Raw genomic sequence first — 144,179 nt, 5'->3', positions numbered from 1 at the left:
CAGAGAGTGAACAGTAGTTGAGAGAAATCTGTAACAGGGAGGGATCATTAACAGAGACAGATTTCCATCGTGTAGGGGGGCATATTTTAACTGATTTGAGGTAATTTCCCTGGTCTTGCAGCCTTTGCCTGCACTCTAACCAATTCCAATCTTTTACCTGGTTTATGGTAATTCACCTGGTCAGGGAGCCTGCTGCTACACTGTAAACCAAATTCCAATAAACCAATTTTCAAACAGCGGTTTCGAATCGCTACCCCACCTTCCAGTTCTGACTGAAGGGCTTATAAGTAATGATATTAAAACGGACAAATGGTCTGGATGAAAGGAAATCAAGCTTTATTAACTAAAAGAAACTATAATCAAATATAAAACTATACCACACGAACACAGTAAATGACAGTAAAATTGCTTAAATGGAGGAAGGCAGACGGCAAAAACTAGGGGTAAGTGGCTACAATGTTGATTAAACAATCTTAGCAATATCCCCTTAATTACCATCCCCCAACTCCTTACTAGGTTGCTTTGCTGATGAGTCAGAAACCCTGCTCACCTGTGGTCCAGCGAAGTAAGAGCTAAGAGAGCGATAGCTTCTCAGGAGCTATCTTTTATACCTGAAAAAGTCTGTCTGCAAAATTCACGCCCAAAGTTACAATACACTAGAGAAACGCTGATGATTGGTTGATTCAAAGTGGTTGGAATGGGTTAATGTGTCTGCGCCGTGGGGCCGAAATGTTCCCGCCCACATCCGGAGCTCACCTGGGCTAAAACAAAGGGAATGCAACTGCCCTATTGTCCAGAATGACGGGTGATTCAAACCCATTCAATGCTTAAACTGTTGCATATCAAAATCCATTCCATAGTTTCAATGTGCCTCATTGAATGTGAGTGCTTTGAATTGCTGTGTAAACAGAAGCAGTTTCAATCGATTGTCCTGCGGTTGGTCTCAAGTGGGCTGTAATCCCTTATGTCAATAAGCAACTTCAAGTGCTTCTGAAGGGAATGTCCCTTTGATTGGCAGGTCTTTGATTGCCACTGTATCCTCCCACTTTTTCACACAGACAACTCGAGCTGCTTCTTTGTCCTTTTGCCATGCTTTCTCTGCCATTTTGAAACCTTTTGTGATTGCCCAAACTCCAGGGAACAATCTTATTAATCAAAGTACTGTCCTAAGGTGTGTGAATATTTTCCACAGAGCTCCTCGACTCCCGTGTTGTCCATGTTCTTTCCATCTCAGAGCAGTCTTTTGCAGTTCTAGGCACATTTTAAAACATTGTAGACAAGTCACATCACCCAATTCTTCGTCCACGATGTGGACAAATATTTTCAATCTTCAGGGAAATAGGGGATTTTGCAAAACCCCTACATTCCCCCCTTTTGATACTCCCAACTTGCTTGTAGTATCAACTCGAAGGAGTGAGCAAAATTTTCAGACCCCCTCACAAACAACCATCCCCTGTATTTACCTAATAGCTATCTGCCACTGATCCCCTGACCCGTCTATTTCCCCTCAAATTCAAGAAAAACCGTGGTATGGTAGGCATCTTACAGATACATCAGTTTACAGTAAGGGTCGCATACCCCTGCATCACTTGGCACAATGTAATCAAAATTTATAAACACTTGTTACATTATAACTTATTACAAAAATGTTGCAATCTTAGTTACACAATGTAGTCAAAATGATCCCAAGCACGGAGAGGGTCCTACGCCTCTGCTCAACTTGGAGTTGTCACAAAATGATCCCAAGCACAGAGAGGATCCTACGCCTCTGCTCAACTTGGGGCTGTAACACAAACTACAAAAAAACTTGAACAACATGCTTAAACAAACCCCGACCATAATGTGCCAATGATGGGTCGCAAAATTCGAGTGGGTATTGCTCCTCCCACCCGGGCAGTAAATGTACCTTCCAACCCCTTTGATCGTCTTAAACTTTAAAACAGACGGAATGGATTTACAGGCCAGCCTGCTCTGCCAGCCCCGAACCTTTCCCTTGTCCCTTTGTGGAGGCGGGGTACCCCTCATGTTTAAAATTACCTTGGCACAGACCGAGACTGGGGAGTATGGGACCGTGACTCCCAGTCCCTCCCCCTCCCGTCTTCCCTCGACTGGCTGCAGAAAATGATGGGTGCCTGTGTGGCAGCTCTCCCTGGTCCCACACTGAAACTTGGATCCCAGATCTGGCCACCCACTCATCCTTCCCAGCCACACTTACCTTCTTTGCCCGCGGGCCCCCGGGTGAGTTCCTCCCTCCCTGGAATGCACACACGCAACTCTTGGGTCTCCCCCTCCTCTTTACAATCTTTCTTGGGCCATCACCACCCACTCCCGGGGAACGCGTCCCTTTGTGGCAAGGCACCCACACTTCCCCACCATGACTCCTCAACAGCGAGGTCTCCCGCAAGTGAACTTCGGTCAGGATAGTGCTGGGTTGTGTAAGATTTGCAAAATTAATATTGTCAGATAAGGGTCCTGTGGCAGAAGAGGCCTTTGCTTTTAAAAGACTGTTTTAAAAGAAGCCCAGAAAAGGGACACATAAAATGGCCGCCAGACCCCGTGACTAGCTTTCTGGACACTTTAAAATGGTTCCTGCAGTCCCCAGACAGCCTTTGTGGATTCAACCCACAGTAAGTTCTGGAAGCCGTTTCTGAGTAAACGAAACCAGACACGAACACATACATATGGATTGGATGCAGATCCAGTCAGATCAGCCTGTAGATAAAGGCCATCTAAATGTTTACCCAGACAAAGGGAAACAGTTTTATATTCATAAGGGGAGCATCAAAGGCCCATTAAAGACATCAAGAAGACATTCAAAACAATGCAGGGTCATTCCAGACCAGAGATGGCCATCACCGGCCATCCCGAAAGCAGTTTAAATATAATAACAACCCCGTTGTGATACAAGCTCGCCAAAAGTTAAACAAAGACTAACCTTGATTTGGCGGGGGATAAAGGTTTCTTTGAGAAGTATAACTGGAGTCCCAGGGTAGCCATCGGAAGCTATCAGGAAGCTATCAGGAGGCTCATCATCCTCCTTCACAGATCACCAGCTCGGAAGGATTGAAGAAGAAGAAGAACGAGGCAGCCATCAAGAAGGTGATTCAAGTCTGCGTCCCGCCCCGGGGTAACAATCGGGAGATCATCGACAAACCCCGGGCTGCTGACGAGACAAAAGGGCAACAGCCCTACAGAAGAAACCCATGTGAAAATTGTAACCAGCTAGAGACCTCTCCAACCGTGGTCAAACAGATGGTTTCCGTCCCCGCCGACGTCCAGGCCTGCCAGTGTCCAGCCTGCCCATGAACTTCACCTCGAGAGAGAGAGAGAGAGAGAAGTGTGGCGCAGCTCGCTGTGGCTCCACTGACCACGTGGAAACAGGACGCCTGAGGGGATCAAAACGCAGTCGTGTTTCAAAACTCTATAATTTTCCAACTGGATTGGTGAGCATGTTTCTGGCCCTTCATAATCAGATCTAGATAGGTTAAAGGGGGTGGGCATTTTGGGTATAATTAACATGAGTTGTTATCCCTCGATGTTCCGTGTGTTTCCCCATTTCATGATGACGTTTGTGAAGTATAATATGCCTGTATCTATTTTAGTTAGTACTGTATTTTGATTTGTTTTTCCCTCCCATGTACCCTCTTATTTGCTTGCATTTGATTTGTTTTTCCTTATGCAATAACATTTCATTTCATTTCATTAAACTTGGTCTATAAGAGTATTCTCTGCATTGTAGTTCCTGCATCTAAGTCCAGTGTCTAGAACCTAAGGGGTGAGTGGGTCGAACCACTCAAGATTTTACTGTGCAAGAGGGAGAGAGAGGCCTCTAGAGAGAGAAACCTCTGCGATCCAGAGAGGAGAAACCCCTTACAGAAAATGGCAACCACGGCAGGACACTGGCAGCAGGATTGCAATATATTAGACCCAGGTTTGAATGGTCAAAATGTTATGGATGAGAGGACAGCGGATTATGTCTTTGGCAAGGTAAATCTCACTAAGCAGTGGATTTCCGATCTCTTACTGGATGGGCGTCCGGTAGACGCAGCCATCAGGTGGACAGAGAGCAAAGAGCATAAGAAGTCAGTGGAAAAGGCAGTGTGGCTGATGTGTTACAAGAAACAAGTCCAGATTTTGGACAGAGTCGTTGCAGCACAGGCAGCCAAGATCACTGCCCAGGAAGCAGAAATAGAGGAAAAGGCCATGGGTGGGGTAAAACTCATCACAGCGCTTCACGCGCTGAATCAGGAACGCCAAGTTGTAGCCAGCCAACATCAGGCTAGAATAGAATACCTGGAGTGCTAGGTTACTGAGGCAAAGATCCATGAAGCGAGAATGCGGGAGAAAAACGCCCACCTCGCACAACAGCTAAAAGCACAGGAGGAGAGAGTAGTGGAAGTTAAAGCAGCTTACAAGCTGGCTCTCGAGCATGGGTTTGAGAGCACAGACCATGGCCCCTGCCAAAAGACCATAGAAGACCTGAGAACGGCTTTGGTTAAGGCAAAAGGCATGGTATGCCTCGTAAGCCCAAAAGCCTACTTGGCACCAGAGGTTCGGTCCCAACGCCGACGATGGCACGGACGGACCCCACCTGAACCAACTTGTGGTGCCCAACAACTACGATCCATGGTGAGCCACCTCCCAAGACTCACAGTAAAGGGAGGTCCCTCAGTTCATTTCAGGGAGATAGAGGAGACAGCCGCTGTCAATGATTGTGACGATCAAGAACGGGCGAAGATGCTGCTCTTCTCTCTGGATAGCACAATCCTTCAGTGCCTCTCAGATGAGAGTAAGAGGGGATGGAAAGGGTATGTGGATCTCAGGGATGAGGTCTTGGAAGTTATGGGAGTGGACGACGGTAATCCGTTCCAATGGGTGGAAGGGACTGTGCAGCTAACTGGAGAACCCCCACAGGTTTTCGCAGAGAGGCTGTGGCCAGTGCATTGGCGCAGTTGTCCGGGCATGCCTGAACGGGCTGCAATGAGCGCCAAACAGTGGATTCATTGGCTCCGTTGCTTGGTTGCTAACAGCTTGCCACAGATACAGGCCCAAGCCAAATCTTGGTTTGACCCCCAAGGTCCCGGTGTCACGGAGGAAACGGTGCTCCGCCAGCTCACCATTGCTTACAAGAATTGTAGGAGTCAGGAGACACCTCCCACTAAGGGAAAAGTGCATGAGGCAAGACCCGCAGCCGCAAGTAAAAAGGAGTGGCATCAGGAAGGGAATCGCCCTCCCCAGGCCAAGCTCAATTGCTACGGGTGTGGGAAGGATGGACATTGGCGCAGGGACTGTAAAAATCCATGGAAGGGTAATAAGGGAAGATCTCCCGCAGCCCAAGCCCAAGCCCAGGCCGCCGCCCCAGAAAAGGGAACCGGTGCAGCTATGGATCCCGCTGCAATAGAGCCAATTTTAGAGACAATGCGGTCTCTTATGATCTCGCAGGGGAGGGTAGCAGCCACCACCGGTCCTGTCATTCCCACAAATCCGATCGTTTCACCCAAATGACTAGAGCCAGCGCAGCCCGTAGACAAGGCCTGATGGGAACCGGTACAAGACCCACTGGTCCCCACCACTTGCGTAGTGGAGGTGCCCCAGTGCACTAAGTGGTTTCACGTAAATCAGTGCAAACTATTTAAGCCGGGTGCAAGAGAGACAACAACCGAAGCCAGGGCTGAGGGTAAAAATCCTCAGCCTGAGGCGTGCAAAGAGTCACAGACCACACAGGCTGGAACCGCAGCCTGCTTGAGGGGAGGAGCTATCCCGCCCACCTGGGAGGTTTACCCATTGGCCTGGGACTCGGACGGGGAAGAGCCCGAACAGCTAGGCCCTGCCCTTGACACGATTCTGGAGGAGGTGGAGTCGGAGGATGGAGGTCCCGCCCTCGACTCGCGCTTAGGGGAGGTAGAACTTGGAGGCGGAGATTCTCCACCTGTAGGGACAGGTAGGGAGGAGTCGTCTGCCACAGACCCAAATCCCGAAGGGGCGGAGCCTCAGGGAAGGGAGCCGAAGCCAACAGTCGTGGAGAAGCCACAGGCTGTGAGGGCTAAAGTCCCAACCAAAGGTCCACTCACAAAGGGAGCCTCACCCGAAGTACCCCCTCGCAGGTCGTCTGACCCGAGCACAGTTAGGGGGGAGCCCGAACAGCTAGGCCCCGCCCTTGACACGATTCTGGAGGAGGTGGAGTCGGAGGACGGAGATCCCAGCCTCGACTCAAGTTTGGGGAAGGTAGAATTTGGGGGCGGAGGTTCTCCACCTGTAGGGACAGGTAGGGAGAAGTCGTCTGCCACAGACCCAAATCCCAAAGGGGTGGAGGCTGAGGAAAGGGAGCCGAAGCCGACAGTCATGGAGGAGCCACGGGCTGTGAGAGCAAAAGTCCCAACCACAGGTCCATTCGCTAAGGGAGCCTCACCAAAGGTACCCCTTCGCAGGTCGTCTCGAATGCCTCAGCCGGTAAAACCTTGGCCCGATTCCCCCGATTTCAGTAAACGCCGACTTGGGAAATCCCTGGCAAAACGCAGTCCCCAATTGACAGCAAAAGGCTGCGGGGGACCCAAGCCACAGGTCAGTGCAGCCCCGCCACAAGGAGCGGCGAGCTGCAGTCCAAACAGGGATTAGGCAAGCCGCCCGGGGACGGGCGGCGCTGTACATAAGTTAAGTTTAAGTTTAATTAAGTTTAAGGTGTGTAAATATTAAAGTGATTAGTGTTATAAGTAGTTTTGGAATCTGCCCAGCGTGTGTGTTGTTTGGGATCGAGGTCGAAAGACCCGATCGTGCCTTCACCTAGGTCAGAATCTCTCGGGAGCCTGGCTGTATCGTTTAATTTGTTACAGGAACCAAAGAGATAATGAAAGGAATTCTCGTCGCGTTCACGGTGATCGGGTGTAGCGGGGCCTATCGGGGCCGCACCAAGGACTCCACGATTTACGGGTGCTCTGGAGACACAGCCCCCATCATGACCGATGGGTCGGGCGCGCGGGGCATTGAGGAGACAGCCACCTATTTCCACGAAGCGAGGTGGCCAGGATGGCTGGGGTCGAACTCTACGGAATACTCCAGTCAGTTCGGTTTTAAGTACAGAGAGACTTCGCTAATGTGTCCCCGAGTGAGGATCATCGCACCCAGAGTCAGCGTTACCGTCGGGAAAAGGATTTGTTTGCAATGGACGGGACATGTTCCTTTGAACCGATGGTGGTGGCTGCGCAAGTTGAGCAAAACCATGAAGAGCTCCACGGTCGAGTGGGAGAGACTGGGTAACAATACCCATCGGACTATTACGGGGACTCATGGGGGATTGAGTGTCTGTTGGGACAAATGGTGGGAACCAGATGAGGGGATTTACATCTGTATGTGGGGTTCAGAATGCGCCTGCCCCACAGGCGTCTCCATCTTTTTCCAAAGGCAGTGGCAGGATGCTGGGAAAGGAATGAGGTGGGACGTCAGCACATGGGTGTGTGGAGTCCCATACTCTCAGATCCCAGTAAATGCCACTGAGCTCATCACCCGCCCCCGCAAGCCCCTGCCCACGATTCCGGCAGCCAAAGCCCGCAAGGAAGGGTGCCCCACCACTACCAAAGGACCCGGGAACGGATTGGTATTATTACCCACAGGTCAGGTGCTGTACCAAGGGGTGCACTACGCGGTGGCTTCGGTGATTTTAAACCTCACCGAGGTACGATTGCCAGAGTGGTGTCCCAAGGAAACGGAGCAATTGTACCAGGTCCTGTTAACAAACATGTTCAGACAGTTTTATGAATTCGACTTTGCTGATGTAGACAGAGCCGGGTTGTACACCACACCACATGATGTTTTGGACAGGGTAGTGTAGGATTCGCAAAATTGTGCTTTATATTATAACGGGTCGAATGGCAGAAGAGGCCATGATTTTTAAAGACTATTTTAAAAGAAGCCCAGAAAAAGGGGCATACAAAATGGCTGCCAGACCCCGTGATCAACTTATTGGGACACTTTAAAATGGTTCCTGCAAATCCTCAGACAGCTTTGTGGATTCAGCCCAAAGTAAGTTCTGGAAGCCGTTTCTGAGAGAACGAAACCAGACACCCACATATACATATAGATTGGATGCAGATCCAGTTGAGATCGGCCTGTAGATAAAGACCATCTAAATGTTGACCCAGACAAAAGGGAACAGTTTCATATTCATGAGAAGAGCATCAAGGACCCGTTAAGGACATCACCAGGACATTAAAAACAATGAAGGTCATTCCAGACCAGAGATGGCCCGTTACCGGCCATCCAAGAACAGTTTTAAAATATAATAACTACCCCGTTGTGCAACAAGCCCGCCAAAAGTTAAACAAAGACTAACCTGATTTGGCGCGAGATAAGAGCTTCTGGAAAGAAGTATAATTGAGAGAACACACGGGTAGGAATTGGGTTATCTTCAGCTTTCCAGCTTGCAGGCCTGTCCAGCTTTTGAGCTGGGGAAAAGAGGAGCCGCTTCGGGAGAAGATCAGCGTGACTCCTCTCCATCGTTGGAGAGGAAGAAGAAGAAGAATAAGCCGCCATCAAGAAGGTCGTTCGAGCCGTCGTCCCGCCAAGGGGTAAAACATCGGGAGATCATCGACCAACCCCTGGCCGTTGACGAAACGAGAGGCCATCGACCCACAGCAAGGCCCAGGAGAAGAGACAAGAAAAAATGACAGAAGAAGCCGAGGTCGAGCAGCCGCCCCCGACCCCCACCTCAGGAGAGAGGTGAGGCGCAGCTCGCTGGGGCGCCACGATCCACGTGGAGACGGGACGCCTGAAAGGATCAAACGCAGACCTGGTTCAAAACCTTGCACTTCCTAGTTGGATTGGTGAGCATGTTTCTGGCCCTCCATAATCAGATCTAGATAGGTTTAAGGGGGTGGATATTTAAGGGTATAATTAACATGAGTTGTTATCCCTCGATGTTCCGTGTGTTTCCCTATTTCATGATGATTTTTGTAGAGTATAATATGCCTGTATTTGCCTTAGTTAGTATTGTGTCGTTATGATTTGTTTGTGTTTTTCCCTCCCATGTACTCTCTTATTTGCTTGCAACTGATTTGTGTTACCATTTGCAATAAAATTTCATTTCGTTTCATCAAACCTGGTCTATAAGAGTTTTCTCTACATTGTAGTTCCTGCCCCAAAGTCCAGAGTACAGAATCTAAGGGGCGAGTGGGTCGAACCACTCAAGGTTTTACTGTGCAAGAGAGAGAGGCCTCTAGAGAGAGAAACCTCTGTGATCTAAAACCCCTTACAGTAGGGAGACAAAGAAGGGGTACAGTAAATGATATTTTTACAGCTTTTAACACAGGGACTTCCGTCATCAACACTCTGGATGACGTGGAGCTGCAAACCCAGATCAATGGTTTGAAAACACATTTAAGAAAGATACTGACGGATGAGAATAAGGCAGTGGGTTCTGAGTTACATGAGGACCAGGCCATGACACTACACTTAAAAGAAATCATTGCTGAGCTGGAGAAACACGCTAAAACGGTAAATGCTCTCATCAGGGAGGATCGGAATATGTCAGATCAGGCTGCACAAAATGAGGCGTGCGTGCTGTATGGGGCGTGGTTACTGGGCGAGGGCCGCAGTAATCTGGAGGATTTAAAACAAGGTTTAGTCCCCTCCTGGATCAGCAACAAGCACCTCGTAGCCCTCCACCCTTTTGAGAATGCATTGAGTCCATGCCAGCTCAGACTAGCTTCAGAGGCCTACCCAGTCCCATTGGACTGTGGATGGTCTAATCACACCATTATGGGTATAGTGGTAAGAATGCCGGTGATGGGAAAGACAGCTAAATCCGCCCCGGTATACAGGGTGGAGAACATTGGAGTCATTCAAGGGGGTGCACACATTCGCTACACAGCGCTCCCACCGTACGTCATTCAATGGGAGCATGCAATGACGGGTACCGACCTCTCGGGGTGCCGGAGCCGGGGAGCACACATCATCCTGTGTCCCGAGCACTTGAATGCCTATTCGAAACCACAGTGCGGGTTCAGAACTGCTGGCGCAAAGCCTATAAATTGCACCATGGAGGCAATGGCACAAGGCCATGTGCCCCCGCAGGTGGCATATATAGGAGGTGGGACATACTGTGTCACCACTGCAGCACCCCACTACCAACATGGACAGCACGGCTGGTGTCCGGTCAGTGACAGCAGTTTCTGCTTCAAACCCAAGGCAGAAGCTCAAGTGGCCCAAGAGTGAATTGTCCCCATTCCTGAACCTTCCACTGCTCACCTCACTGTCAAAGAAAATTTCACCGATCTGCAACGATTCGTTGCACATTTTGCCTATATCATTCCCCCTCTCCCAGGACACCTCACCAAGATATTAAAAGCCGTTGTCGTTTCACAGAAACATTTTTTCACACTGGAGCAGAAGACTTTAGAAATAGGGGCAAACATATTAGATATAGTAACCCCACCGTGGTGGGATCTGTTCACTAATATAGAAGTCCCTTCTTGGATTAGGAAAACCTCTCACATCCTTGTAGTGTGTCTGGTTGTTATTGTGATTTATTTACTGTTTGTACACTGTAAAAAGGCCAGACATTCGCAGAAGTATGAGAACAGAGGAGAATGGAGAGAGCATTATGTGCGGGTAGAAGAAGAGATACCCGTTTAGATTTTTGCTGCTATGTATAAAGTTAGAGTTTCCCTCCCTCCTCTATGTTTGATGTTTATTCATGTGCAATTTTGTGTGTGTACTTTATTTTTATTATTGAAGTTTTATTAAGTGAGTTGTTGTTAATAAAAGATAATGTGTATGAACCAGGTGGTGTAGTGGTATTAGGCCCCCCTCCATGCCTGGAAGTGAGTGTGTCAAATTTTAAATCCAATGTATTGCCATCTATCGATGCTTAATGTACACTGTAGGTTTTCTGAAACGGGAAATGCATGTGTCGTGGGGTCATAGACAGGTAAATACAGGGGATGGTTTAATTATGAAGAGTCAGAAAATTTTGCTCACCCAGAATTATGATACTTCAAGCAAGTTATAGTATCATCAGGGGGGACTGTAAGATTCGCAAAATTAATATTGTCAGATAAGGGTCCTGTGGCAGAAGAGGCCTTTGCTTTTAAAAGACTGTTTTAAAAGAAGCCCAGAAAAGGGACACATAAAATGGCCGCCAGACCCCGTGACTAGCTTTCTGGACACTTTAAAATGGTTCCTGCTGTCCCCAGACAGCCTTTGTGGATTCAACCCACAGTAAGTTCTGGAAGCCGTTTCTGAATAAATGAAACCAGACACGAACACATACATATGGATTGGATGCAGATCCAGTCAGATCAGCCTGTAGATAAAGGCCATCTAAATGTTTACCCAGACAAAGAGAAACAGTTTTATTTTCATAAGGGGAGCATCAAAGACCCATTAAAGACATCAAGAAGACATTCAAGACAATGCAGGGTCATTCCAGACCAGAGATGGCCATCACTGGCCATCCCAAAAGCAGTTTAAATATAATAACTACCCCGTTGTGATACAAGCCCGCCAAAAGTTAAACAAAGACTAACCTTGATTTGGCGGGAGATAAAGTCTTCTTTGAGAAGTATAACTGGAGTCCCGGGGTAGCCATCAGAAGCTATCAGGAAGCTATCAGCAGGCTCATCATCCTCCTTCACAGATCACCAGCTCGGAAGGATTGAAGAAGAAGAAGAATGAGGCAGCCATCAGGAAGGTGATTCGAGTCTGCATCCCGCCCCGGGGTAACCATCGGGAGATCGTCGACAAACCCTGGGCCACTGACGAGACAAAAGGGCAACAGCCCTACAGAAGAAACCCATGTGAAAATGGTAACCAGCTAGAGACCTCTCCAACCGTGGTCAAACAGATGGTCTCCGTCCCCGCCGACGTCCAGGCCTGCCAGTGTCCAGCCTGCCCATTGACCTTCACCTCAAGAGAGAGAGAGAGAGAGAGAGAGAGAGAGAAGTGTGGCGCAGCTCGCTGTGGCTCCACTGACCACGCGGAAACAGGACACCTGAGGGGATCAATACGCAGACGTGTTTCAAAACTCTATAATTTTCCAACTGGATTGGTGAGCATGTTTCTGGCCCTTCATAATCGGATCTAGATAGGTTAAAGGGGGTGGGCATTTTGGGTATAATTAACATGAGTTGTTATCCCTCGATGTTCCGTGTGTTTCCCCATTTCATGATGACGTTTGTGAAGTATAATATGCCTGTATCTATTTTAGTTAGTAATGTATTTTGATTTGTTTTTCCCTCCCATGTACCCTCTTATTTGCTTGCATTTGATTTGTTTTTCCTTATGCAATAACATTTCATTTCGTTTCATTAAGCTTGGTCTATAAGAGTATTCTCTGCATTGTAGTTCCTGCATCTAAGTCCAGTATCTAGAACCTAAGGGGTGAGTGGGTTGAACCACTCAAGGTTTTACTGTGCAAGAGGGAGAGAGAGGCCACTAGAGAGAGAAACCTCTATGATGCAGAGAGGAGAAACCCCTTACAGTTGGTGGCCATGCCCCACCCAGCTGGGGCCATCTCTTCAACGTAGGAGGAGTAAGCAAGTTCCTCCGGACCCTGTGCGGTTTCTCCCGAAGGTCGCTGCGGGGTTTCCCTCTGGATTCGTCCAGTGGCGAGGTGATCCCGAACATTCTGTATCCATATCTTCATTCGATGCCCAGCTCGGGCTGGGCAAAGAGGGCTGCTTCATGGTCCAATCTCCTGCAAAACTTAAAAGGACATGCAGCCAGGTCTCACTGACCTGCTGCCTTAGGTGGAGACATGGTCGGGTCCCTCGACCTCGGACCAAAATACAAACATTTGGCACACTTATAAACTTAAACTTTATACTAACTTAAAATTACCAGTTAATTCTAAACTTACCAATTTACACCTTAAAAGCAAGCTATATCCACAGCTAGCTATAATACAAATGCCGCCCGTCTCCGGACAGCCAGACTAATCTCTGGCACTGTCGCAGATTGCTGCTGGCTGCAGCGAAGCTGGACTGCCTCCTGTCTCTGGTCCCCCGCAGCTTATGGCTGTTGAGTGGGGGACCCCTGCCCTTTGGCTTCTCCCCGGTTTGGGAGAATGCTCTTTGTGGCAGGTACCCTGGTGACCACCTTTTCTTGGGCTTGCGGGCCCGCTGAGACCTTCTGAGGGGCGTCTCTGTGGGGGAAACTTTGGCTGGCGGACCCTGAGCCAGGGTTGCAGCCCTAGCTGGCTGGGAACCTTCTCCCCCATGTCCAAAACCCGTTTCCAGCTCCCCTGCAAGGGGAATTGCTTTCCCTGCCTCCCTAGCGTCCCACATCAGGGAGGGAACCACTCTAGAAGTGGGCTGGGAAGCTGGTCCCCTTAAAAAGGCGACTGCGCCTGCGCGAATCTCCTCCCCCGAGCCCCTCGGCAGAGGCTGTGAAGCCTCTGTATTCAAGCAGGCGAATGCGCCTGTGCAAACCTCCTCCTGGGAATCCTGCGGCAGAGGCTGTGAAGCCTCTGGCTTCAAACAGGCAATTGCACCTGCGCGGGATAACTTAGAAAGAGCCGCTGGGGTACCGCAGGCAACTGCGCCTGCGTGTTCGGTTACTTTAAAAAGGGTTGGGTGAACCGCTGGGTCTTCCAAGCAGGCCTGTGTGCCTGTGCGTAAAAACTGAGCAGCAGGGATCTTTAAATGGCCGACTGCGCCTGCACGCTCGGCCTCACTCGGAGCAAGAGCCGCTGGGGGTTCCGGGTTCGTGACTGCGCCTGCGCGAACCCGGTGTTGAGAAACACTTTCCCTCAGCTGCGCGGCTGTACCTGCACGGCCCTCCTGTTGGCAAAACTCTCCCCTCAGGCGCGCGGCTGCGCCTGCACGGGAAAACTGAGAAAGAGCCACTTGGGGTACGGGCTGAGGAACTGCACTTGCACGAGCAGCTTCTGTGAATGGATGGGCAGCAGCCTGCTGATTTCTAATCCCAGGCTGCTGTTTCTCCATTTCTAAGCCACCTAGCTTATGCAAATTTAAACTTTGGGCAAAACTGGGGTCCCACTGGGGTAGGGAAGTGTCCCAATTTGTGGGCTGGACAACTTTTCCCTGGAAACAAGCCACAGTGCTTGTCTTTACAGGGTGTGAACTTGAACTTGTCTGGTGGGCAAACTCATGTACACTTACCTGGGTGGCTTTAAATGGGAAATTTTGGACTTGGACCTGCCTTTGGTCTGGGGCCAAAACTATCCCCTGTGTGCCTCCCTTGTCCCGGATTTCTGCTACTGGACCTGCTCTACAGGCGTCCCAGAACTCTCCTTCCCTGTTCCCTGGCTTAAACAGCTTACTCTGCCTAGGAATGGCTCTTCCCCCCACACAAGCCACCGCACTTGCCTGTGAACTTGTACCTACTGTGGGCTGAGGATTCCTATTCTCAGGCTCACTCCCAGCTGCCTGGTTGGGGTTGACTTTAAACCCCTTTCTTTCCAGTCATAGTGGGGAGGCAGAGGTGGGCGAGGGGGCAGCAGCACCACTGATGGCTGCTCCCTTTCCCTGATTGGCCCTCATGAGAGATTTTAATGTCTCCAGGCCAGACTCAATTGTATCTGTCTCTGCCTTCTGAGTAGGGGCTGCAGGGTTCCTGGCTGTATCATCTCTCCCAGGCCTTTTGCAATCCCTGCGCCAGTGGCCCTCCTCCCCGTACTTGTAACAAGTGACCTTGTTCTGGGAGGGATGGCTCCCCTCCTGGCGCCACTCTTTCTGATATGGAGCCCCAGGTTTATCTAATTCCCTATCCAGCACCATTCTGGGTGCTGCCTGTGGGATGGTTCTACTTGGGCTGCCAGTAAAATCCGGCTGACCTGCCTTCAGGCTGATCAGGCAAATCATTCCCCTTGCTACCTTTAAAGCCACGTTAAGGCTTTCTATCTCTGCCCTACAGGGGCCATGATCTGTTTCACTAAACCGGGCATTCTCTTCCCGCAGTCTCATCTCACTTTTCCTGGCCTCAGTGATTCCCTGCACAAGGCATTCTAGAAATGCCTGGCATTTCGTGACCTCTAGTGTGAGGTGTGCATTTTCTTCCCGCACCCTCATACCACTAGCTCTGGCCTCATTCACCTCTCTTATGAGGCGTTCTACCCCCGCCTGGCACTTCTCAAACTGGGACTCCTGATTCTTGGCCTCTTTAACCTGGCCACCTATACTATAATAGGTCAGCTTACACACTGCCACTACCTTCCGCAGGACTGCCCACAGGCTTAAAACAAGAAAAGCAATAACTGATGCTTTCTCCAGATCCAGACCACTTATCAAATCAAAAATGGCCTGCAGTCCTGCTGCGGTCGCCATTTTGTAGGGGGGCATCTTTTAACTGATTTAAGGTAATTTCCCTGGTCTTGCAGCCTTTGCCTGCACTCTGACCAATTCCAATCTTTTACCTGCTTTACGGTAATTCACCTGGTCAGGGAGCCTGCTGCTACACTGTAAACCAAATTCCAATAAACCAATTTTCAAACAGCAGTTTCGAATCACTACCCCACCTTCCAGTTCTGACTGAAGGGCTTATAATTAATGATATTAAAATGGACAAATGGTCTGGATGAAAGAAAATCAAGCTTTATTAACTAAAAGAAACTATAATCAAATATAAAACTATACCACACGAACACAGTAAATGACAGTAAAATTGCTTAAATGGAGGAAGGCAGACGGCAAAAATGAGGGGTAAGTGGCTACAATGTTGATTAAACAATCTTAGCAATATCCCCTTAATTACCATCCCCCAACTCCTTACTAGGTTGCTTTGCTGAAAGAGTCAAAAACCCTGCTCACCTGTGGTCCAGTGAAGTAAGAGCTAAGAGAGTGATAGCTTCTCAGGAGCTATCTTTTATACCTGAAAAAGTCTGTCTGCAAAATTCGTGCCCAAAGTTACAATACACTAGAGAAACGCTGATGATTTGTTGATTCAAAGTGGTTGGAATGGGTTAATGTGTCTGCACTGTGGGGCCGAAATGTTCCTGCCCACATCCGGAGCTCACCTGGGCTAAAACAAAAGGGAATGCAACTGCCCTATTGTCCAGAATGACGGGTGATTCAAACCCATTCAATGCTTAAACTGTTGCATTTCAAAATCCATTCCACAGTTTCAATGTGCCTCATTGAATGTGAGTGCTTTGAATTGCTGTGTAAACAGAAGCAGTTTCAATCGATTGTCCTGCGGTTGGTCTCAAGTGGGCTGTAATCCCTTATGTCAATAAGCAACTTCAAGTGCTTCTGAAGGGAACCTCCCTTTGATTGGCAGGTCTTTGACTTCCACTGTATCTACCCACTTTTTCACACAGACAACTCGAGCTGCTTCTTTGTCCTTTTGCCATGATTTCTCTGCCATTTTAAAAACTTTTGTGATTGCCCAAACTCCAGGGAACAATCGCATTATCAAAGTACTGTCTTAAGGTGTGTGAATATTTTCCACAGAGCTCCTTGACTCCCGTGTTGTCCACGTTCTTTCCATCTCAGAGCAGTCCTTTGCGGTTCAAGGCACATTTCAAAACATTGTAGACAAGAAACATCACCCAATTCTTCATCCACGATGTGGACCAATATTTTCAATCTTCAGGGAAATAGGGGATTTTGCGAAACCCCTACAGCAGCAGTGAGAGAGATCAGTAAGAGAGAGAGATCAGGAACAGGGAGAGATCACTAACAGGGAGAGATCATAATAGAGAGAGATCAGTTACAGAGAGAGATCAGTAACAAGGAGAGATCAGTAACAGAGTGAGAGAGAGAGAGAGATCAGTAACAGAGAAAGAGATCAGTAACAGGGAGAGATCAGAAACTGAGACAGAGATCCGTAGCAGGGAGAGAGACCAGTAACAGGGAGAGATCTCTAACAGGGAGAGATCATAACAGAGAGAGATCAGTAACAGAGAGAGATCAATAACAGGGAGAGATCAGTAACAGGGAGATATCAGTAACAGAGAGAGATCAGTAACAGGGAGAGATCAGTAACAGAGCGGGATCCGTAACAGAGAGAGATCAGTAACAGAGAGAGATCAGTGACAGGGAAATCAGTAACAGACAGAGATCAGTAATAGGGATAGATCACTAACAGGGAGAGATCTCTAATGGGGAGAGATAAGCAAAAGGGAGAGATCAGTAACAGGGAGAGATCAGTAATTGGGAGAAATCTGTAACAGAGAGGGATCAGTAACAGGGAGAGATCAGAAACAGAGACAGAGATCCGTAGCAGGGAGAGAGAGCAGTAACAGGGAGAGATCACTAACAGGGAGAGATCATAACAGAGAGAGAACAGTAACAGAGAGAGATCAGCAACAGAGAGAGAGAGATCAGTAAAAGAAAAAGAGATCAGTAACAGGGAGAGATCAGTAATAGGCAGAGATCATTAACAGAGAGAGACCACTAACCGAGAGCGAGCAGCAACTGGGAGAGAACAGTAACAGGGTAAGGTCCGTAAGAGAGAGAGATCAGTAACAGAGAGAGATCAATAACAAAGAGAGATCAGTAACCGAGAGAGATCAGTAATAGGGAGCGATCAGTAACAGAGAGAGATCAATAACAAACAGAGATCAGTAACAGAGAGAGATCAGTAATAGTGAGAGATTAGAAACTGAGAGAGATCAGTAACAGGGAGAGATCAGTAACAGAGAGAGATCAGTAACAGGGAGAGATCAGTAATAGGGAGACATCAGTAACAGGGGGAGATCAGTAACAGAGAGAGATCAGTAATAGTGAGTGATTAGAAACTGAGAGAGATCAGTAACAGGGAGAGATCAGTAACAGAGAGAGATCAGTAATAGGGAGACATCAGTAACAGGGGGAGATCAGTAACAGAGAGAGTTCAGGAACAGGGGGAGATCAGTAATGGAGAGAGATCAGTAACAGAGAGAGATCAGTAACAGGGAGAGATCAGTAACGGAGAGAGATCAGTAACAGGGAGGGATCAGTGACAGGGAGAGATCAGTAACAGGGAGAGATCAGTAACAGGGGGAGATCAGCAACAGAGTGAGATCAGTAACGGGGAGAGATCAGTAACAGGGAGAGATCAGTAATTGAAAGAGATCATCAAAAGAGAGAGATCGGTAACAGGGAGAGATCAGTAACAGAGCGAGATCAGTAATGGGGAGAGATCAGTAACAGGGCGAGGTCAGTAATGGAGAGAGATCATCAAAAGAGAGAGATCGGTAACAGGGAGAGATCAGTAACAGGGAGAGATCAGTAACAGAGAGAGATCAGTAACAGGGGGAGATCAGTAATGGGGAGAGATCAGTAACAGGGAGAGATCAGTAATGGAGAGAGTTCATCAAAAGAGAGAGATCGGTAACAGGGAGAGATCAGTAACAGGGAGAGCTCAATAACAGCGAGAGCTCAGAAACAGAGACAGAGATCAGTTAAAAGGGAGAGAGACCAGTAACAGGGAGAGATCACTAAAAGGGAGAGATCATAACACAGAGAGGTCAGTAACAGAGAGAGTTCAGGAACAGGGAGAGATCAGTTACAGGGAGAGATTAGTAACAGGGAGATCAGTAATAGAGATAGACCAGTAATAGGGAAAGATCAGTAACAGGGGGAGATCAGTAACAGGGAGAGTTCAGTAATTGGGAGAAATCAGTAACAGGGAGAGGTCAATAACAGCGAGAGCTCAGAAACAGAGACAGAGATCAGTTAAAAGGGAGAGAGACCAGTAACAGGGAAAGATCAGTAATAGGGAGACATCATTAACAGGAAGATATCAGTAACAGAGAGTGAACAGAAATTGGGAGAAATCAGTAACAGGGAGGGATCAGTAACAGAGAGAGATCAGTAACAGGAAGAGATTAGCAATCGAGACTGATCAGGAATGGAGAGAGATCAGTAACAGGGAGGGATCAGTCAAAGGGAGAGATCAGTAACAAGGAGAGATCAGTAACAGGGAGAGATCAGTAATAGAGAGAGATCAGTAACAGAGAGAGTTCAGGAACATGGAGAGATCAATAACAGGGAGAGATCAGAAACAGAGAAGGATCAGTAGCAGAGAGAGACCAGTAACAGGCAGAGATCAGTAACAGGAGAGATCAGTAACAGGGAGATACCAGTAACAGAGAGAGATCAGAAATAGGGAGAGATCACGAACAGGGAGAGATCAGTAACAGAGAGGGATCAATAGCAGTGAAAGATCAGCAAAAGGGAGAAATCAGCAACAGAGAGAGATCAGTAACAGAGAGAGTTCAGTAACAGCGAGAGATCAGTAACAGAGAGAGATCAGCAACAGAGAGAGATCAGCAACAGAGAGAGATCAGTAACAGAGGAAGATCAGTAATAGGGAGAGATCTCGAACACGGAGATATCAGTAACAGAGAGAGATCACGAACAGGGAGAGATCACTAACAGGGAGAGATCACTAACAGGGAGATATCAGTAACAGGGAGAGATCAGTAATTGGGAGAAATCATTAACAGGGAGATATCAGTAACAGAGAGAGATCAGCAACAGAGAGAGATCAGTAACAGGGAGAGATCAGTAACAGAGAGGGATCAGTTACTGTGAGAGATCAGTAACAGAGGGAGATCAGCAACAGAGAGAGATCAATAACAGGGAGAGATCACTAACAGGGAGAGATCAGTAACAGAGCGAGAGAGATCAGTAACAGAGAAAGAGATCAGTTACAGGGAGAGATCATAACAGTAAGAGATCAGCAACAGAGAGAGATCAGTGACAGGGAGAGATCAGTATCAGAGAGGGATCAGTTGCAGAGAGAGATCAGCAACAGAGAGAGATCAGCAACAGAGAGAGATCAGTAACAGGGAGAGATCAGTAACAGGGGAGACCAGTAACAGAGAGAGTTCAGTAATAGGGAGAGATCCCTAACAGGGAGGGATCAGTATCAGAGAGAAATCAGTAATAGAGAGAGATCACTAACACGGAGATATCAGTAACAGAGAGTGAAAAGTAATTGGGAGAAATCTGTAACAGGGAGGGATCAGTAACAGAGACAGATATCCGTAGCAGGAAGAGAGATCAGTAAGAGAGAGAGATCAGGAACAGGGAGAGATCACTAACAGGGAGAGATTATAACAGAGAGTGATCAGTTACAGAGAGAGATCAGTAACAGGGAGAGATCAGCAACAGAGAGAGAGAGAGGGAGAGATCAGTAACAGAGAAAGAGTTCAGTAACAGAGAGAGATCAGAAACTGAGACAGAGATCTGTAGCAGGGAGAGAGACCAGTAACAGGGAGAGATCTCTAACAGGGAGAGATCATAACAGAGAGAGATCAGTAACAGAGATAGATCAATAACAGGGAGAGATCAGTAACAGGGAGATATCAGCAAAAGGGAGAGTTCAGTAACAGGGAGAGATCAGTAATTGGGAGAGATCAGCAACAGAGAGCGATCAGTAACCGAGAGAGATCAGTAACAGGGAGAGTTCAGTAACAGGGAGTGATCCGTAACAGAGAGAGTTCAGTAACAGGGAGAGATCAGTAATAGGGAGACATCATTAACAGATAGATATCAGTAACAGAGAGAGATCAGCAAGAGAGAGAGATCAGTAACAGGGAGAGATCTCGAACAGGGAGATATTGTAACGTCCGTGTGTAATTGAGACACGGACTGCAGAAGTTGGTTATAACAGGTCTTTACTGAATGGAGACAAAACTGGAACTACTATACAAAGTTACTGCACAGGCTTATATACAGGGGTGGTCACTACTGGTACTGCAGTATACAGGGCTGCAGAATATAGTTCCTTCTTCAAGGTACATACACTACAATTCCTCCCCTTTTAGCTAAACAGTACATAACATTCGATTAATAATTAAATAACATATTTACAATTACAGTTGCTATATACATTAACTGATGTTAATCAATTGTAAATTCAGTCTTTGAGGAGGCTTCCTGATTCTGTCCGGATTCACTATCGCTCTTCTGGTCTTTGGAACTACTGTCCGTCATCTTTTGTACTTTCCTGTACTTTTCCTTAGTAGTCTTTTTGTTGTTGTTAGTCTTCTTCCCGGACCTGCAAACTCGTGCAATGTGTCCCATCTTTCCGCATTGCCTGCATATTTTGTCCTTGGACCAGCAGTCCTTCTGGTCATGGGTTGTTCTGCCGCAGCGATAACATTTTTCAAATCCCCCGTGTCATTTCATGGGTGCCGTATTCCTGTGGCTTGTGCTGTATTTCCGCAGCTCCCCTTGCTGCTGCTTCGTACGATACTGCCAGGCTGAAAGCCTTATCTAGCGTTAGCTCTTTCTTTGAGAGTAACCTCTTCTGGGTTCCTTCACTCAGGAGTCCACAGACAAATTTTTCCCGTAGGGTATCTGCCAGTCCTGCTCCGAACTGGCAGTGCTTTGATAGCTTGCGTAGTTCCGTAAGGTAATCAGCATTGCTCTCATCTTTATGCTGATTTCTCTTGTGGAATTTAAGTCTTTCTGCTATCAGCAGCGGTGTAGGATTTAGGTGCTCCTGTAGGATATCAACAATTTCATTAAAACTCTTCTCCATCGGTTTGACTGGAGTGGTCAGGTTCTGCAATAGGCCGTACGTTCTTGCGCCCATTAAGTTTAGTAGTACCGATGCCTTTTTCTCATCGGCTACTTCATTTGCCTTGCAATATACTTCGACTCTTTCCACATACGTGGTCCAGTCTTCTATTGCATTATTGAAGGCAGTGATATTGCCAGTCTTTGGCATCTTGGAGATCTAAGATGGTGCCCCCCACGCTTTGCCTTCTTCCCCGCTGGATTAAGATGGCGCCTCCCGCGCTTTCTGCCTTTTTCGCTGCTGCCAGCGCTGTTGCTGGCGTTTTTATGCCTTGATGGTGACGCCCTATGGTCTTCGCGCACCTCCCCCCGCGTTGCTGCCAACACCGTTCTCCGCAGTCCCTGTGGCAAACTGCAGCTCCTCGCGGCTTTCTGCGCTTCTAATTTCTTTTATTTTAATTACTGTTCCCGTCATCAGAGCAGACCCTATGGGACACATTCCTCCCTCTTCTCGGGTCTGTATGCTGCCTGGCTTCGTAGCACCTGTGTGCTCTACCCTCTCTCTCTCTCTCCTCTTCCCGACAATGCTGCTCGGCCCCGTTGAAAAGGCACCCGATCGAGCTCTAGCCCGCCGCAGCCCAGGAAGGATCAGCCCTGCCACCAGCCCGATTAGCTGGAACACCATAGACTGGATAACCAAGCCCCGCTCTCGACAGCCTCTCCTGCAAATCTTCGAATTCGATGAATCAGAGGGCGGTTGCCCACGGTCGACGCCCGTTTCTTCTGTTTGTTTGGTTTTTTTTCTTTTTGGATTTCTTCCTTCTGGCCTCGACCTCGAACAACTTCGCTTCAGGGATGGATCCCCGTGAGGTGGTGCAGAACTGTAGGCAAGTTCGGATCTGTTCGTCGCCAATGTAACGTCCGTGTGTAATTGAGACACGGACTGCAGAAGTTGGTTATAACAGGTGTTTACTGAATGGAGACAAAACTGGAACTACTATACAAAGTTACTACACAGGCTTATATACAGGGGTGGTCACTACTGGTACTGCAGTATACAGGGGCTGCAGAATATAGTTCCTTCTTCAAGGTACATACACTACAGATATCAGTAACGGAGAGAGTTCTGTAATAGGGAGATATCCCTAACAGGGAGGGATTAGTAACAGAAATAAATCAGTAATAGGGAGAGATCACTAACAGGGAGATATCAGTAACAGGGAGAGATCAGTAATAGGGAGAGATCAGTAAAAGGGAGAGATCAGTAATTGGGAGAAATCAGTAACAGGGAGAGATCAGTAGCAGGGAGGGATCAGAAACAGCGACAGAGATCAGTAACAGGGAGAGATCATTAACAGGGAGAGATCATAACGGTGAGAGATCAGCAACAGAGAGAGATCAGTAACAGAGAGAGATCAGTAACAGGGAGAGATCAGTAACAGAGCGGGATCCATAACAGAGAGAGATCAGTAACAAAGAGAGATCAGTGACAGGGAAATCAGTAACAGACAGAGATCAGTAATAGGGAGAGATCAGTAACAGGGAGAGAGCTGTAATAGGGAGAGATCAGTAATAGGGAGAGATCAGTAATAGGGAGAGATCAGTAATAGGGAGATCAGTAATAGGGAGGGATCACTAACAGGAATATAACAGTAACAGGTTGAGATCAGTAATTGGGAGAAATCAGTAACAGGGAGAGATCAGTAACAGGGAGAGATCAGCAACAGGGAGAGATCAGCAACAGGGAGAGATCAGTAACAGGGAGAGATCAGCAACAGAGAGAGATCAGTAAAAGGGAGAGATCAGTAACAGGGAGGGATCAGTAACAGAGAGGGATCAGTAGCAGAGAGAAATCAGCAAAAGAGAGAGATCAGTAACAGAGAGAGATAACTAACAGGGAGAGATCACTAACAGGGAGAGATTAGTAACAGAGAGAGTTCTGTAATACGGAGAGATCCCTAACAGGGAGGGATCAGTAACAGAGAGAAATCAGTAATAGGGAGAGATCACTAACAGGGAGAGATCAGTAACAGGGAGGGATCAGAAACAGCGACAGAGATCAGTAACAGGGAGAGATCATAACAGAGAGAGATCAGTAACAGAGAGAGCGAGATCAGTAACAGAGAAAGAGATCAGTAACAGGGAAAGATCAGTAATAGGGAGACATCATTAACAGGAAGATATCAGTAACAGGGAGAGATCACTAACAGAGAGAGATCAGTAACAGAGAACTTGCTCTTTGCTATTCGACTGCCGAATTCGCTAGCCCTGCATGGGAAAGGTCTACTCATGCCAAGAAGATGGATGCCATTCTGAATGCAAGCTGCCGATTTATCACAGGTTGCTTAAAACCAACAAACACCAACAGCCTATATATCCTGCCGGGTATCGCTCCCCCTGATATAAGAAGAATGGTAGCCAGCAAGAAAGAGCGACTCCGTCAAACATCAGATGAGAGTCACCCTCTGCAGTGTCATACACCTACACCCAGCCGCCTAAAGTCAAGGAAGAGCTTCATGAACAGTGTTGTTCCATTACAATCAACCTCATCTGAAGCCCGCATCGCCTTGTGGAAAGAGCGGCTCGCCAGTCTTGAACAACCACCAGCGATGGAAATTTTACCTGATGAAAGCCTTCCCCCAGGAGCTAATTGCAACTGGGCAATCTGGAAGTGCCTTAACAGATTAGGACCAGTGTAGGTTGCTCAAAGGTGTCACTAAGCAAATGGGGATATTGAACCAGCCCGACAACTTGTGAATGTGGAACTGAGGCACAGACTATGCAACATCTCCTGCAATGCCTATCGTTAGAGGGACCCTGCACTGTTGCAGATCTTGCCGAATCCAACAACAAGGCGCAAAAATGTGTCCAGTTCTGGCTGGCCTATGTATAGACTGTCCGTGGACACGATAAGAAGAAGAAGTAACAGGGAAAGAGATCAGTAACAGGGAGAGATCAGTAAAAGGGAGAGATCAGTAACAGAGAGAGATCAGCAACAGGGAGATCAGTAACAGAGAGAGATCAGTAACAGAGAGAGATCAGTAATAGTGAGAGATCATTAACAGGGAGATATCAGTAACAGGGAGAAATCAGTAATTGGGAGAAATCAGTAACAGGGAGAGATCAGTAACAGCGAGAGCTCAGAAACAGAGACAGACATCAGTTAAAAGGGAGAGAGACTACTAACAGGGAGAGATCACTAAAAGGGAGAGATCAAAACAGAGAGAGATCAGTCACAGGGAGAGATCAGTAACAGGGAGAGATCAGCAACAGAGAGAGATCAGTAACAGGGAGAGATCAGTAGCAGAGAGAGATCATCAAAAGAGAGAGATCATTAACAGGGAGAGATCAGTAACAGGGAGCAATCAGTAACAGGGAACTATCAGTAACAGAGAGAGATCAGTAATAGGGAGAGATCAGTAACAGAGAGAGATCATCAAAAGAGAGAGATCATTAACAGGGAGAGTTCAGTAACAGAGAGGGATCAGTAACAGGGAGAGATCAGCAACAGAGAGAGATCAGTAACAGGGAGAGATCAGTAACAGGGAGAGATCAGTAACAGAGAGAGATCAGTAACAGGGAGAGATCAGCAACAGGGAGAGATCAGTAACAGGGAGAGATCAGCAACAGACAGAGATCAGTGATAGGGAGAGATCACTAACAGGGAGAAATCAGCAACAGAGAGAGATCAGTAACAGAGAGAGATCAGCAACAGAGAGAGATCAGTAACAGGGAGAGATCAGTAACAGAGAGGGATCAGTAGCAGAGAGAGATCAGCAACAGGGAGAAATCAGCAACAGAGAGAGATCAGTAACAGGGAGAGATCAGTAACAGAGAGGGATCAGTAACAGAGAGAGATCAGTAATAGGGAGAGATCTCGAACAGGGAGATATCAGTAACAGAGAGAGATCATTAACAGGGAGAGATCACTAACAGGGAGAGATTAGTAACAGAGAGAGTTCTGTAATACGGAGAGATCCCTAACAGGGAGGGATCAGTAACAGAGAGAAATCAGTAATAGGGAGAGATCACTAACAGGGAGAGATCAGTAGCAGGGAGGGATCAGAAACAGCGACAGAGATCAGTAACAGGGAGAGATCATAACAGAGAGAGATCAGTAACAGAGAGAGCGAAATCTGTAACAGAGAATGAGATCAGTAACAGGGAAAGATCAGTAATAGGGAGACATCATTAACAGGAAGATATCAGTAACAGGGAGAGATCACTAACAGAGAGAGATCAGTAACAGAGCACTTGCTCTTTGCTATTCCACTGCCGAATTCGCCTGCCCTGCATGGGAAAGGTCTACTCATGCCAAGAAGATGGATGCCATTCTGAATGCAAGCTGCCGATTTATCACAGGTTGCTTAAAACCAACAAACACCAACAGCCTATATATCCTGGCGGGTATCGCTCCCCCTGATATAAGAAGAATGGTAGCCAGCAAGAAAGAGCGAGTCCGTCAAACATCAGATGAGAGTCACCCTCTGCAGTGTCATACACCTACACCCAGCCACCTAAAGTCAAGGAAGAGTTCATGAACAGTGTTGTTCCATTACAATCAACCTCATCTGAAGCCCGCATCGCCTTGTGGAAAGACCGGCTCGCCAGTCTTGAACAACCACCAGCGATGGAAATTTTACCTGATGAAAGCCTTCCCCCAGGAGCTAATTGCAACTGGGCAATCTGGAAGTGCCTTAACAGACTTAGGACCGGTGTAGGTTGCTCAAAGGTGTCACTAAGCAAATGGGGATATTCAACCAGCCCGACAACTTGTGAATGTGGAACTGAGGCACAGACTATGCAACATCTCCTGCAATGCCCATCGTTAGAGGAAACCTGCACTGTTGCATATCTTGCCAAATCCAACAACAAGGCGCAAAAATGTGTCCAGTTCTGGCTGGGCTATGTATAGACTGTCCGTGGACACGATAAGAAGAAGAAGTAACAGAGAAAGAGATCAGTAACAGGGAGAGATCTCTAACAGGGAGATATCAGTAACAGGGAGAGATCAGCAAAAGGGAGAGATCAGTAACAGAGAGAGACCAGCAACAGGGAGATCAGTAGCAGAGAGAGATCAGCAACAGAGAGAGATCAGTAATAGTGAGAGATCACTAACAGGGAGATATCAGTAACAGGGAGAGATCAGTAATTGGGAGAAATCAGTAACAGGGAGAGACCAGAACAGCGAGAGCTCAGAAACAGAGACAGAGATCAGTTAAAAGGGAGAGAGACTAGTAACAGGGAGAGATCACTAAAAGGGAGAGATTATAACAGAGAGAGATCAGCAACAGAGAGAGAAACAGTAACAGGGAGAGTTCAGTAACAGGGAGAGATCATCAAAAGAGAGAGATCATTAACAGGGAGAGATCAGTAACAGGGAGCGATCAGTAACAGGGAGCTATCAGTAACAGAGAGAGATCAGTAATAGGGAGAGATCTGTAACAGAGAGAGATCATCAAAAGACAGAGATCATTAACAGAGAGAGTTCAGTAACAGAGAGAGATCATCAAAAGAGAGAGATCATTAACAGGGAGAGATCAGTAACAGAGAGGGATCAGTAGCAGAGAGAGATCAGCAACAGGGAGGAATCAGCAACAGAGAGAGATCAGTAACAGAGAGAGTTCAGTAACAGAGAGAGATCAGTAACAGAGAGAGTTCAGTAATAGGGAGAGATCAGTAATAGGGAGGCATCATTAACAGATAGATATCAGCAACAGAGAGAGATCAGCAACAGAGAGAGATCAGTAACAGGGAGAGATCAGTAACAGAGAGAGTTCAGTAATAGGGAGATATCATTAACAGATAGATATCAGCAACAGAGAGAGATCAGTAACAGAGAGAGTTCAGTAACAGGGAGAGATCAGTAACAGAGAGAGTTCAGTAATAGGGAGATATCATTAACAGATAGATATCAGTAACAGAGAGAGATCAGCAACAGAGAGAGATCAGTAACAGGGAGAGATCAGTAACAGGGAGGGATCAGTAGCAGAGATAGATCAGCAACAGGGAGAAATCAGCAAAAGAGAGAGATCAGTAACAGAGAGAGATCAGTAAGAGGGAGAGAACTCGAACAGGGAGATATCAGTAACAGAGAGAGATCACTAACAGGGAGAGATCACTAACAGGGAGAGATTAGTAACAGAGAGAGTTCTGTAATACGGAGAGATCCCTAACAGGGAGGGATCAGTAACAGAGAGAAATCAGTAATAGGGAGAGATCACTAACAGGGAGAGATCAGTAGCAGGGAGGGATCAGAAACAGCGACAGAGATCAGTAACAGGGAGAGATCATAACAGAGAGAGATCAGTAACAGAGGGAGCGAGATCTGTAACAGAGAAAGAGATCAGTAACAGGGAAAGATCAGTAATAGGGAGACATCATTAACAGGAAGATATCAGTAACATGGAGAGATCACTAACAGGGAGAGATCAGTAACAGAGAACTTGCTCTTTGCTATTCCACTGCCGAATACGCCTGCCCTGCATGGGAAAGGTCTACTCATGCCAAGAAGATGGATGCCATTCTGAATGGAAGCTGCCGATTTATCACAGGTTGCTTAAAACCAACAAACACCAACAGCCTATATATCCTGGTGGGTATCACTCCCCCTGATATAAGAAGAACGGTAGCCAGCAAGAAAGAGCGACTCCGTCAAACATCAGATGAGAGTCACCCTCTGCATTGTCATACACCTACACCCAGCCGCCTAAAGTCAAGGAAGAGCTTCATGAACAGTGTTGTTCCATTACAATCAACCTCATCTGAAGCCCGCATCGCCTTGTGGAAAGACCGGCTCGCCAGTCTTGAACAACCACCAGCGATGGAAATTTTACCTGATGAAAGCCTTCCCCCAGGAGCTAATTGCAACTGGGCAATCTGGAAGTGCCTTAACAGATTAGGACCAGTGTAGGTTGCTCAAAGGTGTCACTAAGCAAATGGGGATATTGAACCAGCCCGACAACTTGTGAATGTGGAACTGAGGCACAGACTATGCAACATCTCCTGCAATGCCCATCGTTAGAGGAACCCTGCAATGTTGCAGATCTTGCCGAATCCAACAACAAGGCGCAAAAATGTGTCCAGTTCTGGCTGGGCTATGTATAGACTGTCCATGGACACGATAAGAAGAAGAAGTAACAGAGAAAGAGATCAGTAACAGGGAGTGATCTCTAACAGGGAGATATCAGTAACAGGGAGAGATCAGCAAAAGGGAGAGATCAGTAACAGAGAGAGATCAGCAACAGGGAGATCAGTAACAGAGAGAGATCAGCAACAGAGAGAGATCAGTAATAGTGAGAGATCACGAACAGGGAGATATCAGTAACAGTGAGAGATCAGTAACAGCGAGAGCTCAGAAACAGAGACAGAGATCAGTTAAAAGGGAGAGAGACTAGTAACAGGGAGAGATCACTAAAAGGGAGAGATCATAACAGAGAGAGATCAGTAACAGAGAGAAATCAGTAACAGGGAGAGATCAGTAACAGAGAGAGATCAGTAATAGGGAGAGATCTGTAACAGAGAGAGATCATCAAAAGAGAGAGATCATTAACAGAGAGAGTTCAGTAACAGAGAGAGATCAGTAACAGAGAGAGTTCAGTAACAGGGAAAGATCAGTAACAGAGAGAGTTCAGTAACAGGGAGAGATCAGTAATAGAGAGGGATCAGTAGCAGAGAGAGATCAGCAACAGGGAGAAATCAGCAACAGAGAGAGGGCAGTAACAGAGAGAGATCAGCAATAGGGAGAGATCTCGAACAGGCAGATATCAGTAACACAGAGAGATCACTAACACAGGGAGAGATCACTAACAGGGAGAGATCACTAACAGGGAGAGATCACTAACAGGGAGAGATCACTAACAGGGAGATATCAGTAACAGAGAGAGTTCTGTAATAGGGAGAGATCCCTAACAGGGAGATATCAGTAACAGGGAGAGATCATATCAGCGAGAGACCAGCAACAGAGAGAGGTCAGTAACAGAGAGATCAGTGTCAGAGAGGGATCAGTGGCAGAGAGAGATCAGCCACAGAGAGAGATCAGCAACAGAGAGAGATCAGTAACAGGGAGAGAGACCAGTAACAGGGAGAGATCAGTAACAGGGAGATCAGTAACAGGGAGATCAGTAACAGAGAGAGTTCAGTAATAGGGAGAGATCCCTGATAGGGAGGGATCAGTAATAGGGAGAGATCAGTAATTGGGAGAAATCAGTAACAGGGAGAGATCATAACAGAGGGAGATCAGCAACAGAGAGAGATCACTAACAGGGAGAGATCACTAACAGGGAGATATCAGTAACAGAGAGAGTTCTGTAATAGGGAGAGATCCCTAACAGGGAGGGATCAGTAACAGAGAGAAATCAGTAATAGGGAGAGATCACTAACAGGGAGAGATCACTAACAGGGAGATATCAGTAACAGGGAGAGATCAGTAAAAGGGAGAGATCAGTAACAGGGAGAGATCAGTAATTGGGAGAAATCAGTAACAGGGAGGGATCAGAAACAGCGACAGAGATCAGTAACAGGGAGAGATCATAACAGAGAGTGAACAGTTATTGGGAGAAATCTGTAACAGGGAGGGACCAGTAACAGAGACAGATATCCATAGCAGGGAGAGAGATCAGTAAGAGAGAGAGATCAGGAACAGGGAGAGATCAGTAACAGGGAGAGATCATATCAGCGAGAGACCAGCAACAGAGAGAGATCAGTAACGGAGAGATCAGTATCAGAGAGGGATCAGTGGCAGAGAGAGATCAGCCACAGAGAGAGATCATCAACAGAGAGAGATCAGTAACAGGGAGAGAGACCAGTAACAGGGAGAGATCAGTAACAGGGAGATCAGTAATAGAGAGAGTTCAGTAATAGGGAGAGATCCATAACAATGAGGGATCACTAACAGAGAGAAATCAGTAATAGAGAGATATCACTAACAGGGAGATATCAGTAACAGAGAGAGAGAGAGAGAGAGAGAGAGATCAGTAACAGAGAAAGAGATCAGTAACAGGGAGAGATCAGAAACTGAGACAGGGATCCGTAGCAGGGAGAGAGACCAGTAACAGGGAGAGATCACTAACAGGGAGATATCAGTAACAGAGAGAGATCAGTAATAGGGAGAGATCACTAACAGGGAGAGATCACTAACAGGGAGGTATCAGTAACAGAGAGAGTTCTGTAATAGGGAGAGATCCCTAATAGGGAGGGATCAGTAATAGGGAGAGGTCAGTAATAGGGAGAGATCAGTAACAGGGAGAGATCAGTAATTGGGAGAAATCAGTAACAGGGAGAGATCATAACAGAGGGAGATCAGCAACAGAGAGAGATCAATAACAGGGAGAGATCAGTATCAGAGAGGGATCAGTAGCAGAGAGAGATCAGCAACACAGAGAGATCAGCAACAGAGAGAGATCAGTAACAGAGCGAGATCAGTAATAGGGAGAGATCTCGAACAGGGAGATATCAGTAACAGTGAGAGTTCAGTAACAGGGGATGTATTGATTTCTTAGTGGGTTCAATGCCGAGACATTTATGAAAGAGAATGTCTTTTAATCTAAAGTTTGTTCAACTCTGGTTCACAGCATTTACAGGAGACATCATGCTAGAAATCCATCTAAAGCGAAACTAAAACTAAACTGCTTGTCTCTGTCACATGCCCTCTGCTGGTCAGGCATAAGTAATCAATACATGCAATTATGCTGGTAAGGCATGATAATCAAACAGGCAAATAACATCACTATTTGCTGATATCATTACATCTCCCTTTCTTAAAACACAAGTATTTTACTTTTAACTAACAACATGTTTTCTTTGTATTAATCTGCATTTTAACTGTAACACTTAATGAACTTACATTAACATTATCATTATCAAGGTTTTTTAACCTTGCTTTGTGTGTTCACATGAAATATGTAAATACACTAGAACTTGAAGAAAGAATAAGATAACATTACTCCCTTCTTTAACAATAGTCCTTAAATTTGCTCAATGAGTCTCTCAGGAGGCTTCACATGTCTTGAGGATTTTCTGATTGATTCTCCTTGAATCTGAGTTGTTGCCTCAGATGATGATTTCTCAGCTGTGTGATCAGGTTGTTCAACAGTATCAGTCTCTTGACCTCCTGTGTGATCAGGTTGTTCAACAGTATCAGTCTTTTGACTTGCTGTGGCTGGTCCCATGAGAAGATCTCGACGATTTCTTCTCAGAACAGCACCCTCATCTGTCTGAATGGTGTATGATCTTGGTTGTACTTCACTCAGGACAGTTCCCTTCTGAGTCCATATGTTTGTTTTGTCTTTGAACCTTACTTGGTCACCAGTGTGGAGTTCAGGTAGGTTTTGTGTTCCTCTGTCATAGTAGTACTTTTGCTTTTCTTTCTGTTGTTCTTTGAACTTCCTCACTTTCTCCCCCTCTTTTGTTTTCAGGAGGTTCTCCGGGATGGGTAGGTTTGACCTTAGCAGACGTCCCATCAGGAGTTGGGCTGGTGACATACCACACTCGAGCGGCGTTGTGCGGTATACAAGCATGCTCTGGTAGAAGTCAGTTCCATTGTCTTTTGCCTTGTACATCAGTCTTTTCACTGTCTGGACCGATTTTTCTACTAGTCCATTGGACTGTGGAAAGTGAGGACTTGACGTTGTGTGGACAAAGTCCCACTCTTTGGCAAAGTGTCGGAAACTTGCATTGTAAAACTGGGGTCCGTTGTCTGTGAAGACCTCGCTTGCCACGCCATGTCTGGAGAATATGGCTTTCATACATGTTATCACAGCATCTGCAGTGGTGGTGTACAGTCTACAAACCTCTGGATACAGTGAGTAATAGTCTGTGACTACAAGATAGTCCTTCCCTTGGCATACGAATAGGTCAGCGCCTACCTTCTGGTAAGGTCTGTCTGGCGCTGGGTGTGGCTTTAGTGGTTCTACCAGATTGCTTGCTCGATATTTCAGGCATATTGTGCAGTTTGACACCTCATTTGTCACATCTTGGTTGATTCGTGGCCAGTACATCACCTCTCGTGCTCTTTTCTTATACTTTTCGATTCCCAGATGTCCTCCATGGATCCTTTTTAGCATCTCTTTTCTCAGACTCTTTGGGATAACTATTTTACTTCCTTTGTAGATGATGTCTTCGACCAGTGATAGTTCCGCCCTGCAGTTCCAGTACTCTGCTATGTCAGGTGAGCAGTCTTGCTTCATGTTGGGCCATCCATCCAAGATGCTTTTTCTCAGTCGTCTCATTGTTTCATCTTTGTTTGTCTCAGTCTTTATGAGCTCCATTTTTGCATCTGCTATGGGCAGTGCACTTGTGATCATGTCCACATAGGCGTTCACTTTTTCATCCATTTTGGTGTTTGCGGGCTCACTTGGGTCAACAGCTCTGGACAAAGTGTCTGCTGTATACATCAGCTTACCCGGTGTGTACGCAACATTCAGTGTATAGCGTTGCAGCCTGATCATCATTCTTTGTATTCTAAGCGGACAGCTATTTAGTGGCTTTTGGAACAATGCAATCAAGGGCTTATGGTCAGTCTCTACACTGATTGCTTGTCCTGCCACAAACTGGTGAAATCTTTCACAGGCGTATGTGATGCTGAGCAGCTCCTTTTCTATTTGAGCATATTGCGTCTCCGCGTCTGTTATTGAGCGCGATGCATATGCAATAGATTGCCAGTAGTCATATTTTTGCAGAAGAACGGCACCGAGCCCACTCTGTGATGCATCTGATGATATCTTGATGGGTCTCGCTGGGTCATGAAACCTCAGAACTGGTTCCTCTGTGAGCAGTTTCTTTAGATCGCTCCCTGACTTCTCATGCTCATGATTCCATTCCCATTCTATGTTCTTTTCAGTTAGTCTTCTCAGTGGCGCCATCTTTTCTGAGAGGTTGGATATGAATTTACCCATGTAGTTGATCATTCCATTAAACCTCTGCACGTCCTTTTTGCATTGTGGCTTTGGCATATTCTCAATGGCGGACACCTTTCTGGGATCTGGTCTGATGCCCTCACTGCTAAGGATATCTCCCACGAATGTCAGTTCTGTCACCCCGAGCTGGCATTTCTCTCTATTCAGCTTCAGGTTTGTTTTCCTTGTTGCTTCCAGCACTTTTTTCAGTCTCTCGTCATGCTCAGTTCTCGTGGTTCCCCATACTATGATGTCATCCATTGATGTATCAACTCCCTCCAGGTGCTCATAGATCATATGGATAGTTTTGTGATACACTTCAGGAGCTGAGGCAATGCCAAATGGTAACCTTAGGAATCTGTATCTGCCAAATGGACTGTTGAACGTGCACAGTCTTGAACTTGCTTCGTCCAATTTCATCTGCCAAAATCCTGATGATGCATCTAATTTGCTGAAATACTTTGCATTTGCAAACTGTGCCATGATTTCCTCACGTGTAGGAAGCTTGAAGTGCTCTCTCTTTATTGCTTTGTTTAGATCTCTTGGATCCAGGCAAATTCTGAGCTTTCCATTCTTTTTGTCCACAACGACGAGGGAACTCACCCACTCAGTTGGCTCATCTATCTTCTGAATCACGTTCAGGCTTTCCATCCTGTCCAACTCTGCCTTCAGTTGCTTTTGAAGAGCAAATGGAACTTTTCTGCATGGATGTATAACCGTTGGCATACTTTTATCTACTCTGATCATGTGTTCTCCTGGCAGGCAGCCTAGACCCTTAAATAGGTCGTTGTACTCTTGCATGAGTTCATCATAGACTGTCTCTCCTTCGCTTTCCACAACGAGGACTCTCTTTACCAGGTTCAGTCTCTCACAGGCTTTTAAACTTAGTATGGCTTGCACATCCTTTGGCACTACGATTAATGCTAGCGTGTGCTCTCTGTCCTTGTGTGTTACTTTGACAATGCATCTTCCTTTCACTGGTATATCAGTACCTGAGTATCCTGTCACTTTCACTTTTATTCCATGTATCTTTGGTCTGGGTCTAATTTTCTTAAAATCAGCCTCTGATATCACATTAACTTGTGCTCCAGTATCCAATTTAAATGGAATGTGTATGTCATTCACTTTTAGTGTCAACATCCAGTCTCTTTTTTCTTTCTTGTTTTCAGACACAACATCTACATAGAACTCCTCTATCTCGCTTTCATCTACTGCATGGACCTTGCTTTGTTGCGCTTGGTTCTTGCAGCAACGGGCATAATGGTTGTTTTTGTTGCAACTATTGCATTTTTTACCATATGCTAGACACTTTCTTGGTGGATGCTGTGTACCGCATCGACTACATGACTTTCGATTGTCCCTTTCATTTTCGTTTGCTGGCCACGCCTCTTTTTTCACATTGGCGCTCTTTTTGTTAAACGGTTTGTATCCGTTCTTTCTCACTGCATCCACGTTGCAGCTTCTGTCACTGAACAGCTCCTTTGCCTGCAACTTCACAGTCTCTGTAGCCCTACACAGTGCTATGGCTTTTCCCAGGTCTAGATCTTGCTCTCTTAGCAGTCTTTCCCTTAGACCATTATCTGGAATACCACACACCAGTCTGTCTTTTATCAGCGAGTCTGTCAGTCCCCCAAATTCACATGTTTTGCTTCGGTTTCTCAGTTGAGTCACATACTGATCAATAGTCTCTCCCATTTTCTGTACACATGTGAAAAATCTGTGCCTCTCAAATGTCATGTTACATTTAGGTATGCAGTAGGCCTCAAACTGTTCCATTATTTTATCTAGCTTCATTTTGTCTCCATCAGCAGCGAATGTGAAGTTATTATACACCTCCAGCGCTTCATCACCCATGACATGTAAGAACACTGACGATTTCTTCTTATCAATTTTCTCGTCAGCTCCGATTGCCGCTAAATACAACCCCACGCGTTGTTTGAATCTCCTCCAATTTTCAGCCACATTACCTGTCAACTGAAGCTTCGCCGGTGGGTGTAATCCTTCCATTTTTTCACTTTGTTAGCTGTTCTCCAATGGTAAGCAACGATGTTCTCTTTTGGCTTGCTAATTTGTGGAGAGCTGATTTAACTTCAGATTTTTCCTCTTCATCTCTTTCAATCACTTCTGACACCATGTATTGATTTCTTTGTGGGTTCAATGACGAGACATTTATGAAAGAGAATGTCTTTTAATCTAAAGTTTGTTCAACTCTGGTTCACAGCATTTACAGGAGACATCATGCTAGAAATCCATCTAAAGCGAAACTAAAACTAAACTCTGTCACATGCCCTCTGCTGGTCAGGCATAAGTAATCAATACATGCCATTATGCTGGTAAGGCATGATAATCAAACAGGCAAATAACATCACTATTTGCTGATATCATTACAGGGGAGAGATCAGTAACAGTGGAGATCAGTAACAGGGAGAGATCAGTAACGGAGAGATCAGTAACAGGGGAGATCAGTAACAGAGAGAGTTCAGGAACGGGGGAGATCAGTAACAGAGAGAGATCAGCAACAGAGAGAGATCAGTTACAGAGAGACATCAGTAACAGGGGGAGATCAGCAACAGAGAGAGTTCAGGAACAGGGAGAGATCAGTAATAGAGATAGATCAGTAATAGGGAAAGATTAGTAACAGGGAGAGATCAGTAACAGAGAGAGATCAGTAATGGAGAGAGATCATCAAAAGAGAGAGATCAATAACAGGGAGAGATCAGTAACAGGGAGATATCAGTAACAGAGAGCGATCAGTAATAGAGAAAGATTACTAACAGGGAGAGATCAGTAACAGAGAGGGATCAGAATTTACGGGAGGGGGGAACTACTTTTTACAGCTCATGTATACTGTAGTACCGGCAGTGACCACACCTGTATATAGCACTGAGTAGTAATCTGTACTTTCAGTTCAACTGTGAGCCACGTTGAGTAAACACCTGTTGTACCGTTTCTGCTGCAGTCTGTATCTTATTACACCCGGACGTAACATTGGCGACGAGGATGGGATTCGAACCCACGCGTGCAAATGAAATGAAATGAAATGCCTAGCCAGGGCTTATGTGTGGTGGCCGGGAATCCATAAACAAATCGAGGACCTGACCAAGAGCTGCTCAGGAAGCCAGAATGTCCAAAATGCACCACCACAGGCCCCTCTACACCCATGGGAGTGGCCCTCATCTCCATGGCAACGGGTGCATATTGATTTTGCTGGACCATTAATGGACTCAATGTTTTTAATAGCCGTGGATGCGCACTCGAAATGGCCTGAGGTCATCAAAATGTCCTCCACCACCACGGAGAAAACTATTGCAGTCCTACGGACCATTTTTGCCAGGAATGGCTTGCCAGAACAGATTTGCTCCGACAACGGACCACAGTTTGTGTCCGAAGAGTTCCGGAGGTTCTTGAAAAAGAATGGGGTAAGGCATTACACATCCGCCCCGTATCGTCCAGCCACAAATGGATTGGCTGAGAGGTTCGTACAAACCTTTAAGAAGGCAATAAAGGCTATGTACAATGACAACATTCCGCTGCAGCACAAGGTGGACAATTTCCTGTTCACCTACTGGAATGCGACACATGCAGTCACCAGCCAGGCCCCAGCCATGATGTTCTTTAACCGAAGGTTAAGATCTCGCCTGGATTTGCTCAGACCAAACGTACGAAGAGATGTTGAGAGTAAGCAATTCCAGCACATCCATGAGAAGCCAACCAGGAGCTTCAATGTAGGGCAACCAGTCTTGGCCCGCGACTACCGAACAGAAAAATGGCAGCCAGGAACGACATGCACACGGCAGGGCCCACTAATGTACACAGTGGACGTTGGGGAGAGCATTGTGAGACGCCATGCTGACCAGATCCTAGAGTCACAGGAACAAGTCAACCCCATGCCTCGCCCATACGTACCTGGTGATGAACCCGACGTACAGGTCGCAATTGTAGTGTATGTACCTTTAAGAGGAACTATGTTTTTGAAGCCCCTGTATACTGTAGTACCAGTAGTGACCACTCGGGTATATAAGCCTGTGTAGCGTCTTGTGTAGTTAGTTCACCTCCAGACTTTGTTCAGTAAACACTTGTTAAATCAACTCCTGAATTCCGTGTCTTCATTAACACACGGGTCTAACAGTGGTGACGAGTTAGAAACGAACTTACCTGCAATTCGGCAGCACCTCAAGGGAATCGATTCCTCAGACGAAGGTCGAAGCCAGAAGCAAGAAAAAAAACAAAAAACTGTGGTTTCACCAGCTAAACGGGCTGGTGGCAGGTAGAGCACTGATCCTTCCTGGGCTGCGGCGGGCTAGAGCTCGATCGGGTGGCTCTGCAACGGGGCCGGACAGTGAGTCGGGAAGCAGAAGCAAAGAGAGAGAGTGGGTGGAGCACTCAGGGCGCGGCCGGTGCTGCAAAGCAGGTTGGCGTTTGGACCGAGCAGAGGGAGGGGAAAGTCCCAGAGGGTCCGCTCCACGACGGGAACGGTTCTCCAAGTAACGGAGAAACTATTGAAGAGATATATATAAAAAAAAAATTAAAAATAGAAATACTGCGAAAAGCTGCAGGTCGCAACGGGAACCGCGGAGAACAGCGTTGGCAGCAGCGGCAGCGGCGGGAAAGCACGGGAGGCGCCATCTTAACTCGGGGGAAGAAAGAAAAGCGCGGAAGCGCCATTTTGATCCATCGGGGATGGAGGAAAAGCGCGGGAAGCACCATTTTAGATTTTCAAGATGCCGAAGACTGGCAACATTACTGCTTTCGATAGTGATATAGAAGATTGGACCACATATGTGGAAAGAGTGGAGGTATATTGCAAGGCGAATGAAGTAGCGGATGATAAAAAGGCATCGGTACTTCTAAATCTGATGGGCGCAAGGACATACGGGCTGTTACGAAACTTGATCACTCCAGCCAAACCGATGGACAAGAATTTTAAGGAGATTGTTGATACCTTACAGGAGCACTTAAACCCAACACCGCTGCTGATAGCGGAATGATTCAAATTCTTCAGGAGGAATCAGCACAAGAATGAAAGTAATGCTGATTACCTCACTGAATTACAAAAGCTGTCAAAGCACTGCCAATTCGGGGCAGGACTGGCAGATTCTCTACGAGACAAATTCGTCTGCGGTCTCCTAAGCGAAGGAACACAGAAAAGACTACTTTCTGAGAAAGGTTTGACACTGGACAAGGCTTTCAGTGCGGTTGTATCATACGAAGCAGCAGCAAGAGGAGCTGCAGAGATACAGCAAAAGCCACAGGACTTCGGCACCCATGAAATGACACGGGGTTTCGAGAGATGTTATCGCTGCGGCAGATCCACCCATGACCAGAAGGACTACTGGTTCAAGGACAAAGCATGCAGGCAATGCGGAAAGATGGGACACATTGCACGTGTATGCAGATCTGGAAAACAATCCACTGACAGTAAAAAGGTCAATAAGGAAAAGTACAGAAAGGTACAAATGATGACGGACAGTAGCTCCGAAGACCAGAAGAGCGATAGCGACTCCGGAAACAAGAGACTAAGCTGTCTCAAATTACATAATGTAATTGCCAAAGAAGATTACCAGACCATTTGGGTTACCCTCACGATAGCGGGGTCCCCAGTCAAAATGGAGCTAGATACAGGATCAGCTCTGACCATCATGAGTCGACGGGATTACGAGCGGCTATTTCCGCATATACCTTTGAAAGACACATCCATTATCTTGAAGACATATACGGGGCAGAAAGTATACCCCAAAGGGAAAATAAGGGTGCCTGTTGTATACAACGGCAAGGAAATACAGAAGTTGTATTTATACGTTCTGCAAGATGGTGGTCCACCGTTGTTGGGACGTGAATGGATCAGAAAGATACGTTTAGACTGGCACTCCATTCAGGCACTGACGGTGACCAGTAAGAAAAAAAATGATGATGACGTCATACCTGGGCGATTAAAAGAAATCTTGGCTAACGCCAAAGAAGTGTTTCAACAGGAACTAGGAACCCTGAAAGGCGCCACCGCCTCAATAAAAGTGGAAGATGCGGCAATTCCCAAGTTTTTTAAGGCAAGGCCGGTGCCATACGCAATTCGTCCAGCCGTCGAGGCAGAGCTGGATAATTTGGAAAAAGCTGGCGTGTTATCCAAGGTAGATTGGAGCGAGTGGGCAACACCCATCGTCCCGGTCATGAAGAAAACGTTGAATAATGATAAATCTGAAGAACAGAGAAAAATTCGCATCTGTGGGGACTTCAAGGTGACTGTAAACCCGGTTCTTCACACGGTACAGTATCCTCTTCCGAGGATAGAAGATATTTTCGCCTCACTATCCGGAGGGAAACGTTTCACCAAAATTGACTTAGCACAGGCATATCTACAGATGGAGGTTGAGGAGGCCTCTAAAAACTATCTCACGATAAACACACACAAAGGCCTGTACCAGTACAATCGACTGGTTTTCGGAGTGGCATCAGCTCCGGCTATCTGGCAAAGAGCTATGGAGCAAGTCCTGCAAGGGATTCCGGGGACTCAATGCTACCTAGATGACATCCTTGTAACAGGAGAAAACGACAACGAGCACCTTGCCAACTTGGAGCAGGTGCTCACGAGGCTGAGAGAACGGGGCCTATGAGCAAATCGCCCCAAGTGCGAATTTTTCCAGAAACAAATATCATATTGTGGCCATGTCATTAACGAAGAAGGGTTGCATAAGTCACCTGAAAAAATTGAAGCGGTCGTAAAGGCCCCAGCTCCTGAAAATGTCTCACAATTAAGGTTGTTCCTGGGATTAATAAATTACTATCATAAATTTTTACCAAACTTGTCGACGGTTCTGCACCCTCTTAATGCACTGCCACAATCGGGAGTAGTTTGGAAATGGAGCGAAGACTGTAAACGTGCCTTCCATAAATGCAAAGGCTTGATCACGTCCAGGGAAGTGTTGGCTCATTACAACCCATCACTGCCAATCAGACTGGCGTGCGATGCATCCCCTTACGGCGTGGGAGCGGTATTATCGCATAGATTCCCTGATGGCTCGGAGTGGCCGATAGCCTTTGCGTCACGCTCATTGAACTCAGCTGAGCGTAACTATGCCCAGATCGACAGGGAGGCACTCAGCCTGGTGTGGGGGGTGAAGAAATTCAACCATTACCTACATGGACAAAAATTTACCTTGTTGACTGACCATCAACCCCTCGTCTCCATATTCAACCCTAAAAAGGGCGTTCCCATTATGACAGCGCAAAGGCTACAGAGGTGGTCCCTTTTCCTAGGGGCACACCAATATGACATAGAATACAAAGGCACAAAACAGCATGGGAATGCTGACGGGTTATCGTGCCTACTGTTGCCAATGGTAGAAGAGGCGCCTACAGTGGACCCAGTGGAGATGTTCCACTCGACCATAGTGGAATGTCTACCGGTGACAAATTCTACAATTGAAAAGGAAACGAGAAATGACCCGACTCTCTCACGAGTCTACGATTTAACGGTGAAGGGATGGCCAGCACATGGTGAACCACTGTTGCCAGCATTCTCGCAAAGAAGAGAACAGCTGTCAGTGTGCTGAGGAACCTTGATGTGTGGATCCAGAGTGGTGATTCCACCCAAACTCAAGGATAAAGTGCTAAAGTAGCTTCACGAGGGGCATCTGGGTGGAGTGAAAATTAAGAACTTAGCCAGAGCGTTTGTGTGGTGGCCAGGTATCGATGGAGACATCGAAGAAATGACCAAGAGCTGTCTAGGATGCCAGAAGGTCCAAAACGCCCCACCACAAGCCCCTCTACATCCATGGGAGTGGCCCTCATCTCCATGGCAAAGAGTACATATCGACTTTGCTGGTCCATTTATGGACTCAATGTTCTTAATCGCGGTTAATGCACACTCCAAGTGGCCGGAGGTAATAAAGATGTCCTCCACCACCACGGAAAAAACCATCACAGTGTTAAGGATCATATTCGGCAGGAATGGGCTGCCTGAACAGATCTGTTCTGATAATGGACCGCAATTTGTATCCGAAGAATTCAGGAAGTTCTTAAAAAACAATGGGGTTAAGCACTACACATCCGCCCCATACCATCCCGCCACCAATGGATTAGCTGAAAGGTTTGTCCAGACCTTCAAGAAGGCCATAAAGGCCATGGGTAATGAAGACATAAATCTACAACATAAGGTAGATAACTTCTTGTTTGCGTACAGGAATGCAACACATGTGGTTACAAACCAAACCCCCGCCATGATGTTTTTCAATAGAAGACTAAGATGCCGGCTGGATTTGATCAAGCCAAACGTCAGAAGGGATGTAGAGAACCGGCAATTTCAAAGCATGAATGAAAGGCCAACTAGAACCTTCCAGATAGGTCAACCAGTTTTGGCCCAGGACTACCGTACCGAGAAATGGCAGCCTGGAACTATTTGCACACGACTAGGACCGCTGATGTATACCGTGGACATTGGAGAAAGCAGAATAAGGCGCCATGCTGACCAGATCATAGAGTCATCCGAAAAAGGACAACCTGCACCACAACTTTATACGCCTAGTGATGAAGCAGAGATACCCATAGTATCTACCTCCGCTCCGGTGATACTGGAACCAGATGAACCTGACACTGGCATTGAAGCCGAATCGACCTTGCCAAAAGAGCCTACTACACCACCGAGGCGTTATCCAGACCGAGTCAGGAAGCCTCCAGAGAGACTGAATTTGTAATTGATTAACTTCAGCAAATGTGTAGATTATTGTTCTTGTAAAAATGTTATTTAATGATTACTTAAAATGTTATGTACTATTTATCTAAAAAGGGAGGAATTGTAGTGTATGTACCTTTAAGAGGAACTATGTTTTTGAAGCCCCTGTATATTGTAGTACCAGTAGTGACCACTCGGGTATATAAGCCTGTGTAGCATCCTGTGTAGTTAGTTCACCTCCAGACTTTGCTCAGTAAACACTTGTTAAATCAACTCCTGCATTCCGTGTCTTCATTAACACACGGATCTAACAGCATCTACCCCAGGAACAGTAGCATCGGAAGCTGATGAACCAACCAACGACAGGGGGCCAGAATCGTCTCTGCGCCAAGGGCAAGACACTCGGGAAAGGCGCTATCCAGAAAGGGTCAGGAGGCCTCCCCAAAGACTGCATATATAAATAACTATTTCCAGCTAATGTTCCATGTTAAAAGTGTTCATTGTAATTAGTTTGATATTTAATTGTTAAATGAGTGTTATGGTACTGTTAATCAAAAAGGGGAGGAATTGTAATGTATGTACCGTTAAGGGGGGGAACTACTTTTTACAGCTCATGTATACTGTAGTACCGGCAGTGACCACACCTGTATATAGCACTGAGTAGTAATGTGCACAGTCAGTTCAACTGTGAGCCACATTGAGTAAACACCTGTTGTACCGTTTCTGCTGCAGCCTGTATCTTATTATACCCGGACGTAACAAGAAACAGCGACAGAGATCAGTAACAGGGAGAGCTCATTAACAGGGAGAGATCAGTAACAGAGAGTGATCAGTCACAGAAAGAGAGATCAGTAACAGAGAGCGATCAGCAACAGAGAGAGATCAATAACAGGGAGAGATCACTAACAGGGAGAGATCAGTAACAGAGCGAGATTAGTAACAGAGAAAGAGATCAGTAACAGGGAGAGATCATAACGGCGAGAGATCAGCAAGAGAGAGAGATCAGCAAGAGAGAGAGATCAACAACAGGGAGATCAGTAACAGAGAGAGATCAGCAACAGAGAGAGATCAGTAACAGGAAGAGATTAGGAATAGAGACTGATCAGGAACGGAGAGAGATCAGTAACAGGGAGAGATCAGTAACAGAGATGGATCAGTAACAGACAGAGATCAGTAACAGAGAGTGTTCAGGAACAGGGTGAGTTCAGTAACAGAGAGGGATCATCAAAAGAGAGAGATCAGTAACAGGGAGAGATCAGTAGCAGAGAGACCATCAAAAGAGAGAGATCAGTAACAGGGAGAGATCAGTAACAAGGAGAGATCAGCAACAGAGATCAGTAACAGGGAGAGATCAGTAACAGGGAGATATCAGCAACAGAGAGAGATCAGCAACAGAGAGGGATCAGTAGCAGAGAAATCAGCAACAGGGAGAAATCAGCAACAGAGAGAGATCAGTAACAGAGAGAAATCAGTAATAGGGAGCGATCAGTAACAGGGAGAGATCAGTAATTGGGAGAAATCAGTAACAGAGAGATCGCTAACAGGGAGAGATCAGTAACAGGGAGAGATCAGTAAGTAACAGAGAGAGTTCAGTAACAGGGAGAGTTCAGTAGCAGGGAGAGATCAGTAGCAGGGAGAGATCAGTAACATAGAGAGTTCAGTAATAGGGGGAGATCAGTAATAGGGAGAGATCACTAACAGGGAGATATCAGTAACAGAGAGAGATTAGTTACAGGGAGAGATCAGTAACAGAGAGATCAGTAAGAGAGAGAGATCAGTAACAGGGAGAGATCAGTAATAGGGGGAGATATCAGTAACAGGGAGAGATCAGTAATAGGGGAAGATATCAGTAACAGAGAGAGAGAGATCAATCTGTGTTCCGGTGCCGGGCCGCGGTGTGGGGGCTTGGACTGTCGCGGGGTGCCGCGGCCCCCTCAGCCGGCGTGTGTTGGCCCTCCCCCCGCCCCGCTCCCCTCCCCTCCCCCCGTCTCTCCCTCCCGCCCTAGTCGGCGGCAGAGCCCGGGGCCTGAGCAGACGGGATGAAGGCCGCGGCGGACTCTCTGAGGTAAGGACAGGGCGGGAAACACGGCGGGCCATCACCGTTAGGTGGTTGAGAGGCCGAGGCCGAGGCTGGCGGCGGGGCGGCGGACAGTCAGAGACCGGGAGCAGGATCCGGAGCCGGGCCCCGGGTCAGGCCGCTTAGTTTCTGGGACGGTCGCGAGTTTCTCCGTGGCCCGGGGAGGTGGGTGGTTGATGTGCCGAGAGTAAGACTGCGGTTAGACTTTCTCCTGGACCCGTGGAGGAGAGGCGCCATGGCGGCCGGGCCCTTCCCGGCAAAGCCTCCGGAGCAAGTTGTGAGACTGGCCCGAACTTCCCCGCGGGCCCTATGTGTGTGTGTGATGGAGGCTTCCTGGCCCGGCCTGGCTGGCTCTTTCCTCCCCTCCAGCTCCTCTTTGTTTGAGGAGAAGTTGTGCAAACTCTCTCGCACCCCCCTCCCTGTGTAAGCGGGCTGCTGTCATCTCCTTATCCTTAGTATTTAGCCTTTAATATTGGGGTAAAGTGTAATGAGAAAACTCCCCCTTTCATAAATGTTTTTATGTTAGGTCAGTGGTGTGTGTTTCTCTCGCCCCCTCTCATTCTTTTGGTCAGTTCTTATCTTTATTGTTCATTTTCAGGGGTTTTGTTTCATTACTATTGTACTGGGGATTTGGGGTTTTTTTGGTCAGGGGATTTTGGGTGCTATAACCTTACTGCGATTAACTTTGTAGCAATGACAAGCTTATGGGCCCCTGAAGAAATGTTTGACACGAGAAAGCAAAATGCCTGTCTGTTTCGTACCTGCCTTATTTTTATTTGGAATCTTTGTTCAAAAAAAGAAGTAACTTTAACAGTCACAAGAAAAATCAACTTCGACCGCATGTTCTGTATTTTTGACAATCTCAACCTCAGTGTCTCTTTGTAGTTGCAAGTCTTTTCTTAAATTTAAGTTTTGAAGTACTTTCCAGAGTACTGTTTAAGAAAAAAATAAGTACTTTGGAAATTGATTCCATCACCCCCTTCCACCCTGTCTCCAGCCCAGGTAGAGTGACTCAGATCAATGTCTGTTGCAGTGTACCTGCCAAACTGAGTCAGACAAAGCTTTGCAGGAATACAGTCCGGGTGTTAGCTTGTTTCTGTTCTAACCAGTGACCCTCGTAAATAGTGAGAGCTTACTTGGTGGAGAAAGTTTTGGCGTATTTAATGTTCCTTCTGTGTGTTTCTTCTCATCTGTTTTTTAAGTGAGTTCAACTTTTATAACACTACACCAGTTTTGTTACAGTGATGGTTTTCTTTTAAAATTAGATGCAAGCGTTTTGGACCATTTCTGGTTCCATGTTGGTAGAATAATTGCTGGGTTAGGAATCGTTTAACAGTTGGTGGAGTCAAGGGAAATTGTTGAAATAGACAGGCATACACTTTACTGAGGTTGTTTGCACATAGCATTTTAAGGATTGGGTTTGAAAATTACAAGTTTGCTTGAGTACAATTCTGCATTCTATAACTTTTAAAACAATCATTTGCAGAATTAACAAAATAAAGATAGTATTCAGTGAAATTATAACAGTAACATGACAACAATAATAACATGTTCACTTAGCCCTCAGAATTTTATTTGTGATTCTGCAAATGATTGTTTTTAACCATGATCCAGTATCTGTTTGGATATCCAGTCCCTGCTACTATTTGCTCACCATGCAGCTCTGATGTTTAGTTCTTGGCCAAGAGACTAGCAAGGATCAGGGTATTGGGTCAAGATCATCAGCAGAAGTTAGTCTGTCAACATTTCTTTCAAGAGTATATCATTTTTTAAATGGATAAACGTGGGTCTTATTTAAACATGCTGGATACCTGATAATCAAAATAGACCAATCACAAGTTAAAAACGCATTATGTCAGACTAAGTATAAGAGGAATTCTGATCATTTCTCCCCAGGGAGCTCCCTCTCCTATTGGTGGACGATAATCGGAGACTCCACGTACCCTTAGTTTCAATGTAAAGAAATTGCACAGGTACTAAAAGGAAAATTCAAAAACAAACCTTTTTTCCTCAAACTAATTGGCCTTAAGTTTACAGATATGATGTGAATAGATAACTATGAGTCCTGTATCATAAAACATTTTGGCTGTTGCATGTGTTATCGGTGTTTTTTTAGCAAAGTTTTATTCGTGAAGCCGATCACCATCTATAATCAATTTTATATTGATGCTCTCTTAGTTTCTATTCCCTGGGCTGACTTTTGACATTTGACTACAGAATCCAGTTTCCTTATCCCAGCTGTGGAATCATAGACCCACTTTTTCATGGGCCTGTTGAATCTACTGCAAGGATAAGGGTGCCAGATTTCATGGTGTAAATGTCAGGAGCCAGCTAACAGATGCCAGTCTTCCAGATTCAGAAGTAAAACAGCACAATCCCACAAACAGTAAATTGAATGAATGTCCATGATCTGTATTTGATTGTGCTGGTTGAGTGAGGAATGTTGACCAGGACACTGGGAAAACTCCCTGCATTTCACATATAGGCATGCAATCTTTTTAGTTCACCTGAAACATCAGATGTGGCTTCAATTTAGTGTCTCATTTGAAAGCGGCATCTCCAACAATATGCTAATGTAGTGGTTAATGTACTGGGCTCAACAGAGGTCATGAGTTTATATCCTATCATTGGCAAGCTGTGAAATTGAATTCAAACCAACTTTATATTTATTCTAAAATACAACTGGTTTACTAATGCCCTTCAGGGAAGTGAAACTATCTGGTTTTGCTCACATGTAACTAGTCTAAGCTATGTGGTTCACTTTAAATGCCCTCTGACCTGTGAAACCATCTGGCTGTACAAAAGGCCGCCGCCACTGCCTCCTTAGGCAGTCCCTCGGAACCGAGGATGACTTGCTTCCACACTAAAAATTAGTTCTCAGGTGACTGATGAGTCCAATGCGGGACCTACAGTCTCTGTCACAAGTGGGGCAGATGGTGGTTAAAGGGGCGGGTGGGTGGGGTGCTTGGGTTGACGTGCGCTCCTTCCACTGTTTGCGCTTGGCTTCCGCTTGCTCCCGGTGAAGAGACTCGAGGTGTTCGGCGCCTTCCCGGATGCTTCTCCTCTACTTTGTTCGGTCTTGGGCCAGGGATTCCCAGGTGTCGGAGGGGATGTTGCACTTTTTCAAGGAGGCTTTGAGGGTGTCCTTGAAGCGTTTCCTCTGCCCACCTGGGGCTCTCTTGCCGTATTCTAAGGCAACTAGGGATGGACATTGAATGCAGCCTAGTCGCCCACATCCAAGAACAAATTTAAAAAAAAAATGCAGCACTACCGGAGTACTTGACTAAAGTATCATTGTGGATTATGTGCTTTTAGGAAGAAAGTGGGATACTGGGAGTCTGCTGTTCATTGAGCAGTCCCAGAATCCCTCATGCCGCAGAAGCTTGTGATGAGCAATGTTCCCTCTAATTTTTTTCTGTGCGCGGTCCCTCTTATCTGGCTGCGCAGCCCATTCAAATTTTCGAGCATGCGTGGTTTCATCCATGTAAAAGCTGGTGAGCTGCCTGCGCACGACCTCCAGACCGCGGCTGCACAGCTTAGTGGGAATGTTGGTGGGGATGGTTGTGGTGGGGTTGGGGAGGAGCATGTGCTTATAACAAGATTGTCCACATCTCTTGGTGCTTCGCGAGCTCCAACCATAGCTGTGCAGCACTCGTTTTGATTAGTCAGTGTCTCACGGGTGCCTTGCTTACATTTATTGAATGGGGTTTTGGCTTATGAACCCATTTGAGGGATGCATCTACTCATTGGTCAAAGTACGAGTGCTCCAGCCTGTGAGTGGCAGAAGTTTCTTGTCCTACTGATGATAGACCGAGTAGTATGGGGTTTGGTTTGGAGGATGGTGAAGCTGGTAATGGTTTTACCACTATCCAGGAACTCTGTCCAGAAGGCCTGGCAGTAGCGGTGTGCCAGATTGTGCATTAGTGTATGCCTTTTTTTCTTCAGTTTGTCCAGCACTCCTCTGAGTTGGGTAAAATGTTTGGAGTTTGTAAGGGAGTGAGATATGTATGATGCAAAATTGTGAGCTGGCTCTTTCTTATTCTGCTGTGAGTTTTTTTTTTTTTTTGATAACACTCCTGTGAAGCGCCTTGGGACGTTTTATTACATTAAAGGTGCTATACAAATACAAGTTGTTACTGAGTTGAGGTTGTACGAGTCAGCCTCTGTCCTCCATCGGTAGTGGGTTGTCCAGGTCGTACTTCCTTGTGCATTTCTGTTTTCTGGATGAACTGTTCTGATGGGGTCAGTTTGCATTGAATTTGGGGGGAAATGGCCAGTTTCTAGAGGGTAGTATTAGATCTAGAGATAATCCTGTTGTGCAGTGTGAAATTTGTCAATAAACTGCTGGAAGTACCTTTTGATGTCCTTCATGTTCTTTGTGCTGATGCTGCTTGCAATGAGGTCTCTGAGAAATTGCTGATATACCGTAGTTGGGTATATCAGGTATAACGGCATCTTTGATGCTGGGGAAACCTCTCCAGACTAAGATATTAATTGTTCCTGTGGGCTGGTAGAGTGCTGCTTGCCTCCATGCCAAGCAAGAAGTCTTGGGTGGGAGGCCTTTCCTCCAGGCAGTGATCCTGTGCAGCTGTCGGCTTCTTTGTAATGTCTGCAGTTTGGAAGACTCGTCAATTTCCCTTTTGGGGAAACTAAGGTTCTTTCTAGTTCTGCAGTATCTTGCTTGAAAAAGTTTTATAAATAGGGCGAGGTTAGTGAAAAGTCTAGAATGAACCTTGACCCGAGGGAAAGCAATTCCAAGTTGAGAAACTTGACTTGAAGAGGCTGCTATTGAAATAGATTGCAGGCAGCAATTGCATTGGCTACCATCACAGAATAAGAGCTATTGCTCAATGTAGTGTTGTGATTTTCCATTATATTGCATATCCACAGACTGACTTGTTATGAAATAATCCATATCAGTTAGTGCACCCAAAATGTCTATAATCGGTTTTGAGTGAATAGTAAGGCATTCACACACTTGGAGGATTTGGTGCCTTAAAGAGCATTGTTTTATACAATGGGTCAAATCTTGCTGAAGCGGGGCACCTCGCAGTATACGGCGTTCGTTAGATTTTTTTTCAAAATTATTTTGCGGCATAACTTTCTGGCAGTGCGAGTTGATAATGGTGTGGCAACAGGGCAGCTGGGACTTTACTGAACTCTGGGACCAACAGTCTATCTCCTTAACCAATGAGATTTAAGGATTAAGATGGAAACTGAGGAAAGACTGAGAAGCAGGGTGAATGAGGTGTCAAATTAGGTACAGAAAGAGAAATTCAGAGAGGGAAAGAAAGATTGGATAAAGAGACAGAAAGGAAAATATATATTTTAAAAAAAAGTTTACATCTCTAACAACAATTGAGTACATGCGGAAATGAGACTGAACAGTTTAAATTGTTCCCTTTCTTGGCCAGAGAGGTTGATTGGCATTGCATTAACAATTATCACCTCGTTAAAAGGGTACTTGCGCTCTTAATTACCAGCGCTAACTTTTTGTGGTGAGTTTAATGGGCAATTAATGTGCAAATCCAGCAAATTCTTAAGAATAATGGGGAGGCTAAGGGCGAGATGCTGTTTGTGCAAAGCAAATGGTGGAACGGCGTAAATCAGCCACCAGGTTCTGGAGATTCACAATTCACGGCGTATCTCTTAGTCACCTGAATTTGCTGGCTGATTTGCACATTAACATTGGCGTTACAATGAATTCAATTCTTCTCGTATTGTTTAGTCATCTTTTATAAGTGACCATGTGACAGATCAAGTGATGCGTCCTCTGGGGCCATAAATCTTGGCCGTGGCAAGCATTGGACCCTATTGCTGATTGTCAGGTGCAATTTCCTTTCCACGAAGTGAGCATTCATAGTAAAATTCACTTGCATATTAGGAGTGTTGCAGCTGTGGGCACACAGGTTAGATTTCCTCTGTGCCACTGAATTGCCAATCTCAGGCATGCTGCTGTGGGGAGGTAACAAATGAAGCAACAAGTACTTTCCTACTTTGGCAGAGGGATATCCGAGGAGACTTGGCTCAATTGTGCTAGTGCCCAACTAGCCGGCTCAGAGTGGCATTGATGAAGAACTCGGTGCAAGAGGTGTACAGCCTAGAGAGGCCAGTGAAAAATGGAGAGTTACATATCGAAAGGTATTTAAAAACGACGCTGGAGCAAGAGTTTGAATACATATAAATGCCTGCTTTGTTCAACAGTTCTCAGTGTATAAATAGCATGGTCCCTAGGTACGATATTTATACAACTCATGGGGCTACCATCCATTATAGTCATTGAATCCAAAGCTCAACTGCTTTGTGGCTGAATTTACTGATTATAGAAATGGCGTGTCACACTTAGTGCAAAAATAGCAATTCCTTCCTGACCAAGATAAGTTTTTTTCATGGAAAAGCAATTTTTTAGGTTGTCTATTTTTTTGATGTTGAATACACTTTTGTATTATAAGACTCTAAATTAATTAGGACTGGGAAGCAATTGTCCTTTAACCTCTGGGAGGTGGAATTGAATGCAGCCCAGACTGATGGAGTTAATTTCTTCTTCTTTTGGCCTTCGACTCTGAAGTGAAACAAGTTTGGGTAGTGTCAATTCAGTTCACAGCACAAAACTGACCGTAAATTGACAGTCTCACTTGGAGGGACTTGTAAGGATGACTTGCTCGATTATCAGTTACAAGATAATAGTGTTTTGGAGGAAGAATGGGTGAGGTGCAGTAGAAGGTTGTTCGGGTTCATCTATAACCCCATCGAATAAAACAATTGCTATGCATTAAGACTCCTTCATCAATAAAGACATTTAACAGTTTCTGCAACTATAAATTTGTCTTGGATTTTCAGTGACGGGGAAAATCAGATAATATCAGGGTCCTCACTAAGCCAAAAAACCATATTTTAAAACTTGCAATGATGATGAACATTTTGAAGGAGATGGGTCAGGTTTTACAGTGGCCTTATTAAGTAGATGTAGGGCACCTCCCACATTACAATCTTGGTCCAAGCATGGACACAAGACTTGAATTCCAGAGGTGACTCGAGTGTCACAGCCCTTGACACCAAGGCAGCATTCGACTGAGTTGGCACCACTAATAAAATTAAAGTCAGTGGGATTAGGAAAAAAACTCGCCCATGGCTTGAGTCATACCTAAAACAAAGGAAGATGATTGTAGCTGTAAAAGGGCAATTATCTCAGCCCCAGGACATCACTGCAGGACAGTATACTTGGCCGAACTACAACTGTTTCATCAATGACCTTCCCTCCTTCATAAGGTCAGAAGTGGGGTTGTTCGCTGATGAGTACATTGTTCAGCTCCATTTGCAATTCTTCACGTAATGAAGCAGTCCATGCTGGCGTGCAGCAAGACCTGGACAACATCCAGGTTTGGGCTGATAAATGGCAAGTAATAGTTGTGCCACACAAGTGCCAGGCAATGACTATCTCCAACAAGAAAGAGTCTAACCACTTTCCCTTGACATTCAATGGCATTACCATTGCAGAATCCCCCATCAACATCCTGAGGCCACCGTTGACCAGAAACTCAACTGGACTAGCCACATAAATGCTGTGGCCACTAGAGCAGGCCAGTGGCTCACCTCTTGACTCCCCAAAGCCTCTCCACCACCTACAAGGTACAAGTCTGACGTGTAATGGAATATTCTTCACTTGCCTGGATGGGTGCAGCTGCAACAACACTCAAGAAGCTCAATGCCATCCAGAACAAAGCATTCTGCTTGATTGGCACATGACTATCTCCAACAAGTGAGAATCTAACCACCGCCCCATGACATTCAATGGCATTACCATCGCTGAATCCCCCACCATCAACATCCTTGGGGTCACCATTGACCAGAAACTTAACTGGACCAGCACATAAATAATGTGGCAACAAGAGCAGGGCAGTGGCTAGGTATTCTGCGGCAAGTGAGTCACCTTCTGACTCCCCAAAGCCTTTCTACCATCTACAAGGCACAAGTCAGGAGTGTGATGGAATACTCTCCACTTGCCTGGATGAGTGCAACTCCAACAACACTCAAGAAGCTCGACACCATCCAGGACAAAGCAGCCTGCTTGATTGGCACCCCATCTACCACCTTAAACATTCACTCCTTCCACCATCCGGCGTACCGTGGCTGCAGTGTGTACCAGCTACAAGATGCACTGCAGCAACTCGCCAAGACTTCTTTGGCAGCTCCTCCCAAACGCGCGACCTCTTCCACCTAGAAGGACAAGGGCAGCAGGCGCATGGGAACACCACCACCTCCAAGTTCACCTCCAAGTCACACACCATCCTGACTTAGAAGTATATCGCTGATCCTTCATTGTCGCTGGGTCAAAATCCTGGAACTTCCTCCCTAACAGCACTGTGGGAGTACCTTCACCACACGGACTGCAGCAGTTCAAGAAGGCGACTCACCACCACCTTCTCGAGGGCAATTAGGGATGGGCAATAAATGCTGGCCTTGCCAGTGACACCCACATCCCATAAACGAATTTTTAAAAAATGCATCTGTTTTTGTCTCCCTTGCTGAACATGTGATTGCAGTATAATTGCAACTTCATTCTGGTTTATGTTTGCATGCTCCACAATTATTGTGCAGTGATTCACATCATTGTGTTGCACTATACATTTTGAGATGATCATTCCATGATTAGTAACTTTTGATGGAGCTATTATAATATGCCTGAACTAAAGAAGTTGGCTTCTGGTGTAATTGGGAACATCCTGGATTTTGGCACCAGAAGCCAGCAAGAGATGGGAGGCATCATTCACTCCTGTTCCTACCAGACTACCTTACTTTTCCTAGGGAGTACAAAGATATTCCGCTTGGATAGCTGTGCTGGAGCTTAGCCACTGATGAGTGCCTGCTGTTATAAATGACGATCAGTGGTTGCTTACTGTGAAAAATGTTACATTAGGTACAAAGTGAAGGAAATGCAGCAGCACTTCAGACTGTCAAAGGCCTGTACTGTGGAAGTCCAGATTTTGTGTGAGGATAACCTGCTTTACCTGGCACAGTATTTATGAGCTGATTGCTATATTTTTGGTTCCTTTTGCTAACGTTTATCACAATAGGAGTGAAATTCCAATATTGGTATTATTCCTATTGTTGAATAGTTATTCCGGGTCGCAGTAACTTAGGACTGGAAACCATGTTAATTTTTTTCCCCAAGTTACTTCTCCCTCTGCCATTTTACAAACAACTTTATATTTGTTTTGTATTTTTCCTTTCTCCTCTTTTTGCCCCCTTTACCATGTATGAGCCCTGGCTGTTAAGGCAAACAATGGATCCGATCTCCAGTCTAATGCTCGCCACAATCCATCCGAAGCTACACAATTGAACAATCCCAAGTAATTCTCTTCTCCCTCCCCCAGGTGGGTAAGTGCTTGGTCTGCACTCATGTCTCTTCACAATGGCATGCCTGAAATTGGGAACCTGATGCATGTGGAATCTTGGGTGCAGAGTCACATCCTGCGGTTTCAGTGTATTTTTCTGCACGGAGTGGTTCTTATTGTTGATTTTGTGATGTTTGCTAATCAGTAAATGTATTAATTCCCATTGAAGTCAGTGATGCCAGAGCCACAATTGCCAACACATCACTTTCACGTTTTATACTCGAAACCCCAGTTTTATGGTTCCCTATCCTATACTGCCATGCGTTAAGTTTGTTTTTTCCAGCCTTGATTTTATGCTTCCTCAAACGACGCTGTACTCTTTGATCATAAGGATTGGGAGGACACCTCCTGGACTTCTGTTAATGGGGTTCTTAGCTAGCCAACTGGATTTGTGCCAGAGAACTCGAGGTATCTTCCTACCTGATTTCTTTGGTCCTCTGAGGGGACGTCACTGCTCCCAGCTGAGATCAAGAAGTCGTTGCGTGGGCAATCATGGACAAAAAACCCCATTTCAAGCTTGCAGTGGCGTGGTGTGTTGGAGTTTCTGTGCACTTCACCTGCTTACTCAACTTTATCCCTCAACCAACATAACAAAAACAGATTATCTGGTCATTATCACATTGCTGTTTGTGAGACCTTGCTGTGTGCAAATTGGCTGCCACATTTCCCACATTACAACAGTGACTCCACTTCAAAAGTACTTAATTTACTGTAAAGCGCTTTGAGACGTCCGGTGGTCGTGAAAGGCGCTATATAAATGCAAGTCTTTCTTTGCTACTGCTTTTTTTCAGAAGTGGCATTAACTGGCGCCATGAGCTTCCAGGCAACCCAATTGCAAATCTTCATGTCTACTGACGTTTAAGTCACATCACTGGAGACTTTCAGTTGCCCCAGTATAATTTTTAAAAGTTAATGAAATGTCTTGTAAGATGAGTTATGTTGACAAGGCTGGTTAAAGGGAGGACTTATGAAGGACAAAAACTCCATTTGTCTCCCTAGCCCACTTTTTAAATACATGAGAAAGAGGAGGGGAGAATGGGGATATAGTTCTACAATTCTGATAGATATTTATATATGACGAAAGAATGACAACAACAACTTGCATTTATATCGCACCTTTAACATAGTTAAACACTCCAAGGTGCATCACAGGAGTGTTATCAGACACAACATTGGCACCAAGCCAACGAAGGAGACAGTAAGACAGCTGACCAAAAGTTTGGTCAAAGAGGTAGGTTTTAAGGAGTCTTGGAAAGGAGGAGAGAGCATCGGAGAGGTTTAGGGAGAGAATTCCAGAGCTTAGGGCCTAGACAGCTGAAGGCATGGCTGCCAGTGGTGGGGCGAAGGAAATCGGAGATGCTCAAGATGCCAGAATTGGAGGAAGGCAGAGTTCTCGGAGGGTTGTAGGGGATGAGAAGGCTTCAGAGATAGGCAGGGGTAAGGCCATGGAGGGATTTGAACACGAGGATGAGAATTTTTTAAATCGGAGCGTTCGGGGACCAGGAACCAATGTAGGTCAGCAAGCACAGAGCTGATGGGTGAACGGGACTTGGTCCATTTTAGGACATGGGCAGCAGAGTTTTGGATGAGCTCAAGTTTACGGAGGGTGGAAAGTGGGCGGCTGGCCAGGAGAGCATTGGAATAGTCGAGTCTAGAGGTAACAAAGGCATGGAGGAGGGTTTCAGCAGCAGATGAGTTGAGGCAGGAGTGGAGACTTGCTGATACAGAGGTGGAAGAAGGTGGTGTTAATGATAGAGAGGATATGGGATTGGAAGCTCAGTTCACGGTCAAATACGGTGCCGAGGTTGCGAACAGACTGGTTCAGCCTGAGACAGTGGCCAGGGAGTTGGTGGGGAGGCAACAGAGTTTGTGGCGGGGGTCAAAGACAATGGCTTTCGTCTTCCCAATATTTAATTGGAGGAAATTTCAGCCCATCCAGTACTGGATGTCGAACAAGCAGCCTGACAACACAGAGGTGGTGGTGAGGTAGAGCTGGATGTCGTCAGCGTACATGTATTTCCGGATGATGTCGCCGAGGTGCAGCATGTAGATGAGAAATAGGAGGGGGCCAAGGATCGATCCTTGGCGAGACTCCAGAGGTAACAGTGCAGGAGCAGGAAGAGATGCCATTGCAGGAGAACCTCTGGTTACAACTGGATCGATAAGAACGGAACCAGGCAAGGGCAGTCCCACTTAGCTGGTCAGTGGATGAGAATCGAGTACTCAACCGTCTCGAGGGCTGCAGACACGTCGAGAAGGATGGGGAGGGATAGTTCACCACCGTCACAGTCACATAGGATGTCATTTGTGACTTTGATAAGGGCCGTTTCAGTGCTGTGACGGACGGAAACCTGATTGGAGAGGTTCAGTCATGGAGCGGCGGGAAAGATAGGCAGAAATTTGGGATAACTTGTTGAAAATTTTTGGTAAGTAGTACTTTACAGCAACTGTTTACTGGTAATTAATGATTAAGTCACAATAATTAATCTTCATTGTGGAGGTCTTTGCACATCAATGACAGAATACACGGACAAAGAGTTAACGCTGTTTAAAAAATAAGAGAAATTAAGCAGCATTTTTTTTAGTAAGTGGGCGATACAATTGTGGAACAGATAGTCAACTGGAGTGGTGCAGCAGAAAGCCATAGCCAGTCTTAAAAAACAATTGGAATCCCTGTTAGTAAAAGGGATACATGGCGTTTAACTCCTGAATCACAGTAAGGAAACTGATGAGGTAGGCTTGGAAGGATAGGCTAAATGGATCAATGATATTCTCCTGCCCACAGGTACTATGTTACTACATGATTGCTGGCTTGAAACTAGTCTTGGGTATCACGTTCTTTTTTAAAATTTTTATTATAGATCTGAAAGTGAGTGAGTACTTCCAATATATATTGGTGCTTTGTTGGCATCTGTTGATATTGCCATATGTCAAAATTGACACACTTTGTCCCAGTTAGAAAGTGATTTGCAATTGCAGAAAACCATATTTGATTCTTCAGTAAGACCATTTCACAAAGTGTATTTGCCTAATTCAAATAGAGCACTTGCTCAGGACTGTGATACTGTTTTTTACAGCATTAGATTGACCATGCTGGACACAACGTGTCAGTTAACACCATCTGTCATCTCTGCTTTATCAAATTCGATTTAAACTGCAGCAATATAAGGCTTTTTGGACGTCATACTGTGGTAAATGCTGGATCCGTTAGACCTGTAATTCCCCACTATCCATTTGGCTTACAGTCCTTTTCAATGGTAGTCATTCACTTGCACGCTGGAGGTCTGGAATGACATGGAGCTGAACTTCGATCTTTTTTAAAGTGTGATATTTTATTTGGCTTGCTCATGTACAAAACATGAAAATGAAATGGAGGGAAATGATAAGATTACCCTGAAAATGCACTGAGTGGTCCTTATCACATTGCATTACCTAAATTTTGGATTTGCATTCATTTGATGGTTCTGTATGGAAATGGAGAGGGACAAAATTATGTCTTGCAAGTAGTTTAGAAGTTGAACTATTACAATTTTATTGACCTATTGTGATGAAGTTGATGTCAAAAGCTACATTGAGTCTTCAGCACAGAAACAGGCCATTCGGCCCAACTGGTTTATGCCGGTGTTTATGCTCCACATGAGCCTCCTCCCACCCCTCTTTATCTCACCCTATCAGTATACCTGCTATCTCTTTCTCCCTCATGTGCCTATCTAGCTTTCCCTTAAACGCATCTGTGCTATTTGCCTCAACTACTCTTTATGGTAGCACATTCCACATTCTTACCACTCTTTGAGTAAATAAATTTCTCCTGAATTCCCTGTTGGATTTATTACTGATATCTTATATTTATGGCCTGTAGTTTTGGTGTCTCCACATCTAACCTATCAAACCCTTTGACCTCTATCAGGTCACCCCTCAGTCTTCTCTTTTCTAGAGAAAAGAGCCCCAGCCTGTTCAATCTTGATAACTATAACTTTTCAGTTCTGGTATCATTCTAGTAAATCTTTTTTTGTACCTTCTCTATGTCCTTTTTATAATATGGAGACCAGAACTGTTCACGGTACTCCAAGTGTGGTCTAACCAAGGTTCTATTCAACTTCTCTGCTTTTCAATTCTATCGCTCTAGCAGTGAACTCCAGTACAGTACTTGGTTTGCTTTTTTATGGTCTTATTCACCTACTTTTAGTGATTTGTGTATCTGTACCCCAGATCCCTTTGCTCCTCTACCCCATTTAGACACTTACTATCCAAGCAACAAATGACCTTTTTCTTTCTAGCAAAATGCACTGCCTCACACTTAGCTATATTGAAATTCATTTGCCATTTCCACGCCCATTCTGCAAGTTTATTAATGTCTTCTTTGTATTTTTGTCACATTCTTCCTTTGTATTAACTACACCCCTCCCCCAAGTTGGTGTTGTCTGCAAATTTAGAAATATACTCTGATTCCCGAGTCCAAATCATTAATGTAAATTGTGAACAGTCCCAACAATGATCCCTGTGGAACACCACTTCTTGCCTTTTGCCAGTCTGAGTAGCTGCCCTTAACCACTACTCTTTCTGTTTTCTAGCCAGCTTGCTATCCATTTTGCTATCTGTCCTGTGACTCCACATTCTTTGAATTAGTCATGAATACCTAATCGAAGGCCTTTTATACCAGGAAATGGTGTTTCTTTAAAAAGGCAGACCAATCCTTCATTCTCCCATTTCAAATAACAGACGTACATAGGTCATAAGATGCTCGTGTTGTACCTTCTGCGGTTAATTAATTTCAGTTTGGGTGCTTTGTTGTTTTGACAAAGTTTAAAGTTCTGATTTTCCAGAAAGGTGTGCCTGTTTTCTCTCTCTTTTCCCTCTTCTCACTTTCTAAGGTTTATAGAATGTAAAACAAGGTCACATATTTTTGAAAAAGCACTCGTATGAATTTGACCTTAGTAAAGCTTTTCAAATTTGCCCTGTAGCTTTTCTCCTAATAATTTTGAAAAATATTTGACCAGAGACTGCTAGAAAGTAAAGCTAAAATATTCCTCGATATCACCGACTGAACAGCACTGATACAACCTGGGAAACTGCACAGTACAAATTCAGCCCAGAGTATCATAGTTTTGTGCAAAAATATCAACATCAAGCCCAGGCTGTTGGGAGCGGCTTGAAGTAAAAACTTTAATGACGGCAATAAAAGCCACACACGACAATTCGGTGAATAAATTTAATCATGTTATTTTAAAATATGCGAGTTTTGGAATTCTTTAATTTGGTTAAACACTTATTTTGGATCTGAGAATTTTCAGTTACCATGGGGAAAAATTGGTGGGCTTCAATAGAGTGTAAAGTCAGGTGGGATGTAAAACGGGCGTCCGTTCCCACTGGGTGGGTTAGATTAAGATTACCCCCAAAACGTGTGACCACGGGAAGTCAAGCCGCACAGATAGGAAGTGAGAGCAGATGTAAAATGTTCAATATATATATTTCAAAATTTGGATTGTGTTGGAGTACTGGGGGAATATATTTATGTTTGCCATTACTCGCACCAGTTCTGGATGTTGGTCAGACCTTTCTGAGGTGCTTAGCAGAGGTGAGGTACTTCTCCACAAAGAGAACATTGACCGAGTCTCTCTCAGCTGCTGTTGTGGACTTCCTACTGGCTTGTTTAAGAGCTGTCTTGGTGCAGGGCAGCTAATGGGGATTAAATTGGACCGCATAGACCCTGTTCTTCAGGGGCTATGCAACCCCCTGAGGCTCCAAAATGGCAGACATGAAGTCCGCCCACACTACCAACCGGAAGTGCTGCCTGCCATATTGGGTATGGGTAAGGACAAACAAGAGGTGTCCTTTACCCACCCTTGAAACAGGCGTTGGGCTAAGGGCCCCCCTGCATCACGTCCCCGCTCCAACATCTCCCTCCCCCTAGCCCTGATCTCCCTCCCCCGGGATCCCCTCCTGATCTTCCACCTCCCTCACCATCTGGTCCAGAGGCCTGAACTTGCAATATTTAATTGAATAGCTCTTTCAAAGAGCCAGCACAGGCACGATAGGCCGAATGGCCGCCTTCTGTGCTCTATGCCATTAAATAGCAGTGCACGGATTAATGCTCAGGACCCTCTAAGATGAATTGCCGTGTCAGTTGGGGTTGGTGTATGATGCAAGGGCTCATCATAAGGAGCGAAAGTACCTCAACGGGAGAGTTCTACTTTTAACCAAAAACGTTGCACTTATACAAAAATGTAAGAGCAAGTTGGAGGAATGGCTGTCCATAGTAAGACTTGTCTCTTTCTTTCACTCCTTCTTGTTCTTACTTTGTTTCCCTTATTCTTCTCTTCCATTTTGCTCTTTTTATGTTCATCTCATTAGTTTCTTGTTCGAGTTTTGCTCATCTTCTGACCCCGCCTGTCTTTGGACAACTCACCGCAGGGGGCAAGTTGCCACTGCTCTCTTCATTGCTGCAATATCTTTATTTTATTTTAGCTGTGGGAATGACGCAGAATCGTTTGTAAGAAGTTAGCAACTTAATTGTTTTTGCATTACATTGAGAGGCTTTCAAGCTAAGTTAGACTGTTGTTGATACATAATAGATCAGCTTAATAATGACCTCAGGCCTCATCAGATCATTAGAGGCCCAACCAATCCCCATCCACCACCGCCCTCCTCCGCCTGGCTGAACTTGTTCTCACATTGAACAACAACTCCTTTGACTCCACTCACTTCCTCCAAATCAACGGTGTTGCTACGGGAACCCACATGGGTCCTAGCTATGCCTGCCTTTTCGTGGGATATGTGGAACACTTTGTTCCAGTCCTACTCGGGTCCTCTCCCTCACCTCTTTTTCCGGTACATTGATGACTGTATCGGTGCCGTTTCCTGCTCTCGCCCTGAACTAGATCATTTCATTCACTTTGCTTCCAATTTCCACCCTTCCCTCACCTTCACATGGTCCATCTCCGACTCTTCCCTTCCCTTCCTCGACTTCTCCGCCTCCATCTCTGGGGATAAGTTATTGACAAACATTCACTACAAGCCCACTGACTCCCACAGCTACCTGGACTACACTTCCTCCCACCCCGCCTCCTGTAAGGACTCTCTTCCATTCTCCCAGTTTCTCTGTCTCCGCCGCATCTGCTCTGACAATGCCACCTTCCATACCAGTGCTTCCGACATGTCTTCCTTTTTCCTCAACCAAGGATTCCCCTCTACCGTGGTTGACACGGCCCTCGACCGTGTCCGTTCTATCTCCCGCACTTCTGCTCTCACCCCTGCCCCTCCCTCCCGTAACCATGATAGGGTTCCCCTTGTCCTCACCTTTCACTCCACCAGCCTCCACATTCAAAGGATCATCCTCCGCCATTTTCGCTACCTCCAAAGTGATCCCACCACCAAATGCATCTTCCCCTCCCCTCCCCTTTCAGCATTCCGTAGGGACCGCTCCCTCCGAGACACCCTAGTCCACTCCTCTATCACCCCCAGCACCCCTTCCCCTTCGCCTGGCACCTTCCTGTGCAAGTGCAGGAGATGTAACACCTGCCCCTATAACTCCCCCCTTCCCACTGTCCAGGGCCCCAAACACCCCTTCCAGGTAAAACAGCGATTTACTTGTTGTACTTGCAATCTAGTATACTGTATTCACTGCTCACGATGTGGTGGTCTCTACATTGGGGAGACCAATCACAGATTGGGTGACCGCTTTGCGGAACACCTCCGTTCAGTCCGTAAGGGTGACCCTGAGCTTCAGGTCGCCTGTCATTTTAATTCACCGCTCCATTCCCACTCGGACCTCACCATCCTTGGCCTCTTGCATTGTTCCACGGAAGCTCAGTGTAAACTCGAGGAACAGCACCTCATCTTCCGATTAGGCACTCTGCAGCCTTCCGGACTCAATATCGAGTTCAACAATTTCAGATCATAACCTCGGCCCCTATTACATTTTTACTTTTTTTTTCCCACCCCTTTGTTTTGGGTTTCCCCCCCGCCCTCTTTTTTTTACACATGGCAGCTGTCTCTCATTCTGCCAGTACATTTCACACCTAATCTGAGCCGTCTTTTGTCTCTTTACTAGTCCTATCACCATCTCGTCTCGTTTTGAATACCTCTTAATGTCTATTCACTTCTTTTGTTCTCTCCCAGCCCTCCTTTCAATCTATTTCATTTCCTTTCCAGTTTTGAAAAAGGGTTTCGACCCGAAACGTCGACTCTAATTTCTCTCCACGGATGTTGCCTGGCCTGCTGAGTTTTTCCAGCATTTTCTGTTGTTATTTCGGATTTCCAGCATCTGCAGTATTTTGCTATTGTAATATTGCCCTTATACCTCGCCCCTTCCCACTGTCCAGGGCCCCAAACACTCCTTCCAGGTGAAACAGCGATTTACTTGTACTTCCTGCAATTTAGTATACTGTATTCGCTGCTCACGATGTGGTCTCCTCTACACTGGGGAGACCAAACGCAGATTGGGTGACCTCTTTGCAGTACACCTCCGTTCAGTCCGTAAGGGGGACCCCAAGCTTCCGGTCGCCTGTCACTTTAACTCACCGCTCCACTCCCACTCAGACCTATATATATATTTTATCCACACTCTGTCTTTTTTTTCTTCTCTCCCACATGGCAGCTGTCTTTCATTCTGCACAATTTACACTTCATCCAGAGCCAGACTTTGTCTCTGAACCTGTCCCATTACCATCTCCTTTTGCCTTGAATACCTCTTAATGTCTCTTAACCTCTTCCACCTTCTATCCCATCACAGACCTTCCCTTTTGTTCTTTCACCCCCTCCCCCCATTCCCAGCCTCTACACTTGCTTAAAAATCTGTTCCATTTCCTGCTTTTTTCCAGTTCTGACAAAAGGTTATCGACCTGAAACGTTAACTGTTTCTCTCTTCACAGATGTTGCCTGGCCTGCTGAGTTTCTCTAGCTTTTTCTGTTTGTATTTCTCATCAGATCATTGTACTATATTTGGCAACCTTTTGACTATCCATTAGTTACATTACAATTGCTTGGACTGCAAACTGTAATCCTGTTCCTGCTAAAGGTGGCTGGCTGGAAAGAGTTTTTTACATGGTCTATAATTTAGGTGTTTTTCATTATCAAGTGTTTTGGGTTCAAGCACATATGCTTGATGCCTATGTTGTAATATAATACATGTTAGACAATTGTGTCTAAGTGGGACAGCCGTGGGCCTTGGGTTTGAACCACTTGTGGGTACAGGGCGTTGTTTGTCCATAGCATGATCATGCCTCATACAGCTTCATTCCAGTGCATTCTCACCAGTATGTAGTTCTTCTTTCCAGTTGTTCACACCGGCTTTTTCAGAGCATCTTTGTAAGTGACCGTTGGCTGCCCGTGTCCTAACTCGCACCAAGTCCCGTTCACCGATCACCCCCCATGCTCGCAGACCTACATTGGCTCTCGGTCAGGCAACGCCTCGATTTTAAAATTCTCATCCTTGTTTTCAAATCCCTCCATGGCCTCACCCCTCCCTATCTTTGTAACCTCCTCATGCCCTACAACCCTCAGAGATCTGTATGCTCCTCCAGTTCTGGCCTCTTGCATGTCCCCGATTTTCATCGCTCTACCATTGGCAGCCATGCCTTCAGTTCCCTCTCTAAACCTCTCCACCTCTCTCATCCTTTAAGACGCTCTTTAAAACCTACCTCTTCGACCAAGGTTTTAGTCGCCTGTCCTAATATCTCCTTATCCGACTCGGTCTCAAATTTTGTTTGATAACACTCCTGTGATGCACCTTAGAACGTTTTACTACATTAAAGGCGTTATATAAATGCAAGTTGTTGTGAGATAAATGTGAGCACCAGTTAGTGCTGACTTGATATTTTGATGGCTTAGGATGTGTGTACACTGGGTTTGTGCTTCCATCGAACATGCATTTGAAGGGTGAGAAATTTGAAGAAATGTGTATTTTACAGAGGCTGGTATTCTGTGGCGAGTGTCTCACCTCCTGACTCCCCATAGCCTTTCCACCATCTACAAGGCACAAGTAGGGAGTGTGATGGAATACTCTCCACTAGCCTGGATGAGTGCAGCTCCAACAACACTCAAGATGCTCGACACCATCCAGGACAAAACAGCCCGCTTGATTGGCACCCCATCCACCACCTTAAACATTCACTCCCTCCACCACCAGCGTACCGTGGCTGTAGTGTGTATCATCTACAAGATGCACTGCAGCAACTCACCAAGGCTTCTTCAACAGCACCTCCCAAACCCGCAACCTATTCCACCTAGAAGGATAATGGCAGCAGCTGTATGGGAACACCACCACCTCCAAGTCACACACCATCCTGACTTGGAAATATATCGCTGATCCTTCATTGTCGCTGGGTCAAAATCCTGGAACTCTCCACCTACAGCACTGTGGGAGTATCTTCACCACACGGACTGCAGCGGTTCAAGAAGGCGGCTCACCACCACCTTCTCGAGGGCAATTAGGGATGGTCAATAAACGCTGGCCTTGCCAGCGACGCCCACATCCCGGGAATGAATAAAAAAACAAGTTATATCACCCGTTAATCTTCTGTATTCAAGGGAATACAACCCTAGTCTATGCAACCAGTCCTCCTAATTGAACCCTTTTAGCCCCGGTATCATTCTGGTGAATCTGCATTTTCATCTCCCTCTCGTTTTAACTATAATCCTGTATCTGTTATGCCCAGTTCCTATTTTTGACAGCATATTCCTGTTAGGAGCTGTGCTGTATTGCGCAAACAGCCTGCAGCTTAATCTATGGTGACTCAGAATGTGTTGAAATTGTGAGCAGTCTAGTTTACACTGCTGAACATACCTTAGTTGAGAACTGAGCCTAAAACCCTATCCAAGGGGTTATGTAAGACTAAGCACAACATTTCATCCGTTTTTCCAGTAAGTGATAAAGGAGTGGCTCATATTATGTCTTGGAACTCTTTTAACTTCTTTTTAAAAGTTTGATTTTTTTTTTTGAACAGAAATGTGTGATATAAATAAGCTTGTCATAAACATGAAATCATATATGAATTGAAAAAATGAGCCTGGGTTTGTCAGTCCTTTGTGAAAGATGATACTGTATTTTTTGAAAGTAACACCTTTGGGGGGAAATTCATACTCTTACAACAAGTTTAAAAATCTTGTGCATTACATCTCTATCCCTTAAATCCCAACTGAATGGACAAGCAGCATGAAGAGAAAACAAATGATACATTATTTGGTGAGTAGTGACTTATTTTGGTATTCAGCTACAGGCGGAGTTGCTCACACTGGAGGCAGCGGTTGTGCCTTTGTGGGTGGATGTGTAAATCTTTGGTTTTATTAAGTTACTCAGCTTATTTCTAATAATGGGTTCGTGGAGGAACTAAGATGGTTGTTCAAAAAGGATTTTCAAAAAATTCATTTTTTTATATCTCCAGCCCCCTTCCCCTCCCCACTCCATTGGCACCTGTTTTTTTTGCCCATTTCTGACATGTAATTTTTTGAACTTCCTGATTGGCGGCTTCCATTCCTGCTTGCTATTTGCTGATTGGTTAGTTCCTTTGGTTATTCAGTAGTGATTGGTTGTCTTTTACAGATGTGCAAAGGTGTGCTATTAGAAGTATGATATAACTGATAAAATGGGGACTAGAAATCCTGGTCTAGACATTCCAGGAAGGTCTGCAAACTCTGAAGGACACTCGTGACAAAGGCTGGCAATGGCCATTTACGCTGCTTCTCTGGGGTTTGCCCTGGTTTCCTGCTGAAATTGGAGGGGAAACTGGTGGTCGCCCTGTGGAGTTTCAGGGCCACTGTCTGTAACATACATTAATGGTAAACCATTCACCGTCCTAATCAGTTTTATTGCATTTGGTTATGGAGGCTCGACTGAAAATCCCAATTTATTTTTGAATTTCATGCCAGAGCATTGTCACGTAAAGTTAACCAAAATAATGTTTCTATTTTCATTTGTAGCTCCGTGGGAGGGGTTCGAAGTATGCGTGTCTCTAACTGTACCTCCTGACAAGCAGCTGGGAATTAGAACACGAGAACTTCAAACTTCCCGCTGCTTTAGAAACATTCACCAACTCTACCTGTTAGGGGTGGAAAAGACAAAATTCACTAATCTGGTAGAGAGCAATTTTACTTTCTCCTCAGTTCCATGCATTTTTCAGGTGGTTGCTTTTGTATTCGTATTTCCTGATGTGCTACAGATGAAATGTCTGTTTTCAGGATCCAGTGAGCTTCCATTGCTTTCGCTTTGCTGTTGGGGACAGGGGGGAATAAACCATTTCTACAGCTTGACTATCGCAGCAAGTTGTGGTGCTGCGACGATGTGGTTGGGATTTCGAAGACAAACTTGCTTGTCTATTAACTGGAGCCTTGGGCTAAACTTCTGTGTAGCAAACATAACTCCTTTTTAAATAACTGATAATGTTTGTAAAGCATAAAAAATTCTTCCAGTCTCGAGATGAAACAATTTTGAATCGTCCTTTTGTATGAGCCAAGTACAGTGACATATTGTGCGAACCGGCACCGCATGTTCCCTCGGAAACTAGGAATAGTAGTAGCAGTTTGTTCTGGCCACTTGTATTGAAAACGATGGCCATGGCTGAAATGCTGCCCAGTTCAATATTTTTAAATTGCTGGATTGCTCGCAGAAGAATAGCAGTATTGGTGATTATAGTTCTAATTTTTTCTTTAAATGAATTTTACATTTGTCATTGCCAGAACTGCTAGAAATGGCTGGAATATGTTTGTGAATTAGCTGCAAATTATGTGTTTTAATTGGGGTAAAAATCAAGTGCTGGGAGAAAGAAAGAACTTCTGTTTATATAACGCTCTTCAGATCCTCGGGATGTTCCAAGGTGGCAATGATGTACTCATGAAGTGTAGTCATTGTTATGTTAGCAAATATGATAGCCAAGCCCAATGAACGGCGATGTGATAATGACCAGTTAATCTGTTTGGTGGTGTGGTTGAGGAATAAATGTTGGCCAGGACTGAGTAAGAACGCCCCTGCTCTTATCTGAACGGTACCATTGGATCCACCTGACCGATGGGGCCTCGGATTTATGTGTCGTCCAAAAGATGGCACCTCGGACAATGCAGCACTCCCTTAGTACTGCACTGAAGTCATCCCAGATTACGTGCTCAAGAACCCATGACCTTCTGACTCTGATTAGCGTGCTGCCACTGAGCCAACCTGCCATTGTAGAAAATGATTATTGTGAGCTGCAACAGTGATTTATTTTCATTAATTAATTACATCTTTAAAAAGTACAACCGTAATGTTACCACAGCACTTACTTTTAAAACAGCTCCAACAAACGTATCAATATAAATGTACCCAGGCATAACATTTCTTACTGCCTTTTCCTAATGGTCCAGGACTTCACGTCTCAGCTGTGCAGCATTTTTAGAAATATTTATTGTGCAATCATAATTGTGTATTTATGTCTGCCATTTCTAACTTCAGCAACACAAGTTAGTGGCATAAGTGGCTGAAACCCAGTCTTAATATCATTACATTGAGTTCTGCTGTAACGATATTTGAAATATCTGTCTTTAAACTTGTTTTTATTGGCTTTCAGTGCTAATTTTGCTCTTTGGTGAATTATGAATGGTGGTGGGCAGGACTTTACCCTGGTTCATTGGTAGTGGAATTCAAAAGGTTTAGTTATCTGGTGGATTTTGTCTTGTAGACTACCATCCTTCCACAGATTAGCTCAAAATGGCATTCCTGGTCAGATACAAAACCAAATCTTTTTAAATTTTCACATTGCTGAATTAAACTTAGTGATCTAAAACTGTGGTTTATCTCCCTTGGTGCTTACATTAACCCCATTGTCGCATTAATATTAACTGTGTTCTCTAATGACGTTGGTAACAGCCACTTTGTAGAATAGAAACATAGACATAGAAGATAGGAGCAGAAGTAGGCCATTCAGCCTCTCGAGCCTGTTCCGCCATTTAATGAGATCATGGCTGGTCATCCAAATTCAGTACCCTGTCCCTGCTTTCTCCCCATGTCCCTTGATCCCTTTAGCCTTAAGAAATATATCTAACTCCTTCTTGAATATATTTAATGAATTGGCCTCAACTGCCTTGTGTAGTAGAGAATTCCACAGGTTCACCACTCTCTGGGTGAAGAAATTCCTCCTCATCTCAGTCCTAAATGGCTTACTCCTTATCCTTAGACTGTGACCCCTGGTTCTGGACTCCCCTGCCATCGGGAACATCCTTCCTGCATCTAGTCTGTCTAGTCCTGTTAGAATTTTAAAAGTTTCAATGAGATCCCCTCTCATTCTTCTAAACTCCAGCGAGTATAAGCCTAATCGACCCAATCTCTCCTCATAAGTCATTCCTGCCATCCCAGGTATCAGTCTGGTGAATCTTCACTGCACTCCACCCATGGCAAGAACATCCTTCCTCGGATAAGGCGACCAAAACTGCACACAATCATAGAATCTTAAAGCACAGAAGGAAGCCATTCGGCCCATCGTACCTTTTCTATCAAAACCCTTCATAATTTTGAACACTGATCAAATCTTCCCTTAACCTTTTCTGCTCTAATATGAACAATCAAAGCTTCTCTAGTCTCTCCACATATGTGAAGACCCTAGTCCCTGGTACCATTCTAGTAAATCTCCTCTGCACCTTCTCCAAGGCTTTCCTATAGTGTGGTGTCCAAGAATTGGTCACAATACTCCACCTGAGGCCTAACCAGTGATTTATAAAGGTTTAGCATTACTTCTTTGCTTTTGTACTATATGCCGCTATCTGTAAAGCCCAGGATCCCGTCTACTTTTTTTAACATCTTTATCAACTTGTCCTGCCACCTTCAAAGATTTGTGTACATAAATCCCCAGGTCCCCTTTAAAGTTGTACCATTTAGTTTATATTGCCGCTCATTCTTCCTTCCAAAGGGCATCACTGCACACTTCTCTGCGTTAAAATTGCACCTGCCATCTGTCTGCCCATTTCACCAGTCTGTCTATGTCCTCCTGAAATCCACATCACTGTTAACTACATTTCTGAGTTTTATATATATTTTTTGATACAGCAATAACATTTCCACAACTGCAGAAGTAGGGTATTTACTCTCCACTGACTGTCACCTTGTTGAGGTTTGCAGTGTGTAATTTGCTGACCAGTTTATGTAGCATGAAAATGTAATGGTTCCTCGGGTGTGCCTTCAGGAGCACAGACGAGAACTGATATACAAATGTTAGTCTGTTTATACCATAACTTAATGGTTGAACATGTTAAATCATTAATAGTGTTAATAAAGCAGATGTGCTCCTCCTAAAAACCCGTACTCCGAATCATGCTGATCTCCGAAAGTGTTGAGAATTGAGTACTTTTTTTTTTACATCCTGTGTGTGTTTATTATTAATTGAGTCTTGCTTTCTTACTTCCTTTTGATTGGTAACGCACAATCTATATTGCTGTTTGCTGATTTCGCCACATGTAGAGAATGTGTTGAAATGGCTTATATCACTTTATTACCAGGAAATCTTTTCAATGAAGTCTTTGTTCAGTTAAGCAGATAAAAGTTGTTCCGAATTGCACAGGAAAGTAAATACTTTGAGCCTGAACACCGTGGCAATAGGTGAAAACATTAAAGGTAAAGACTTTAATCGTTCGGTTAGTGTGAATTTAAATTGACTGCTAATGAAAGGCATTTAAATGTAATTAGCTTGTCGGAGTAAAGCTTATAACAACTTTAACTTCATTGGCAAAATAACATTTGTAAAGGCTCATTGTTCAGATGTTGCTGAAGTTTGAAAATGTTAAATTGCAGTAAATGTTTGAGAAGTGTGTCTTGGGGAAGGGGGGGAGACAAAGCACTGTTGTACAACAGTAGTCTAGTTATCAGCGGTCAGTGTGAATTCAGAAGGGGGAAGAACCTGTCTGACCAACCTCCGCAACTTTTTTCAGGAAGTGACAACCCAAGTGGACTGTGGCATAACCTATGATGTGAAAAGAAAGAAAGAATGACTTACGTTTATATAGTGCCTTTCACGACCTCCAGAGGCCCCAAAGCGCTTTACAGCCAGTGAAGTACTTTTGAAGTGTAGGCACTGTTGTAATGTAGGAAACGTGGCAGCCAATTTGTGCACAGCAAGCTCCCACAACCAGCAATGTGATAATGACCAGATAATCTGTTTTTAGTGATGCTGGTTGAGGGATAAATATTGGCCAGGACACTGGGAGAACTCCCCTGCTCTTCTTCGAAATAGTGCTATGCGATCTTTTACATCCACCTGGAAGAGCAGACGGGGCCTCGGTTTAACGTCTCATCCAAAAGATGGCACCTCAGTACAGTACTGAGGGAGCGCTGCACTGTCGGAGTGTCAGCCTAGATTTTTGTGCGCACGTCTCTGGAGTGGGACTTGAACCCACAACCTTCTGACTCAGAGGTGAGAGTGCTACCAGCTGAGTCACGGCTGACACTTAATGATGCATCTCAACTTCCAAAAAGCTTTGGATAAAGCTCCACTCACAAGGCTATTATTTTAACTCCAGGCCTTGCGGCTACAGCTTGAACCTTGGGAACGGGTAAGAAATGAGCTGCAGGGTATTAAATAACCATCCGTTGTCAGAGGAGCTATGTTGGCGTGCGGGGCAGTCCCGAGTCGGGTGCCTCTAGGGTTGCTAACTCCTGGAGGCTCCATGAATGAAAGATTAATCTCCAGGACATTGCTGTGAGCAACCCCGAGAGAAAAATCATGGGGCCATTAAAAAAAAAAAGTGGATTTTTTTCCGTTGTCTGAGTACTTGGGTAATGTGTAATGTAAAAGCAAAATATTGCGGATGCTGGGACTCTGAAATAAGAATAGAAAATGCTGGAAATACTCAGCAGGTCAGGAAGCATCTGTGGAGAGAGAAACAGAGTTAACGTTTCAGGTCGATGATCTTTTGTCAGAACTGGAAAAGGTTAGAGATGTAACAGGTTTTAAGCAAGTGCAGGGAAAGGGGACGGGAGGAAAGAACAGAAGGGAAGGTCTGTGATAGGGTCGAAGGCAGGAGAGATTAAATGATAAAAGGGATGATGGTGCAAGGCAAAAGCAGATGGTAATCGGGCAAGTAAAGAAACAAAAGATGTGCCCAGAGGAGGTATGAATGGGAATAGCAGAATCATCATCCCCTGCCATCCGAAAAATGGGGATAGAGGTTATCGTCTGAAATTGTTGAACTCAATGTTGAGTCCAGAAGGCTGTAAAGTGCCTAATTGAAAGAGGAGGTGCTATTCCTCGAGCTTGTGTTGAGCTACATTGGAACATTGTAGGAGGTCGAGGACAGAGAGGTGGGAGTGGGGTGGGGTGAGGTGGAGAATTAAAATGACAGGTGACCGGAAACTCGGGGTCACGCTTGTGGACTGAACGGAGGTTTTCCGCAAAGCGGTCACCCAGTCTGCGTTTGGTCTCCCCAATGTAGAGGAGACCGCATCGTGAGCAGCGAATAACAGTATACTAAAAGAAAGAGTCATACCTTCATAACGGCATAGAAGGAGGCCATTCAGCCCATCGAGTCTGTGCCGGCTCTCTGCAGAACAATGGAGTCATTCCCATTTCCCCGCTCTATCCCCGTAGCCCTGCAAGTTTATTTCCCTCAGGTGCCTATCCAGTCTCCCCTTGAAAACATTGAGTGCCTCCACTTCCACCACTTCTGTTGACCGTGAGTTCCAGGTCCTCGCCACTCATAGAAACATAGAAGATAGGAGCAGGAGTAGGCCATTCGGCCCTTCGAGCCTGCTCCGCCATTCAATGAGATCATGGCTGATCATCCAAATTCAGTACCCTGTCCCTGCCTTCTCCCCATATCCCTTGATCCCTTTAGCCTCAAGAAATATATCCAACTCTTTCTTGAATATATTTAATGAACTGGCCTCCACCGCCTTCTGTGGTAGAGAATTCCACAGGTTCACCACTCTCTGGGTGAAGAAATTCCTCCTCATTTCAGTCCTTATCCCTTATCCTTAGACTATGACCCCTGGTTCTGGACTCCCCGGCCATCAGAAACATCCTTCCTGCATCTAGTCTGTCCAGGCCTGACAGAATTTTATAGGTTTCGATGCGATCCCCTCTCAATCTTCTAAACCCCAGTGAGTATAAGCCCAATCGACACAATCTCTCCTCATACGTCATTCTTGCCATCCCAGGTATCAGCCTGGTGAATCTTCGCTGCACTCCCTCCATGGCAAGAACGTCCTTCCTCAGGCAAGGCGACCAAAACTGCACACAATACTCAAGGTGCGGCCTCACCAATGCCCTGTACAACTGTAGCAAGACATCCTTGTTCCTGTACTCAAACCCTCTCGCTACGAAGGCCAACATACCATTTGCCTTCTTAACCGCCTGCTGCACCTGCATGCTTACCTTCAGCGACTGGTGCACAATAACACCCAGGTCTCTTTGCACTTCTCCTTCTCCCAATCTATTGCCATTCAAATAATAATCTGCCTTCCTGTTTTTGCCACCAAAGTGGATAACCTCACATTTATCCACATTATAGTGCATTTGCCATGTTTCTGCCCAATCACCCAACCTGTCCAAATCGTACTGGAGTTTCACGACATCCTCCTTGCAGCTTACCCTCCCACCCAGCTTTGTGTCGTCTGCAAATTTGGAGATATTACATCCAATTCCCTCGTCCAGATCATTAATATATATTGTGAACAGCTGGGGTCCTAGGACCGATCCTTGCGGTACCCCACTAGTCACTGCCTGCCACTCGGAAAACGACCCGTTTATTCCAACTCTTTGCTTTCTGTCCGCCAACCAGTTCTCTGTCCAAGTCAATACCTTGCCCCCAATCCTATGTGCCTTAACTTTACATGCTAATCTCTTATGTGGGACCTTATCGAAAGCCTTCTGAAAGTCCAAATACACCACATCCACTGGTTCTCCCTTATCTATTCTACCAGTTACATCCTCAAAAAATTCCAGTAGATTAGTCCAGCATAATTTACCTTTTGTAAATCCATGTTGACTTTGTCCGATCCTGTCACTGCTTTCCAAGTGCTCTGCTATTACATCTTTTATAATGGACTCTAGCATTTTCCCCACTACCGATGTCAGGCTTACCGGTCCATAATTCCCCGCTTTTTCTCTACCACCTTTTTTGAATAGTGGGGTAACATTAGCTACCCTCCAATCCATGGGTACTGTTCCAGAGTCTATCGAGTTCTGGAAGATGACCAACAATGCATCTACTATCTCTAGGGCCACTTCCTGTGTAAAAAAAAGTTTTTCCTCACGTCCCCCCTGTATCTCTTGCCTAAAACATTAAATCTGTGCCCCCTAGTCCTTGTACCATCAACTAATGATAGCAGCCTTTCCCTGTCTAGCCTATCCAAACCTGTCATAATCTTGTACACCTCTGTCAAATCACCCCTCAACCTCCTTTGGAATACAGTCCTTACAGAAAGTGAGGTGGGAGGAAGTGTAGTCAGGGTAGCTGTGGGAGTCGGGGGGCTTACAGTGGATATTGGTTGATAGTCTATCCCCAGAAATGAAGACACAGAAGTCAAGGAAGGGAATGGAAGAGTCGGAGATGGACCATGTGAAGATGAGGAAAGAGTGAAAACGGCACCGATACAGTTATCCATGTTATAGGGATCTACAATGTTGTTTAGAAACATAGAGAAACATAGAGATAGGAACAGGAGTAGGCCATTCGGCCCTTCGAGCCTGCTCCGCCATTCAATGAGATCATGGCTGATCTTGGGGTATGGAAAAAGTTAATCTAGGGTATGGAAAAAGTTAATCCAGAATATTACATTACTTTTAGACTGCAGGAGTAGAAGTAGGGAACATAGGTTCAAAATAGTAAAAGGTAATTTTAGGACTGATATCAGGGGGAAAAATTCACACAAAGTGTAATCAATATGTGGAATAAACTTCCAGTTAGAGTAGTGGAGGCAAAAACTTGGAAATAATTTAAGAAACAATTGGATGTGGCAATGGGGTTGATATTAGTATCTGTTTGGATGGATGAATTAAGATGGGCTGAATGGCCTCCATCTGGAGTTATCTTGTGTATAATTGCTGATGGATTTGTGTGAAGTTACAGGTGAAAGCGGGGATTGCAACATGTGGATTTAAAGCTACTTCAGAAAGTGTAGCATGTTTGAGTCAATGATTGCATCAATTTTGAAGTGGTATGTGTGAACAAAGTTTAGAAATGCAACTGCTTGCATCAGTAATGTTAAAAATAGAAGAAAGTAAAGAATCAGAGATCTTGTACAATGACTTCATAACAGCTGCATTCCGGTTCACTTTACTGCTAACATTGTGCTTACATTTTTTAAAAAATACGTTGAGTGTGTAAAATAATTTAAAGAGCACCAGGGTTATCACTAGAGCTTCAGTATAGTGTATTGTGAGTTGCCACAAAACATGAGAATTTTTTTTGCTTTTTAATTTCTTGTGGCTGTCTAAAATGTGAACTTGTGCTCACTTTTGAAATGCAAGTCTTATTTTGACCAGGCCTACAGCTGACTTCACTGTGTAACGGTGGGATCGCAGTTCAAAATGGCTTGTTTCTATTATCACATGTCATAGTTTACATGGAAAAAAGTTTGAGTTCTTAAAATCCATGATCTCTTTTTTTCATCCCCTGCCCACATTCTCTCCTTCAAATGCCACATCCTAGTCAAGAGGTCAGAATGTTCTACATTAATATAACTGTAGTACTTTTACATGTATGTAACAAAATTGTTGCTCAGGACAGTTGTAAATTATGTGAAGAAGATTTTGTTTGACTACAAGTTGCAGTATGTAGCACTTCCCAATATCAATAAATTCTGAAAATCTCATGACTGCAGCATGTGAGACAGCTTATAGGGGAAGTGAAACTGTAGTGACTGACCACACATTTGTTTGCCATCTGTGGTACGTTGAGGAACTCTGACCCAAATTGAAAAGTAGACTGGCAAGATCAATTGTGGAGGTAAAATTGCAGCGTAACATGACTGCGTATCTGGTTTTGATGAAGTGATGCAGCTGCACGCTTGGCAGCTCACTCTTGTTATAACAGGAGGCTTGCTTGTGGAGGGTTCTAGAGTGCAGCACACAGTGTTAAGAGGAAGAAGACTTAAGTAAATTACATTTACTCTTGAACCCTGATGATTCATCTGTGAGTCTGAGGTCTGCGATAGTTGATTTTTAAACCTTTCATCTTCTGGAGTTGAGCAACAAGGTCGTATGAAATATTAAATCGGTCATTTAAAAAAAATATATATATATCATGGATACCTTGATTACCATTGAAGGTGTTTTGTGAAGATGACTCAAAATTATTTATAATGCATTACAATATATATGGTGTCAAATTTTGTCGTGGTTTTTCTTACATTATTGAAGATTTAGAAGTATTTGTTTTAATGTGCCAACTTTCAAAGTAACTTGTGATATTTGAATGTCTAGGTTTCCTTTACAAGTGCTTGAATTGCTGGACTTTTTTAAAAATCGAAACATTAGTTTTATGCAAAGAAATCTGTGCTGACATTATCAAAGGGCAATAGCATACTTAACAGATTGAATATAGGAAAGTAAAGACTGGAAATGACTGCAGTACTGTATATGCTGTATTTTTGCCACGTTGTGTTACAGCATTTGGTGCGGAGTCTGTTGAATACCATTAGATGACAATGTGCAGTTTTACTTGCAAGTTTCAGTTTGAGGTGATAACTTGGACTTTGGATGGCAGACTAAACACTGTTGAGGATTTACACTCTCTCTATTTACAATACTTACTTTACATAGATTAACATAATACAAAGGGGAAGGTTTGTGGGGAGGTTTGTGGGGCCCAATGAAATGCCCTTTCCCTGCCCCTAAGCCTTTATCTGTTCATTGTAAGAATCCTATAATATTGCGCCAAATGCTACCAACTGGCTACATACCATGTAAGATATCAACTAAAGAAAATCATTAAAACTCAGATTGAAGGGGGAAGAAAATCATTTTTTTCTGACTGAGTACATGAATATTTCCATCCAGCTTTCTTAAAAGAATTTTGAGTTAGCAAAAGGAGAAGTTACATCAGTGTCAAAACAAAATGAATATTTCTGATGCCTCCAGTGTTCCTCTGTAGTATTTTTAACCCAGTGTATGATTAATTAATAGTCTGTTTTGTTCCTGAAATAATTTCTAGTTTTAGTCTCGATTACAAAGTCTGTTTAAATGAATTCTGATTTTTTTTTGCGGGTATTTTGTTAATGCAGTGGGTAATAAGCTCCCATTCTCCAGTTTATCAACAGGAAGTCCAAAAAGTGCTTTCTGAATTGCTGGCTTTTGCTGCTACTCACAAGAAAAATCTTGGTGTAAACATCTCAACATTTTTGATGCTTTTGTAAATGTTGAGCACCTGGCGCCTGTGGGGCCAGCAGGCGGAGACAGTTGCCTGGAATCTGCCGTCCGCGGCGAAGCAAAGGCGTTCACCGCTGGCCCCGAAGTCAGGGTCCCACAATGGTCTCGCGATCCCTGTGTCGAGAAGTTCGGGTTTTCCGATGCGTAATTTAATGGGGATTCCCTTGTGCGAAGAGCTGCCGTGACCGTCAACAGGCTGTCGAAGCATCCAATCAAAAGGCAGAATTCTCAGACAGCGAACCAGGAAGTGGGCAAGCTCTTAAAATTCTAACTTTTATGCAAAACAAAGATTGGGGCCCTCGCACGGGGGAAAAGGCAAACCTGAAATCAAGATGAATAAACTTTTTAAAAAAAAAAAAAAAAAAAATCTTAAATTTAAATGTTATTAAATGAATAAATTTGACACTCCACAAAATTTAAATTAGTTTTTCAGGGCCGTAACATTTGTTTAGCAGTCAATGCACTGTTAAAACCCCAGTTTCACCTAATCCAAAAGGGTCTAACTTCTACACGAGTATTTAACAGCGGTATTACTGTGAAAGAGCCTAAGTTTTCGTCAGTTTCCATGATTTGTGATTTCACTGTCGGCTCAGTGGAGGGTGGGGGTGTTGTGCGGGTCCACAGCGCAGCCAGTGTCGGAGCAGTGAATGACAGACTCCAACTTCAGGATTTCCGCGTTAGGCTGCGCATGCGCTAAATCCTGAAGTTGCGGTCAGTGCGGAATGACGGCGAACACTGCCAATTCAGGACTGCAAATTTGGGGCCATTAGGTTTCTTGTTATGGCTGTGTGTGCACTAGGAACTATATGGTTTTAAATGATTCATTAGTTCTTTGTCTGTACCAAGATAGATAGATTTTTGGACTCTAGGGAAATCAAAGGATATGGAGATCGGGCAGGAAAGTGGAGTTGAGGTCGAAGATCAGACGTGATCTTATTGAATGGCGGAGCAGGCTCGAGGGGCCGTATGGCCTACTCCTGATCATAATTCTTATATTCTTATGTTCTGAATGACCTCATCTATTGGCGGACCAGACAGGAACGCCTCCCCATCCTGGCCATCTCTTTGAGGTATGTAACACATTTTGGCAGGAGTAAAGCAGAGAGTTTTTATGACTGATGGCAAGATTAGCTATATTTACAAAAGTAATATATAATTTTAAAAAATCACTTTAATGTAGCTTTTAAAAAAATTTAAAGTATAGGTACAATAATCCTAGTTGGTTTGTTTGTACAAGAACACTTGTTCGGTAGCTGTCATAGTGCTTTCAGACCTGCAGGTTCTACTGTGAATTCTTCCCAGTGAGTGATAGCAAGGAAAAGTCTTTTTGCTGCCTGACAGCCCGTGATTTTCAAAATAACGCAGACTTTATTAACATCAGTGTTGAAAATGGAGTATAAGTAAGGTTGCTTAATAAGCATCAAATATGACCGCATGGATAGAGCCACATTGCACACTGACAGCCAGAGGATTCTCATGGCGATCTCTAGCTCAAGCCATACTGCTACACAGTCTGGGGGCTTCTGTAGTCACTGAGCTGTTGACCAGCACTAGAGTGGATGTTATTAACATTAATTTATGCAGCCTCTGTGTAACTGCACAACAGAGACCATTGATTGTTGGCAGGACCTAAGTTGATGCGATTGTGTTGATCATTGGATGTGATTCATACCAGTGTTGAAAATGTCTCTTAACCAGAGCCGTGCCTCAACTACAGCCAGCAGTGACGTTCCTTGACGCTAAACCTGCAAATACAGATATAAATAAAGGTAACCGTGTGAGGTTTTCTAAAATGAAGTTTTCAGTCCATGCCCTCAGTTGTAAGTTATCTATGTGGCAACACTCGCGCAGTCTCAAGTTATAGTCGGAAAGCACGATTTGGTGAGTGCCGCAGCACTGGTTGCTTTATGTCCATCATTTCGAGCAACAGCAGCTAATAGTCCACTAACGTATTGAGTTGGTTGAGGCTGCTAGATTATGATGACCAATTCTCAAACCGATACACCTCAATATACTGGAAAACGCAATATTGAAATTTCAGTTCCCTTGAAAGGAAGCAATGTTTTATGGATCATCCGCCTTAGCTTTCAATCAAGGACAGCTGGAAATCTAGACATTTGTCTTAACATCAAATTAAATATTACGTAAAAACATTACGAAACCGCCTTTGACTATGTCATTATGTTCCTGAACAGGTCAGGAACTGAAAGGAAAAATCTATAGGGCATTCTACTTTTTACATGACCAAGTAGAGCAGATGGAGCGTGTTTCAGTGGAAGAGCATTTGGGAAACAGTGATCAAAATAACATTAGGTTTAGAGTAGTTATGGAAAAGGACAAGTGCAGCAACTCAACTGGAAGAGGGTTAAGAGAAATTGGACAGGATAGAAACCGATAAAGAGGAGGCACTTAAATGGCTGGCAGTGCTCAAAAGTAGAAAAGTCACCCGGTCCAAATAGGATGCAACCTAGGTTGCTGAGGGAAGTAAGGGTGGAATTAGCAAAAGCTTTGGTCACAATTTTCAATCCTCCATGGATATGGGAGTGATTCCAGAGGACTGGAGGGTTGCAAATGTTACAGCCCTGTTTTTAAAAAAAGAGAAGTCAGCCTAATGTCGCTGATGGGGAAACTTCTAGAGACTATAATCCGGGACAAAATTATTAGTCACTTGGAAGAACAAGGGTTAATAAATGACAGGAAATATGGATTTGTTAAAGGCAAATGATTTCTGACAAACTTGATTGAGTCCTTCAATTAAGTAACGGCGAGGGTTCATGAAGGTACTGCAGTTGATGTTGTGACTGTCGGAAGGTATTAAAGTGCCACATAATAGACTTGTTAACTAAATTGAAGCCAATGGGATTAAAGGGGCAGTGGCAGCTTGGATACAACATTGACTAAGAGGCAGAAAGTGGACAGTAGTGAATGATTGTTTATCAGAGGGAGTGCAGCGAAGATTCACGAGACTGATTCCTGTCGTAAGGGGAGAGATTGGGTCGACTAGGCCTGTATTCACTAGAGTTTAGAAGAATGAGAGGGGATCTCATTGAAATGTATAAAATTCTGACAGGGCTAGATAGACTGGATGCAGGGAGGATGTTTCCCCTGGCTGGGCAGTATCTAGAATGAGGGGTCACAGTCTCAGGATACTGGGATAGGACATTTAGGACTGAGATGAGATTTCTTCACTCAGAGGGTGGTGAACCTGTGAAATTCTCTACCGCAGAAGGCTGTGGAGGCCAAGTCATTGAATATATTTAAGAAGGAGATAGATAGATTTCTAGACACAAAAGGCATCAAGTGGTATGGGGAGAGAGTGGGAATATGGTACTGAGATAGAGGATCAGCCATGATCATATTGAATGGCGGAGCCGGGCCGAATGGCCTACTCCTGCTCCTATTTTTCTATGTTTCTATCAGACTGCTGGAAGAATACAGTGGTGTTTCCAGGGGTCGGTATGTGGACCGCTGCTCTTTTTAATATATGTTAAAGACCTGGGCTTGGGTATAGGGGGGCATCATTTCAATGTTTGCAGATGACACGAAGCTTGGAAATGTAGTAAGCAATGAGGAGGATAGTAGCAAACTTCAGGAAGACAGACAGACTGGTGAAATGGGCAGACACGCAGCAGATTAAATATATTGTAGAGAAGTGTAAAGTTGGTGCATTTTGGAAGGAAAAGTGAGAGGCAATATAAATGAAATGGTCCAATTTTAAAGGGGGTGCAGGAACAGAAACCTGGGGGTTCACATATACAAATCTTTGAAGGTGGCAGGACAAGTTGATAAGGCTATTTAACAAAAGCATATGGGATCCTTAGCTTTATAAATAGAGGAATGGAATACAAAAGCAAGGAAGTTCTAGTAAACCTTTATAAAACACCAGTTAGGCCTCAGCTAGAGTATTGTGTCCAATTCTGGGCACCACACTTTAGGAAGGATGTCAAGGCCTTGGAGAGGGTGCTGAAGAGATTTACTAGAATGGTACCAGGGATTAGGGACTTCAGTTATGTGAAGAGACTAGAGAAGCTGGGATTGTTCTCCTCAGAGCAGAGAAGGTTAAGGGAGATTTAATCAAGGTGTTCAGAGAGTAGGGATAAATGGGTCATTTCCGGGTTGGCAGGCTGTAACTAATGGGGTACCGCAAGGATTAGTGCTTGGGTCTCAGCCATTTACAATCTATATCAATGACTTAGATGAGGGGACCAAGTGTAATGTATCTAAGTTTGCGGATGATACAGAGCTAGGTGGGAAAGTAAGTTGAGAGGAGGATGCAAAGGGATATAGACAGGTTAAGTGAGTGTGCAAGAACATGGCAGATGGAATATAATGTGGAGAAATGTGATGTTATCCACTTCAGTAGGAAAAATAGAAAAGCAGAATATTTTTTAAGTGGTGAGAGATTGGGAAATGTTGGTATTCAGAGTGACCTGGGTGTCCTTGTGCACGAATCACAGAGTTGACATGCAGGAACAGCAAGAAATTAGGAAAGCAAATGCTATGTTGGCCTTTCTTTCAAAAGGATTGGAGTATAAGAGTAAAGAAGTTTTATTGCAATTATATAGGGCTTTGGTGATACCACACCTGGAGTACAGTTATTGGTCTCCTTACCGAAGGAAGGATATACTTGTCTTAGAGGGAGTGAAATGAAGGTTCACCAGCCTGATTCCTGGGGTGGAGGGGGGGGGGGATTATCGTATGAGAAGAGATTGAGGCGACTAGGCCTATATCATGGCTGACCTTCGACTTCAACTTCACTTCCCTGCCCGATCCCCATATCCCTTGATTCCCTTAGAGTCCAAAAATCTATTGATCTCAGCCTTGAATATACTCAGCGACTGAGCATCCACAACCCTCTAGTGTAGAGAATGCCAAAGATTTACAACCCTCTGAATGAAGAAATTTATCCTCATCCTCAAATGGCCGACCATTTATCCTGAGACTATGCCCCCAGTTCTAGACACTCCAGCCAAGGGAAAGAACTTCTCAGCATCTAGAGTGTCGAACCCTCTCAGAATCTTATGTTTCAATGAGATCACCGCTCATTCTACTAACCTCGAGTGTATAGGTCCATTCTACTCGATCTCTCCTCATAGGACAACTCTCAAATCGGAAAGACGGAACCTCCAGCGGTGCAGCGCCCCCTCAGTACTGCACTGGATCATCAGCCTAGGTTTTGTGCTCAAGTCTCTGGAGTGACAATTGAACCCACAACCTTCTGAATCAGAGGCGAGAGTGCTACCACTGACCCATGGCTGACACATGCAGTTCATTCTTTTCGTGCAAAGCTTCTTTGCTGTCTGATCTGTTGCATTCGGGAGTTTTTCTGGGTGTAACTTCCATTTATTGATTCACACTTTCATGTGCTGTTACCTCATGTCAAAACAACTGAGGTAAACTTTCAGGATGAGGCTTTAGGGAAGAACCATTTGACTGTCCTGGTTCTTGTCAGTACCTTAAAGGTACACTGTCCTAGTTAATTTTTATATGTGAATATGGCAGAGTGTAACTATGATAGATAATCTATTTTTTTTTAAATAGCCTTTATTTTCTAGCAGGGCACAATGGAACAACTTTGGGTCTAATTTTTCTAAAATGGAGAGCTGGATAAATACACAAAATTTGTAAGTTAGACATCTGACTTTTTTTCTAAATGCTGGATGAATGTATACCTTTTTCTAAGGGGCAAATGTATAATTGCAAAGTATACAGAGAAAAGGAATAAATAAGCAGTTTTTATTTAATATCAAACCTGGGAACCAGAAGGTGGGGAGGAAGAAGTTATTGGTTAGCCAAGACTAGGTGGTGACACTGGAGACTTGCAAGCATGGACATTAATATTTTAACAGATGTTTCTGCTCATTTGTATGAAAATGCAGCGTTCTTCAAATCGCCACATAACTGTTCGATCCATAGCAGGTGCGTTTGAAGAAACCCATAGCACCACCAATAAAACTATTACAAATCACAGTTACTAGCAGAACAAATAAGTGGCTGAGTGCATTTGCAGTAACTTCCCTTTTTTAACAAACATCTTAAATTCTGAGGCATGACATTGTTCTGAAGTCTTTCGTGGCACGTCTGCAGTGGCATTTTTCTACCTCATAAGATGAAGGAGAGCATTCTGAGTGGCAAAAGGGAGGATATTTTTGTAATTTTTTTCATTTAAAGTGACGTGTTGATCCTGGGAATGGAATCATGTTTTCTAAATTGGGCACACAAGACCATATTTTAACCCCCATGCCCAGCGAGAATTCAACTTGCTCGCGCCGCACTTTCGTGCCGCGCCATTTTAGAGGGCAGCGTTGGAGGCCCTTGTATCAGACAGGCAAGGGCCTCATAATTATTCAAAAGTTGGGGTCCGATGACATCATTTGGACCCCGTGCAAGTTTATTCCCGAGCCATGTGACTCTTGCAGAGTGCCGAATGCACCTGGGAATTCTGGCGGTAAATGGATCCAGGACCACAAGAGGCCCAGCTTGGTTTTAATTTTTTTTATTGGTTTCTTTGCGGGCCAGGAGGAGCAGGAACAAGAAAAGCCTTGGGCCTCTCCTACTCAGGCTTTCCCCTCCACCCCCCCCCCTGCCAACTCCCTCAACCGTGATTACCTCTTGACACCCCGCCCTGATCTTCAGAGGCCTGAAATCCCATTCCTGCTTGCCGGCCTCCATGTCATTGCCGCCGGGATTGGGTGGGAGTCAACATTTAAAGGAGGCCCGGGAGTTATAATGGCCCGCTCGTTTCAGCACCTGTATGATGCAGGTTAAAATTGGAGCTACAGTGTCTGCACTGTGCACTCCCCAGTCAAGTGGGGCTCCTGCCTTTGCTGCCGCAGTAGTGTATCTTAATCCTACCAGAAACTGGAGTACGACTGGCCAGACTCCTTTTGAACGAGGATATTGGAACTAACGAGGTGAACGTCACTTTGGACTGAACTTTTACAGAACAAATCACATTATCAAATTCAAAAAAAACCCAAAAAGCTGTACAGGAGATTTGATTTATTTTAAAAGAAGGATTAAGAGCTTATTTCTTTACAAAATAAGAACACAAGGAGGGCTTGACAATCACATTTCTAAAATGATAACATGTACCACTACTAATGGTACTTTTTTTTATTAAAAAGACAAAAATCATTCAGTAAAACAATAATCTCTCCAATACAATATACGCAAATTATGAAATCTCCACAAATTTGTGATCACAGTAGGATAACTAAACCAGCCATATCAATACCTTGGCTGCAAGAGCAGGGCAGATGCTGGGTACTCTGCAACGAGTGGCTTGCCTCCTGGCCCCTCAAAGTCTCTCCATTATCAACAAGACTCAAATCAGGAGTGTGATAGAAAACTGACTACTCCTCTGGATGGGTGCAGCTACAACTGCACTCAAGAAGCTCAACATCATCGAGACGGAGCAATCTACTTGATCACTGCCCTTGCCACTGGACTAAATATCCACCCCTTCCATCACTGACACACACTGGCTCCAGTATGTACCATCTACAGGAACCATATCAGCCAGCTCTGACAAAGGGTCCCCGACTCTCAACGTTGTGTTTCCAGCATTTTCTGTTGTTATATCAGCTACTTGTTGAGCTGACTTCAACATCACCTCCTAGGCCAGCGACCTCTACTAGTACAAGATAGCATCAGCTTCAAACTCCCCTCCAAGGCACACGCCATCCCTAATCATCATGGACCTATATCGCCGTTCCTTTATTGTTGCTGGATCAGAATCCTGGAATTCCCCATTAGCACCATCAGCATCAGGAATGCAGTGTTTCTAGGAGAAGGCTCACCTTCTCCGGGTACCTAATGATGGCTAATAAATGTGGCTCTGTCTGCATCGCCCATGTCCTGAGAGCAAATAGAAGCAAACTGCTCTGTGAAAGAACCACACTAACCCACGCATCAGACAGCCCTACTTTTGCAGGAAGCATGTTACTTGTTTCATTAAAATGTTCCTAGGGTCTCTTGTTTTGAAGGGAGTGAGAGAAGAAAAGAAAGATTGTGCTGATCGGCTAGTTTACATAATTGTTCAGCTAGTTTCAGCCCACATATTGTGCACATCTGCTTTAGGGAATAGTTTGGAACTTTCCAAATTGCACTGTTGGTCTTTTGAAATAGACAGTGGGTAAACTGCTTTCCTCTTTCTTTTACAAAAAGAAAATACTGCAGATGCTGGATATCTGAAATAAAAACAAAATGCTGGAGATACTCAGCAGGTCAGGCAGTATCTGTGAAGAGAGAAAGAGTTAACGTTTCAGGTCGATGACCTTTCGTCAGAACTGGAATAAAGCAGTTCTGCTTTTTTCCAGTTCTGACGAAAGGTCATGGGCCTGAAACGTTAACTCTGTTTCTCTCTTCACAGATGCTGCCTGACCTGCTGAGTATCTCCAGCATTTTCTGTTTTTATTCCTCTTTCTTTTCCTCACCCTCCACTGTATTGTATTAAATCTCACTGGTGTACTGTTCCCTGGGTGGTACATCTGTTGGTTCTTCATCCAGGTGGCATGTCTGTGAGCTGTGCTTGAGCCTGTACTCACCTGATGGCCACCTGTATTTTCCAGCAAGGGTCTCTGGATAATGATGAGGAGCAGAAACTTGACCTTTTTTCCTCTTAGCTAGCCCATGAGCTCTGAAGCCACTGCAGTGCCAGAACTGCTGCCCTGGCTGAAACCAGCTAAATAACGAGAGACTGGGTGTCAAACCTGGACAAGGTGATATCTTTCTCCAGTAATGGTGTGGAGATGCCGGAGTTGGACTGGGGTGGACAAATGTAAGAAGTCACACAACACCAGGTTATAGTCCAACAACTTTATTTGAAATCACAAGCTTTTGGAGCGCTGCTCCTTCTTCAGGTGAAGTGGAGAAATGCATAAAGACACAGCTTATATAGTCAGAGAATCATGTCAGATGTTTACAGGTAACCTTTCCAACTGCCATTTATCACACCTCGGCAGAGAGATAATCACAGACTCGAGTCGACATTGGCTTGTTCTCTCTACACAGATGCGGCCGGACCTGCTGTGATTTCCAGCCAAAAAAAAAAATGTTTTTTTGTCTTGTTTTTCATACAGACCCCAGCATCTGCAATATTTGACCCCTTGTGACCCCACCTCATTGTTCTTTGATGTAATGTTTTCCTGACTGACCTGTTTGGACACCATTCACACCTTTGACTGCTGTGATTATCTCTCTGCCGAGGTGTGATAAATGGCAGTTGGAAAGGTTACCTGTAAACATCTGACATGATTCTCTGACTATATAAGCTGTGTCTTTATGCATTTCTCCACTTCACCTGAAGAAGGAGCAGCGCTCCGAAAGCTTGTGATTTCAAATAAAGCTGTTGGACTATAACCTGGTGTTGTGTGACTTCTTACATTTCTCCAGTAAGCCACAGGAAACTTGGTTCTGCTGCTTCAAAGTAGATCTCTGGGTTACAGGGATATTTGTAAAACACTAACCGTTCATGAGACCCATGCACTTCAAGATATTGAAGCTACATTTTTTTGCTGAAATTGATCTCCTTGGCTCCTTGTTCTGTTTAATGCCTTGGGTTTAATCTGCTACATGGCTCAGATTCAACCTACAATGCAACAAGTGGAGCAGCCAATTCAGATCGAGATGGTAATATATTTAGTAATAAATTTGATAATGTAAACTGGAATTCCTCCAGAGTGAGGAGATTTGTTGACATTTGGTCAAGTTGTAAAGTATGTTTTCCAATGTGCTAGAGAAAACAGTGTATGCAGGATTCTCGATTTTTAAAGCATTAGGCTGACTAGGAATCAATTCGAAGCTGTGCCATTAATAATTTAGGTCAGAGGTTCAAAGCGTACTGTATTTTGCTTCATCTATTAGTTTGTACCTTAAGAGTTCAAGGTTGTCTAGGATATGAAATATCTAACTTTTTTTGCCAAATACAGCATTGTGGGAGATTGTGTCCTGCCATGTCTTAGTGACGAGAGCTTTTACTGGACCTCCGCTGATTCTGCACTAGAACTGACTGCTGGTGATTCTCACTGTTTTATCTCTTCCTGTTCCCCACATAGTGTCTCGTTCACTTGATATCTCCCTCCAAAGGCTTGATTGTATTGTAGTTTTAGGCTGAGGATTAATTACTGGGAATACCTCACCATTAAGAATCGCTGTGAGTATGTTTTCTTCTGAGAGAAGCCAGTTTGGTAATTACTGGCTTGGGCTGAGATGCGAGTATCACTTTTTAAACACTAAGGGGGAAAAGTTTTAGCGCCCTGAAAAAATTAGCATCCCTGCGGCCGAAATTGAATGGTAGCGCCCCAAGAGGGAAGCGGGGCGCTTCGTGCTGAGGTACTGCAGGCCTTCCTCCCCTTCTTAAAGCGGAGGGGCCTTGTGCAGCGCGACCCAGGGCCCAGCTGGGCCACCAGGGATCGGAGTGCCGGCAAAAGAGCCCGGCACTCAAGAGACGTGCCAGGCTCATGGAGCGCAGCCGGCACTCCGCGGGGGGGCTGCAGAGGAGGCCGGGGACAGCGAAGGGGGCAGGTGCTGGCAGGCGGCCTGCAACAAAGATGGCCGCCCTGCACCTCGCCTTTAATTAGCGTCACCCCGGCCGCAGGTAGGCCCCCCTGACCCTGTCGGACATAGAGTCTAGCGGTAAGTCAGGGGGCGGTACCGAAGATCGTGAGCGGGGCGCTGTGCACAGCGATGACGTCATCGCCGGTGGCGCAGCTCTTAGGGCGCTAACGGGAGGAGCAAAGCAACCAAATTTTTCCCCCTAACTACTTGCGATTCAACCTCGTGCTACTTTCTTCCAGTGACCACATATATAGCAGTGTTCTGAAATATATATGTGCCCATTCCGCAAGGAACTAGCCAGTGAATGTTTGGCTTTGGTTCTTGTTATATAAAGTAAAGCCATGTGAGTTAGTCACTGGCAGAATTATTTGCTGAATGAAGTGAATATCTGGAGACAATTTACATTCTTGAAATTAGACAGAAGTAAAACTGCAATTGTTGGAAATCTGAAATAAAAACATAAAATGCTCAAAATACATAGCAGGTTCAGAATCTGAACCGAGAAAAGATAGGTGGAATCCTTTGTCACAATTGTCTCTCTGACCTTGTAGACAGTTCTGATGAATGGTCTCCACTTGAAGTGTTAGCCCATCTATTCTTTTTTTCAGTTGCTGAGATTTGCTGCGTGTTTCCAGCAATTTTCTGTTCTTAAATAGAATTTTCATCATGTTTAAATGCTACACAATCCTAGCCTACTAGTGGTTAAAACAGAGCCACTAACTAACCAAGAGTGTTTTACTTTCTCACTTTCCTGGTTTGAAAAATGAAAGTATTTAATAGCCTGCGAGTAAAATCTGTCTAGCTATTCCTTCACTCCAACCCTTGATATATTGCATTTTATCGGGCCAATTGAAGGTTGGGTTTGTCCTAAACTAGGAGCACAGCTGGGAATCGGCTGAATTGTGTGTTTCGGAACCTGCGCCTGTGTAATCCTCGTCGCCACCTTTTTTTGAAGGGGGCCGATCCACATACTGATCCTGATTTGGATGTACCAGTACACACTAGGCAGTTCCACCCATCCTGTCCACACTGAGCCAGAATAATGGAATCAGGTTTCTGTGTAAACAAGGCTATGCTTTCTCTGCGTTCTTGCTGCCTATTGGAGCTCTTCTCCATCCTGCTTACTTCATGTCTCAGTTGCAGAAAAAGGATTCCTTTTCAGACTTAATTTTCAGTCACCACAAAAACTACTTTGAAAAATTGAGTAACCGTTTGTGGTGATTGGAAAGTTAATTTAGGCATAACAGTGCCCTAAGGACACGTAGTAATTTTGTTAAACTACTGCGATCCAATGCTGGAAAAATGTCCCAACATTTAACCGAGTCCTTACACAGTTTCTGAATACAACAAAAAATGCACCTTTGCAATCAAGGCTACGGCAGCCAGCATGTTTCCTAGCACGTAGCAGCTCTGGTTGTAGCACTGCTTTCCCATTCAGTTTACTGAAAAATGGGGGGGCAGGCAGCTGTCAGGTTCACTTTGTAGCTTCTGTAAGCAGAAATTGGGTGGTTGACAAAAGCTAGCGTACTCTTTAGTGAGCTTTTGTAAAGATCAAAATATGTATCATTGTGTACCTAAAAATCTAGCTTGGTGTGCTTTTTGTCTTGGTATCTACTTGTTGAACCCTTTGTAACCCATTGTTGGATAAGCTTGGTAAGGATTGAGAAGATTGGTCAATTTTAATAAAGACACTTCTTAATGAAGTCACAGTTCAGTCTCGGTTTACATGATTACTATGTTTAATCTGGCAAACAGCGTTTCTTTTGAATTCGCAAATGTTACTTTTTGTCTCTATCTGCACTGAACACAATGCAACGGGATCAATGCAGCCATTTTTTTCATTGCTTCAGGAGAGTTGAGGTTTATCATGCTGGCAACCTATTCACTTGCTCTCGGCTGATTTCTCTTGTGGTATCTCTGTTGTCTGAGCAGCAGAGGGCTCGACTGAAGAAATTACTCTTCACATGCCCTCACCTTTTTGTTCGCAAAAATGCTCCCGCCTCTTGTCAACTGGCCGTGTTTTGCAGCTGTGATGGTGAGGTTTACTCTTCAGAGTATTAGAAAGAAAGAAAGGCACTATAGAAATGTAGTTTTTCATGACCACTGGACGTCTCAAAGCGCTTTACAGCCAATGAAGTACTTTTGAAGTGTAGTCACTGTTGTAATGTGGGAAACACGGCAGCCAATTTGTGCCCAGCAAGCTCCCACAGCAATGTGATCATGACGTTGGTTGAGGGATAAATATTGGCCAGGACACCAGGGAGAACTTCCCTGCTCTTCTTCAAAATAGTGCCATGGGATCTTTTACGTACACCTGAGAGCAGACGGGGCCTCGGTTTAACGTCTCATTCAAAAGACGGCACCTCCGACAGTGCAGCACTCCCTCAGCACTGCACTGGAATGTCAGCCCAGATTTATGAGCTCAAGTCCCTGGACTGGGACTTGAACCCACAACCTTCTGACTCAGGCAAGAGTGCGACCAACTGAGCCACAGCTGACGCTATTAAATTATGAGCGATCCATTTATGTAGAGGGAGAGAGAGCTGGCTTTCTTCTTAGAGCCACGTATGATCTACATCATTTTTAACAATCGTCCAAAGCTGACAAACCATGATAAAAATCACAATATAAGAACAGGAGTAGGCCATTGAGCCTCTCGAATCTGTTCCACCATTCAATGAGATCATGGCTGATCTACAACCTAACTCCATATACCTGCCTTTGCCCCATATCCCTTGATACCTTTGGTTAACAAAAGTCTATCAATCTCAGTTTTAAAATTAACAATTGATCTAGCATCAATTGCCATTTGTGGAAGAGAGTTCCAAACTTCTATCACCCTTTGTGTGTAGAAGTGTTTCCTAAATTCACTCCTGAAAGATCTGGCTCTAATTTTTAGACTCTAGTCCTAGTCCTAGACTCCCCAACCAGCAGAAATAGTTTCTCTCTATCTACCTGATCTGTTTCCCCTTAATATCTAGAAGACTTCGATCAAGTCACCACATAACCTTCTAAATTCCAGGGAATACAACCCTCGTTTGTGAAATCTCTCCTTGTAATTTAACCCTTGAAGGCCGGGTACCATTCTGGTAAACCTACGGTGCGCTCCCTCCAAGGCCAATATATCTTTCCTAAGGTGTGGTGCCCAGAACTGCTCACAGTACTCCAGGTGTGGTCTAACCAGGGTTTTGTATAGCTGCAGCACAACGTCTACCACCTTGTATTCTAGTCCTCTAGATATAAAGGCCAGTGTCGCATTAGCCTTTTTGATGATTTTTTTTTTGTACCTGTTCATGACATTTTAATGATCTATGTACCTGGACCCCCAAGTCTCTTTGGACTTCCACTGTTTCTAGCTTTTCACCAGTTAGAAAGTACTCTATTCTATCCTTTTTAGGTCCAAAGTGGATGACTTCACATTTGCCTACATTGAAATCCATTTGCTACAATTTTGCCCATTCACTTAATCCATTAATATCTCTTGCAATTTTATGCTTCTATCTAAGCTGCTGACCGTGCTGCCTATCTTTTTGTGTCGTCACCAAACTTGGATGTGTGGCTTTCTATCCCATCATCTAAGTGATTAATAAATAAGAGTGAATAGTTGAGGCCCCAACACAGATCCTTACGGGGCACCACTAGTCACATCCTGCCAATTCGAGTACCTACCTTTCACAAATTCACGCTGGCTCTCTCTGATCAGCTGAAAATTTTCAAGTTCAGTCACTCTTTCCTTAATTATAGACTCTTGTAATTTCCCGACAACAGATGTTAGGCTAACTGGTCTATAATTCACTGTTTTCCCCTCTCTCACCCTTCTTAAATAGCGGAGTGACGTGCTATTTTCCAATCTAAAGGAGCGTTCCCGAAACGAGAGAACTCTAGAAGATTATAGTTAGGGCATCTGCAATGCTCTCACATACTTCCTTTAAAACCCTGGGATAGAAAGCATCTGGTCCTGGGGATTTGTCATTAGTGTCATTATTTTCTTCATTACTGTTATTTTGCTTACATTAATTTTGGTGAGCCCCCGTCCTTGAGTCAATATTAGCTTCCTTGGGATGTCTGGCATTCTATCTTCTTCCTCTACTGTAAATACTGACGCAAAGTAATTTTTTAACATGTCCTCCATTTCATTATTTTCATTGACAATCTCACTGTTTTCAAGGGGCCCACATTACTCGTGATGACCCTCTTTTTCCTAATATAATTTTAAAGATTTGTGGGTTGATTTTGATATCCCTTGCAAGTTTCTTCATACTGCTTTTTTGTTGCTCTAACTATCTGTTTTGTCACCCTTTGCTGTTCTTTGTATCTCTTCCATTCACCAGGGTCTGTACTTTTTTGCATTTTTGTAAGCTTTTTCCTTTAGCTTTATGTTGTCCTGTACCCCATGGCTGGGTCTTTTTAGCAAGTAGAGCTCTTGCCCCTTAGGGGTATAAACTGATTCTGTATCACAAGTTCTTTTTTAAACACCTCCCACTGATCTTTTGTCATTTTACCCATTAACAGATTTGCCCAGTTTATTGTGGACTGTCTCTGTCTCATCCTGTTGAAGTCAGCCTTACCTAAATCTGGAATCTTAGTAGCTGTTTCGCGTTTCTCCCTTTCGGATGCTGCATTGAACTCGATCATATTATGATCGCTATTAGATAAATGTTCACGCACCATTAGCCTGTTAACTAAATCTGGCTCATTACTCATTACTAAATCTAATATGGCATGCCCCCTTGTTGGTTCTAGGACATATTGTTGTAGAAAGCTATCCTGAACGCACTCGAGGAATTCACTACCTTTATGACATGCGCTTGTCTGCTTATCCCAGTCTACATGATTGTTAAAATCCCCCATTAAAACTACTTTGCCTTTGCTACATGCTTGTCCAATCTCTGCAATTATACCATCTACCACTTCACTGCTGCTACCAGGGGGCCTAAGCACAACTCCCACTACAGTCTTAAATATTTTCTATTTCTTAATTCTGCCCATAAAGTCTCCACTGCCTGCTTACCTATTATTATATCCTCTCTCATCATTGAAGTGATCGCATCCTTAATTACTAAGGCTACTCCTCCCCCTCTGCCATTTTCCCTATCTTTCCTGTAGACCTTATAACCTGGTATATTTAGTTCCTAGTCCTGACCACCTTGCAGCTATGTCTCCGCAATGGCTACCATGTCATACCCTCTAAGTTGAATTTGCACCTGTAATTCATTCAATTTGCTCCTTATACTCCATGCGTTTGTATAAAGAACGCTTATTTGGGCCACGCACCCTAACCTGCCCTTCTGCTCTAATGTTTTACTTACACATTTCTTTTTTTCTTCTGGTTTAATGATTTTACATCTTTTAGTTTTCCCTTTACCTGTAGTGCCTAAAGCACAATTTCTAACTATCACTTCACTCTCTTCCTTTTCATTTGTTTCCAAACTATTATTTATACTACCTTTTCCACCTGAGCAACCTCCCCACCATTTACTAGTTTAAAGTCCTTGTGACCGCCCTATTTATCTTTTCCGTTAGCACCCTGGTCTGAGCCGGTTCAGATGGAGCCCGTCCCAACGGTACAGTTCCTTACTGTCCCAGTACTAGTGCCAGTGTCCCATGAAATGGAACTCCTCTTTCCCACACCACACCTTCAGCCACGTGTTCACATAGAAACATAGAAGATAGGAGCAGGAGTAGGCCATTCAGCCCCTGGAGCCTGTTCCGCCATTTAATGAGATCCTGGCTGATCATCCAAATTCTGTACCCCGTTCCTGCCTTCTCTCGCCTTCTCCCCATATCCCTTGATCCCTTTAGCCTTAAGAAATATATCTAACTCCTTCTTGAATATATTTAATGAATTGGCCTCAACTGCCTTGTGTGGTAGAGAATTCCACAGGTTCACCACTCTCTGGGTGAAGAAATTCCTCCTCATTTCAGTCCTTATCCCAAAACTGCACACAATACTCAAGGTGTGGCCTCACCAAGACCCTGTACAACTGCAGCAAGACATCCTTGCTCCTGTACTCTAATCCTCTCGCTATGAAGGCCAGCATACCATTTACCACCTTAACTGCCTGCTGCACCTGCATGCTTACCTTCAGCGACTGGTGCACAAGGACACCCAGGTCTCGTTGCACTTCCCCTTTTCCCAATCTATTGCCGTTCAGATAATAATGTCTTCCTGTTTTTGCCACCGAAGTGGATAACCTCGCATTTAGCCACATTGGGCAGATGCATGGCAAATGCAGTATATTCACCCAACCTGTCCAAATCTTACTGGAGTTTCTCTGCATCCTCCTCACAGCACACACGCCCACCCAGCTTTGTGTCACCTGCAAACTTGGAGTTATTACATGTAGTTCCCTCGTCTAGATCATTTTTATATATATATATATTGTGAATAGCTGGGGTCCTAGCACCGATCCCTGCGGTACCCCACTAGTCACTGCCTGCCACTCGGAAAAAGACCCATTTATTCCAACTCTGCTTCCTGTCTGCCAACCAGTTCTCTATCCAAGACGGTACCTTACCCCCAATCCCATGTGCTTTAAGTTTGCACGCTAATCTCTTATGCGGGACCTTATCGAAAGCCTTCTGAACGTCCAAATACACCACATCCATTGGTTCTCCCTTATCTATTCTACCAGTTACATCCTCAAAAAATTCCAGTAGGTTAGTCAAGCATGATTTACCTTTTGTAAGTCCATGTTGACTTTGTCCGATCCTGTCACTGTTTTCCAAGTGCTCTGCTATTACATCTTTTATAATGTACTCTAGCATTTTCCCCACTACCGATGTCCGGCTTACCGGTCTATAATTCCCATTTTCTCTCTACCACCTTTTTTAAATAGTGGGGTTACATTAGCTATCCTTCAATCCAAACTGTTCCAGAATCTATAGAAATTTGGAAGATGACCAGCAATGCATTTACTATTTCTAGTTCCACTTCCTTAAGTACCCTAGGATTCACCTCTCTAATCTGCTTATCCATATGCCAATTTGCACGTGGCTTGGGTAATAATCCAGAGATTATAACCCTTGAGGTCCTGTTCTTTAATTTAGCTCCTAGTTCCTGGTACTCTCCAAACAGGACCTCTTGTCTACTCTTTCCTATTTTGTTGGTCCCAACTTGGACCACAACAACTGGATCCTCCCCCTTCCTTCCTAATATCCTTTCAAGCCGGTTGGAGATGTCCCTCACCCTGGCACCAGGTAGGCAACATAGCATGTGGGACTCTCGATCCTGCTTACAATGGATGCTATCGTCCCCCTAATTATTGAATCCCCTACAACTACCACATTACCCTTTGGATAGCCTCCTGCTCCAAGGTGCCATGGTCAGCATTCTGGTTGTCCTTCTGACCGTCTTTATCTTTATCCTTATCCTCACAGATAGCAAGTACATTGTACCAGTTGGATAGGATCAGTTTCTGTGATTCATCGTTCTCTATCTCACCTGGGTTCCCCTTACTCTGTACACTATTGGTCACACCAACCCTGTTCTGAATCTGCACCTCTCTGAGGTGTGACCGAGGTTTGGTGCAAACTGTCCAGATATTTCTCCCCTTCCCTTATGTGTTGGAGTGTCTCCAACTCGCACTCTAGCCCAGTGTGTCTGAGCCGGAGAGATTCGAGGCAGATGTGTTCACTTGGGACAGTCTCACTGCCCACAAACGTCTACATTCTGTCGTCCAGACACGCAACCTGCTCTGCCATATCTTAGCCTAACCTTGTTTTAGTTATTTAATCAGTTAAGCTCTTTATCCAAACAATTATTTATAGTTATATTAATTAGTTTACCTAGTTAATTTATTAATTTAATAATGTAAGTTTTAGTTTCCCAGCTCATAGTTTAAACCACTGTCCTAGCTTAGAGAGAAAAGAAACGCTAATACTCACCAACCAATCCCCTACCTACTGTCCTGTGACGTCACTCCTTGTTTTGTTTTGTTTTTGAATTTGCTGCTATACTCTGCCTCCACTGCTGCCACCGCTCAAGTCCACACTCTGTCCTTGGCCTCTCGATCTATTTATACACTGCCTCCGCTGTGGTCCCTTGGTTCCCAAGCTTTTTTCAGATATCATAGGGGGAAATTGAAGCCATTTTTAACACATTAAGAACTTTATTTTGTAAATTCTAAGTATTTTACGTCTATCAGAAGAGATTTAGGTTAACCTTGCACATTGTTTCATTTCAATATTAGGAATAGACTTAAAACTTTGGAATGTACATAACTTGTTCTTTGTATCCTAAAATATATGTATTTAAATGTTGAAATGTAATACTATTTTGTGTACCTTTGCAGGAGATGGACATCTTGGTGTTTAGCTGTGTTTTAGACCAAGTAAAGCACATTGGCTAGGTTGGTCCAAAGAGCATCATCGGAGCCATTACTGTGCGAAAGGACTTGCATGCCTTTTCCAGGATGAAGAAAATCAGTCTTAAAACGATCAAAAAATCCTTCAACTTGAACAAAGGCAAAGACGAAAATGAATTTGTGGTGGTACAACAGCCATCACTTGTCACCGATTTTGGGAAGGAGGACACTCTCTTCAGTTGTTACGGGAAAGATTTAGCTGGTAATGATCTAAACAAAGCAGACGAGGATGACAAAGGACCAAAAAATAAGGCAAAGGGTGAAGGTTTGATGGGTACGCTGAAAAGGAGGCTTTCTGCAAAGCAGAAACAAAAGGCTAAAGGGAGTTCACCTTCGGTCAACTCGGTGGAGGACGATCGATTTTCCTCCTCTTCAACCCCAACAAGCATTAATGATTTAAAAGCTCAAAGACCCTTAAGGTCCACGTCACTTCGTAGCCACCATTACAGTCCTACACCTTGGCCTTTGCGATCAGCCAGCTCAGAAGAGACCTGCATTAAGATGGAGGTTAAGGTCAAGGCATTAGTCCACAATAATAGTCCAACCCAGGCATTAAATGGAGTTCGTAAGGAGTTCCACGATATGCAGACAGACCATGTGTTTCAGGACCAGAACAACACAATCAAAGAAATTGAGACCCAAAATGGCAACGCTCATCTGAATCTTGATGAATCTTGTCATGCCCCTGTGGTTATTGGATTAATGCCTCAGAACTACATTCAGTACACAATGCCTTTAGATGAGGGAATGTATCCTATGGAAGGGTCCCGTACCTATTGTCTTGACAATCCATTGCCAATGGAAGTTGCATCAGTGCCATCCCATTTATGTTGTAGTGCCCTACAGGCAGATGAAGGCCATATGGTCCCAGATTTGGTGGTTGCTTCTGATATTTTCTTGGACCCACCTGTAAATGGTCTATTGATTGGTACCACAGGTGTCATTTTGCAGAACTCCAGTTCTAACCATGTTGATCTCCCTCCACTATCTCCACTCCTACCTCCAGTTCCAAATCAAATGCAGTTGACATTTCCTGGGTTTGGTGGCACAGCGGCCCATGTAGCAGAAAGAGTTCGTCATCATTTGAACTTTGACCCAAATTCGGCTCCTGGAGTAGGAAGAGTTTATGACTCCGTACAAAATAATGGTCCAATGGTGGTCACAAGTCTCACCGAAGAGCTGAAAAAACTTGCAAAGCAAGGATGGTACTGGGGCCCCATAACACGATGGGAGGCAGAGGAGAAGCTTGCCAATGTGCCTGATGGTTCTTTCCTTGTGCGCGATAGTTCTGATGACCGTTATCTTTTAAGCCTGAGTTTTCGTTCACAAGGCAAAACTCTTCACACTAGAATAGAACACTCGAATGGCAGGTTTAGCTTTTATGAACAGCCTGATGTGGAGGGGCACACGTCTATCGTAGAGCTGATTGAGCATTCAATTAAGGACTCTGAAAATGGAGCGTTTTGCTATTCTCGGTCTCGCCTACCTGGCTCTGCAACTTATCCTGTAAGACTAACAAACCCAGTCTCCCGGTTCATGCAAGTGCGTTCACTACAGTATCTGTGCCGTTTTGTTATTCGTCAATACACTCGAATAGACTTAATTCAAAAACTGCCTCTGCCAAACAAAATGAAGGATTATTTGCAGGAGAAGCACTACTGAAAAGTTTTGAAGTCTTGCAGATTGCACTTTTGGAACTGGAATGCATTGGAATATTTTTAAATATAATTTATCGAAAATTAGCTTTAAAAAAACCTTGTTTAGTTGAAGGTGCTCCTTCATTTTGTAATCACAGGCCTCTGTTCTCTTTCTCTTATCTTCCCCTCCCCACTCCACCCCACCATGCATCCAGCAGATGTTGAGCACAGTCTCTTTGCCAAATAAAGTCATCCCATTTTTCATGTTGAGGTATAACACTATTTTCTCAGTCACCTATGAAAGAGTGCTGGGTCCAGTCTAAGCCCACTCTTTGTAGACTTTACACTGTCCAGCTGGAACTACATCACAACTAGTGTAATAAACGCCCATGAGCCAGATAGCCAAATGCTATGATGGCCTTATTAAAACAACCATTTTGCATTTCAGATATTCTCATTCATTAGACTCCCATGGATTGGCAGTGATGTCAATGCTGATGATGGTTTGGCCAAAAATTATTTAGCTGTACACTTATATATCAAAACTGAATTTAAAACAGTTATCTCGTGGGCCAGCGTAGTTCTGTCATCTATTAATGTTGCCATTTTCTGTACATATTCCATTTAAATGACCTAGTCCCTAGATAATGCCATGTTGGAGACGGTGCTTCTGTGTAGGTTGGCTCTGCTCAAAAGCAAGTGACTTCCCAGTGGCAATGTGTACCAATTGAGGTAACACCTGGGCAATTTATCTGCTTTAAAATCAAGCTATGATTTGTTTAATGCTTAATGGAGGAAAACAAACAAGACAATGTGTTCGGTGCAGCAGATGGTATGCAAGGCGCACAGATCCATGTACAATTTGCTGTTTACTTGGCTAAGTGTGCTGGTATAATCAGCAGCTGACAGCCTGAAATGTCACACCTTGTGCCACTTCTCCTGCATACAAATTACTGTGTTTCTATTTCTGACAAACATTTCTCAAACAGACCTGTGCACGAGTCCAAAAATTCTGCCTTTTTTATTGATTGGAATTGATTTTTCCTTAAAATTCTGCTGTTTTTTAAAAAGATAGGATTTGCCATCTTCTGTCCTTTTTTTGTATTTTACTTTTGTGAGCATTTTGAGTTTGATTTGAAAGATTGTCTCCAAATGCCTTTTTATAGTAGAGCACAACATAGATTTATTTTCACACGTCTGGTTTGCACATAAGGTTCTTGTGCCAGTTTGTGCTTGTCCGCCCATGGACCAATTTTTAAAGGGCCATCATGCCAGTATTCTGAGCATTGGATTAAAATCCAGTGGGAGACCACATTGAATACAGTAAGTATTCTCCCTGGTTTTAAAGGGAACTAATGAGCTTTATTTACATATTTGAAATTGTTTTTTTCAAAAAAAAAAAGGTTGTGGGCCATCAGCATTAATTTCTGAGGTAATACATTTTATGGATTCATTTGTTTTCAATTGAATCATATGAATTGTAATTTGGAAATCATAATTGAGGACCTTGAACAATTACTCATAATGTATCCCTGTAACCATCAGGTAAAGATTGATTAATCATGCCAGTGAGATAAATTGGATGTTTTTTTTGTGATTTTTATCAGTTGGCATATTATTACTGTAGTTCATTTGTATTTCAATAGACCAACTGACTTAAATTTAGCAATAATTTCTTTCCTTTCTTCTCCTTCTGTTGAAGTACTTTGTGCACTTTTAGGTTGTGTTCAATTTCACGTTTTTCTGTGTTGCCATATAGAACATTTCTGTAGTGTACAGGCAAAACTGTTGCTATAAAATCATTTGTAATATGCCAGTTATTAGTGTGCATTGTCATTCATAGCGGTACACAACACATTGTTCCTATTTGGTCTTGCACGTGAGAGGCACATGAATGATAAACTTTGACTCTTTGCCATATTCAGGCACCAGTAAATCTGAAACCACAAGCTTGAAGCAGACTTCTTGAACGATAGTGATTTTACCCTGTACAATTTCTTTTGAAGATTCTTAATTTGAACAAATCTTCTATACTGAGTATTTCATGCAGGCTTTATTTTCTGATTAACAGCTTTATATGCAATGGCCTCTGACATACATATTAGCACTCTCGCTGCTACAGAAGTTCTGTGAGTTACAACCTGCTTTTTGCTTGGGAGACAGAAGAGAGTATGACTCCCATAAACTCTGTTACAGGGTTTACTGTACAAAATGTTTAGTGCTTAATGACATACAGTTTTAAATTGATTGTTAATTACTTTAAAATGTTTTATACCTGCTATTTGCAATTTTAAGGTAGAGAACCTTCAATTTGACCTGCCTCTCAAGCTTTGTGTAGAGTTTTGGTCTCCTTACCTAAGGAAGGATATACTTGCCATAGAGGGAGTGCAACGAAGGTTCACCAGACTGGTTCCTGGGATGGGGGGGATTATTCCAGGAGAAGAGATTTAGTAGACTAGGCCTATATTCTCTAGAGTTTAGAAGAATGAAGTGATCTCATTGAAACATACACAATCCTTACAGGGCTTGACGGGGCAGATGCAGGGAGGTTTTTTTCCCTGGCTGGGGAGGCTAGAATCAGGGGTAACAGGCTCGGAATAAGGGGTCGACTATTTAGGACTGCGATGAGGAGAAATTTCTTCACTCAAAGGATGGTGAATCTTTGGAATTCTCTACCCCAGAGGGCTGTGGAGGCTCAGTCATTGGGTATATTCAAAACAGAGATCGATAGATTTTTGGATATTAAGGGAATCATGGGGATAGGGCAGGGAAGGAGATGAGGTAGAAGATCAGCCATGATCTTATTGAATGGCGGAGCAGGCTCGAGAGGCCGAATGGCCTACTCCTGCTCCTATTTCTTATGTTCTTTCCCATTGTCTGGTGCAGTGGCAACTTTGATAGATGTCCTATTGGATTTGATTGTTCACAGAGCAGTGCTACTGCTCCATGGCCACATGAAGCAAAATCATGAATTACTGGAAGGTCTGTTTTGCTCCAATCTAAGTAAATTGAGCCCTGTTGCAAAGGAAAATGACTTTCATTTAAGGAGGGGGAAGAAAGAATCTTTATTAAAAACGGATTGTATCCTACCATTTTTTAATGGTATTCCCCCTATATCTGAAATACATGTTTGGAATAAATGTACAAATGATCCTTTATATTCTCGTATAAGGTGACTCAAGTATAAGATCCCCACAGAAATCCGTGATGTTGCATAGCAGAAAAATACGTGTTAGCTGGTATCCACGATACATTTTCTCTCAGTTCTTTCTTGTTTGACCCAGCGCATTTCTTTCAACTGTTTTTAAAATCACTTCTCCCTGTATCTACTATGATGATGTAAGGAGGGAAATGTGCCCTGCAAATGTCAGCACGCAGGAAGAGCGGACCAGAGCTGGCAGCAGTTCAGAATGCACTTGTTTGGTGCTGTCTGGTCCTCTATCCTTGGGGAAAATGCTGCTCCAGGAGGCAAAAAATGGATGTGACGCGTGTCTAAAACTTTTAGCCTCTGACACAGACATGAATCTCCAGTCTTGTCTGCAGGTACGTATAGTATTGTTTGTCCCTGTAGCAACCACTTTTTCCAAATCCTCTGCAAGTCAACGTGACAGATACTTTTGTGAATGATGTACACCAAAAAAAATTCCAAATCAAAAGTATCCATTTATGTTTTGTGTTCATGTTGTTTGGCGTACTCATTTAAACTGCTAATCATAACCATGTCCATTTGGCATATTTGCCACATAATAGTGAGCCTGTAATTTTCTTTTAAACATGGAATGTGAAATTACTCTTCAAAACAAAAAATGGAAAATGCATGTTTTTTTCTGTATTGAATGGCCCATTAACAAAATGGCGGGAACACCTGCGAGTTCTGAAAATTTTATTTAATTACAGAGAACCACGCGTTTTCCAATCCATTGAATTTTTGTTTACAAATCCCTTGCCACACCCTGTCTCTGCAATTAACTTCTGCCATCTGTCCCAGCTTGTGCTGTTCACTGCTCTGACTCGGGCCCCACCCCCTCCTCACCAGTGGCAGAGTCTTCTGCTGCCTCAGTATCTGAGAAAATAGATGTGACGTGTGTCTAAAACTCTCTGGAGCTCCCCTCCCCTCCCCCCTTGTAGCCCTTCACCTTACTGCTTGACTCATGTGGGCCATTAATGACAAAAACAAGGCATTTTCCTGTTTTTTGTTAGGAACTTTGCTCCATTAATGTTTACAGCTTATACCCAGTAACCGAGGAACAGGCTGGATTCATTTGGAGTGGACAGTTCAACATTTAAGCTGCTTCACAGCTCTTCGCTGTCTGTTTTGACTAGTTTTTGTTCCACAGTGGATTGCTGTAAAGGTTCCAAAGAAAAGGACCATATACTTCTGGCATTTTCATTATTGTTAAAATAAACAACAATTTGAAGAGTTCTACTTTGAGAAGGAGACAATGTATTTACCTTTTTTCTCCTGGAGATATTGTCAGGCTGCTTTAGTGCCAAAATAGATTCATTTTTATTTCATAGTTGATAGAAGGAGTAAAATGACTTGTTCAATTTCTCTCTTTACGGAGTAGGGGCTTGAAGGGCTCCTGACTTTTTTGTGTGAAACAGGTTTGCTGATTGATTTGGAGTGAAATCTGACCATTGTAAACCTGCAAGCCTCCATTTTGAATTGCCGCAATAGCCAGAAGGAAAGGAGAGACCAAGGTAATAATAACCTTTCGTGTCCTGGACATGAAACGGAAGAGAATTTCACTGCAACAAGAACAAAATACGATGTTCCTTGTAAGGGTTATTGTAAATGATTATGTTTCAGGTTGAAATGTTGGACAATTTCCAGCCTTGATGTTTAAGATGTGGGATTCATAGGTAGGATGTGGATAATTACAAAGAGGATGGTAATGTTGGTCGTGGCTGACTGCTTAGTTTATAATTATCCTAAACATCTGTCCATATGTGGTCTGGGAAAGGAAACAGTCTGGTCTCCTGTAGCTGAGGGTCCTGTGATGTGTGACATTTTCAGATGTTGGAGGATTCTATTTCTGGGATAATCTCTATCCTTGGTGCTTAGAAACTGGCTGTATTGCAGTATTTACAATACTTTTTAATTCTTTCTAAAAGCATCTTACATTTTTTCTTTAGCAACTTTAATGTAATGAATACCTATAGATGCTTTACAGAAGGGAAGTGTACAGCAAACAACAGGACAAGAGTTAGGAGAGCTGACAAAATAGGTTTTCAGGCTTTTAAAGGGGGAGGAAAGTAACAAGACAGAGGGGTTTAAGGACGATCCAGAGAGCACAGATACAGCTGTCGGCTCTGCCACCCGTGTTGAAATGGCAGGGAGAGGAATTGCACATGAGGCCAGAAGACATGGGCTAGGATATGGGTTTGGAGGAGGTTGCAGAGGCAGGGTGGGCCAAGGTTCAGGATTTTGATTTCAGTACATTGAGACACACAGTTAGCAGTGTGGTTACCTCATTGTAGCAGTAACCCCTGCCAAATTCAAAGCATAGTTCAGAAGAAGTCTTCACTCACTGCAGGACCATTAATGTAAATATGGAATCCACATCCTATTGGGGATAAGATGCATCTTCGTGGTACACAGTTGGACAACTCAGTATCTAGGGAAAGCCTGAATACATTGAAGTATGAATCTCGGTCTCTATACAAATTGCTGTAGAACAATAATGCATTATACTGCGAAACTTATCTATTTCATAATAAAATCACTGCATGGTTAGCAATGTTCCATTTCATAATGCTTTGAAAAGTCCTATGTCAGGCTCAATCGGGAAAAACCCCAGGAAAAACTATCAACATTTATCCCCAGTAATAGTTACACCTTTAGTTGACACTGTGTTGGGGTTTTTCTGTGTTAAATGTCAGGTAAAGTTAGCTACTAAAGCAACAGCAGCTACTTGGTATACAGAGAGTTAACGCAAAAATCTACTTGAGTCTGTATGTATATACGGAGCACTGCTGTGAAGCACCCTTACCTTTTTTAGCCTTCGTGCCCTCCACCAGCAGCCATGTTGCTTTGGGGAAGCACCCAAAACTAGAGGTAAATATTAAAGTAAAAATGAACTTCAAAAACCTATTGTGCTTACTTACCCTACCTACAGCTTGCTGTTCTCGTCCTTTTCTCATTAAACATAGAAACATAGAAGATAGGAGCAGGAGTAGGCCATTCGGCCCCTCGAGCCTGCTCCGCCATTCAATGAGATCATGGCTGATCATCCAAATTCAGTACCATATCCCTGCTTTCTCCCCATATCCCTTGATCCCCTTAGCCTTAAGAAATATATCTAACTCCTTCTTGAATATAATTAATGAATTGGCCTCAACTGTCTTCTGTGGTAGAGAATTCCACAGGTTCACCACTCTGGGTGAAGAAATTCCTCCTCATCTCAGACCTAAATGGCTTACCCCTTGACTGTGACCCCTGGTTCTGGACTCCCCCACCATCGGGAACAGCCTTCCTGCATCTAGTCTGTCTAGTCCTGTTAGAATTTTATAAGTTTCAATGAGATCCCCTCTCATTCTTCTAAACTCTAGTGAATATAAGCCTAATCGACCCAATCTCTCCTCATACGTCATTCCTGCCATCCCAGGTATCAGTCTGGTGAATCTTTGCTGCACTCCCTCCATGGCAAGCGCATCCTTCTTCAGATAAGGCGACCAAAACTGCACACAATACTCTAGGTGTGGTCTCACCAAGGCCCTGTACAACTGCAGCAAGACATCCTTGCTCCTGTACTCGAATCCTCTCGCAATGAAGGCCAGCATATCATTTCCCTTCTTAGCCGCCTGCTGCACCTGCATGCTTACCTTCAGCGACTGGTGCACAAGGACACCCAGGTCTCGTTGCACTTCCCCTTTTCCCAATCTATTGCCGTTCAGATAGTAATCTGCCTTCCTGTTTTTGCCACCAAAGTGGATAACCTCGCATTTATCCGCATTATACTGCATCTGCCATGCACCTGCCCAATCGCCCAACCTGTCCAAATCATACTGGAGTTTTGCTGCATCCTTCTCACAGCACACACGCCCACCCAGCTTTGTGTCGTCTGCAAACTTGGAGATATTACATCTAGTTCCCTCGTCTAGATCATTAATATATATTGTGAATAACTGGGGTCCTAGCACCGATCTCTGCGGTACCCCACTAGTCAGTGCCTTCCACTCGGAAAAAGACCCGTTTATTCCAACTCTTTGCTTCCTGTCTGCCAACCAGTTTTCTATCCAAGTCAGTACCTTACCCCCAATCCCATGTGCTTTAACTTTGCACGCTAGTCTCTTATGCGGGACCTTATCGAAAGCCTTCTGAAAGTCCAAATACACCACATCCACTGTTCTATTCTACCAGTTACATCCTCAAAACATTCCAGTAGATTAGTCAAGCATGATTTACCTTTTGTAAATCCATGTTGACTTTGTCCGATCCTGTCACTGTTTTCCAAGTGCTCTGCTATTATATCTTTTATAATGGACTCTAGCATTTTCCCCACTACCAATGTCAGGCTTACCGGTCTATAATTCCCTGTTTTTTCTCTACCACCTTTTTTGAATAGTGGGGTTACATTAGCTACCCTCCAATCCATGGGAACTGTTCCAGAGTCTATAGAATTTTGGAAGATGACGAGCAATGCATCTACTATTTCTGGGGCCACTTCCTTAAGTACCCTAGGATGTAGATTATCAGGCCCTGGGGATTTATCGGCCTTCAATCCCATCAATTTCCCTAACACCATTTCCCTACAAATACTGATTTCATTCAGTTCCTCCCTCTCATTAGACCCTATGCTCCCCGACATCTCTGGGAGTTTATTTGTGTCCTCCTTTGTGAAGACAGAACCAAAGTATGTATTTAATTGGTCTGCCATGTCTTTGTTCCCCATTATAAATTCCCCTGATTCTGACTGCAAGGGACCTACGCTTGATTTTACCAATCTCATTCTCCCGCTGATAGTTGCCCCAGACACTCAGCCTCTACTTAGACGAAGATAAGTGGATAGTTGAAAGGGATGGCAAGTGAACCTCCCTCCCACCCCTACTGAGAGCAAAATGAGGGTTGGTTGGAAGGGAAGGTAAGCAACCCACCCCCACTAACCTGAGGGATGTTTGCAAGGGAAGTTTATATGAAATTGCAGATCCCCTGGTGCACCCCTCTTTCCCCCCCCCCCCCCCCCCCCCGGTCTCCAGATAACATAGCTTCTCTGCTTTTGCTCCCCATTCGCATCTTCCTCATGTCATCTACCACTCTCCTCCTCCTCCTGTCTCCCTCTTGTCCCCTCCGCTCTATCCATCTACCCTTCTCAACCCTTTCCCCAGATGGTCAATTAGCTATTGTGCAACACCCCACCCAGTTGAGACGTATAATGGCAACCATCACAACTCCCCCACACCCTATCATGAAACTTGGGGCCACCCTTCCCTTCTCGGGTAATTTCCCTCTCTTCTCTCCCTTCACCTTTCCTCCTCTCTCCTCATCCCTTTTCTCTCCTCATCCCTTTTCTCTCCCCTCTTCCCTGTCCTCTTTCCTCCCACTGCCCCTTCTCGCCTCCTTCCCCTCTTTGACCTCCCTCCCATCCCCCCATCTTTTCTCCTATCTGCCTCCTTCCCTACCTGGGTCCAATTATTCCCACCCTCTAACCTCGTTTGACCTGAATATTGCATTTGGTCTTGACAACCTGCCTGCAACACTATGGGAGAGTAACTAGTTTTTGTTTTGAATACAAAGGTGTCCCAGCTGTAAGAATAAATTTATTGCAGCCTTTTGTAATTCCTGGCTTCTTAAATTTGTATCTGCCGTTTTTCCCTATCCCAAAAGAAAATAAAGCAAATTAGTAATGTTGTCTGTTGTCTTGGCCATTGAGCACACCTTTGAGCAGAGGTGAGGAGTCTAGCTGATGAAGGAGTAACCAGCATTGAGTTGTATATCGTGTCTTTCTACCAGGTGGCACTACAAATCATTTGCAAAGATCATTAAGAATTCTTTGATGCTCTAGTCTCTCTCAGTTGGAGTATAAGGGAATATGAGGCAGAGAAGATGGTAAAATTATACCAAAAAAAAAATCAAGAAAACCTTAAATGTCCTTTAACAGTGCCTGTGAAATTCAAATCTTTTACCTCATTCCTAACTTTGTTATTTCAACTTCCCAAATCTGGCTAGTTTCCCAGAAGTTTGCATCGCTGAGTCATCACAAAGTGAGAACATGTGCACTGGCAGCTGTCCAAATGAATATTTTATCAGTTCTTCAGATGCAACTTCCCCTATTGCTTGTTTTAAATATGCATGTTGAGTACAGTCCCCGGACATTCATGGAAACAATTTATCTCCTTATGATTCCTCATTTATTCTAATGCCAAAAATATAATCTTAATCCAGGGAGTGTTTGTTTGTTTTTCCTCATATTAGGTACAGAGCTACAACTGCCATTCTCACATCTATGTGGTAAGTCCAGAAATGTTTGTGAAGTATAGTCTTGAGCTGGGCTGAGTTTTGACAAAGTAAGGTTTCGCAGCTCTCCATATGTTGCTTTGAATTCCTGATTATTAGCTAATCAGGCTTTTGGTGAGGGTGTTCATGGCATTAACAGAATTGAAGATAATCTCATGAGCTAATCTCAGCACGGCAGAGCAGATGGTACAACACGATGGGCATTTGTACATGATTTCTGTGGGATTTTATGAAGAAATGTTTTGCCGAAGTGCACTTCTGCATAATAGATCAGTTGGGTTTTTCTATTTTTTGGTTTATCTGTTCTTGGGATGTGGGCAACACTGAGAAGGCAGTATTTATCGCTGATCTCTGGTTGCCCTAAAAGTCAACTGTTTGTGGTGGGATTGGTCAGACTGGGTAGGAGTGGCAGGTCCCTTCCTGAAGGATACTAATGGCGCTCATTGGGTGTTTACAATAATCCAGCAACATTCAGCCCGCAAATGACCAGATTCTTTTGAGTTCAGTTTCAGAACTTGCCATGGTAGGATTTGAATTCACAACCTCTGGGTTCAGTACCATAACCCCATGGCTACCGTACCCTTAATGGAGTACCCTTAACAAAGTAATTTAGTACAATGCACATTACTGTTTACTCATGACAGTTCAATTTTTTGAACTAAAAAAATTGAATTATACAATCATTTAATTGACATATAAATGGCTCATTCCACGCTTGTGCAAAGGAGGATTTTTAAAAAATCTCCAATGACTCCATTCGGTAGCACGAACGAAAGTGAATTAAGCAAAGTGTACAACCAAATCACAATCAAAACAAAATGTAAACTACAGGTTAAATCAGTAGATGGTTTTCCACTTTGGAGCAGATTGTATAAATTACTTGTGGAATGTGCCTTATTGCACTCTTCCATTTCTGATGCTCTCTGTTCAAAGTGCCTGTATGGTTGACAGTTTGCACTGGAGCTCTTTTCTCTAGAGAAGCAGTCTTCAACAACAACTTGCATTTATATAGCGCCTTTAACATAATAAAACGTCCCAAGGCACTGCGCAGGAGTATTTTAAGACAAAAAATTTGACACCGAGCCACATAAGGATAAATTAGGGCAGGTGACCAAAAGCTTGGTCAAAGAGTTAGGTTTTAAGGAGCGTCTTAAAGGAGGAAAGAGAGGTGGAGTGGTTTATGGAGGGAATTCTAGAGCTTAAGGCCCAGGCAACAGAAGGTGCGGCCACCAAAGTTTGAGCGATTATAAACAGGGATGCTCGAGGGCAGAATTAGAGGAGTGCCGATATCTCTGGGTGGGGGCGGTGGATGTGGGACTGAAGGAGATTACAGAAATAGGAAGGGGCGAGGCCATGGAAAGATTTGAAAACAAGGATGAGAATTCTTCCTGGGATATGATGAGGTTGGCAACATATTCCGTTTGGATGGCTAGGTTATTTGAGTTAGATGTGGAGAGGAGGACAAAGGGGCATCAGTACAAAAATAAGAAAGCAGTGTTAGGTTAAATTAACTTTTTGCAGAGAATTTACTACTGGAAGAGATTGGCAGAATGTACGATGTATATGGATTTACTACATGCTTTCAAAAGGGAGCTGGACATGTTCCTGTGAGTAGAAGACATTGTGAGTTATATTACGTAGAATTTACAGCACAGAAACAGGCCACCCAACAGGGCTATGCCGGTGTTTAATGCTCCACATGAACCTCCTCTCACCTTCACATCATCCTATCGACATATCCTTCTATTCCTTTCTCCCTCATGCACTTATCTAGCTATCTAAACTTACAGGAGGTTATGTGGGGCTCGCAGTGATCAATGCATGAATTACTGAATCCCCTGGAGCTTGTTAGATTGTCTTTGGGTCAGAGATGAATTTCCCAAAGATTTTTGCTAAATTGCCCTGATGATTTTCTTTTTTTTTTTTGCCTCTCCCAGGCGATTTCATGGTGGTGGGGATGGTTGTTGATGATGCATATAAGCATGTCTGGATGCACGGGCTGGATTGGCCCATCAATCTTGTTTCTCGATTTTGTACGTTCGAATGGTACTGAATTAATAAAGGACTTCTGATAAGGTCTAAGTTAGGCCAATTATTTAAGAGGATGATACAGGTTAATCGGGAGGTTTTCTTTATGGTGAAGTCATTCTACCAGTTTTGTGTTGCTATGAAGCAGTTCCTGTTTTGCAGTGATGTAAAAATTACCTAATTATTGAGTCAAGTCCCAATGTGACTCGGCAGGCGAGTGGTGATTTGCTGTTTCACACTGATAATGTGTGGAGCTTAAAAAGAAGTGTTACATACAAACATACGAAAATGACAGACGGGAAAAGGCTCACAGGTCCGTCTAGCCTGTCCCATATAATTGCCTAGAGCATCACCGTACAGATGCTTCCCTTTCATTCGAAGCCATGTAGTCTCCTGGGAGAGGTGAAAACCCAGAACAATTGAGGAAAAAAATCTGGAAGATTCCTCTCTGACCCTTTAGGCGATTGAAACGAGTCCAGTAGATCACATAAGCCCTAATTTATATTGAAGAATACCTACCTCTTGGGTCAGGACGATCTTCAGCCCAGCCAGAAACAGGTCCAACTCTCTTGTGAAGGAATACAGCGAAACAGCGTTCACCGCAGAAGCTGGCTGTTCCACAGGTGGACTACTCTATAGGAAATGAAGAACTGACTGACATCCAACTTACATTACAACAGTGACTATACTTCAAAAAGTACATCTTCGGCTGTAAACAACAATTTGCATTTATATAGCACCTTTAACATAGTAAAATGTCCCAAGGCACTTCACAGGAGCGTTATCAAACAAAATTTGACACCGAGACACGTAAGGAGATATTAGGATAGGTGAACAAAAGCTTGGTCAAGGAGATAGGTTTTAAGGAGCGTTTTAAAGGAGAGAGAGAGGCGGAAAGGTTTCGGCAGCTGAAAACATGGCCAGCAATGGTGGAGCGATGAAAACCTGGGATGCACAAGAGGCCACAATTGGAGGAGCGCAGAGATCTAGGAGGGTTGTAGGGCTGGAGGAGGTTAGAGATAGGGAGGGGTGAGGCCATGGAGGGATTCAAAAACAAGGATGAGAATTTTAAAATTGAGGCGTAGCCGGACCGGGAGCCAATGTACATCAGTGAAAACAAGGGTGATGGGTGAATGGGACTTGGTGTGAGTTAAGATATGGGCAACAGAGTTTTGGAAGAGCTCAAGTTTACGGAGGGTGCAAGATGGAAGGCCGGCCAGGAGAACATTGGAATAGTCGAGTCTAGAGGTAGTGCAGAGTTAGTGGATGCATTGGTTTTGATTTTCCAAAATTCCCTAGATTCCAGAATGGTCCCAGCGGATTGGAAGGTAACAAATGTAACCCCGCTATTCAGGAAAAGAGGGAGGGAGAAAGCAGGGAACTACAGGTCAGTTAGCCTGACATCAGTCATCGGGAAAATGCTGGAATCCATTGTTAAGGAAGTGGTATCAGGGCACTTAGAAAATCATAACATGATTAGGCAGAGCCAATATAGTTTTATGAAAGGGAAATCGTGTTTGACAAATTTATTAGAGTATTTTGAGGATGTAACTAGCAGGGTAGATAAAGGGGAACCAGTGAATAGTATATTTGGATTTCCAAAAGGCATTCAATAAGCTGCCACATAAAAGGTTATTACACAAGGTAAGTGCTCACGGGGATGGGTGTAATATTGTAGCATGGATAGAGGATTGGTTAATGGACAGAAAATAGAGAGTAGGGATAAACGGATCATTTTCAGGTTGGCAGGCTGTAACTAATGGGGTGCCGCAAGGATCAGTGTTGGGGCCTCAGCTATTTACAATCTATATTAATGACCTAGATGTAATGTATCCAAGTTTGCTGATGATACAAAGCTAGGTAGGACAGTGAGCTGTGAGGAGAACACAGAGTCTGCAAAGGGATATTGATAGACTAAGTGAGTGGGCAGTAAGGCAGCAGATGGAGTATAATGTAGGGAAATGTGAGGTTATTCACTTTGGTAGGAAGAATAGAAAAACAGAATATTTTTTAAATGGTGAGAAACTTTCAAATGTTGGTGTTCAGAGAGATTTGGGTGTCCTCGTGCAAAAAAGCACAGAAAGCTAGAATGCAGGTACAGCAAGCAATATGGAAGGCAAATGGCGTGTTGGCCTTTATTGCAAGGGGGTTGGAGTATAAGAGTAAAGAAGTCTTGCTACAATTGTACAGGGCCTTGGTGAGGCCACACCTGGAGTACTGTGCACAGTTCTGATCTCCTTATCTAAGGAAGGATATACTTACCTTGGAGGCGGTGCAACAAAAGTTCCCTAGATTGATTCCTGGGATGAGAGGGCTGTCCTATGATGAGAGATTGTGTAGAATGGGCCTGTACGCTCTGGAGTTTAGAAGAATGAGAGGTGATCTCATTGAAACGTGCAAGATTCTGAAGATGATTGACAGGGTAGATGCGGAGAGGTTGTTTGCCCTGGCTGGAGTGTCTAGAGCTAGGGGGCAAAGTCTCAGGATAAGGGGTAGGCCATTTAAGACTGAGATAAGGAGGAATTTCTTCACTCAGAGGGTTGTGAATCTTTGGAATTCTCTGACCCAGAGGGCTGTGGATGCTGAGTCTTTGAATATATTCAAGGCTGAGATAGATAGATTTATGGACTCTAGGGAAATCAAGCGATATGGAAATCAGGCAGGAAAGTGGAGTTGAGGTCGATGATCAGCCATGATCTTATTGAATGGTGGAGCAGACTCGAGGGGCTGTATGGCCTACTCTTGCTCCTATTTCTTATGTTTCTTATGTAAAAAAAGACATGGATCAGGGTTTCAACAGCAGATGCACTGAGGTGGGGTGGAAGCGGCCGATGTTACGGATGTGGAAGTAGGCAGTCTTAGTGATGGAGAGGATAAGGGGTTGGAAGCTCAGCTGAGGGTCAAATAGGACACCAAGGTTCCAGAAGGTCCGGTTCGGCCTCAGACAGTGGCCAGGGAGAGGAATAGAGTGGGTGGCTACTTAGTGGAGTTTGTGGCAAGTACCGGAGACAATGGCTTCGATCTCAATATTTAGTTGGAACAAATTTCTCCTCTTCCAATGTGGGATGTCAGACAAGCAGCGTGACCAATCAAATGCAGTGGAGGGGTCGATGAAGGTGATGGTGAGGTAGAGCTGGGTGTCATCGGCATACATGTGGAACCTAACATGTTTTCAGGTGATGTCACCGAGGGGCAGTATGTAAATGAGAAATAGGAGGGGGCGAAGGATGCTTGAGGGAGGAAAACCCATTGCAAGTGATTCTCTGGCTACAACTGGATAGAAAGGAATGGAACCAGGCCATTTCGGTGGTGTGGCAGGGCGGAAACCTGATTGAAACATGGAGCTACAGGAAAGGTGGGCACGAATTTAGGAGGCGACAACGCGTTTAAGGACTTTGGTGATGAAAAGGAGGTTGGAGATGGGGTAGTAGTTTGGCGGTAGTAAAGCGCTTTGGGACGTCCTGAGATTGTGAAAGGCACACTACAAATACAAGTTCTTTTTCTTCTTAGTTCTGCCCTTGCATAACTTGAGAGTCTGGTCTTCCCTAACCTATTTAGCGAAATAATTGGTCCACATAAATGCAATCTAGTGCCTTCATTATCTTAAACTTCAATCAAATTGCCCTTATTTTAAACTTGAGTGTGAGAACACTTCCGACAGCACTTTTGAGATACTTACCATTTATTGGTACAGAGCTCCCTGCTGTTCTTGAGAGAATAAACAAGGTACCACGAGATTGGGATAGGTTTCAGACTATAGGGTGTTAACCAATTTTAGATAGGTAGTCATTAACCATATTTGAATGGCTTTTACACCGATGAGTGATTCCAATGTATGGTCCTCAAACTCCAAGAGTTTGTGGCAAGGTCTAGTCACTAATTCCAAACCCTTCCCCGCTACTGTCTCAGGCTGAGCCAGGCCATTCAGAATATTGCATACTGTTCAATCATGTAAAAAAATACTTATCCTACATTATAACTGATACTGTACAAATGTTTCTAGTTTCTCTGCAAATTGTAAAAAGGTTTGGCCCCGATATTAATGGGGAGGGTACGGGGAAGCACGGTAGTGCATGGAATTCCTGGCTGCGGCCGGCGATGATGAAGCCCTGCCGATCGGAACACAAAGAAGAGACAGGGAGCCGCAGCCGGGGACCCCTGGGGTCGGTCCCCGGCCGTTAGTGAGGGGGAAAGCTTGGGGCCGCAGTTGGGAGGGAGGTGAGGCTGAGAGGTCAGGGCCGCGATCAAGGTGGGGTAGTGGGATACCCCTCCTGGCCCACAAGTAAACCTGAAAAATAAATTTTAACTTGCCTTCTGGACTTCTTCTGTCTCTCAGGATCAGGCTCCCAGCAGGTTTTGCCTGACAGGGAAGCTAACACTGCCCCCTGCCCCCCAATCCCTGCCTGCTCAGGCCAAATTGATGTGGCAGGTCAGGTCCTGGTAACCTCATCTGCCCCCGCCACACAGTGCTGCCCCCCGATTATCAAAATCCACGACAAGGCCTTAGACAACGTGGACCACTTTCCATACCTCGGGAGCTTGCTGTCAACAAGGGCAGACGTCGACGATGAAGTCCAACACCGCCTTCAGTGTGCCAGTGCAGCCTTCGGTCACCTGAGGAAGAGAGTGTTTGAAGACCAGGACCTCAAACCCGGCACTAAGCTCATGGTCTACAGGGCAGCAGTGATACCTGCCCTGCTGTATGCCTCAGAGACATGGACCATGTACAGCAGGCACCTCAAAGCACTGGAGAGATACCACCAACACTGCCTCCGCAAGATCCTGCAAATCCATTGGCAGGATAGGCGCGCCAACGTCGGTGTTCTTGCTCAGGCCAACATCCCCAGCATCGATGCTTTGACCACGCTCAATCAGCTCCGATGGACAGGTCACATTGTCTGCATGCCCGATACGAGACTCCCAAAACAAGTGCTCTACTCGGAGCTCCGGCACGGTAAGAGAGCCCCAGGTGGGCAGAGGAAACGTTTCAAGGACACCTTCAAAGCCTCCTTGAAAAAGTGTAACATCCCCACTGACACCTGGGAATCCCTAGCCCAAGACCGCACAAAGTGGAGGCGAAGCATCCGGGAAGGTGCCAAACTCCTCGAGTCTCTTCGCCGGGAGCAAGTGCAGGCAGCGCAAGGAGCACATGTCAACCCAAGCACCCCACCCACCCGCCCCTTCAACCACCGTCTGCCCCAGCTGTGACAGAGACTGTAGGTCCCGCATTGGACTAATCAGTCACCTGCGAGCTCATTTTTAATGTGGAAGCAAGTCATCCTCGGTTCCGAGGGACTGCCTAAGAAGAAGAACCTCATCAGACCCAAATCTGCATATGTAAAGCAGGACCCCGCTTCCTTCCTTAATATGGGGCATGGCGGGAAGGAAGCACGATCGGTGGAGTTAAGTGACTCCTGTTATTTTAATTGTCGTCCCACCTGGTTTCAACCAGGTAGGGGTAGTTAAAATTCGGGACCTTTGTGTCAGGTTTTTCTGTCACCTGGGCTTTATAGTTGATGTAGCTTGATTTTATTGTACACTTGTGAGATGGGAGATTGGTGCGCTCAAAATTCAATTACCTGTAGCTGTGCATTTTTCGTTTTGTATCCTGAAGATTCATTAATGATCATATAATGTGACTCACTTTATTTATGCCTCTGTTGGCTGAAGCTTGTTAGACAAAATCCTTATTGAACAATTCTTTCTGTGCTGAGTTTGTTTGTCCATTTTTTATGATATAGCAATTTCAGAATTCATACATTGCTTTGCACATAAGAATTCTCACGTTCTCACTGTAGGCTCCCATGGTTCCTTCACTTGCTCGTAGACACGAGAGAAAGATAGGGAATGCCTCTCCATAGTGAGAACTGTTGCTAAACTGAGTCAAAGTAATTTTCTCATTCCCACCAAACTAATTACATTGTAAAAACATGGCTGTTTAAATATGAAGGTGCCAATGATGTAGGTAAATAGCCTGGCATAAGCTACTGCAAACATTTTAAAATGTGTATTTTTTAGAATCCTCTGATAGTTCTGCTCTAATGTTTCTTTTTATGTTGAATGCACTCTGATATTATAGGTGTGCTGATGGTGATATATGGGCCTGAAGGCTTTGTAGCACAGTGTAAGCTCGTCCAGAGTGTTCACACTCCATCTGACACAGTTTCCTCATTACATTGGCGTAAAATATTGATAGGGAATGTTGCCATGATTAACTGCAGTTTTTCGTAGCCTTGCAGGAAGGCTCTTTTGGGGCGCACAATACGTCATGTAGAAGTTATCTGAAATATCTTTTCACAGCTGATGAGAAAAGGAGATGCTGATGCAAGGAGGAAAGCTTGTTCAGCTGGTCAACGCCTATGGGTATGAGCAACAGTACAACACTCAACACGGGAATTGCATTACACTGCCAAAGGAAATAGAAATGTTATGAGTAGATTATTAAAAATTCTCTTCAACTGATCGTTCAGAAGTTGAGTAATATAATAGACTCTAGATTGATGAGATTCTGCCTGAGGTGGAAATCTTGCAGCAAAATTGTGTTAATGACTTCCCCAGAGAGGGGAAGAAAAAAATTCATTGAATTGTTGCGTAAACTTGGATTTCAAGACTGCAGAGGAGGGAAATGACTAGCCCTCATTTTAGCAGCTGTTGAACATTGGACAGGCTGGTAGATTTTCAACGCCACCACTGTACTGCACTATAAAATGTCTCAGACAAAAGAATGTACTTTATAAAATGAGTTAGCTTCTCACCTCTAAATATAAAAAATAAAACAACCTCCTTGTTCACACAGAAATAGAGCTTTTCATTAAAATGAATTGTTTTAGCAATTACCTCTCAGATTATTTTTCCTACATTAGAAGAACATAAATGTCCTGCATTTGCTCATTTCAGTAAACAAAGTACTTAGCTGGACCACTGGCACTGACATATCGCAGTGAAACGAGAATTCATTGTGAAAAGGAGAGCATTAAAATCGGTGCTGTTTCAAATAGTCACTAATAACTGTACTTTAGCATTTCTTTCCCCAAAGTTTTAACTGAGATTACATGTTTTTAAGATGATTTCCTTATTAAGGGATATGTTGAATAAATTTGCTCTTTTTAAAAAAAAAAAACTTGTCTCTCCAATAGATACAGCTGTTGACCTTTGGGAACTATTAGGAGGGACATTTCTGATCAGCAAGAGGGACAGATTGCAAAACTCACGTGGAGCTGTTTTATTTTTTTTAAAAAAGCAGCATGTAGATTCCCCTGATGGCTCAGTAAGCTTATCCAATGAACAGGTAAGCTATACAGACCAAGTTTGTTCCCCAGTCTTATGCTGAGCATTCTTATCTCAGCAGTCAAGGATCTAAAATTGGTTTCGGTACCCATGAGTTAGGTAGGGGGGAATTGTCCAGGAATCCTGCCTTTGATTATTACACACCATCTCAACATATATATGCAAGTGAAAACAAGCTCAAGCTCAGAAGTGGTTGAATAGCCTTAAGATGTTTGTTGCCGAGGCTGCTTGTGCAAAATACTGGAAGCTGACTGCGCATTGCACAGTGCTCCGCCGAGTAGTCAATGCCTTTAGGAGATGGAGGAATTTGTGGAAAAGGAAATTATTTTTTAACAAATGACTTTGCCCAAAAGTAGATCACATATTTTAACCAGAATTAGTGTTTGTCACTAATTAGGTGCGAAGGTGAGCAGATCTGAACAAATGGTAATCATACACGCTATAATTACTGGTTGATTACTTGTTGTTGCTCTTGTGTATCTACCTTTAAGGGGAGAACTACTTTTTACAGCTCCTGTATACTGTAGTACCGGCAGTGACCACACCTGTATATAAACCCTGAGTAGGGATCTGTACGTTTAGTTTTAGAGTAACCCTCATCCAGTAAATACCTGTTGATTGTTCCCTGCAGTCTCGTGTCTAGTTATTGAAGGACACACAACATCAAAATTCCACGGATCTAACATTGGCGACGAGGCAGATTCGAACCTACCTGCAACACTGCATTACCTCCCAGGGATTTGCTCCTGGAGAACAGTGGAAGAAAGTTGAGGCCAGAAGCACGGGCGTCGACCACGAGCAACCGCCCAGTCATCCAGCGGAGATTTGAGCATCGCAGGGGAGGCTGTTGAGAGCTGGGCTTGGTTTTCCAGTCACGGTGGTCCAGCAAACCGGGCTGGCAACAGGTACGGCACAGACCCTTCCCGGACAGCGGCGGCTAGAGCCGACCGACGGCACAGAAAAGGCCGAGCAGCGTCGACGGGAGAAGAGAGGGTAGAGCGCACAGGGCGCAGCCGGTGTTCAGGACCGAGCGGCGTCGATGGGAGAAGAGAGAGGGTAGAGCGCACAGGGCACAGCTGGTATTCAGGACCGAACGGCGTCGACGGGAGAAGAGAGCGAGGCACGAAGGAAAATGCGCAGAGTGCAGCCGGTGTTCAAGGGACGAGCAGCGTCAGCGGTGAAGAAGGGAGAGCGCGGGAAAATGCCATTTTGAGCTGCAGCGGAGAAGGGAGAGCACGGGAAAACGACATTTTGAGCTGCAAGAAGAAGGGAAAGCGCGGGAAAACGCCATTTTGAGCCAGTCTAACCACACCCAGGGATGCTGAAGAGTGCCAGTATCACAGCGTTCGACAATGAAGTCGCAGATTGGACGACATATGTCGAACGCGTAGAAGTGTGCTGCAATGCGAATGAAGTGCCAGATGAGAGGAAAGCGCTGGTATTGTTGAATTCCATGGGTGCAAAAACGTATGGCTTACTGCGAAACCTAGTAACCCCAGAGAAGCCAGTGGAAAAGGATTTTGGAAACATAGTGTCAATCCTACAGAACCACTTAAACCCCACACCGCTGCTGATAGCAGAAAGATTTAAGTTTCACAAAAGGAACCAGCATAAAGATGAAAGTAATGCTGAGTATTTAACGGAACTGCGCAAGCTATCGAAACACTGCCAGTTTGGAACGGGACTAGCAGATACTTTAAGGGACAAGTTTGTGTGTGGGCTTCAAAGTGAAGGAACCCAGAAACGGCTTCTATCAGAAAAGGATCTTACGCTGGACAAGGCTTTCAGCATGGCAGTATCACACGAAGCAGCCGCATGGGGCGCTGCAGAGATACAACGGAGACCGCAAGAATATGGCACAAATGAAATGTCATACGGAACAGTGAAGTGCTATCGCTGCGGCAGAACAACACACGACCATAATGATTGCTGGTTTAAGGACAAAGTGTGCAGACAGTGTGGAAAAGTAGGACACATAGCAAGAGTCTGCAGGTTGGGAAAGAAAACCAGCAGCAAGAAATCTCCACAAGAGAAGTACAAGAAGGTACATAAGGTGACGGAGAGTAGTTCAGATGAACAGAAAAGTGATACAAACTCCAGAAGCAAGGAGCTGGGTTGTCTGAAACTACATAAGGTGATCCAAACGGAGGATCACCAAACTATCTGGGTCATGCTCAAGATAGCTGGAGTCCAAGTGAAAATGGAATTGGGCACAGGATCAGCCCTAACAGTCATAAACCGAAGGGACTACAAGTGGCTATTCTCACATATACCCTTGAGAGATACAAAGATTGTCTTGAAGACGTACACGGGGCCAAAAGTCTACCTCAAAGGAAAAATAAGGGTGAACGTTGTATATAACAGCAAGGAAACACCAAAAATGGACCTATATGTATTGCCAGATGGAGGACCACCACTACTAGGACGTGAATGGATCCGGAAGATACAGCTAGATTGGCATTCCATACAAGCACTGACTGTAGATGCCAAAAAGGATGACGACGCCACACCTGAACGACTGTCAAAAATGCTAACTGATGCACAAGAAGTGTTCCAGGAGGGACTCGGAACACTAAAAGGCATAACGGCGATGATCAAAATAGAGGAAAATGCAAGTCCAAAGTTTTTTAAGGCCAGGTGCCTTATGCGATCCGCCCAGCCGTCGAAGCAGAGCTGGAAGGTTTGGAACATTCAGGAGTACTGTCCAAAGTGGACTGGAGCGAGTGGGCTACACCCATCGTTCCTGTAATGAAGAGGTCGTTGAGTAATACGCCTGGGGAACCAAAGAAAGTTCGCATCTGTGGGGACTTTAAGGTGACAGTGAACCCAGTCCTTCACATGGTACTATATCCGCTTCCGCGGATTGAAGATATTTTCGCCTCGCTATCTGGAGGGAAACGCTTCACTAAGATTGATCTGGCCCAGGCGTACCTGCAAATGGAGGTAGAAGAAGCCTCGAAACAGTACCTCACGATCAACACTCATAAAGGTCTCTACCAATACAACCGGCTGGTGTTCGGGGTAGCATCAGCTCCGGCTATTTGGCAAAGGGCAATGGATCAAGTCCTGCAAGGGATTCCAGGGACCCAGTGTTATTTGGACGACATCCTGGTCACAGGCGAAAATGACAGTGCTCACCTTGCCAACCTGGAGCAGGTGCTCACTAAATTGAAGGAATATGGGCTCCGAGCAAATCGCCACAAATGCGAGTTTTTCCAGAAGCAGATCTCGTATTGTGGCCATGTTATTGATGAAGAGGGGTTACATAAGTCCCCTGAAAAGATTGAGGCAGTAGTCAAGGCTCCAGCACTGGAAAATGTGTCGCAACTGAGGTTGTTCCTCGGGCTGGTGAACTACCACCATAAGTTCTTGCCGAATTTGTCTACAGTACAACACCCACTGAACACCCTACTGCAAACGGGGGTAACATGGAAGTGGAATGAGGAATGTAAACGAGCTATCCAGAAGAGCAAAGCATTGATCACATCAAAAGAGGTGTTTGCTCATTTCAACCCAGCACTACCAATTCGGTTGGCGTGTGATGCATCACCCTATGGCATTGGAGCGGTGCTGTCGCACAAGTTCCCGGACGGCTCGGAGAGGCCGGTAGCCTTTGCGTCTCGGTCACTAACCTCAGCCGAGCGTAACTATGCCCAGATTGACAGGGAGGCCCTCAGCCTAGTGTGGGGAGTGAAAAAGTTCAACCACTATCTGCACCGGCAGAAGTTCACCTTGCTGACTGACCACCAACCACTTGTCTCTATCTTTAATCCAAAGAAGGGCGTGCTGGTGCTGACTGCGCAATGGCTACAAAGATGGTCCCTTTTTCTAGGGGCGAACCAATATGAAATTGAATATAAGGGCACGAAACAGCATGGAAACGCTGATGGGCTATCACGCCTGCCACTGCCTACTGCGGAGGAAGCACCAGCAGTGGACCCTGTTGAAATATTTTATTCGACTATAATTGAACGCTTGCCAGTAACTAACGCTGATATAGAGAAGGAGACCCGAAATGACCCGACACTGTCTCGGGTATATGACTTGACGGTGAAGGGATGGCCAACACATGGCGACTCACTGTTGCCAGCATGCTCATCCAGAAGAGAACAACTGTCAGTATGCTAGGGGACCTTGATGTGTGGATCCCGAGTGGTAATTCCACCCAAGTTAAGGGAGAGAGTGCTAAATGAGCTTCACGAAGGCCATCTGGGAGGGGTGAAAATGAAAAGCCTTGCTAGGGCTTATGTGTGGTGGCCGGGGATCGATCAGCAAATTGAGGACTTGACAAAGAGCTGTTCAGAATGCCAGAAGGTCCAAAATGCACCACCACATGCCCCTCTACACCCATGGGAGTGGCCCTCATCTCCATGGCAACGGGTGCACATTGATTTTTGCTTGTCCATTCATGGACTCAGTGTTTCTGATAGCTGTGGATGCGCACTCGAAATGGCCTGAGGTGATCAAAATGTCGTCCACCACCACGGAGAAAACTATTGCAGTCCTATGGACCATATTTGCCAGGAACGGCTTGCCAGAGCAGATTTGCTCTGATAACGGACCACAGTTTGTGTCCGAAGAGTTTCGAAGATTCATGAAAAGGAATGGGGTAAGGCATTACACATCCGCTCCGTATCATCCAGCCACAAATGGATTGGCTGAGATGTTCGTACAAACCTTTTAAGAAAGCAGTAAGGGCCATGTGCGATGACGACATTCCACTGCAGCATAAGGTGGACAATTTCCTGTTAGCCTACAGAAATGCGACACATGCAGTCACCAACCAGACCCCGGCCATGATGTTCTTTAACCGAAGGTTGAGATCTCGTCTGGATTTGCTCAGACCAAATGTACGAAGAGATGTTGAGAGTAAGCAATTCCAGCACATCCATGAGAAGCCAACAAGGAGCTTCAATTTAGGGCAACCAGTCTTGGCCCGCGACTACCGAACAGAGAAATGGCAACCAGGAACAATATGCACACGGCAGGGGCCACTAATGTACACAGTGGATGTTGGGGAGAACATTGTGAGATGCCATGTCAACCAGATCCTAGATTCACAGGAACGAGTCAACCCCATGTCTTGCGCACCTGGTGATGAACCCGACATACAGGTAGCATCTACCCCAGAAACAGTAGCATTGGAAGCTGATGAACCAACTGACGACATGGGGCCTCCGTACCAAGAACAAGACACTCAGGAAAGGCGCTATCCAGAAAGGATCAGGAAGCCGCCCCAAAGACTGAATTTATAAATGGACTATTTTCAGTTAATGTGCATGTTAAAAGTGTTAATTGTTAAATGAATGTTATGGTACTGTCAATCTAAAAGGGGAGGAATTGTAGTGTATGTACCTTTAAGGGGAGAACTACTTTTTACAGCTCCTGTATACTGTAGTACCGGCAGTGACCACACCTGTATATAAACCCTGAGAAGGGATCTGTACGTTTAGTTTTAGAGTAACCCTCATCCAGTAAATACCTGTTGATTGTTTCCTGCAGTCTCGTGTCTAGTTATTGAAGGACACACAACATCAAAAATACATGGATCTAACAGCTCTGTACTTAGTATTTGTGCACGGTCCCCTTGGGTATCTCGGTTCACTTGCTCATTGCATAACTATTGAAGTATGTAATCTCATATCTCTGCAGAGCACTTCATGCACATTCCATCTCAATATTTTCCGTTTCAATTTCACCCGCAAAGCAAAACTCTTTGCGGCTATCTTTAATAAAATCCGAATCTTGGAAGAGTTTAGGTATTGCAAGATGTCTATACTTGCCCAAAATGTTATGTTCTCCAATTGGTATTGAATATTGGTATCGTTTTTTGAGAGAAGATTGAGTTGGATGCTGTTATAATACGATTGGTATGAGACCATCATATGGAGGTTTTTAAAAAAAAATTGTTCTTGGGATGTGTGTGGCACTGGCAAAGCCAAATTTATTACCCATCCATAGTTCCTCTGTGAAGGTGGTGGTGGGTCAACTTGAACCACTTGTGGTGTTTGGTAGGTAGGGAATTCCAATATATTAACCCAGTGATGATAAAGAAATGGCATTATGTGCCCAGGTCAAGATGGCATGTAACTTGGAGGAGAATTTGGAGTTGATGGTGGTCTCATGATGTTTTTGTTCTTGCCCTGTTTGGTGGTAGAGGTTGCAGTGCTGCTAAGTGCTCATGAATTAAGCTCGGCAAGTTGCTGCAGTATACCCCGTAGATAGTACATTCTGATGCAGTATGTACTAGTGAAGGAATTGGGTGGATATTGAGTTCAGTGGATTGCTCTGTCTTGGGTGCTGTTGAGCTTCTTGAGCATTGTTGCATCTGCAGTCATCCAAGTGAGTAATGAGTAGTCCATTACACTCCTGACTTGGGCCTTGTAGATGGTGGAGAGGCTTTAAGGGGGTCAGCAGGTGAGTCACTCAGCAGAGTATCCAGTCTCTACCTTCCTATTCGAACCACAATGCTAATATGACTGATCCAGTTAAGTCTCTGAATAATGGTGACCCACAGGATTTTTGTCATGGGGACTTAGTGATTTTGGTGCTGTTGAATATAAGGAGGAGGTGGTTGTGTCTTTTGTTAGTGGTAGCCATTGCCTGGCACTTACGAAACATAAACGTTACTTACCACTTGTCAGCCCGGATGGTGTCCAGGTCCTGCTGTAGGAAGGCATAGGCTGCTCCATGAATGGAGTTGAACACTGCAGAATTATCAGCGAATAGTCCAGTTCCTGACTTTATAATGGAAAGTATGTCATTGTGAAACAGCTGAAGCTGGTTGGTCGTGGATACTGCTCGTGAGGAACTCCGGCAGCAATGTCCTGGAGCTACGATTTCCCTGTGCAGTCGGCTGCATCTTAATGCCATATGGAGTGAACTACACTGGCATCTATGATGGTGGGGACCTTTGGAGGATGCTGAGGGATTTGTTCACTTGGTACTTTTGCTGAAGGTGCTTGCAAATACATCTGCGTTGCCCCTTGTAGTCACATGATGGTTCTGCCATCACTGAGCGTGTAGATGTTCGTGGAACCTACTTTGTCTGTTGTATGATTGTATGAATCTAGGTTGGTGCCTCATTCTAAGGTAAGCCTGGCATTGCTTCTGGTATGCCCTTCTACAATCCGCATTGAATCATAGTTGTTCGTCTGACTTGATGGAGGGAATGAGGGATGTGCCTGGTCATAAGGTTACAGATTCTATTGCTTTACAACTCCATTGCTGCTGATTGCCCACGTCACCTCATAGATGGCCAGTCTGGGTTGCTAGATCTGTCCTACTTAGAATGGTGATAGTGTCACACTACAAATTGGAGGGTGTCCTCATTGTGAAGATAAGACATTTTCTTCACAATGATTGTATGGTGGCCACTCCTACCAGTGTTATCATGGACAGATATGTCTGTGACAGATAGCTGAGGATGAGGTCAAGCAGTTAATTTCATCATGGTTTCCTTACCACTTGATGCAGGGCTAGTCTGGCAGTTGTGTCCTTCAATACTCGATTAGTGGTGGTACTGCCAAGTCACACTGTGTGCAGGGGCAGTGGAGTTCAAGTGGTGTTCATTGTGAAGGGGCACTGATTCTTCACGTGAGAGGATAGCAAGTGGTAATCAGCAGAAAGTTTCCATGGGCTTTTTTTGAACTGAAGCCATTATACTTCATGCGATCCGGAGTCAATGCTGAGAACTCCCAGGCTCATGCTCAGCCAACTGTATACACGATGCTTCCACCTCCGGAGAAGGGCATACCCAGGGATGGAGGAGTCTGAGATGTTGGCTGATTATGATTCTGCAAGTATGATTGTTGAGCTATTGACTGGTCTTCCAGTTGCTAAGGAGGATTTGGCAGGGTATATTGGGCTGACATTGCCAGGTCTTGTCCTTATCCAATGCCTGGGTTGCTGCTGATCGGCCCATCGGATATTTCTCTTGATGTTCCATTTTTTAGCAGTTGTTTTGTATTAAGACATTAGGACACGAGTGTACCGCATATTGCGACACTGAAGTCTATCTGCTGGATGGATAGGCATGGCAGGCAGGCTCATTTCCCTGAAGGTTTTTACGACAATCCAGCAGCTGCCATGGTCATTTTCCACTTAAAGGATTTATTGAATTCAATTTCACAACCTGACACAATAGGACTTGAACTCATGATTTCTGGGTTGTTTATTCAGTACTAGAACCATTAGGCCACCATACCCTGGACTCACTTATTATGAGGTCAGAATTTTGTGCCTGGTTTGATGAAAATATCGGCACAATATAAGGAGCATATGTCTGGGTGTAATCTTGAAGCATTCATGCATTTGCAGTCATATAAATAGTATAAAACACATTGATCCAGCAATCATAACCCTTGACCCTGACTGAAGGCAGTGAAAAGAAGAAAATCGAGATCCACTTTGATGAATGTATTTGATTCACTCATTCCATTGATTAAAAAATGCGCTGACGTTGTGTTAACAGAAGCCTTAACATATATTCAGATAAAAAGTTCTGTGTCTGTAATATTTTATGATTTTAGTGAGCTTCTGACATTACTGATTGGTCTATGCTAACCAGATGACATCAGATAGTTTGCCATAAGTACCTCCTCTCCTCTGTTAACCCTCCATCCCAGACATTTCACCTATTCTGCTTGGTTCTTTTTCTTCATCTTTGTTTCTCTCTGCCTTCCTTTCTCTTTCCCCCCTCCCTCCACTTTGTTTGTTCGTGGCTCTCGCGCGCTCTCTTTTTCCCCCCCCCCCACCCCCTTCTCTGTCACTCCCGCTCTTGACACACTCCAAGTACACTGACGCCCTCTCACTGGCCCAAAAGCTGCACAGCCCAGTGTGAATGCAGTAGCAAACTTCTCGCTCTATCTGGCCTGTGATGGAGTGCATCATCCAGCTCCTCACCTGACTCAGCTCTAATTGTAGAAGCTAATTCCATGCCTGATGCAACCCACCCTGCGAGTGTAGCAAATCTCCCTGGTCCTGCTCACCTCTGAAGGTAGGTGGAGTGTAAACATTGCATGACCATTTAAACTGTTAAAATGCAGCATTGTTTATTTCCTTCATGGCGTTTATGTTCTCTCGGTGCTTAGTTTAGGGCACATATGAACATAAGAATTTCTAGATGAAAAAAGACCAAGGTCCATCCAGTTCGCCTTCCACCATCCTGGTAGCCGCATGGGTGGGACTGTCCTCACCTGGTTCCTTTCTTACCTATCCAGTCGTAGCCAGAGAATCACCTGCAATGGCTTCTCTTCCTGCTCCTGAAGTGTTACCTCTGGAGCAATGTTCCCTCTAAGCTGTGCACATGCGCGGCCGTGCAATATTCAGGAAGGTACCGTGCAGGCTGCTCGCAAGCTGTTCCCACTAAGATACCGCGCCAGTGCAGCGCAAGTTTAAAAGTACCACACACAAAATAAAATTTAGAGGGAACATTGCTCTGGGGTCCCCCAAAGATTGATCCTTGGCCCCCTTCTATTTCTCATATACATGCTGCCCCTCGGCAACATCATCTGAAAACACAATGTCAGCTTCCACATGTACGCTGACGACACCCAGCTCTACCTCACCACTACCTCTCTCGACCCCGCCACTGTGTCTGATTTTTTTCACACTGCTTGTCCAACATCCAGTACTGGATGAGCAGAGATTTCCTCCAACTAAATATTGGGAAGATTGAAGCGAATGTCTTCTGTCTCCGCCACAAATTCCCCACCAACTCCATCCCTCTCCCTGGCAAATGTCTGAGGCTGAACCAGACCGTTGGCAAGAGGTTTAGGGAGGAAATTCCAGAGGTTGGGGCCTAGACAACAGAAGGCACGGCCATCAATGGTGTCGTATTTGACCCCAAGATTAGCTTCTGACCTCATAGACGCTCCATTGCCAAGACCGCCTACTTCCACCTCTGTCACACCTCCTATCTCTGCCCCTGCCTCAGCTCATCTGCTGCTGAAACCCTCATCCATGCCTTTGTTACCTCAAGAGCTGACTATTTCAAAACTCTCCTGACTGGCCTCCAATATTTCACCTTGCATAAACTTGAGCTCATCCAATACTCTGCTGCCCATATCTTAACTCGCACCAAGTCCCGTTCACCCATCACCCCTGTACTCGCTGACCTACATTGGCCCCCGGCCTGGCAATGCATCAATTTTCAAATTCTCATCATTGTTTTCAAATCCCTCCATGGCCTCACCCCTCCCTATCTCTGTAACCTCCTCCAGCCCTACAATCCTCCCAGATCTCTGCACTCCTCTACTTCTGGCCTCTTGAGCATCTCCTATATTAATCGCTTCACCATTATTTTAATGCAAGGAGTCTTGCAAATAAGGTGGATGAACAAGTTGTTGCTGAACACATGGGAGTACGATATTGTTGCTATCACGGAGACATGGTTGAGGGAGGGTCAGGACTGGCAGCTCAATACTCCAGGGTATAGAATCTTCAGGCGAGACAGAGGGGGGTGTAAAAGGGGAGGGGGTGTTGCAATATTAATTAAGGAATCAATTACTGCTGTAAGGAGGGATGATATATTAGCGGGTTCCTCTAATGAGGCCATATGGGTAGAACTTAAAAACAAAAAGGGGGCAAGCACTTTGCTGGGAGTGTACTATAGGCCCCCGAACAGTCAGGGGGAGATAGAGAAACAGATATGTAGGCAAATCCCAGAGAAGTGCGAAAATAATAGGGTAATAATAGTGGGGGATTTCAACTTCCCCAATATTAATTGGGATAGTCAGAGTGTGAAAGGCTTAGAGGGTGCAGAATTCTTAAAGTGCATCCAGGAGAGCTTTTTGAGCCAACATGTAGAAAGTCCTGCAAGAGAGGGGGCGGTACTGGACCTAATTCTAGGGAATGTAGCCGGGCAAGTGGTGGAAGTGTCAGTAGGAGAGCATTTTGGCAACAGTGACCATAATTCGGTGAGATTTAAGGTGGTCATGGAAAAAGACAAAGACGGCCTAGAAATAAGGGTTCTAAATTGGGGAAAGGCCGATTTTAATATGATAAGGCAGGATCTGGCCAAAGTGGACTGGGAGCAGCTACTTATAGGAAAATCCACATCAAAGCAGTGGGAGACTTTCAGAAGGGAAATAGAGAGAGTACAATGCCAACATGTTCCTGTAAAGGTCAAGGGTGGGACCAACAAGCAAAGGGAACCTTGGATGACAAGGGATATACAAAAATGCATTAGGAGAAAAAGGGGGGCTTTTGGCAGTTACAAAAGACTAAAGACAGAGGAAGCCCTAGAGGAGTATAAAAAGTGCAGGGGCATACCTAAAAAAAGAAATTAGGAGGGCGAGGAGGGGCCATGAAATAACACTGGCGAACAAAATAAAGGAAAATCCTAAGATGTTTTATAAGTATATTAAGGGCAAGAGGATAACCAGGGAAAGGGTAGGGCCCATTAGGGACCAAAGTGGCAATCTGTGTGTAGAGCCAGATGATGTAGGCGGGGTTTTAAATGAATTTTTTGCATCTGTGTTCACTATGGAGAAAGACGATGTAGACATAGAAATCGGGCAAGGGGACTGTGACATACTTGAACATATTAGCATCGAGAGGGAGGAGGTACTAGTGGTTTTAGCAGGCCAAAAAGTGGATAAATCCCCAGGCCCGGACGAGATGTATCCCAGGCTGTTGTGTGAGGCAAAGGAGGAGATTGCAGGGGCTCTGACACAAATTTTCAGAACCTCTCTGGCCACAGGGGATGTACCAGAGGACTGGAGAACAGCTAACATAGTACCATTATTCAAGAAGGGTAGCCGGGATAAACCAGGGAATTACAGGCCAGTGAGCCTAACATCTGTGGTAGGGAAATTATTGGAAAAAATTCTGAGGGACAAAATTAGTCTCCACTTGGAGAGGCAAGGATTAATCGGGGATAGTCAGCATAGCTTTGTCAAGGGTAAATCATGTCTGACCAATCTGATTGAATTTTTCGAGGGGGTGACTAGGTGTGTGGATGAGGGAAATGCTGTGGATGTGGTTTACATGGATTTCAGTAAAGCTTTTGACAAAGTCCCGCATAGGAGACTGGTCAAGAAGGTAAGAGCCCATGGGATCCAGGGTGCCTTGGCGTGTTGGATCCTAAACTGGCTGAGTGGCAGGAGGCAGAGGGTGATGGTCGAAGGTTGCTTTTGTGACTGGAAGCCTGTGTCCAGTGGGGTACCTCAGGGATCGGTGCTGGGACCCTTGCTGTTTGTGATCTACATAAATGACTTGGATGAGAATGTAAAAGGTATGATCAGTAAGTGCAGATGACACGAAAATTGGTGGGGTGGTAAATTGCGAGGAGGAAAGCCTCCGGCTACAGGACGATATAAACGGGTTGGTCAGATGGGCGGAAAAGTGGCAAATGGAATATAACCCTGAAAAGTGCGAGGTGATGCATTTTGGACGGACAAATAAGGCAAGGGAATACACAATGAGTGGTAGGACCCTAGGAAGTACAGAGGGTCAGAGGGACCTTGGTGTACATGTACATAGATCCCTGAAGGCAGCGGAACAGGCAGATAAGGTGGTTAAAAAGGCATATGGGATACTTGCCTTCATTAGCCGAGGCATAGAATATAAGAGCAGGGAGGTTATGATGGAGCTGTACAAAACGCTGGTGAGGCCACAGCTGGAGTACTGTGTGCAGTTCTGGTCGCCTCACTATAGGAAGGATGTGATTGCTTTGGAGAGGGTGCAGAGAAGATTCACCAGGATGTTACCTGGGATGGAGCGCCTCAGCTATGAAGAAAGACTAAACAGGCTGGGGTTGTTTTCCTTGGAGCAAAGAAGGCTGAGGGGGGACCTGATTGAGGTGTACAAAATGATGAGGGGCATAGATAGGGTAGATAAAGAGGAACTTTTCCCCTTAGTAGGGGGGTCAATAACAAGGGGGCATAGATTCAAGGTAAGGGGCAGGAGGTTTGGAGGGGATTTGAGGAGGAACTTTTTCACCCAGAGGGTGGTTGGAATCTGGAACTCACTGCCTGAAAGGGTGGTAGAGGCAGGAACCCTCAACACTCAAGAAGCATTTGGATGAGCACTTGAAATGCCATTGCATACAAGGCTATGGACCAAATGCTGGAAAATGGGATTAGACTGGACAGGGATTGATGGTCGGCGCAGACACGATGGGCCGAAGGGCCTCTTTCTGTGCTGTATGACTCTATGACCATTGGTGGCCGTGCCTTAGCTTTTTTTTATTCATGGGATATGGGCGTCGCTGGCAAGGCCAGCATTTATTGCTGATCCCTAATTGCCCCCGAGAAGGTGGTGGTGAGCTGCAGCCTTGAGCTGCTGCAGTCTGTGTGGTGATGGTAGTCCCACAGTGCTGTTGGGTAGGGAATTCCAGGATTTTGACCCAGCAACGATGAAGGAACAGTGACATAATTCCAAGTCAGGATGGTGTGTGACTTGGAGGGGAATTTGGCAGTGGTGGTGATCCTAAGCTCTGCTGCCCATGTCCTTCTAGGTGGTCGCGGGTTTGTGGTGCCAATCAAGTGGGCTGGTTTGGTGTCGAGCTTCTTCAGTGTTGTTGGAGCTGCACTTATCCAGGCAAGTGGAGTGCGTTCCATCACACTCCTGACTTGTGCCTTGTAGATGATAGAAAGACTCTGGGAAGTCAGGAGGTGAGCCACTCGACGCAGAATAACTAGCCTCTGACCAACAACCTGTACTTATATAATGTCGTTAACATAGTAAAACCTCCCAAAGGTACTTCAAAGGAGCTTGATCAAACTAAATTTGACACCGAGCCACATAAGGTAGGGCAGATGACCAAAAACTTGGTCAAAGAGGTAGGTTTCAATAAGTGTCTTCAAGGAGGAAAGAGAGGTTTAGGGAGGACATTCTAGAGCTCAGGGCCTAGACAACAGATGGCATGACCGCCAATGGTGGAGCAGTTAAAATTGGGAATGCTCAAAAGGCCATAATTAGAGGCAGGACTTGATTACCATTTTTTCCCTCCGTTTCCCTTCTGCAGCCAGCCAGATTGAGAGGCTGGCTGGCTGTTGGGTAGGTAGGCCTTTGGTGTCAGGCCACTGCTGGGGCGAGGTGGGAGGGAGGGATCGGAAAGGCCAGAGAGGGCAGTGGGGGGAAGATTGGAGGCCAGTGGGGAGATCATAGGCCTGGGGTTGGGTGAAGATCGGAAACTGGAGCAAAGAGGAGATTGGAGGCTGGGTTGGGGGCAGATCAGGGTCCGAAGCAGAGGGATCTCCAGACGGGCGGAGATTGGAAAGGTTGAGGTGAGGGGAGATCGGAATGGGTGGGGGGGTGGCGTTGTCCCATCACGGGGAGTGGGTGAAGCAGGTAAATTGGTTCCAGTGGGTAGCCACTTGCCTGCTGCATCCAGCAATCCTCGTCTCCCTTTAGCGGCTGGGTTTCCTAAGGCCCGGAAAACCCGATCGGCCAGGGTTAAATTTAAAATATTGGTTAAATCTAATGCACGAAGGTTCATTATCATATTTTAACAACTAACCTGCCTCCTGCGAGCAAGTCGGTTGCCCACCCCCCATCCCACCTCCGTTAAAACCAGAAATGGGTAGGTTGGAGGTGGATTGGGGTCGGGTTTCAGATTGTTAACGGTTTTACATCCCACCCATTTTTGGGGATTAAAATTCCCCTCATTTTTTAGAATCCTCAACGCAGTAATCAAATATCCTGTCAACCTTCACTTTTTCCACTGAGAACATGCCCAATTTACATAATAGATCCTCATAATCCAAGTTTCATCCCCCTCAATCATTTTGGTTGCTCTCTTCGATATAGCTGCAATATCCTTTTTGTACTGCGTCGACAAGAATTTTAGACAGTATTCTAAGTGTGGCCGCACCAATGATTTATAAAATGTCAAGACTACCTAACTATTTTGGCTTAATATTGACCTTTTAATACATCCCAACGTCTGATCTGCTGAGCATTGTTGCGTTAGCTTCAATTTATCATCAATCGAGACCCCAGATCTCTCTCATTCTCCATGCACGGTATTTTCTTTCCATTTAAGTAATAGACCCTCCCTGCATTTTTGGTTCTCATGTGAAGCGCTTTACATTCCTCTATATTTAATTTCATCTGCCATCTGTCCGCCCACCTCCCAAGTATAATTAAATCCTGCTGTAGCTTATTCTGTTCAGCTTTGGAGTCTATCACCTTCATTAGCTTTGTATTATCTGCAAATTTCACAACTGTGCTTGTGATTCTTCGGTCCAGATCAGTAATAAAGATATTAAACAAAAGAGATCACAAAATAGACCCCTGTTGGACCCCACTGATAACATTTTCCCAGAATGATGACCATCTCTATACCACAACCCTCTGGGTTCCATCAGTCAACTAATTACATATCCATTAAAAAATATTTGGACTAATTCCTGCATGTTTTATTTTCAGTACTAGCCTTTCCAGAGGAACTGTATCAAAGGCCTCACTGAAATCCAAGTACACCACATCCATGGCCTTACTCCTATCAAGTTCATCTGTTACACTCTCAAAGAACACCAGTATTATTAAAATTTCAGTCTCAGTTTTATTGTTTTCAGGATCAATATTTTACGGCATACTCAAAAGAGGATATTTTGGAAATATTTTTACGGAAAGGGAAAAAAAAATTACGATTTTCCAGAAATTTCCACGAATAGAAAGCCATATGACACAAAAGCACAGTGAAATGTTGGGAGTAAATGTCATCAGATTAATTAATTGTCCACATTCTGACTCTTCCTGCTCAACAAAAATAGGTGTTAAATGCTTGTGACAAGTTGTAATAAAGGACAGCTGGAGATCCTGACATTTGGTTAAACATAGAAACATAGGAGCAGGAGTAGGCCATTCGGCCCATCGAGCCTGCTCCGCCATTCAATGCGATCATGGTTGATCATCCAAATTCAGTACCCTGTCCTTGCCGTCTCTCCATATCCCTTGATCCCTTTAGCCTTAAGAAATATATCTAACTCCTTCTTGAATATATTTAATGAATTGGCCTCTACTGCCTTCTGTGGTAGAGAATTCCACAGGTTCATCACTCTCTGGGTGAAGAAATTCCTCCTCATCTCAGTCCTAAATGGCTTACCCCTTATCCTTAGACTGTGACCCCTGGTTCTGGGCTCCCCGGCCATCGGGAACATTCTTCCTGCATCTAGTCTGTCTAGTCCTGTTAGAATTTTATAAGTTTCAATGAGATCCCCTCTCATTCTTCTAAACTCCAACGAGTATAAGCCCAATCTCTCCTCATACGTCATTCCTGCCATCCCAGCTATCAGCCTGGTGAATCTTCGCTGCACTCCCTCCGTGGCAAGAACATCCTTCCTCAGATAAGGCGACCAAAAGTGCACACAATACTCAAGGTGCGGTCTCACCAAGGCGCTGTACAACTGTAGCAAGACATCCTTGTTCCTGTACTCGAACCCTCTTGCTATGAAGGCCAACATACCATTTGCCTTCTTAACTGCCTGTTGCACCTGCATGCTTACCTTCAGCGACTGGTGCACAAGAACACCCAGGTCTCTTTGCACTTCCCCTTCTCCCAATGTATTGCCATTCAAATAATCTGCCTTCCTGTTTTTGCCACCAAAGTGGATAACCTCACATTTTAGTGCATTTGCCATGTTTCTGCCCAATCACCCAACCTGTCCAAATCATACTGGAGTTTCACAACATCCTCCTCACAGCTTACCCTCCCACCCAGCTTTCTGTCGTCTGCAAATTTGGAGATATTACATCCAATTCCCTCGTCCAGATCATTAATATATATTGTGAACAGCTGGGGTCCTTATTATGTCCGTGTGTAATTGAGACACGGACTGCAGGAGTTGGTTATCACAGAAATCACAGAAACCCCGCAGTGCAGATAGAGGCCATTTCGGCCCATCGAGCCTGCACCGACACATATCCCACCCGATCCCCGTAACCCCACATATTTAATCCCCCTAACACTAAGGGTCAATTTATCATAGCCAATCAACCTAACCCGCACATCTTTGGACTGTGGGAGGAAACCAGAGCATCCGGAGGAAACCCACGCAAACATGGGGAGAATGTGCAAACTCCACACAGACAGTCGCCCGAGGCCGGATTCGAACCCGGGTCCCTAGTGCTGTGAGGCAACAGTGCTAACCACTATGCCACCGTGTCTGCCCTACAGGTATAACAGGTCTTTACTGAGTGGAGACAACCTGGAACTACTATGCAAAAGTTATTACACAGGCTTATATACAGGGGTGGTCACTACTGGTACTGCAGTATACAGGGGCTGCAGAATATAGTTCCTTCTGCAAAGTACATACACTACAATTCCTCCCCTTTTAGCTAAACAGTACATAACATTCGATTAATAATTAAATAACATATTTACAATTACAGTTGCTAGATACATTAGTTGAAGTTAAGCAATTATAAGTTCAGTCTTTGAGGAGGCTTCCTGATTCTGTCTGGATAACGCCTCTTTGCGGTATCAGGTTCTTCGGGCAAAGTTGATTCGGGATCAACGTCGTTGTTTGGTTCGTCTGCTTCCAATATCACCGATTCTGAGGTAGATGCAATTGATACTTCGGTTTCATCACCGGGTGTATCGGATCGTGGTGTGGAATTGACGTTTTCCAGTGACTCTAGAATCTGGTCAGCATGGCGTCTTACAATGCTCTCTCCAACGTCCACGGTATACATTAGAGGTCCTTGCCGTGTACAGATCGTTCCTGGCTGCCATTTCTCTGTGCGGTAGTCCCGGGCCAAAACTGGTTGACCTATCTTAAAACTCCTGGTCGGCATTTCATTCATATTCTGAAACTGCCTGTTCTTCACATCTCTTCTGATCTTTGGCTTAACCAAATCCAAGCAGCATCGTAGTCTTCAATTGCAGAACATCATGGCTGGAGTTTGGTTGGTAACCGCATGTGTCGCATTCCGGTAGGCAAACAAGAAGTTATCCACCTTGTGTTGTAGGGGTATGTCTTCATTACACATTGCCTTGATAGCCTTCTTGAATGAACGAACCTCTCAGCCAATCCATTGGTGGCTGGATGATATGGGGCGGATGTGTAATGCTTAATACCATTGTTCTTTAAGAACCTCCAGAACTCTTCAGACACAAACTGTGGTCCATTGTCAGAGCAAATCTTTTCAGGCAGCCAATTTCTGGCGAATATGGTTCGTAAGACTGTGATAGTTTTTTCTGTGGTGGTTGAGGACATTTTTATTACCTCTGGCCACTTTGTGCATCCACTGCAATTAAAAACATCGAGTCCATAAATGGACCAGCAAAATCAATGTGCACCCTTTGCCATGGAGATGAGGACCACTCCCATGGATGTAGAGGGGCTTGTGGTGGGGCGTTTTGGACCTTCTGGCATCCTGTACAGCTCTTGGTCATCTCTTCGATTTCTCTATCGATTCCCGGCCACCACACAAACGCTCTGGCTAAGTTCTTCATTTTTACCCCTCCCAGATGACCCTCATGAAGCTCATTGAGCACTCTATCCTTCAATTTGGGTGGAATTACTACTCTGGATCCACACATCAAGGTTCCTCTGCACACTGACAGCTGTTCTCTTCTCGGCGAGAATGCTGGCAGCAGTGGTTTGCCATGTGCTGGCCTTCCCTTCACCGTTAAATCATAGACCCAGGAGAGTGTTGGGTCATTTCGTGTTTCCTTTTCTATTTTTGCATTCGTCACAGGGAGATATTTGACTATGGTCGAGTGGAATATCTCCACTGGATTCACTGCAGGTGCTTCTTCCACCGTCGGCAACGGTAGGCGCGACAATCCATCAGCATTCCCATGCTGTTTAGTTCCTTTGTACTCGATGTCATATTGGTGTGCCCCTAGGAAAAGGGACCACCTCTGTAGCCGTTGTGCTTTCATTATCGGTACGCCCTTCTGAGGGTTGAAAATGGAGACAAGAGGTTGATGATCAGTTAGTAGAGTAACTTTCTGACCGTGCAGGTAGTGATTGAACTTCTTCACCCCCCACACCAGGCTGAGGGCCTCTCTGTCAATCTGGGCGTAGTTACGCTCGGCTGAAGTTAACGAGTGTGACGCAAAAGCTATCGGCCTCTCTGAACCATCAAGGAATTTATGTGACAGTACCGCTCCAATGCCGTAGGGAGACGCATCACACGCCAGTCTTATCGGTAGTGATGGGTTGTAGTGAGCCAATATTTCTCGAAGTGATTAGGTCCTTACTCTTCTGAAAGGCCCGCTTACATTTATTGCTCCATTTCCATGCTACTCCAGTTTGTAGTAGGGCGTTCAGTGGGTGCAGAATTGTGGACAAATTCGGCAAAAACTTATGGTAGTAATTCACCAATCTAAGGAATGACCTCAGTTGCGACACATTTTCAGGCGCTGGAGCCTTAACTACCGCTTCAATTTTGTCAGGGGACTTATGTACCCCTCTTCATCAATCACGTGGCCACAATACGATATCTGTTTCTTAAAAAACTCGCACTTGGGGCGATAGGCTACGAGCCAATGTTCTCTTAGTCTAATGAGCAACTGCTCTAGGTTGGCAAGGTGTTCACTGTCATCTTCACCTGTCACTAGGATGTCGTCCAAGTAACACTGAGTCCCCGGAATCCCTTGCAGGACTTGTTCCATCGCTCTTTGCCATATCGCCAGAGCTGATGCTACTCCGAATACCAGTTGATTATACTGGTAAAGACCTTTGTGAGTGTTTATCGTGAGATACTTCCTAGAGGATTCTTCAACCTCCATCTGCAAATATGCTTGTGCTAGGTCAATTTTTGTAAAACGTTTCCCTCCAGATAGTGAGGCGAAGATATCTTCTATCCTTGGAAGAGGATATTGTACTGTGTGAAGGACTGGGTTCACCATCACCTTGAAATCCCCACAGATGCGAACCTTCCTTGGCTCCTCAGTCTTATTGTTTAACGTTTTCTTCATGACAGGAATGATGGGTGTCGCCCACTCGCTCCAGTCTACCTTAGATAACACGCCTGCATTCTCCAGATACACCAGCTCTGCCTCGACGGCTGGGCGAATTGCATATGGTACCGGTCTTGCTTTGAAAAACTTGGGAATTGCATTCTCTTCTATTTTTATCGAGGCGGTTACGCCTTTAAGAGTGCCCAGTTCTTGTTGAAATACCTCTTTGGTGTTAGCTAAGATGGTTGACAATCGTCCAGGAGTGATGTCATCATCCTTTTTACCAGCCACTGTCAGTGCCTGAATGGAGTGCCAGTCTAAACTTATCTTTCTGATCCATTCACATCCCAATAACGGTGGTCCACCATCTTGCAGTATGTACAGATACATTTTCTGTATTTCCTTGCCGTTGTATTCGACAGGCACCCTTATTTTTCCTCTGGGGTATACTTTTTGCCCCGTATACGTCTTCAAGACAATGGATGTCTCTTTCAAGGGTATGTGTGAGAATAGCCGCTCGTAGTCTCGTCGATTCATGACGGTCAGAGCTGATCCTGTATCCAATTCTATTTTGACTTGGGACCCTGCTATCGTGAGGGTGACCCAAATGGTTCGGTGATCCTCTTTTGCGATTACGTTGTGAAGTTTGAGACAGCTTAGTCTCTTGTTCCCGGATTCACTATTGCTCATCTGGTCTTCGGAACTACTGTCCGTCATCTTTTGTACTTTCCTGTACTGTTCCTTAGTAGCCTTTTTGTTGTCATTAGTCTTCTTCCCAGACCTGCAAACTCGTGCAATGTGTCCCATCTTTCCGCTTTGCCTGCATATTTTGTCCTTGGACCAGCAGTCCTTCTGGTCATGGGTTGTTCTGCCGCATCGGTAACATTTTCCAAATCCCCGTGTCATTTCGTGGGTGCCGTATTCCTGTGGCTTTTGCTGTATTTCCGCAGCTCCCCTTGCTGCTGCTTCGTACGATACTGCCATGCTGAAAGCCTTATCTAGCTTCAGCTCTTTCTCTGAGAGTAACCTCTTCTGGGTTCCTTCACTCAGGAGTCCACAGATAAATTTGTCCCGTAGGGTATCTGCCAGTCCTGCTCCGAACTGGCAGTGCTTTGATAGCTTGCGTAGTTCCGTAAGGTAATCAGCATTGCTCTCATCTTTATGCTGATTTCTCCTGTGGAATTTAAATCTTTCTGCTATCAGCAGCGGTGTAGGATTTAGGTGTTCCTGTAGGATATCAACAATTTCCTTAAAACTCTTCGCCATCGGTTTGGCTGGAGTAATCATGTTCCGCAATAGGCCGTACATGCTTGCGCCCATTAAGTTTAGTAGTACCGATGCCTTTTTCTCATCGGCTACTTCATTTGCCTCGCAATATACCTCGACTCTTTCCACATACGTGGTCCAGTCTTCTATTGCATTATCGAAGGCAGTGATATTGCCAGTCTTCGGCATCTTGGAAATCTAAGATGGCGCCTCCCATGCTTTGCCTTCTTCCCCGATTTAACAAAATGGCGCCTCCCATGCTTTGCCTTCTTCCCCGCTGGATTAAGATGGCGCCTCCCGCGCTTTCTGTCTTCTCCACTGCTGCTAGCGCTGTTGCTGGTGTTTTATGCCTTGATGGCGACGCCCTATGGTCTTCGCGCACTCCCCCCCCCCCCGCGCTGCTGCTAACGCCGCTCTCCGTGGTTCCCGTGGCAAACTGCAGCTCCTCGCAGCTTTCTGCGCATCTAATTTTTATTATTTCCCTGTCGTCGGAGCAACCCTGCGGGACACTTGCCTCCCTCTTCTCGGGTCTGTACGCTGCCCGGCTTCATAGCACCGGCCGCGCCCTGTGTGCTTCACCCTCTCTCTCCTCTTCCCGACAAAGCTGCTCGCCCCGTTGAAAAGCCACCCGATCGAGCTCTAGACCGCCACAGCCCAGGAAGGATCAGTGTACTACCTGCCACCAGCCCGATTAGCTGACACACCATCGACAGGATAACCAAGCCCCGCTCTCAACAGCCTCTCCTGCAAATCTTCAACTCCGATGAATCAGAGGCGGATGCCCACGGTCGACGCCCGTTTCTTCTGTTTGTTTTTTTTTTCTTCCTTCTGGCCTCGACCTCTGATAACTTCGCTTCAGGGATGGATCCCCATGAGGTGGTGCAGACTGTAGGTAAGTTCGGATCTGCTCGTCACCAGTATTATGTCCGTGAGTAATTGAGACACGGACTGCAGGAGTTGGTTATAACAGGTCTTTACTGAGTGGAGACAAACGGGAACTACTATGCAAAAGTTACTACACAGGCTTATATACAGGGGTGGTCACTACTGGTACTGCAGTATACAGGGGCTGCAGAATATAGTTCCTTCTGCAAAGTACATACACTACAGTCCTAGGACCGATCCCTGCGGTACCCCACTAGTCACTGCCTGCCACTCGGAAAACGACCCGTTTATTCCAACTCTTTGCTTTCTGTCCGCCAACCAGTTCTCTATCCAAGTCAATACCTTGCCCCCAATCCCATGTGCCTTCATTTTGCATGCTAATCTCTTATGTGGGACCTTATCGAAAGCCTTCTGAAAGTCCAAATACACCACATCCACTGGTTCTCCCTTATCTATTTTACCAGTTGCATCCTCAAAAAATTGCAGTAGATTAGTCAAGCATAATTTACCTTTTGAAAATCCATGTTGACTTTGTCCGATCCTGTCACTGCTTTCCAAGTGCTCTGCTATTACATCTTTTATAATAGACTCTAGCATTTTCCCCACTACCGATGTCAGGCTTACCGGCCTATAATTCCCCGCTTTTTCTCTACCACCTTTTTTGAATTTTTATGTTCCCTGAAATCTTACTCTCATACTCTATTTTCCCCTTCTTAATTAATCCCTTTGTCCTCCTTTGTTGAATCCTAAACAGCTCCCAATCCTCAGGTTTTTTCCCCCCCATGATGTCTGAATTCCACCCCGTGATGTTGGATTTACCTGCCACCCGCTTGCCAGCTGCTTTACAGCCTAACAGACAGCCTGTGAATCTGGCTGACAGGAAACCTATTGAGATAATTTAAAACAGGTCCTGCCATTAAATTTGGCAGGACCTGCGGGAAACCCATAGTTCCAGGTTTCCTGTCCGCAAGGCATCTTGGCACATCCTGAAGATACGATCAGGCGCTGTGTAAATGTAAGTTCTTTCTTCTTTGTTAGCAGATCCATTAAAATCTTTTACACACTGAGGAATGTCAGATTCTAGGATGTTATTTTTTTTTAAAGTTTCATTTTACTGCAGTTGTTCAGGCTCAGAATATTACTGGCTTGTTTACCCATTATTAACACTGTCTGTAATGTAGCTCTGTATAATCGCTTTTAGCTCTATATAATTGCTTTTATCAATTGAATTGCAGAACGAGATACTATTGTTCCTTTCACCAATCATCTGATCATAAAACTGAGCACCGTCCACCAACAAATCAGTTATTTCTGTCAGTGTTTTCCTGAGATGATCAACACTAAACATATGAACATAAGAAATAGGAGCGGGAGTAGGCCACACGGCCCCTCGAGCCTGCTCTGCCATTTAATAAGATCATGACTAAACTTTTACATCAACTCCACTTTTCCACCCTGTCCCCATATTCCTTGATACCCTCAGTGCCCCAAAACCTATCGATCTCAGTCTTGAATATACTAATCAACTGAGCATCCACAGCCTTCTGGGGTAGAGAATTCCAAAGATTCACAACCCTCTGAGTGAAGAAATTCCTCCTCATCTCAGCCCTATATGGCTAGCTGCTTATCCTGAGTCTATGACCCCTATTTCTGGACTCTCCAGGCAGGGGAAACAGCCTCTCAGCAGCTACCCTGTGTAAGAATAAGCCATTTGCTGTAAGAATTTGCTATAACTTGACCAAACATAAAAAGTTGACCAAATTTAATATCCCAACATGCTTCGGGAGGTTGAGAGGTTAGTTCCTGTGGGAACTTTGTACGAAAGCTGTTAATCAGATATAGAAGTGACAGACCCTGAGCAGGAACAAACGGTTGGGCATTACAAAGACAGGAACATCTTCAGGCAAATAGTGTGAAGGGCCTTGGGGCCCACTGATCAGAAGAGGAAAACAACTGCCAGCCAATTGTCACACAGTTTGGGACACATACGCATTGAGGAGCCTGCCCAGTTTTTTAGGGTATAAGAGATGCTGTTTTAAGACACTCGGGGCTGCAGTCAGAGGTGACCTGGTCACTGCCGAATTGACTACTCGCTGGTGTTATTACGTATGTAATGTTGGCTTATTATCACTTGATCTTAACGTAAGGGAATAAACCTGTGTATGCTTAGATATAATCAGGACTATTATATGCAACAGTTTTGTGTGAGCTTACTTGTAACCTCTTGCTGATTTTAAGTAAAAATAAAGTTATTCTCAAATCCTTGTGTTTCGTGTCTGTTCCATGGGTCTGAACTTTGGAAACTGTTGGACGGGTTAAAGGACAAGGATGAATTTAAAGGTCTTACACCTGTCAAGCCCTCTAAGAATGTTATACATTTCAATGCGATCACTTCTCATTCTTCTAAACTTCAGAGAGTATAGGCCCATTTTACTCAATCTCTCCTCATAGGACAACCCTCTCATGCCAGGAATCAATCTAGTGAACCTTTGTTGCACTCCCTCCTAAGACATGGAGACCAAAACTGTACACAGTACACCAGGTATGTGCTCACCAAAGCCCTACATAATTGCAGCAAGACTTTCTTGCTCTTATACTCCAACCCCTTGCAATAAAGACTAGCATACCATTTGCCTTCCTAATTGCTTGCTGTACCTGCATATTAACTTTCTGTGATTCATGCACAATGACCCCCAAATCCCTCTGAATACCAACATTTATTGGGCTCTCACCTTTTAAAAAATATTCTGCTTTTCTGTTCTTCCTACCAAAGTAAATAACCTCACATTTGCCCACATTTATACTCAAGCTGCCCCCTTCTTGGCCACTCACTTAACCTGTCCATATCCCTTTGCAGCATCTTTATGGCCTCCTCACAGCTTACTTTCCCACCTAGATTTTTATCATCAGCAAATTTAAATGGGCCAGAAATTCGGGTCCAAATGCGTGAGTACGGTCTGGGTACTCACGCATCTGGCCGGATGAAATGCCGGCGTTCAGGAAACACCGTGCATGCGGGGAACGCCGGCATTTCCAGTCCTCTGAACGAAGGGGTTCAGAGGCACAGCGCGCGCGACTGCACAGGCAGCGCGTGCGCAGTGAAATTCCCTTTTTTTTCACAGTTGCGCGCGTGTAAAGGCCTTCGGTTTTTACGCGAGGAAAAAACAAGTGTAAGTACTTAGTTTTACGAGTAAGTGGGCTTTTAGTACAATTTAGAATTTTTTTTTCCACAGGTTTGTTATTTTTAAAGAATTTACAGTAAGGTAAGTTTAGTTTTAGCCTCTTTTTTATAAAAATTTTTTTTTCAAATTTTAAAATTATTGTTTAAAATAGTTTTTCATAGTTATTTATGGTTCATTTAAGTATTGCAATGTTTTTTTTAAATTTTCTTTCAGGTTTAAGTAGTGTTTTGGGGCCAGCAGTTTTCATGAGTTTGACAGCTCTCACTGTCAAACTTATGAATGAACTTTTGCAACCTCCCATTGGTTGCCCAGTGCCCACGTGATCCCAGCCGGCTCATCGCACTAAGTACGCCGCTGGGTCACGCACGCACAGCGCAGCAGGACCTCAAGCTGGCCAGTGAGGGGAAATGCATTGCGGGCCAGGATTTAAATGTCAGCGCGCCGGGTAAGTGCTCATTGGGGGCGTGCACGCGCGGCAAGCACCCGACCCGAATTTCTGGGCCCTTATATTGCCCTTGCTCCTCTGAAGACCTTAGAGTTCACGCTCACGTTTTGTGCATCCTGTTTTTTACTGGCGCTCACTGTGAGCAATACCACAGAAGCTCAACTATAAATGATTTTAAAAACAGTTCTGGAGTCACACCCCTGCGATTCAAAAGAGAGGCTGCACTTACTGCCTAGTCTTTCAAACATTTCAGCCTTTCAAACCCCATGTCAAAAGGCCAATGTTTTCTAAATGTTGAGTTGTTTTCGCCCCAGCACAATATTCAGCCCTGAGAAAAGGGGAACTGCTTCTTCTCTTGAGGTCTCAGTACACAATTTAAACTCTTGAACTTTTCTTTGTACTGGATTGGTTTTATTTCTCAGCTGATGGTTAGGTGAGATATGAAAGCCAATGAATCACAAACACAAGTTGGATGCTCTGGTAAGAGACTGGTTTAGAAAAACAAACTGTCTTGTAGTTTTGGGGGAAAAAAGTTGTCTGAGTGTTTTACTACAGGTGCTTCCTGTAAGAAAGAGCAAGGCACTTACTAACCCAGGAAGAACTCATTTTGTGAATTTGAATTGATTAAAAACGTGGGCGTGAAGCATCATGACAATAATAAGCTGTAAGGTCTATTGGGTACAGGTTATATTTTTAACTAATTGGAGAAGATTACCAGTAAATTGTAAACGCAGAAGTATTCTCGAGCACTTGCATGTGTAATGGTTTTATATTGAGATTAAGTTAAGCTTTATAATATTCACTTGAAGTGTTTGTTAATTGCTAATTCTCTATCAATAGTTATTTGACATTTCAGTTGTATTCTATTGGCCCAATATTTATGGGGAAGCGGGGAGGGTGTGTGCAATGGAAACCCAGCAAGGCCGGGGATGTATTTAACAGCAGGACCTCATTATTAGTTTTCACCCATTTCCCACCTGGCAGCTGGACAAATTGACGGGCTGGTCGGCTGCTGGGCAGTAAAACCAGCAGCAGGATGCTACAGCCGAGAACCCTTGGGGACGGTGCCCAACAATCACAATCGCTGGGCAGGTTTCTGTTGCGGGGGACGGGGTTGGCAATCGCAAGGCAGGCTTCAGTTGTGGGGGGGTTCGGCCGATCTCGGAGCAGGCTGCAGACCCGAGCTGGAGGTGGGGCAGGTTACTGATCATGGCAGAGGCTAGTGAGAAGCCGCAATAAGCAGAAGGGAGACTGAAGGCTTCCTTGAGAAGCAGGGGAAAGCAATGCTGTCCCTCCTGGCCCAGAAGGAGCCCATGGAAACCCAGCCGGCAGCAGTTAAATTTAAATCAGGCTCCCAAATGCACAGTGGATCCTGCCCTATCCCCATATCCCTTAATTCCTCTGGAGTCCAAAAATCTATCCATCTCTGCCTTGAATATACTCAGACTCAGCATCCACAGCCCTTTGGGGTAGAGAATTCCAAAGATACACAACCCTCTGAGTGAAGAAATTCCTTCTCGTCTCAGTCTTAAATGGCTGACTACTTATCCTGAGACTATGCCCGCTAGTTCTAGACACTCCAGCCAGGAGAAGCAACCTCTCTGCATCTATCCTGTCAATTCCCCTCAGAATCTTGTATGTTTCAATGAGATCATCTCTCATTCTTCTAATCCCCATTAAGTATAAGCTCAGTCTACTCAATCTCTCCTCATAGGACAACCCTCTCATCCCAGGGCTCAATCCAGTGAACCTTTGTTGTGCTGCCTCTAAGGCAAGTATGTCCTTCCTCAGATAAGGGGAGCAAAATTGTGGACAGTACTCCAGGTGTGGTCTCACCAACGCCCTGTACAATTGTAGCAAGACTTCCTTACTCTTCTACTCCAGCCCCCTTGCACTAAAAGCCAACATGCCATTTGCCTTCCTAACTGCTTGCTGTACCTGCATGCTAACTTTGTGTTTCCTGTACTAGGATACCTAAATCCCTCTGGTTGGAACAGAAGTGAAGTCTTTGATTTCATGTGTATAAGCAGCAGTTGAACTCAGCAGCCTTTTAATCTGGTGAATGACCCTGGTGTCACTATGTGTGGGGAGAAACCCTCCATGACTTCCACTTAAAATCTCATTCTAACTTTAACCCATTCCTTCAGTCCTTTTCCCTCTTTGTCCTTATCCTTTTAAGTGTGCACCATCTATCACTTGCCTCTGGCTATCAGGGAGCTTAATCACATTGGGGAATCAGAGGTCACACAGAACGAATTTTTCTAAATCATGTTTCCACATTCTCCTAGGATTAATGTTTGCACTGTGGCAGAAACCTAAGTTGAAGAAGGATCCAAAGAGAGAGACAAGGAAATGAATCAGACTGTTAAAGAACATGTCCAAAATAAACAAAACATTCCATTTATGCTGAAGAGATTGAACCCGCCATCAACCGGACAATCCATCCATTACTGTTTTTCTTTCTGCCTTTGAGTCTCAAAGTTCCATTTAATACATCTATTAAATAAGATCCACCTACTTCTGTCTGAAATTAAAATCTGTGTTTAATTTAGTTTTTTCTGTGGAGGAATTAAGGGAATTTCTTTGCACAGAGAGTGCTGAGAATATGGTATCTGCTGCCACATGGAATGGTTGAAGCAGACAGCTTTTATGCATTGAAGAGGAGGTTTGATGTGTATATGAGGAAGAAGGGAATAGAGGGATATGGGGGCGGAATGGGAAAAGGAAATTAGAGTGGGAGGAGACTCGTGTAGAGTATAAACACTAACATAGACCAGAGGAATTGAGGCACAGAAACAATGGCCCTGATATTTACAGGGAGGGAGCCGGGGTGGGGGGGATGTAGGAGGAGTTTTGGACGGGAAACCAGAAAGTATAGGTTTCCCAATGTCCTGCAGATGTTAACTGCAGGACGTCTTTCACATTTTTTCTGTAGATTTCCCGCCTGACAGCCAGCCTGCTTGAGAGGAGCAGAGAGCAGGTAGGGAGGGAGAGATCGCGGTCGGGAGGGGGTAGATCATGCTCGGGGCGGCAGAGTGTGGAGGTGGGGGGAGATTGTGGAGGAGTCGGCGATCATGGAGGTGGGGGAGATCGTGGAGGAGTCGGCGATCATGGAGCTGGAATTGGGTAAGCTAATTGGGCCTGGAGGAAACACTGCTGGTCCTGGCCCACAAGTAGTGCTGTAAATGCATTTACCTGATGGATCCGGCCCTTCTCACCTCCATTTACTTGCTGGGTTTTCCAAGGCCTGGGAAACCTGGCCGAAATGGGTTAAAACTAAAAAGCTTGTAAAAATGAGGCCTCCTTAAAACTTTTCACCGACCGCCCAATCGCCTGACCCCCTATCCCGCCTCCATTAAAACCAGGAGTGGGTAGTTTGGGGTGCTGTTTGAAATTTTTTTCAAAACTTGTCTTCGGGGGTTCAAATTAACCCCAATGG

General features: G+C 44.8%; 1 protein-coding gene and 1 long non-coding RNA gene across 3 annotated transcripts; both read left to right on the top strand.

The window, feature by feature from the left end:
- Positions 1-43,658: 43,658 nt before the first annotated feature.
- On the top strand, positions 43,659-98,139 carry socs6a (suppressor of cytokine signaling 6a). 2 transcript variants are annotated; one of them, XM_085993436.1, is made up of 3 exons: positions 43,659-44,031; positions 53,306-53,417; positions 94,615-98,139. In XM_085993436.1, exon 3 carries the CDS (start codon positions 94,735-94,737, stop codon positions 96,346-96,348), a length of 1,614 nt encoding a protein of 537 aa, XP_085849562.1. In that variant the 5' UTR covers positions 43,659-44,031; positions 53,306-53,417; positions 94,615-94,734; the 3' UTR covers positions 96,349-98,139. The 2 variants fall into 2 exon arrangements, with proteins under 2 accessions (XP_085849562.1, XP_085849561.1); XM_085993435.1 differs by lacking the exon at positions 53,306-53,417.
- Positions 98,140-140,503: 42,364 nt separating this feature from the next.
- Positions 140,504-143,257, top strand: LOC147115140 (uncharacterized). Its single transcript, XR_015079053.1, has 2 exons — positions 140,504-140,740; positions 143,029-143,257. It is a non-coding gene; the product is annotated as an uncharacterized LOC147115140 (long non-coding RNA).
- Positions 143,258-144,179: the final 922 nt, after the last annotated feature.

The sequence above is a fragment of the Somniosus microcephalus genome, chromosome 7 (assembly GCF_052327205.1).
Source record: "Somniosus microcephalus isolate GS21.2 chromosome 7, FLI_Smic_1.0, whole genome shotgun sequence".
Lineage (NCBI taxonomy): Eukaryota > Metazoa > Chordata > Chondrichthyes > Squaliformes > Somniosidae > Somniosus > Somniosus microcephalus.
This window is presented reverse-complemented; position numbering and strand designations above follow the sequence as displayed.

Excerpts from the sequence above, each read along its gene's own strand:
- socs6a (XM_085993435.1), top strand. The coding sequence starts at position 94,735 with ATGAAGAAAATCAGTCTTAAAACGATCAAAAAATCCTTCAACTTGAAC.